The 143,881-nt window shown below is 46.4% G+C and overlaps 1 protein-coding gene and 2 long non-coding RNA genes across 3 annotated transcripts; 1 reads left to right on the forward strand and 2 right to left on the reverse strand.

Moving 5' to 3' along the window:
* Positions 1 to 42,452: 42,452 nt before the first annotated feature.
* Positions 42,453 to 71,113, forward strand: ATP1A1 (ATPase Na+/K+ transporting subunit alpha 1). Its single transcript, XM_045801430.2, has 23 exons — positions 42,453 to 42,725; positions 52,568 to 52,672; positions 53,366 to 53,425; positions 55,246 to 55,449; positions 56,225 to 56,338; positions 56,622 to 56,756; positions 56,851 to 56,968; positions 57,404 to 57,672; positions 58,174 to 58,372; positions 58,633 to 58,742; positions 60,529 to 60,663; positions 61,190 to 61,382; positions 62,694 to 62,869; positions 63,900 to 64,036; positions 64,822 to 64,972; positions 65,544 to 65,712; positions 65,843 to 65,997; positions 66,355 to 66,478; positions 67,684 to 67,829; positions 67,945 to 68,075; positions 68,351 to 68,452; positions 70,290 to 70,381; positions 70,754 to 71,113. Exons 1-23 carry the CDS (start codon positions 42,714 to 42,716, stop codon positions 70,780 to 70,782), a joined length of 3,066 nt encoding a protein of 1,021 aa, XP_045657386.1. The 5' UTR covers positions 42,453 to 42,713; the 3' UTR covers positions 70,783 to 71,113.
* On the reverse strand, positions 71,051 to 81,914 carry LOC123795029 (uncharacterized). Its single transcript, XR_006780303.2, has 2 exons — positions 74,352 to 81,914; positions 71,051 to 71,430 (listed from the first exon to the last, which is right to left on the reverse strand). It is a non-coding gene; the product is annotated as an uncharacterized LOC123795029 (long non-coding RNA).
* An 8,247-nt stretch (positions 81,915 to 90,161) lies between these two features.
* Positions 90,162 to 93,712, reverse strand: LOC123795028 (uncharacterized). Its single transcript, XR_006780302.2, has 3 exons — positions 93,567 to 93,712; positions 91,908 to 92,083; positions 90,162 to 90,960 (listed from the first exon to the last, which is right to left on the reverse strand). It is a non-coding gene; the product is annotated as an uncharacterized LOC123795028 (long non-coding RNA).
* Positions 93,713 to 143,881: the final 50,169 nt, after the last annotated feature.

Raw genomic sequence — 143,881 nt, forward strand, 5'->3', positions numbered from 1 at the left:
TATAATTGAAATTATTTTAAATATTTCAGAATTTTTAAAAGCAAATTTGCAGTAATATCTTTGCCTCTTTGTTAGTACCTTAAGTAACAAGATCAAGAGGCGAGCTTAGTAAATGCCCACATTTTGATGTACTGGTGAGCATAGAGGATATTTCCGGATATCCACAACAACCGGAACATGATAGGGAATGATCTGCAATCCCCGTTACTGACCCAGAGGCAGGTACGGCCATGACTTTGTGCTTTGGGGCTCACATTCATGATGGAAGGAGATGCTAAATTTGGGGTCGACTCTGAGTCTGTTAGAGTTTTGTGGGGGGAAATAGTTTTTTTTTCCCTTCTATTTTACTCTGTGCACTCTGCCAAGACCCCTTCACTGCCCCAGAGTGTAGGCTGGGATAAATTGCTTTAGCTCTCTAATATCAGTATCTATACCTGTAAAATGGTGCTTAACGGGCGCCAGTTCTAGATCTTGCCTTTTAGAGCCGTGATGACAGATAACGACGCCCCATATGTAGTCTGGAATAGGCTCGTAGCCACTTCTTCGGCCACAACCAGAGACCAATCTCCAAGTTGACCTATCTGGCAGTCTTTTCCAGTTGGGGATTCCTACTCCCCAAATGGCCCTTGTTTACCCGTAATTTCACCTTTAGAGACACGTGCATGCCTTTGGGGCTGAAAGACTTTCAACTTCAAGAGACTCCCAACAAAGAGTAAGTACTCCCCTGACCTATCCCCCAAAGTCTCGCTGGACCTCACTCCAGTCCTGTTGGGGGGGTGGCATTTGCTAGCCCAGGAGGAACTGTGGGTGGCTGAAAGAAAGGTAATATCCACTTGGGACAATCTACCCCCGGTTCACTCCTTTCCCAGGGGTCCTTTAAGACTACAATGTTTGCCAAGCAAGATCATATTTGTCTGTAGTCTTGGTCTCAGAGAGGATTTTCCGAAACCCCAGCAGTAGGTTTAATGCTAACTTGCCTGGGCCTACCGAATCCTGGTGCTCTAATTCCTTCACTGCTTAATTTCCCTCTTCAGATTGTATCTTGACTGTCTTTGAGTGGCATTGAGTCGGCTTTCAAGCTCTTGAGAGAGAAAGGTGCTTTCCCTTGGGCCAAACTCTCCAGAATAGCTCCTCATCAACCATGCGATCGCTTCTGAAACTGCACGTGCCTCAGCATCACCCGAGGACTCTTGCCAGTATCTTCTCCCATTCTGTAGGCTGTCTTTGGTTTTGGGTGATGGGCATGAAGAAGGGCACGTGATGGAATGAGCACTGGGGGTTATATGCAACTGATAAATCACTGAACTCGACCCTTGAAACTAATAATACACTATAAATAATACACTATAAATTTTAAATAAAATTAAATTAAATTAAAAAAGAAATCACCTAAGGACTCAGCACTGAGTGCCGGGTCCTGCCCCTGGAGCTTCCGATTCTCTTGGCCAGGGGTGGAGCCTGAGAATTCCCATTTCGAACCAGCTCTCTGATTTCTTTACCTTTGCGAGCCCAGTTTCTCTATCATTACACCAGGGCAATAGTACCTTCTTTAAAGGGCCGCTGAAAAAATTAGAAAGAAGATGACATATATATATTTGCAGTGCTAAGCCCCTACCAGAATTTAATACCTACCAATTCCCACAGTGGGGCATTGTCATGGAGAAAAGGAATTCTGGAGACCACACCCGAGCAGACTTAAAGAAGCAATAGGAATTAGCTAGAGAAGAAGGGAATGAAGGGTGTTCCTGGTGTTTACAAAACCTGACAAAACCGTATATACAGGCTCAGTGCATACGCACACCAAAAAAAAAAAAAAGAAAAGAAAAAAGAAAGAGCAGCTAATTCGGAAAGCTGCCAGAAGAGACACGGGGCTGAAGCAAGTTCAAGGATCCCATGTACAGAGGCAGGGACTTGAGGACAAGGGTCTATGGTGCTATACGAGAAGGTTTCAACTCCGTTCTGCAGGAGATGGAAAACCACGGAGGCTGCTTGGCGTGCGCAGGGACACGAAGGAGGGATGGTGCAGCGGAGGGGTTGAGGTTTCGGGCTGACAACCACATTTTTCTCTTGGGTTTCTATGTCTCTGATGATGACACAGCCGACTAGGAGAAGCACCACAGAAGAAAACGCCGGCTGGGGGAAGAGAATGAGTTCAATGTCAGGTATGTTAAAGTCAAGGCAAATGTAAGGCCCCCACGTGGAGGTGAGAAGGGGTAGGTAGTTGTCTGGAAGAAATTTGAAACATAGATTTAGAAGACCTTCTGCACTTAGATGAAAATTAGATTCATGGGAATAGATGAAATAGCCCAAGGAGTATATAGCATGAGAGAAATTTGGAGGACCTCATTCTGGAGAACGATAACATTTACGAGCAATCTCTAATGGAGCTCAGGTCAAGGTTAATGACCGTGGGCAGGACCCATGCTTCCTAGTCTCATAATAGCCCAATACAATCAAACTCTGGCTTAAATGGACATTGAAGTCAGCTTTGGTCAATGGTACCCACAACATTCAATGCAACGCTGAGGTGGTAGGGGCGATGTAAGGAGGATGGCCAACAGGCCACAGGGAATGTGCTGGGAGTTAGTTAGAAGGGAAGGCACACCTGACAAGAATGGCGAGGTGAATGTGATCACCAGCACTGCCCCTCCTCATCACTCAGTTGCCACCATCCCCAGAGAAGTGGGTCCAGGAGCAACCGCCCCCATTGGTCATCCTCTAAAGATGGGTCTCTTCTCCAAGGAGGTTTACATAACTGAGATCCCTGAAAATTGTCGAAACTCAGAAATCATCTGCTGAGAGAAAGCTGTGAGGAACCATGAGTCGTGACAAAAATAAATCCCGTTCCCCTTCCTCCTTAAGACAAACATGACACCCACACCAACCCCATTTCATACCGCCAGAGCTGTCCTGCTGGGCTTGGCCAAACCACCACAAACCAGCAGGATGCCGTGTCAGCCCAGCTCTGAGCCCTAGCCCTTCCTGCCACAGGCTTCTCAGCAGTCCGACCCACGGGGACAAGGGCAAAAGCCAGCTCCGTGAGCCCGGGTAGGAGGAAAGTTAATGAACACAGAAAACTAGCGGGGAGTCTGGCTCTTCCTACATGGGACGGAACAACAAAGGAACAACTGGAAAAGCTCATGGGGAAAAAGAAACCTTATGCAGAAGGCCTGTGATTGGAGCAAAGTCCAACAGTAGCCACGTGTGACCTCGTCACCCATTAAAGAAGTGCAGCGCTTACAAAACTCCACACCGTTCAGATACATTGGGGCAATTGCCAATGTATTTTTTGCTTTTCTTTCTCCACTAAAAGAGTGGATTGAACTTTGAGGTCGTCCTCTCTCATTCCCAGGAATACATTATGCAAAAAATGAGACACACCTGCATCCAGGCCGAGCTAACCCCAAATAATTAAAAAGCCCCAGTTAGCCTCAAAGCCATTTTCTCTGAGACAGAAAAATCTATGGCCTCACTCTTGACAGAACAGAAGCACCGTCCTGATCTCACGGAGCTGGGGGCTGAGATGTGAAAGTTCAGGAAGGGGACTGAGACTATGATAGGATTGTCACCGGCTAGGAAAGTACAGGGAACGTTCAGTCAGAAGGAATGAAAGCACAGCCTATGGGTGGAAATCTGATCTCCGTGGACCTGTCCTTATTATATAGTTGGGGGGTTGGGGGGGGGACAAATCTCAAACCGCCAGACTATTGAGATGGAAATGTAATGCGGCACAAAGCTTCCCTGAGACAGAAGTGGCACTTGGTAAACACCTGTGCCTAGCCAGGAGCTGGGGGTTCAGGCCGGTAAGTAGCTTGGGCCGGAACATACTATTGCCACAGGCTGTACCTGTCAACTTCTGAGGAATTTGTTCTTGTTGCGATGACTCGTTGGAATGTTAAGGCTTTGGCCCTGGGTCTCCAGAGGCCATCTTCCCAGGTAGTGTCCCGTATTAAAAAAGAAAGGAGAGAAAAGCCATAACTGGCCTGGCTCCCAAGGGGACGGGAGTCTAGCCCCCCTTCATCTCTGAGGTTCCTCCAAAAGTTCGCAGGTGGGCATGACCACTGGTCTTGACCACCCATCATGCCCGAGCCAAACTGTAAGAAAGGCTTCTCCATTGTGCTATTTTATGAAGTAAATACATCTTTCCAGAGAAGAATGGCTCTTACTAGTCCCTCGCCACCTGCTATGGGAGGCGGAAAAGAACCTGCTCTCGCCAGGACTAGATGCTGATTCACTCCCTCTTGGTGGAATTAAGTAAGAATCCCCTTTGGTGAGGATGGAAGAGTTGCTTTGTTTGCTTGCTTGCCACTGGACATTTTCCCACAGAAAACCTGCACCAGCGTACGGTACAGCCTCTCCGGCTGCATCAGGAATGGGCTGCTTCCCTGGCCTGCTCTCTCCTCCCGCCCTTCCGACGCCTCCTCCGGGACATCCCACCCCCGTCCCCGTGCCCAGACCCCTGACTCCTCCGACCTCCGCTGGTAATCACAGAACAATCAATATCCCCAAGCCAGGGCTCCTGCTTTGGGTCCCCGGACAGGACTAGGCACAGCGCGGAGCGTGGCTGGCTTTGCCTCCCAGCCCAGCGTGCTCGGGCTGCTCCCTCACGGTGCACCTGCTGCTCCCGGCGCCATCGGCCGCCTCGGCTCCTAGGCCGGAAGTGAGCCCTTCAGTAAACCCGCAGCTTCCGCGCGGGCACAGGGGCCTCTTGGTGTGTACGCTGTACAAGCCCAAACCAGTAAGAGCCTCCCCGAGATTCCCTCTGATATTCTTTGTCAGCCGGTCTGAATAATGTCTAAATAACAGAATTGCATCATCGGACTAAATTCATTTTCTCCAAAATGAATGTGCCCTTCATACTTACGCCAAAACCGAATTACGACATTCTGATCTGGGAAAGAGGGGAGGGTTACCGTCTTTCCGAGCATCTTGTGTCAACAACCCACTTCGGGTTCTGTACTTGCCACTCCTGAATAATTAAAAGTCAAGGTCACCCGTGTCACTGAAAGAACCATGTCACTGAAATAACGCCCAGGTATCAGCAGTAGACTCTCTAAATTTGTTCTTCAGAAGGGGATAGGACAGAGAGAGCTTGACCTAATTTTTATCGAGGAAAAACAGCCTTTTGTGTTTTCAGAACATTTTCTTTTATAAAGACACAATCGCATTTAAGGTAAACTCACTGGTGAAATGACACAGCCACTTTATGGCTGGACATCGCAAGGTTTTGAGAGAGTAGCAACGTCATGACCCACGTGGTAGGTAATGGAAGGAAGTTCCAATATGATCAAATCCCACCCCTGCGTCCTTCCTACAAGTAAGAAATTGAGGTCCAGGTGGTCAAAGGAACTTTCCTCATCTCTCGAAGCTAGCTGGCAGGCAGACCGAAATGGAAATCCCCATGTTTATGGCTCTAAACGTGGTGCTTTCCCTCCTACCTCTTGTAATCACAGCAAGACCATTAGCCAACGTCTCTGTCCATCACCACGTCGCTTACTGTGTGATTCAGGTAATGTTCGTCAGTCATGGTGATGGGCAGCGAACCACGACCACCCGGTGAGTTATGTCCCGCACACTTTTGTTATGAAAGGAGTGATCTGTAGGCTTTCAAACATTGTTCTCATTTGTTGGTTGGACCCTCCGTGGAGAAGCTGGCAGGATTGGGGCATTTCTGAAAGGCCAGAGAAAGTGGGGGCGGGGGGGAAGGCAGGAAGCAAGGGGTGGTACTATAATGGGAAAGAGTGTGGTGTAGCCCAGTGGTTCTCAACCCCAGATGCGTTAGAATCACTCTGATATTTTAAAGTACCAATGTTGGGCTGGGCCCCCAGAGGTGCTGAGTGATCGGACCCCGAGTGAGGCCCATGCATTGGCCCTTCCCAAGATTCCTTTGGCAGTGTTGTGTGTGTGTGTGTGTGTATGCAGGTAGGGTTGAGAAGCACGGCAGAACAAGGTTTTGGTGTCTGACTTGAGCTAAAAATACCCAACGCCAACACGTGGACTACCTGCTCTCTTTGAGTTTCTCTCACGTATTTCAGAAAACAAAAAAATCCTATCGCGTTGAGGGGCTGTAAGCATTAAATTAAATTAGCATATAAAGCATATAGTAGTCCCTCGTTACATTTAACTCTTCTTTCCTTTCTACATTTAGAGATGGCAGGAGCAAAGAAGAAGTCGGAAGTCATCCAGTGAAAGGACACAGACTCGAGGATAGTTTCGGGGGCCCCATCGGTGTGAAAGGCGTTGGGTATGGGATCAGCGTATCTGAACTGTTTCTTGCCTTCTGCTCTCTCTCCTTTCTTGCTGGGAAAAAAAAATCTATGCAAATCAATAGCTGGGCACACTTAATCCCCCAGGATGTGGTTCTATCCACTCAATGATTTGCATTGCTTTGTTCAGGTTGGGAAGTTTCCATGTACCTTCTGTTTGTATAGGTTTTCTGTTTGTGAGCATGAAGCTAGCAGGAGACTCTTTTTAGGGGGTAGGGTGAAGGCAGGACAAAACTGGCTCGGGGAAGTCACATCTCTCCTCCCTGTCAGACACACCTCATGACCGTTCGACCTGTATGAGGTGATTCTCTGCCAACCCAGCCCTTATAAGATGTGCCGGTGGATGTACGAATAATTCAACACAGTCCCTCCCGGGGACAGCAGATGCCATTTCCATGCTTATGTCTGAACACACCGCATATGGTCAATTCTGGTGCCACGGGAGGCAGGGCATGGAGCTGGAGTCCGTACCTAGCAGTAATTGCTGCCTTGGGTTCTTGAAGACACCCTAGTCACAAAAGCACAAGCTGTACTCCAGGCTTGGGTTTTCTTTCTTCCCCTTGCACTTCACAAGCTGAAGGAAGTGAGAGAGAGAGAGAGAGAGGGAGAGAGGAAGGGAGGAAGGGAGGAAGAAAGGAAGAAAGGAAGAACCAGAGCTCTTTCCTCCTGGACACTTGAGCCTCGGCTGACCCCCTGTTGGGCATCAGCCAGTGTCCAGCGGGGGCACAGAAGGGGAACCTCCCACCCGGGCCAAGGGGGCTGCCTCTCCTCTGTTGTGGGGTGTGTGTGGCCTTGTATCCTTATGTCTGCCTATCCTTGTGTGGGGCTCCCGCCCAGGCCCTATTTTCGAGATCTTTTCCATTACCCACATGCTTTAGGCCCCCATTTCTCCCACCCAAGAACCAGGTTCTGGAACCCAGTGTTCTGGCTACAGGAATCCCAGGCAGGAAGCTTTGTCCCCCCAGCATCACAGCCCAGCTCTGTTGGTGGAGACAGGCAAGGAGTGTGCTGCATGGGGGCGATGGTGGGCTTTGCTGCAGCCCCTTGCTCAGGGAACTGCCAGGCCACCGTCCAGCTACCTCCCGTTTTCAGTTTGATTGGACAGCTCTCTGCCATTGCTGTCGGGAACATTCAGATGGGCAAGCTGGCTGTGGATAGCGCAGCCCAGGCCTTTAGGGTCCTTCTCCCTTCCTCTCGCCCAGATTTCCCAGCCTTTTTCCCTGCAGTCATCAAGCGTATGAGCCATTCAAGCATGCAGCTATTTTTACTAGAGTGTGAAGGACTCTCAGTGCAAACTATATTTAACAGGAGGTTAAAGTTCACATTACGCAATCAGTGGGGCACAGGATTAAATCATTAAACAGCCTGTTCTAGGCTCTTCCTGCTTTTCTTCTCTACATGTGGGCTTTCAGTCCTGAGCCTTCTTTCAGTTTGGCCTGCAGAGACCTCGGGGTCTTGGTTTTCTGCGAGAGATTCCTTGTCTTTTTAGGCCTCGACTCCCTCCCTCTGCCACGAGACAGATTTTCTTATGGCATCAGGACCTCTGATATAGCAGGAATCTATGAGGAAATGTTAAGTGAAATCCTTCCAGTGTTGAAAAATCTAGGCTAGAGATTCTTAAAAACACAAGCTATCCCATCGCCTGGAGGCTCAAACTGATTCTCACTGCCAACCACAGTTGGCTTTGCAGACCAAGGTACGAAAAAGGGACTGTGGTCGAGGGTGTTGATTTCAGCATGGAAATGAAGAGCAGGGGTCTAAAGTGGCTCACTGGTGGAAGAGGAACTGGAGAGCAGGGTCCTGGCCTGGGTGTGCCACGTGACCCGCTGCCCAGAGGGTCCTTCAGCCGCCCCTGGTGCTGCCTGCAAAGAGCCTCAGCCGGCAGCCCTGGGCAGGAAGGGGCTCAGCTGGAGAGTCACCTTACGCAAGGTGACACCCCCTTCCTGGGGCAGCCAGCATCCAAGGACTGGTCAAGTTTGCATTATAAAGGCCTGGGCTCCTTCCCTTGAACTCAGGACAGCTGGAATGCAGCATCCGTGCTTCGGAGCTCTGGGGGGGGGGGGGAGGGTGGTTAACAGAGCCTCCTGGACGGCCCCCCTGGCTCCCCTGCGTCTGGCACAGGCTCAGGTCTCAAGAGCACTCCGCAAAACACTCCTGCGTGCAATCTGGGTCTCCTGCCCCCCAGAGAGCCCGACCTGAGACCGTGACCAGAGAACTTCGTAACATTTCTCAGTCTGTGCGACATTCCCAGGTGTGCTGCTTTTTGTTACCACACCCATTGCGGTAAAGCTCTTCAAATGCAAATGGAATGCACTTGGGCAGACCCAGCCATGGGCATCTGCGTTCCAGGTGAGAGTATTATAAATGCCCGCGCTCGCTCCCCACCCCAGAGCCACGCACTGAGAACCTGTTTTTTGACAAGAGCCTCAGGTGATTTCTTGTAGGTAAGCCCAGCCTGCAAGCTGAGTGGACGAGAGATGATCGAGCAGGCGTGTTTCCTGGTAGCACGGCAGTATCCTGCCCCGTTGCCTTCTGCCTAATCAGAGTCATCTGTTTTTAGTTCTGAAGTTATTTTTCCTGCTCAAAGGACTTTAAAAACCCGTTATTTTGCCACAGTCCAATCACAAACAAAAGGGCAGAAAACAGAGGCAGATGGCTGGACAATACATGGCTCAGGTCAGAGGACGGAGCTGCCATATTGAGCGAACAAGGGACAAGCGTGTGTGTCAAGTACGTGTGGACAGTGGCCGCGTTTCTCAGAGTACGGAGGCAAGATGAGCCACTCCTGTTGTCATAGGATAGCTGAACTGCAAACCTTCCCAAATGAGCACAAGGACCCTCTTATGATGCCTCCCCAGGGGCAGGGAGGCACATTCACACCCTTTCTCTCAGCCACAATGTCTAAAGCTTGTCACCTGATTTCAGTGAGAAGGAGCTAGTTTATGCTAGAAGGACAAGAGTTTGTTGCAGGGAGTGCCCTAAAACCTTAAGGTATTTCATAGGAAGGAGTCAGTCACTCTCAACAGATCCTTCTATCGCTCATCACACACGGCCATAGCCGTCTGTCTGGATCTCTCTATAGATAGATATCTAGACGGAGCTTGACTTGCGTGTGTGCCTTCCAGTACAGGTCTTAGACCACAGAGCAGGCAAGAACAGGTGAGCCGAGCTCACAGAGAACGTGGCTTCGCCGGGATCGATTTCCGTCTGCCGGTGGCCCGTTCTCCTTTCGGGGCAGCAAGGGAAGGGGAGCTGTGGTGGGACCAGGACCCCGAGGGAAAGTGTGAGTGTCAGCAGAAATCCAGGGGAGACAGGCTGGGGTCGAGGTCTTGATGAAATGGGGTAAACACATTCCAGCCTGTCTCCCCCACGCAGCACAGCTATAAAACCCGAGCAGAACACATGGAGCGGCTGTTGGAGGCCCTGGGAAGTAAATGGCAGCAGGCGGACCGGGGAGGAAGACCAGCAATTCAAGTGCCACGGAACCAGCAGTGAGTTTCCCACTCGTTTTTTGACTGTATCCCCCGTCTGGATTTGGGGCAGCCCCAAATTTGGAAGTGAACACCCTATGCGGATAAAAAAGAGCTCCCTCTAGTTCTGGCTCAAAGTGCGGTTCACTGCGGGGGGGGGGGGCTGTTCTTTTTCCTTCTTTTCCCGTTCTCTCTCACGTGTGTGCAGGTCCCCAGGCGATCAGAGAGGTTGCTGTGAGAGGTGCGGCAGGGGGGCCCCAGGGGACCCTTCCTCTCTGCTTGCAGGGGCTGTTTTTCCGTTCCTTTCTTCTCTGTTTCCCACCACCCAGCCCTGAAGGTGGACGCATTCATAGGAAGTACACAGCACAGTAGGGTAAATAGAGCGCGAGTTCTCTGTCCAGAGGATGGTCACGGGGAGCCAGAGCGCTAGAAAGTGATGGGGAGATGGCAAACAGGGAGGAACTTGGGCAAGTGGCCCCATGAGGCTGTTTAGAAACTCCTGGGCTCAACCCTGTGCTATGCATGCACGGATCTGCTCCTAAACAGCACAGCAAAGACTCTGAGAATGGACCCAGGGGCTAGATCACCACCCAGGTCCCAGGGTGACGCCCACCTCCCACCCCCACGCCCACAGGGGCACGCCCGCCTGGGGAAAATCTGAGTTAGCGCTGAAGATTCTGAAAACAAAACCGACCTAGAAACTACATCCCACAGAAGGCTGGCAGATCCTTCAGCCCGAGTCCATCTGGGTTGACTGCCTGTTAAAACACAAATACCGACCTTCACATAACATGGAAACAAAACCCAGGGTCTCCTAGCGTATTATTCAAAATCCAAGGTACAATCCAACGTGACTCAGGGTATTAGTTTTCAACTGCTGCTAAAACAAATGTCCACGAATTTAGAGGATTAAAACAATATACTTTTTTTTTTTTTAATTTTAAAGTTCTGTTAAGTCAGAAGTCCAAAATCAGTCTCACTGGGCTAAGTTCCAGGTGTGGGCAGGGCTGGCTCCTTTTGGAGGCTCTGTGGGAGAATTGTTTCCTTGCCTTTTCCAGCTCTGAGAGGCTGCCCACATTCCTTGACTCATGGACCCCTTGCTCCATCTTCAAAGCAGGTGACCGAGCGTTCTTCCGACCCTCCTTCCATTGTCGTCTCCCTTTCTGACCATAGCCAGGAAATAGTCTCTGCTTTTACAGATGTTTGTGATTCTATTTGGCCCGCCTATAAACCTTCCCATCTCAAGGTCAGCTGATAAGCAATTTTAATTGTGTCTGCAACCTTAATTCCTTCAGCCACATAATGTAATGTATTCACGGTTTCCGGGAATTAGAACAAGGACATCTTTGAGGGAAACTTTATTCTGCCTACCACTCTCAGCATAGGAAGAACCTTCAAGTCTCAGCTCACATGACAACAGACAATCAACAGATGTAGCACTGAAATGATGCAGATGTTGGCATTTTCTGACAAAGACCTTAAAGCAGCTCCTATGAAATATTCCAAGAACGAAAGGAGAAGAACACGCCTGAAACGAATGGAAAGCTAGAAAGTCTAAGCGGGGAAATAAAAAGTACAAAGGATATCCAAATGTAAATTTTAGAATTAAAACATACAATAACCAAAATGCTAAAGCCTATTGGATATGCCAAAAGAAATTAGTCTGTCTAAACAACAGAGAAAAATTGAAAAAAAGAGGAACAGAGGCTCAGGAACCAGGGAGACTCCACCAAAATGTCCTAACCTTTGTGTCGTTTGAGTCCCAGAGGAGGAGAAAGAATGCAGGGCAGGAAAAAAAAAAAATACTGGAAAAAATAATGGCTAAATATATAAAATAAATATAAATATATAAAATTTTAAAAATATTTTTAGAAAACTTATGCCCAGACACGTCATAATCAAATCACTAAAAACCAAGATGGAGACAAGCCTTGAAGGCAGCCAGAAAGATGACATAGAACAGAACGGCTCAAATGATTGTGCATTTCTTAGCAGAAATCAGAAATATGCCAATGTAAACAACTGGCAGATTTTTGCTCATCAGATAAGCAGATATTTTTAAAATTATTACTATCTGGTATTAGGATGAGAGAACATGTTAGTGGGAAAAGAAATAAGAACATTTATGGAAGGCAATTAGGCGTCATCTATCAAAATCTTAAATCTACACCCCTTTTAACCCTCAATTCCACTTCTAGAAGTTCATCTCCAAACAATATGTGTACATGTGCTCCAAGATATTTACCGTGGATTGTGTGTAATGGCAAAAAAACCCACATTAATCAATAAAACATTATCAATTATTAACAGATGAATCATATTTAACTAAATTATAGAACACTATACTACAGAATGTCATGTACCTTTCAGAGCAATTACACTGGAGCCAAGTCTGCTGGCATAGGAAGAAGCCACGATGTTTTGTCAAATAGAACACACACACCCCCCTTGGGGCGCCTGGGTGGCTCAGTCGTTAAACATCTGCCTTCGGCTCAGGGCGTGATCCCGGAGTCCTGGGATTGAGCCCCGCATTGGGCTTCTCCACTGGGAGCCTGCTGCTTCTTCTCCCATGCCCCCTGCTTGTGTTCCCTCTCTCGCTGGCTGTCTCTCTCTCTGTCAAATAAATAAATAAAATCTTAAAAAAAAAAAAACACACACACAAATCAGGTTTTATTAGTGTATGTGTGATAATAATTGATGGGAAGCAGAAGATCTGGAAGGATACAAGCCAAACTGATCCCAGCAGTTGCTTCTGAGGAGTAAGATAAGAAGGATGGAAAAGTTACTTAAACTTTTTTTTATATCTCTGTGTGTGTGTGTGTGTGTGTGTGTGTGTGTGTGTAACAAAGAACAAGTATTATTTTGACATTTTAAAAAATGGCAGAAGGCAAACCTATGTGAATTTGGTAACAACACCTTCCAGCGTTATGACCCTAGAAATTCACTAACTGGTCTTCCACTGTTTAATATATTTCATGTTTTATTCACTTCCTTGAAGGAATCCCAGTCATCTCATTCAGCAGCTCCTCGTGTGTAAGCTTCCTACTGCTGCATGACGAATTACCTCAAGGTTTACCAGCTCAAAACCCTCAAAATATATGATCTCATTTAGTTTCTGGGGATCAGGAACCCCGAGTGTCTTGATGGGTGCCTCTGGTCAGAATCTCCCATAGGTTGCGGTCAAGATATTGGCTGGGGCTGCGGTCATCTGAAGGCTTGAGTAGGCCTGGAGGATATCACATACTATTCTCTCACCTAACTCCTGGCAAGAGAACTCAGTTCCTCGCTGGCTCGTGGTGAGAGGTCTCAGCTCCTCTTCACACACATCTCTTTGTAGGCTGCTCACAGCATGGCCGCTGGGTTTCCCTAGAGTGATTGGTCAAAGAAGGAGATAGAGTGGCCAAGATGAAAACTGCAATGACTTCTCTATCCTCACCTTAGAGGTCACATGCTATCACTCAGCTGCAGTCTACTGGTCCACCTTGGTACACCATAGGGGGAGATTACACAAGAATGTGAATATTGGAAGACAGAGATCATGGAGAGCTATCTAGAAGACTGGCTACCACATTAAATTCTGCCTGACTCTCTTTCTCTTCTGCTTGTCCAAGTTCACAGACTTTCTAAGAACTTGTAAAGTGAAACTCTACCCCTACAGCATCACCCGGGTCCGGGAGCATCCAATCCTTCATCAAACGAAAACCCCATGGACCAATAGGAAATTGCAGTTCACAGAGCCCCAGTCTTTTCCTGTGAACAAGGGAGTTTTGATTTCCCTAAAGTCTGATGATGAAGGAGAGTTGGGGAAACTGCAAATGTAAATAAAATGGACCAAGGAGAAAAGCATGAGGAACACATAGGCCTCTGGAGGAGAATCCCTTCAACAAGGAGTCCTGTGACTTGTTCCCACCCCCTGCACAACCGGTAATCCTCACAAGCTGGGACAATCATCTCTTCTCCCAAGAGGAAATTCCCGTAAGCCATGGAGGCAAGGAAGTGGAAGGGCTTGGCAGCTCATAGACCAACATAAAGGCTACTGGAATCATCCATTACTGAGAAAATACTGGAAGGGACTCAATAAAATCTAGGAGTTAAAGGATATCCATGTCTCTGTATAAAAACAATATAGAAGACACCAAGGCTTGCCATATCCGAGAATTTGGAAGAGAATTTCCTGACAGGTGTATGTACCTGATTGCAAAAGATGTCTCTTATGTCCTAGGAGCATAACTGAGTGGCATTATTCTGTATAGCTTCCGTTCAGCCGAACATTCCAGTCTTTCATAATATGCTTGTAGATAGGATGGAGAAATAAAAGTAAGAGTTGATTCATCATGGGTTGAGCAATCCTTATGCAGAGTGTTGATTAAATCATTGTTGTCAACTTGAAAGAAGTAACATGCCTCAGGGCTTTGAATTTGGCCTTGCCTCATTCGACGTTTTTATAAACTATTTGGAAAAAGACAAAAGACATGTTCTTATTATGCTTTTAAGTATTATAGAGTTAGACGGGAGAGCCAAGAAATTGGATAATAAAATCAGAATTCCCAGAGGTCTCCAACAGGCTGAAATGATAGGCCAGGGCTCATGACATGAAAATGAGTGGAAGCGAGAGGCCTAACATCCTGCCCAAGTGCCAAATGGGAGAGCCCGGGCATGGTACCAGTTAATGCAGGCAAGCTTTAGGTGAGAGATAGATTCGGTAGGAGTCAGCAGATCGCCGGCCCTGCCAAAAAGGCGATGCAAAAAAACTCAGTCTGCAATCACAAGAAATGCAGAGCTCAGAACCAGGGAGCTCTCGATCTGATGAATCCCACACTGTGACTATGTGGATGCCTGGAATGATTGACAGACTCCTCTATGACTATACAGTTCTCTGTGTATAACATTTCTGAGTGACCAATCTAGTAATTCTATCCAGGAAAGAAAGAAAGAAAGAAAGAAAGAAAGAAAGAAAGAAAGAAAGAAAGAAAGAAAGAAAGAAAGAAAGAAAGAAAGAAAGAAAGAAAGAAAGAAAGAGAGAGAGAGAGAGAGGGAGGGAGGGAGGGAGGGAGGGAGGGAGGGAGGGAGGGAGGGAGGGAGGAAGGAAGGAAAGAAAGAAAGAAAGAAAGAAAGAAAGAAAGAAAGAAAGAAAGAAAGAAAGAAAGGAATAAGTTTGTTTTATTCTTTACTTGCTCAAACAATATTTACTGAGAAAAAAAAATATTTGCCAGGCACTCTGCTAAAAGCCAGTAACATGGAGATGCTTGGGACACATATACCGTCTGGCAGTCCTTCGTTCAAACACTAATAAAAAAAAGTACTGTTGTGAAGGGACTTGGTCAATGTACTGAAGGTTCCAGTTAAGATAGGGAGATATCTGGTTGGGTCTGACCCAATTGCAGGAGCATTTTAAAAGCGGGGAGTCTTCTCTAGTTGGTGGCAGAACTGCGAGTCGGAGGTTCAAAGGATAGGAAGGATTCCACGCACCATTGCTGGCTTGAAGACAGAGGGGGTCACATGGCAAGAGCATGGGTGGCCTCTAGTTGCTGAGAGGGACCCCCAGCTGCGAAGTGAGCACAAAAACAGAGACCTTAGTCTTCCAACCATAAGACAATTCAGTTACAAGAATCAGCGGGGAAGAGGCCCCAGGGCCCCAGAGGTGAAGCCCAGCCGCAGCCAACACCTTAGTTCAAGCCCAGTGAGCCCCTGAGCACAGAATCCATCCACACCACGCCCAGACTTCTGACCTACAGAAACTGTGGGTCATAAACCCGTGTTGTTTTACAATACTTTGGGGCAATTTATTACACAGCAATAGAAAGCTAGCACAGGGGCTGAATAAACAACAGCCACACACCGAGGTAAATGCCCAGAAGGAAAGTTGCAGTGTCCTCGGTTGGTTGTCAATTCGGGCGGGATCCGTTTGCCCCTTCTCGTTCCTAAGCGAATCTCAGTTTTGTTCACTCCTCATCCGTCCATGCATATATGGCCACTGACTGCACTCCAAGCTCCAAATGTGGGGCTGGTCCGTCTACAACAGGGGTTGCCAACTTGGGCATTTCTGACTTTGGGGCCTGGATAATTCTTGATTGTGTGGGCTGTCCTGGGCTTTGTAGGTGTTTAGCAGCGTCTCTGGCCTCTACGCCCTCCCCCGGCCCCCCATTCATGATAATCAAATATGTCTGCAGATACTGCCAAGTGATGAGGGTGGGGAGGGATGGGGGCAAAATCACCCCCAGTGGAGAGCCGCTGATCTAAACGTGTGCTCACCCGCCTTGCTAATGACTAGGACAAGAACGGGCATGGAGCCACTTTGGGGAAAGGAGCTGTAAAGAAGGGGCTTGGTCCGGACCGTGGAGTTCTCATGGAGAGGGCTTGCAGGAATGGGGGTGAAGCTCCCCCAGAGGAAGACCTCAGTGAGGGGACTCAGAGCAGTTGCGCGGTGATGAGCCCACATCTGGAACAGCAGGTGGGGACCAGCGTGGAGTCATTCTCTTTAGAACGACTACTATTAGGGCCCCATCTGGTGAAGCCTAAGGACATCGGGGTGATGCGCACTTAGTAAATGCTCTGAGTTAAGAGGAAGAAAAACCACCAAAACCTAGGGCTGTTTTGCCTAAGTTCGGGAATTAACTTGGACTTTATAAAACAATAATGGACTAAAGAAGTACAGGAGAAACAGCCAGGAAGTATACATGGGGGAGCCCAAGAGAAGGCCCAAGTGGAATACTTGCCGGAAAGATGAGCTTATGTATTTCGGAGTGACAGCAGAGGCAGGTCTATGGAAAACCTTGCACCCTTAGCTCAAAAGTCTGAACTTTTGCCGAGGAAGGACACCTTTCCTGGTCTGTCGCTCTTAGTCACCTGGAAGGCAAAGCAGCCTTGGCTGTGCCTGGGCTCATACAACCCCACACCCCGAAGACAGAGCCCAGCCCAAACCAGCTTCCTCGGCCTCCCTCTGGAGCCCTTTTCCTGTCTGGCTTTTGGAGTAGACACAGATCCCATGTTGCTCCTCTGGTCTTTGTCTCTATTTCTAGAAATGATATTGGCCACCAGGTTTTGACTGCTTGCTCTGGGCCAGGCATTATGCTAAGCACCTGACAAGTCACCTTTATCACGGCCAGATAGAGTAGGTATCCTTTTTATGCACATTTCACAAAATGGCCTCTTGCCGCTTAAAGAGCTCGAGGAACTTGCAGAGGGCCATACAGTTGATCAAAGAATCTGGACGCGCCTGAACTCCCTGCTTCATCTACACAGAGGCTGCTCTCAAGGTACTAACGTGTCTTCCCAGCCAAAATAAAAAAGCCCTTTGAACACGAGCTCGTGCGAGTCTGTTGCTCCAGCCCCTGGTCTGCAGACACACTCAGGCACGCTGCAGGTGCTATCACAAGTCATCGCTGACCTGTATCGAGTGCTTGCCATGTGCCAGGCACTGTTCTAAACGCTTTGCATTATGAATGGGTTTAATCCTCAAAAACGACCTTGCTAAGGGAAGTATGGTTCTTATTCCCTACTTCACAGATTGGAAAAAAAGCCAAACAAAGCAAAGGCACAGGATGGTTAATGAACATGCCTGAGGTCACACAGCTAATAAGTGGCAGAGCTAAGATGAGGACGTCGGGAACCCGGTGCCGGATCCCATGCTCTTGCCACTCTGCTACTGATTCCTGAGTATCTACCATGTTCTCGGGGCTGGACTGGGTCCTCTGCACACGTTTTCTCTCATCTCCTTAGTGTTCCTGCAAGAGAGCTGTAGCCCCAGTTTTATAACCAAGGAACCTGAACATCAGAAAGATGAAATAATTTGCCAAAGATCTTCATTAGTAAATGTAAACATCCAGAACCCATCGAGGTCTCCGCTGTAAAGTTGTTTGTCTTTTCATGGATGTGTTTTTTCTTTCTTTCTTTCTTTCTTTTTTTTTTCTATAGCCCCGAGCCGGGTCCCTACTCCATCTTCCCCAGATCTCCCTGAGAGCTGTAGCTCGGGTCTGTGCTCTGGGCATAGAGAGAAGGAGGAGGGAGATAAAAGAAGGTGGTGGCTGCCAGCTGCTGCTTCAAACAAAATATATCCGCATTTACAAAGGCACCAGGGCTGGTTGCCTAGCAACAACTTTCTACCTCCCCAACCTGCTCCACCCCATCCTTAACCCACCAAGCACTGCACACTCCCCTCAGCCGGCAGTGCCCTCTGAGACATCCCCCTTCGAGGCTGCCTTTGTTCATTTTAACCTGATTTGCTGGGCAAATGCTTGCAGCTTGCAACTTGCAGGGAGCCCAGGAAACACGCAATTCGCAATTCGGCAGCAGATGGCCCCAGGGCAGGCCCAAAAGAGCGTCCTCCCTGCGCAGCGCAGACCTTGGCGCTCTCAGGGTACCTAATGCTGTGGGAAGGAGAAGGTCTCGTTTCAGGCTCTTTGTCAGATCCCTGAAGGTTTAAAAAAAGAGTTTTGTGTTTCACATATGTCAGGTCCTTTAAATAGTTCTTTGAAATAAAAGTTTGATTGGGATAGAACGAAAGTAGACTGTCTGGATTTCTTTTTTCATCTTATCTCCCATGTTTGAAGTTAGAGCCTCTTAAATTTAAACTTATCTTCGGTTCAACCAATCCAAAAGGCCTTGGGGCTATTTTTGTCCTAGAGTCTTAAAGGGAGGTGGGACAAGGCAGAATACACAGTTCTCTGAGCTCTTCTTTCAAGCATAAATGAAAAGGAACAAGAGTAGTGCAGCCCCAGGCAAGTCCAGAAGTTTCCTGCCTCTCGGTGAAGTGACTCTGACCCGAGAGCCAGGCTGCGTTACCACTCTCGAGGGCTCTAGGCGCTTTTGTCATCAAGGGTCCCATCGTCCACAAAAAAACCCAAAAAAGATTAACAATTATATTTTCCAACGATGTTGGTATAAAGACAAATAGGATCCAGGCTGGAATCATTAATATATATTCATTATTTTTATTAGATTATGTGCATCTTTTTTTCCTAATTGCAAAAGAAAATAAAACATTTCCATGGGCCCCTGAAAATATATGGGTCTAAGCCGCTGCACCTGCTGTGACTAATGGATAAGATGGCCTTGCTGAGAGCAGACCAGCACACGGCACGCATTCCTGAGACACTGGTTCCCAGCCCTGGGCTCAGAGCCACGAGGTTAGGCTAACAGCAAGATGTGGTCCCTGCCCTCAAGAGGCTTCCATCCTGGCTGGGGAGAAAAGCAAAGGCAATGATTGCAATCGCTGAACCGTGGAAACTCAGCTTGGCCACCACCAAGGAAATCATCAAGACCCCTTTCTTATTGAGTTGCATCATATTCCCATTTGAATAAATCATACACTTGAAACACGGCAGAGTGAGAAAAGTCCAGAGAGCCGGGAAGTGGCTCCGGCAAGCATGGTGGCGGTTTGGATACTGGGGTTAAAGAATAGTTAATGAAGATCTCTGGCTTGTGGCCTTGAGCGGCCATCTTCACAGACAAGAAACATAGAAAGAAGAACAGACTGCAGGAGAAGATTATGAGTCCAGCATCGGGCAGGTTGAGTTTGAGATAACTTGGGGAACTACAAAAGGTGGAGACTAGCACTGCTTTCCTCCCCACTCAAGTCCCATCTTTCTGGAAGTGGGCACAGGTAGAGAAATCTAGTGACTTGCCTGTATGTGCCTGATGCCCAGAGCAGACACCTGGACTGTAGCTAGAGACTGGGATGTCATAGCAGATGCTGGCACTCGACATTCACTTTCTACCTGCAGGAAGCTTATGAGAGCACCTGCAACTCCCTGCCTTATTCCAGCCTCAGGAGTAGACTTGGCTTTTCCATAGGATAAGATGGAATTGCGAGAGTTAACGCTCTGGACGCAGCCCTCAACCAGTGATAAGCAGAAAGTTGGTAGATCTATACCCAACTTCGTCCATTTTCCTCCAGCTGGGGTAACTTTGAGACACAGAAGTTACAGAATTCCCCCCGTGAGACTGAGTTTCTAGAGCCCTGGGTGAGGCTGGAAACATCCTGGCCAGACCTTTTTGGGGTAAGAGGTTTCTCTGGGTGAAGGGCTACATAGAAGGGAAGGGTTGACATTCTTAACAGACATTTATCAACTTCTAGTTGACTACTTCTTGTTTAGAGACAGAGAGCTTGCCAACTCAAAAACAGCCCATTCCATTTGCAGGGGGATCTAGTTACTAGAAAGTTCTTTCTCAAAATGAAATAACACATTATGACATCTACCTTTTGGCTCTTTTTCTGTCCCAAATTAAAAGCTTTATCTTAGTGAAAGAAAAAGTGTGTCATCCAGTGGTTTTCAGCATATTCACAGAAGTGTGCAGCCATCACCGCCATCAATTTTCAAACATTTTCATCACCTCAGAAGGAAACACCGTACTCATTGACATTCCTCAGTCTCTCCTAATCCTCCCAGCCTACTCAGAGTCCTAGGTAACCACTTATCTATTTTTACTCCCAAATAAATGATCTCATGTAATATGTGGTCTTCTTTGAATGACTTCTTTTGCTTAGCATAATGTTTTCAAGCGTAATGTTTGTCTGTAGTGTAGCGTATAGTAATACTTCATTCCTTTTTATCGCCAAATAATATTCCATTATGGATAGATTATATTTTATTTATTCAGTCATCAATTAATGAACATTTGGGTTGTTTCTACTTTGGGCTATTATTAAATAAGGTTGCTACAAACATTTGTGCACATGTTTTTGTGTGGGTATGTTCCAATGTCTTGAGTATATCTAGAAGTGAAATTGCTAGGTCATATGGTAACTCTGTGTTTATCTTTTTGAGGAACTGTGGACTGTTTTCTAAAGTGATTAGCACCATTTTACATTCCAATCAGTAGTGTGTGAGGGTTCTGCTTTCTCCCCAATCTCACCAACAGTTGTTTTTTCTGTCCTTTTTATTTCAGTAATCATGGTGGCTGCAAAGTTGTATCTCGTGGTTTTGATTTGTGTTTCCCTAATGACTCATGAGGTTAGAATCTTTGTATGTACTTATTGGCCATTTGTATATCTTCTTTGGAGAATTGTCTATTCAAGTCTTTCACCTATTTTTAATTGTAATATTTGTCTTTATATTATTAAATCGTTACACTTCCATATGTATTCTAGATATAGATCCCTTATCAGATAAATGATTTGCAAGCTTTTTCTCCCATTCCATGAGTTGTCTTTTCACCTGTTTTGATCGTTCCCTTTGAAGCACCAAAGTTTTAAATTTTGATAAATCCAATTTATCTATTTGTTTATTTGTTGTTTATTCTTTTGGAGTCATATCTGAGAAATCATTGTTTATTCAAAGCCATGAAGATTTATGTCTATGTTTTCTTCTTAAGAGTTTTATAATTTTAGTTCTTACATTTAGGTCTATAACCCATTTGAATTAGTGTTTATATGTGGTGTGAGGTAGGGGTCCAACGTTGTCTTTTTTTTTTTTTTTTTTTTGGCATGTGGATATCCAGTTGTCCTAGTACCATTTCTTAAAAAAACGATTGCTTCCCTCATTGAATTGTCTTGGCATCCATGTAAAAATCAACTGACCATAAATGTGAAGGTTTATCTCTAGACTTTCAATTCTATTCCATTGATCTGTCTATCCTTATGTCAGTACCACACTGTATTGATTACCATAGTTCTGTAGTAAGTTTTGAAATGCAGAAATGTGAGTGCTACAACTTTGTTCTTTTTCAAGATCACTTTGGCTCTTCTTGGTCTCTTGCTTTTCCATTTCCATATGAAGCTTAGTTTGTCCATATCTGCAAAAACAAAAACAAAAACAGAACAAACAAAAGAATCACACGAAGACATCTGGGATCTTGAGTAGGATTGTGCTGAATCTGTAGATCAACTTTGGGAGTATTGTCATTTTAACAGTACTATGTCTTCCAATCCAGAAACCTGGGATGCCTTTCCATTTATTTATGTTTTATGCTCCTTTTGTTACATTTATTCCGAAGTATTTTGTTCTTTTTGGTTGCTGTTATAAATGGAAATGTTTCCTTAATTTTATTTTATTTTTTGATTATTCATTGTTACTGTATAGAAGCACAATTCATTTCTGTATATCAGTGTTACAGCTGCAACATCACTTATTAGTTCCAACAGTATTTTTGTGGATTCCTTGGGTTTTCTATGTACAAGATCATAACTTCTGCAAACAGGATAGTTTTGCTTCTTCCTTCCAATCTGCATAACTTTTACTTCCTTGTCTTGCCTAAATGTCCATGCTCAAATCTTCAAATTTCAAAAATGTTGACAAGAGACATTCTTGTCTTGTTCCCAGTCTTAAAGGAAAGCATTCAGTCTTTTGCCATTAAATATAATATTAGCTGTTAGTTTCATGGATACTTTTTAACAGGTTGGGGAAGTTCCCTTCGATTCCTAGTTTGTTAAGTGTTTTTGTCATGAAGTGTGTTGGAATTTTTCAAGAGCTTTTTCAGCTTCTACTGAGACGATCATGTAGCTTTTGTGCTTTATCCTGTTAATATAGTGTATGAAATTAATTGGCTCTCCTGTGTTTAATCAAGCTTGCATTCCTGGGATTAAATCCCACCTGGTAGTGATGTTGAATCCTTTTGAAGTTGCTGGTTTTGGTTTGCTAATACTTTGTTGATGATTTTTTGCTCCTATATTTATAAGATACATTGATCTGCAAGATTTTTTTTCATTGTCTTGGTCTGGTTTCAATATTAATGTAATGCTGACCTCAAGAAAAGTATCCTCTCCTCTCCTATTTTTTGGAAGAGTATGTGAATGATTCACATTAATTCTTCTTTAAACCTTTGGTATAATTCACCAATGAAACCATTTCGGCTAGGGGTTTTTCTTTGTAAGAAGTTGTTAGGGTTTTTCTGTTGTTTTTTTGTTCTGTTTTGTTTTGTTCTTAACTGATTCAATCTCTTTACTTGTTATAAATCTATTCAGATTTTCTATTTCTTCATCAATTTGGTGGTTTGTGTCTTTATAGGAATTTGTTCATTTTACCTACATTATCTAATTTTTGGCATACAATTGTTCATTGTGTTCACTTATAATCCTTTATATTTCTAAAATGTTGGTAGTGATATTTCCTCCATCGTTCCTCAATTTAGTAATTTGAGTTTTTTCTTCCCCTCCCCACACTGGTTCCTCTATCTAAAAGTTTGCTAATTATGTTGATTTTTTCAAAAAAACAATTTTGGTTTTGTTTATTTTCTCTAATACTTTTCTATTCTTTATTTCATTATTTTCCACTCTAGCCTTTATTACTTGCTTTTTGGGGGCTTAGTTTGCTCTTCTTTTTCTAGTTTCTAAGGTGAAAGGATAGGCTATGAATTTGAGGTCTTTCTTCTTTTCTACATTTCTAAATTTTCATCTAAACACTGCATGAGGGGCACCTGGGTGGCTCAGTTGGATACATGTTTCCCTTCAGCTCAGATTATGATCCCAGGGTCCTGGGATCGAGCCCCGCATTGGGCTCCCTGCTCAGTAGGGAGTCTGCTTCTCCCTCTCCCTCTCCCCACCCATTCATGCTCTCTCTCTCTCTTTCTCTAGTAAATAAATAAAATCTTAAAAAAATAAAAATAAGTGCTGCATGAGTTGCATCCTTGAGTTCGGGTATTTTGTGTTTTCCTTTTCATTCATTTCCAAGTATTTTCTAAATTCCCTTGTACCTTCTTGGTTGACCCACTGGCAATTTAGGGGTTCGTTATTTAGTTTCCACACATTTGTGAATCCCCCAAATTTCTCTGTTACTGATTTCTAATTTCATTCCATTGTGGTTGGAGAACATACTTCATATGATTCAATTCTTTTAAGCTCTTTATGGCTTGTTTTCTAGTCTAGCATATGGCCTATTCTGTAGAATATTCCAGAATACTTGAGAAGAATATGTGTTCTGTGCTTGTTGAGTAGTGTTCTCTAGAAATCTGTTAGGTCTAGTTGTTTTATAATGTTGTTCATATCTTCTGTTTCCTGTTGACTGCCTGCCTGGTTGTTCTATCCATTGTTAAAAGTGGGATGTTAAAGTTTCTGGCTACTATTGTTCAATTTTGCCTTTCAATTCCATCAGTTGTTGCTTCATTTATTTGGGGGCTCTGTTGTTTTATATATGTATATATACATATTATATATATTATACATATATATAATATATATATAAATGATTGTTATATCTTCCTGATGAACTGAGACTTTTTCATTTTAAAATGTCCCTCTTTAACCCTGGTAACATGTTTTTGTTTTAAAGTCTCTTTTTTCTGATACTGGTATAATCTCTTGTGTTAGTTTCCTATTGCCTCTCTAAACAAATTACCCCAAATTAGTGGCTTAAACAACACAAATTTATTATCTTACATTTGTGGGGATAAGAAGTTCTAAAACCAGAGTTTGCAGGACAACATTCCTATTAGAGGCTCTAGGGAGGATCCATTTCCCCATTTTTTCCAACATCTCAAGCCTGTCTGTATTCTTTGGCTGCATCCCCCATCCTTATGGTCAGGATTTCAACATCTCCAAATCTTTCTCTCTCCCTCCCCTTCCACGCCCCAACGACCATCTCTTCTGCTCATCATCATGTCTCTTCTCTCCCTCACTCTCCAGCCTCCCCGTTATAAAGACCCTTATGATTATATTTGACCAAGCTGGATAATCCAGGATAATCTCAAATCTGCAAAATTGATTTTGCCATGTATGTGGCTGTTCATATGATATATATTTGGGGTTTAATTCTGACATTCAAATATAGAGTCATGCGTGCTATTTCCCCTTATCCTTCTCTCCAGATGAACCATTCCAGTGACCATTAACCATTCTTTGAATGACGTGGTATTGGATTTTTCGTCATCCTGGGCTTCCCACTCTGTGTGCCTTAAAGATGTTGGGATAATAATCACTGTAAATCAGTAGTAAATACTTACTGAACGCTCGCTCTGTGTCAGCTGCTACACTACCCTCTTTACTGAATTGTTTCATTAATCTTTACAACAACCTGCAGGACCAATATGATTATCGGCACTGGGTGTAATTGAAAGGCTGAGGTGTAGAGAAGTTCAAGAACTTGCCAGGGTCTTGTAGGTGTCAAGTGGCAGAGCCAGAATATGAATCCAAGTATTTGATTCAAGAGCCTCCTTTCCTACCCATCTCTTAAAAATATCACACCTATTTCATGAACGTCAAGCAAAATCTGATTTAACGATTAAGCTGATAAAAATAGCACATATGGTATGATACTATTGTGCTAAACTATTTCTCTCCCATTACTGTCTATATCTTCTTCTGATTGTCAGTGTGCATAAAGAGATATCTAGAATGCTGCTCCCCAACTGTTGACCATGGTTATTTTCAGGTGATAGAATTTGTGGGATTTTTGTTGGTTTATATTTTTGGTTATTGTTTTTGTTTTCTTCTCTTAACTTTTTATGTTCCTTGAGTTTTTATGATGAGCATGTATTGTTTTTGTCTTTCTCAATGGCTTTATTGAGATACCATTTATACACCTTGAAGTTCACTCATTTCAAGCGTATTCTTGAACGCATTTTAGGATATTGACAGACCTGGACAACCATCACAGCAATCTAACTTTAGAATGTTCCCTTCATTCCGAAAAGAAACTTTGAACCCATTTATAGTCACTCCCCATTTCCACCTTCAGCCCTATGCAAACACTAATCTACTTTCTGTCTCTTCGTATTTTCATATGACGATCAATATGTATAAATTAAATTGTACGATACGTGGTATGTGGCATCTGGCTTCTTTCGCTTAACATGATGCTCTTGAAGTTCATCCATGATGTACCACATCCTGTTACTTTGGTCCTTTTTATTGCCAAGTGGTTTTCCAGTGTGTGGATAAGTGGCACGCTCTACCCCCGCACCAGGTTTTTGAAATTAATTTTTCAGCTTTATCGAGGTATAATCAACACACAAAACAGTATGTAATTTAAGTGTCCAACGTGATGATTTGACACACATATACTCTATAAAATGATTACCGCAATCAAGTTAATTAACACATCTGTCAACTCACATACTTAGCCTTTCTTTAATCCACTAACCACCTGATGGACATTGGACTGTTTCTGTCTTTTGAGTATTGTAAATAATATTGTTATATGTATCTGTAAGCCCATTTTTGTGTGGACATATATTTTTATTTCTCTTGGATAGATATCTAGGCAGGGAATTGCTGGGTCCTATATTTATGTTTAACAGTTTAAGAAGCTGCCAAACTGTTTTTCGAAAGTAATTGTACCATTTTGCATTTCCACCAGCAATTTATGAAATGCTTCCCTTTGTCCACATTCTTGCCAACACTTGTTACCATCATCATCTTCTTTAAGCTATTCTAGTGGGTGTGAAGTGGTATTTCATTATGTTTTTGATTTGCATTTCCTTATAACTAATGATATTGAGGACCTTCTCAATGGCTGCTCATAGTGGCCATTTATATATATTTTTTGGCAACATTTTTACAATGAATGATGGTATTTTTTTTTTTTAGAAGATTTCAATATCTAGCACTGGACATAATCATCCATTTGACATCTGGCCAGTAGAGACTACAGAAAGCATGGTTGCCTGCAATTTGTACTCTGTACTTTTACTAATGCAGGCAAAATGTTGGACTAACTTTTTTCGCAGACACATTACACAGTAGCCTCAAATTAAGCCTGCGATCCATGGTAAAATCCCAGGTCCTGTCCTCATTGATTATTATAGAGCTCGGTTTTTGCCATTCTCTATTTGGGCAATTGATTTTATTGAGCCTAAATGCTGGAGCTAACGTTTATCTATGTTGAACTTTAACTTGTCAGTTGAGACCCAATATTGCCACCTATAAAAATAATACTTTAAGTCCGTCACTTACTTCACCTCCCTGGCAACCCTGTCTTGATGTCAAAATATCCAAGAAGGTAGATTTTTTTTAACCATTATGGTTTTTGTTTTTTTGGAATCAAAATAAATTCAAACATTTACATAAGCAATAGGGAGCCTCAAATACAATGTGTGAAATTTGTTTTAAAAAAAAAAAAAACCAAGCACCTCAAAAATAAAACTAATGGAGGAGACCTGCAAAACTCCATATTTTTTATTTTTCATAATCAACACAGGGACATATCTCTAGGGACATATGTGAAAAGTTGTTAAAAGTAAGTACTGTCACTCAACTCTGCTTCATAGTAACAGCTACTGTTAATGAGTTTATGTTTTAAAAATGAGATGGCTGAGGGGCGGCTGGGAGGCTCAGTCGGTTAAGTGTCTGCCTTCAGCTCTGGTCATGATCTCAGGGTCGTGGTATTGAGTCCCATGAGTCTGGCTCCCTGCTCATCAGGGAGCCTGTTTCTTCCTCTCCCTCTGCCCCTCCCCCTTGCTTGTGCTCTCTCTCTGTCTCTGTCTCTCTCTCAAATAAATAAATAAAATCTTTTAAAAAAATGAGATGGATGAGAAAGTATATACAATGTCATGGAAACACAAACATTTCATAGGTAGGGTATTCTATTACATTCTGGAAATGCTAGAAGTGATGTACTGTCATTTTATGTGCTAATTACTGTACCCAGAACCCCTTCACATCCCACCTCTTCCTTGAAAAATCTTTCGGGTCTTTTCAAACCACGAGGATCTTTTCCCTCCTCTGAAGTTTCTCTGCAGAACCGAATTACTCATTCTTCTCAGTCCACAGTATGTCCTTGGTTTGCACGGGGCCTGTCTTTGCTCTCTTTTCTCCCTGTCACCTTCATACTCACCCCCCACCCCCGCTTCTGTCTCTTCTCCAGTACCCCCTCTGGTATATCTAATGTAATCCTCCTGTCCATCCTGTATGTTCGTTCAAAGAAATGTACATCCATTAAAAAGTGTTTATAGGTCTATGTTTTAAAATTACATAAATAATATTGTGCTATAAATTGTATTTTTTTAATCCTCTACCTTTACGTTTCTGAGAGATATCCATATGCTACATGTAAATCTAGTTTTCATACTTGTCTGATGCATACTATTCTATCAAACGCACATACCAACTGTACTTATCCATATATTTCAGAACAAGCCCTCAAGTTGCCGCCAAAACACTTCGTGAACTTCCATGTAAATTTCCTGTACTTACACTGTTCTTACACTGGTCAGAGAAACCATCCCTAGAAGGACATGTGCAGTTTTTCCTTACAGACAGTTTCTCGGAGGTATGTACCCAGGACGGAGATCGGTGAGTCATAGGATCATGAATACATAATTTCAGTAGAAATCTCCAGATCGCCCCCTTGGAGAGCTGCAGTCACTTACCTACCCACACCCGTTGTGCAATGTTTTGTTTCAACTCATCCTCACCAGCACTTGGTATTGTCAGACTTTATGGTTTTTGCCAATCTGATGTGAAATACAATCTCAGTGGGGTTCTGTTGGACTCTTCTCTGACTGCTGGTTGGGCTGAACTTCTGTCTCCTCACATGATTATCAGCCACTCGGGATTCCCCTTTTGTTGAAATGCCTGCACACATCCATTGTCGTTTTCTTTCTGTTGTCGTTTCCATCGTTTTGTGGCTGACTTGCACAATTTCCCTATACGTTCCATCTCTTAACACCCTGAAGTTTGAGGTGTTGCAAATACCTTCTAGACTGTCACCAAACAAAGGTCACTATTAACTTCGTGATGTCCTTCATCTGCCCCAAGCCTCCCATTGTTTATTATTGTCATTCATCAATTTATCTCTCGGCATTTTGAGCTGTTGAGGTTTTTACTTAACAATTTCTCTATTGCCCAAATGCAAATAAGTATTCCCCAATGTTTTCTTCAATTAGCTTTATAGTTTTACTTGCTCGTTTTGAAATTACTGCATTTTGAGTTACTTTTTAACGCATGAAGATAGGGATTCAAGTTTATTTTTCTCCATTTAAGTAAGACCGTCTTCTCCAAAATTTTCTAAATAATCTATCCTTTCAGTATATGTGCTCACTAATCTGTCCTTATCATCTCCTTGCTTCTGATAGATGCATAGTTTTATTTGGGGACTCTTCATTCTTTCCAATGGCCTATTTGCTGCTTCTGCACGTTTCTGTGTTCTTCTTAAATGTCTCAGTTTCAAGTAGAATGGTTCTTTCCCTTGGTTCTTCTTTTTCAAAGTTGCTTGGCTACTCAAGAGCCTTTGTTCTTCCATATAAAATTTAAAATCAGTTCATCATAAGCCCAGAAATTCTTGCTGTGATTTTCATGGGACTTGTAATGAACTGTATAGCAATCTGGAGAGCAGAACCCCAAATAGTATCTAGAATGATCTATATTCAAATGCAAGGTTGCTCATATGTAAAAGTATAGTTGAAACAAATAAGACTCCCTCTTCTTGCTTTGTGATTGTTCACCTTTGCCACGGGGCCAGAAACCCCACAGGAGCAGGGCACATGGTCTGTCTTGTTCATGTGCTTAGATTGGTGCCAGGCACAGAATGAACACTCAATAAATGCTTTTCAAATGAATGAAGGGAAGCCAGAGCTATCAGAAATGGAGTCATAGCTCCTCTGGTTTCCTCACAATGCACATACGCATCCACCAGCCTCTGTGGCGGAAGTCCACACCTTGGATAGAACTTGCTAGAAAGTGCTTTGATGGTGCAAATAACTGACTGGTTAGGGGCCATCTCAAGGAGCACTTTGAATTGATCTGCCTGGAGTTCTAACAATTAGGAGGATGAACCCACACTGCCCCTGACCTGACTTAACCCCTCAGTTCCAGTGAATTCACACATTCCTGAGTTTATCTTTCTGATAAACTGAGTAACCTGAGGTATAGAGCCTATGGCAATGGTCTTGAATGAATGAGTAATGCAACAAGTTACAAAGTTCTTACAAGAAGGTTTGAAGATAGCTCCTCCTTATTCTTCTGGGCTTTTCCAACCTCTGTTCATTCCATCTAGTGGGTGGACTTGGGGGGGTTAATTTATATAAAGTAATAATCAGTTGCTCTATTTTTCTTTTGCTCCTACTCTTCTCACTTTACTTTTTTAAGGGCAAGAATGAAGAAGACAGGGCTGGAAAGGTGACAGATTTCTAATGAAATCACAATTATTTCTCTTTTTTTTCTTTTTGTTTTAAGGAAAATGGTAACACTAAAACCACAAGGCAAACCAGTAGGGGGTGTTAAAGATAAAATTACCACTCAGAAGTCAATGGAAATGCAGTTATAGACAATTATTGCATGTTCTCTGTGTCCCTTGTAAGCGAATTGACCTTTAAAAATAAAATTGCTCTTGATTGTTTTTTAAATCTCATTTTTTGTGCTCCTGAGATGGTTTCCAACTGTTATCTGTCTATTTTTAAAATCTCCAAATGTACGGTTATAAATAATAGTGATCAAAATTTCTTGGATTATTAACTTTCTTTTATATTTAAAAAATATTCCTATTGCATATCTGACCATGAACAAGCAAATCTTAATATTGCCATAAAATGGAATATTATGCAGCCATTAAATAGTATTTTAAAGAATTTTAAGATACCTGGAAATGTTTATTATATAATCTTATTTTTTAAAAAAAGATACAAAACCACATCTGAAGAATACTCTTTATTTGTGATTTTTAGTGTTTAAAATGATTATGGGATTATAGTTTGGTTTTATTTTCTTCCTTATATAACTATTCTCTGTAATTTCCAAATTCTCTTTAATAAATGCCACTCTTACAATCAGGACAAAAGATGATAAAAGTACTCAGATATCTTTTTGATAGAATTTAATTTGTCTTGAAGGTATCTTTTGATAGGAAATAGAGACAATTTTTCTATTTTAATAGTGGATTGCCGAGGCATCATGAAGTGACCTGCCATACATCACATAATTCATGACTAAGCACTAGAATCTGAAAGAGAAACCAACCTCTTGGATTTGGTCCTGGCCACACTTACATAAACCTGGTGAGAAATGCCAGTCTCCTCTCTGAGCCTCTTGGTGGCTAGTTCTCAGGGATATCCTTCCTCCCAGCGCTGACTGAACCTGGAGGAGACCCAGAGGGTGTGCTGAGGCTCCCCTCCCGGGTCAGCTCTCTCCAGCCTTCTGCCAAGGGAAGGGAAAAATCCTGAAACATATCTCTGGATTATCACAATTTCCAAGTAACTGGCTCTATCTGATTGAGATCACTTCAGATACAAATGCTGTTGTCAGCAAAGAACAACATTTCCATGTTCGTAAATTACCGGAAGCCTAACTTCAGATCCTTTGTGCTCTTCTCTCCTTGAACCCTTAAGAACAGAGACTGTGTGTCTATTCTTTTCCAAAGGCTCCTAGCCAAATTTCCAATACGGAGACATGACACCTGTCGTGTAATCTTTCTAAATACTCATTAACTCATTAACCGTTGGCCTTAGAACATTGTACGTTGAGGGCGCTAATTCAAATTCAGGCCTGGTGGACAGTGTATGCGGTGTGCAACATCTTATTACCATGTGGGATGACTCATGCATCAACGCGGGGGCTCTAAATTTCCATTTGGAGAGTCAATCAATCTTGTGATTTACTTTCAAGTGGCTCTTTTAATTTTTTGAAGTGCCAAACAACAACTCTTTCTTTCTTTTGGTTATGGCTTTTGATAAACAAAAAAAAATTGATTGCCTGGGCTCATCTATAGAGATTTCACTTCAACTGATCCCCAGTGGAGCCCAGGCATTGGTTTGTTGTTGTTGTTGTTGTTTTTTAATCTCCTTTGATAATTCTAATGCTCAGCCAGGGTTGAGCACTCTTAATTGGAACTCTAATTTTTGACTCTACGACATATTTAGTAACTCTGATTGATTGGATGGCAAGTCTTTGGTCAAGAATGCAACATCCAACTATAACACAGATCCCATGGGTAAGATCAGATTTAGGATTTTCCATGTGGTCCCCAGAAATGGACCGCAGCAATAATCCAGTATTGTTGGATATTCTATATTTGTCTAGTACCCTCCAAAGAAGCACCTAGAGAAACCCGCTTTCTTAAATCTATAGCTCAAACTAGGGAGATTGACTTATTTGCAATATTGCATCTTCCAAACCATGAACATTCTTTATTCCTGAATTTCTTAAGGTCTTGTATCGGCCAGGGTCCAGTGAGGAGTCAGAAACAAGACCAGTCATTTGAACAGGGAAATTTTAATAGAAAAACGTCTGACCCCGTACAACCAGGAAAAAAGGTGGGTATCCGTTTAAAAGGGTTGAGGATGACCCTAAGAGGTGCAGAAGGAGCAAATACCAAAAGTAGTGACTCCCTCTGGATTGTGGGGGATGGTGGGGTAGTGAATAAGTGATGATACTTGGAAATGTCAAAGGGTTCCCTTCCCGGCCACCAAGGCTGAGATTCGGACCTCCTGGGAGGAGGTGAGGAGGTGTGACTGCCGTGGGAACCTGCTGTCCAGCAGCGATGGAGAAACAGGAGGGGTGGGCCAAGCTGATTTTCAGGAGTGGCCAAGCACTGTGTGGAGGAGGAAGTTACCCGAGGGCACAGGCTGAGCAGCTGACAGAGCAGGACGGGACTTCTGTGATCGTGGGCAGAAGTGGTGGTAAAGGCTATCAGTCACTCATCCCCAAGCTCAGAGAGAACATTTTCAATATTTCACCAGATCTGTTTTCTTCCTGTTTTTAGAGGCTGTGGGCCACATGTAGGGAAAATCGTGATGCAGCTCCCTGACAAAAACCCAACCCTTTGTTATCTGTGGGATATGATTTATGGTAAGAAGGGCCGCCTTTGAAAAGGAAAACGCAGTTACCAAAGAGATCTCTGATCCTGTGTTGAAAGGGGAGAATTTTGCTGCTCTGGCCAGCAGCCCTCGCCCCCAGGGCACTGGGGCTCCCGGGTCCCTCCGGCCTCCCTGCAACTGGGTCTAGAATGAGTACTGCTCCACCACCCCCCTCCCTTCCACAGTGTGGGGGTCCAATCTTCCGTGTAGCATGTGTGGATCCAGATGCGGGAAGATGGCGTCTAGTCTGACTCGTTTTCAGAGGAGCCAGGGGCAGAGGCTGTTCTGTGTCAAGGCAGAGACGTAGCAGCAGAGAGAGAGAAAGGAGAGTGGGCGAAGGAACATGGAGATTTGAGACATCGTCCATTTGGCAAGAAAGGCGAGAGTAAAAAGACAATAATGCCTCAGGGGCTGTAAACTATTTATGATTCTAGATCAATATCCGAAGAGCCCTCTCAGAAACTAGTTTTGAAGCGGAAATTGGTGAACTTAACTGCTTCAGGACAGGATACTGTAGATAAAATAATCTTATGGCACCTTTTCAAATGTAGGCAAGTGCCGCCTTATTGGATTAAGAAAAGAGACCTGAGGCCAAGGGCGCGTAAGTGAGCCTGCAGGGAGTTGGAACGGGCTACTTGAGGCTGCCTTGGTGCCTCGACCCCCCGTTCCGCCTCCAACATCTGCTGAACCTTACCCCAGCTTCACACTCAGGCCCTGGCCCCATATTCTCCCCCGAATATCCTCCTCCAGCAGCTGGCAGAGGGAAGAGCAAAGTCTGAGGATGTTGGAACCAAGATGGCCATGAAGCGTCGCTGGACAATATCACCCAGTCGCTTGAGGAGACCCCAAACCGATGTGACACAGGGCCCAGGGGACTGTCACTGGAAAAAGACGAGGCTTCCGACGAAAGAATAGATGGGGCTCTTCCTGAGCTAAGAATCCTACAAGCGATTTTAACTTAATGTTACCTTGATTCCATTTTGCAAAGAGGAAGAAGCTGCCTTGAATTCTCTGGAATTCCGAACAGTAGTGTGTGTGTTTGTCTATGTGTGTGCATGTGTGTACCATGTGTGTGTACCTCTGCGAGGGTTTGTGTGCATGTGTGTTCAGATACGGCTCCCCTGAGAAAAGGATGAAAAGAGGCTGAGTGGGATTTTTGAGATGAACCTATATGAGTACCCAGGGTATCATGGAAAACTCTATTTTAAAAGAGTTGTTCCTTTAAATTACATGTTTTGAATAACCCTCATTTTTTTTTGTTTGGACGAAAAACATTTCTGTTCTTAGAGCTGACACTTTTCTAGTGGCCCTTAGGCTAAGGAAACAGCACAGTGCAGTGGCAAGTCAAGGGGCTGGGGTCCTGCTTTGATGGCAAAGCAGGAGCTCTGTCATGCTGGGAAAAGCACATGCACCACCACCACCCCCAGCCTCAATTCCACCTGTGAGAGAGGAGGTCGGACCAGGTGATTTCCGGTGTAGAATTTTCATTCCATAAGCTCAGTGGCCTTTGTAAAAGCCAAATTGCCCATAAGCAAGAACCCTATCCACCGCCCTGGCCCTCCACCAACTCAAGACCCAAACGTTGCTCAGTTGCTCTCAGTCCTGCTGTAGACATTTCAGATAGGTGGGAAACGGGTTCAGAGGAAAGTACAAGGACTTGCTCAAGACCACCCAAGTGCCCAGCGGTTCTGTTTCTTTCCGCATCTCTTCCTTGCCAGCCCTGCTCCTTGACACCAGCTGGATCTATGCGTGTAAATGGAAGACGCGTATAAATGGAAGATGCCCTGGGCCCCAGCTGGGAGGTGCGAGCAGTGCTCCAGGGGTTCCTTTTCTCTTGGCGTGTGGGTGTCTGAGGTTGGGGAACAGGACTGCAACTTGATGGTGCCTCCCCCTCTTTGGGGAACAGGAGTGGCTAGCAAACGAGAAAGCTGCAGAGAAGGGTAGGGTGTGGCATCCGCCCCATAGAGAGACCCTGGGCGTTCCTCCCAGGCTGCACACCCCTTTCTCCGCCATTGGAGGAGCTGGAAGCAGCCTCCTGAATCCTCTAGGAGAACAAGGTGATTTCAATCACACATATTTCTATGACACGGATGTCCAAACAGGAAACCAAAGGGAACTGGCTTTTCAGTTCTTGTTTTTCAAAGGCAGCAGGTGGCTGGGGATGGACAAGCCCAACGTTACTGCTGTCATTCCAAACATCGGCAGCCTAAGAAATCAACCAGGCGCTGAGGGAACGCGGTAGAAAACGACATGCACTATTTAGAAAGCGACGTGTCCGCACTGCACATGGACTGTGGGCCTGTGTTTAGAAGTCGACACAGGACCTCCGCTGACACTTCCCTACCTGCCACGCGTTGCTGATGTGAACCAGGTGGCCTGCTGCAAGCAGGATTCAATTACCCAGATGGCAACTGTTTCTTAATTCAGAACTTTAACATGGCCTTCTCTCTCTCTCTCTCTTTTTTTTTCCATTATGAAAAATGAGAGGGGGAGAAAATACATGGAGTCTGAGCGCTTGTGGCTGATGAGATTAGAGGCATGATAGGGCAGTGGCTCCCTGCAGCTCTGGCCCGCAGCGCAGCGCCTGGAAAACTCGGCGGCTTATTCCAGGAGCACGAGTGATGGTCCTGAAGCCCTGCCTCCTCCTGGGTCTGCTCTCAGGAGGCTGTAAAAACGCTCCCCCACTCATTCGTGATTGCGTTAGCAGGTGGTAGCTTTCTTTTTTGTTTTGTTTTGTTTTGTTTTGTCTTAAGTCTAAAGGAAAAATCAGAAAAGGAAATTGCATTTGGAGACAATGCCATCTTTTTTCTAAGGAGGCTGTGCTGTATCTGTCCCTGTGGTTCAGAACGTGCTTATTTGGGCTTCTTATTCTGACCATGAAAATGGCCTTGCCGGGCTGGTGTCACCATGCGTTACTGGGCTCATTTGCCTGGTCCCCACCTGCGGTTAGGGGATAAACAGATCAGACAAGCGGAGACTGACCCTCTGCCCAGCCCACTCCTGCACTCTGCACTCTGCTTGCTGCCCCCAGCTGCCTGTGCGTAGGCAGACAGGCCTGCTGTTGGGTAAAGGAGGTTGGGGGAGGGGGAGAGAAAAGCCAGTATCAAGTAGATTCTGTGCTTACTGCCTTCTCCTCTAGACGCGTTTTTGGGGATGCCTTCCTCCTGCTTTACGTCTTGTTACTCCCAGACTGAGCAGGAATGTGAAATCAGGACAATTCCTTAGGCGGTTTGAACAGTTACTATGTGGCGGGCGACGTTTTAATTAGTCAAGTGTATCATGTCACCTGATGATTGTGGCAGCCTGGTGATATAGTTACTGATAAAAAGATTCCAAAGTCTCATGTGAATAAGGAAAATGCTGTTGCTTGAAAGAGGTATCTGACTGGGGTCCTGTTGTTTGACCAGCCGTCTTGAGTCCACTCCCCCATTGAGTCCAATGATGGTAGCATCATTGCCAAGCCCCCTCCCCTTCTCCCCCCACTTCCACTGCCATGTCCACTACCAGACGCTAAATGTCAAATGGACAGGGATGTCCCCCCAAATATAAAGAGCTGAGATTTGTTTATACGGGAACATCTTTTACATGAACTATCCGGACAACGGAAGCTAAAGTTGTCATTAATTTGGCCCTTTACACTGTTCTCTTTATCCTTTTTTTTTTTTTTAAGATTTATTTATTTATTTATTTATTTATTCGACAGAGACAGAGACAGAGACAGCCAGCGAGAGAGGGAACACAAGCACGGGGAGTGGGAGAGGAAGAAGCAGGCTCATAGCGGAGGAACCTGATGTGGGGCTCGATCCCATAACGCCGGGATCACGCCCTGAGCCGAAGGCAGACGCTTAACCGCTGTGCCACCCAGGTGCCCCTCTTTATCCCTTCTTGTCCCAGTCTTTACATGAGAAATTGGGAGCCAGGTGGCTTAACCTTTCTTTGGTCTGCGGAACTGTCTCAAGAACTGATCTATGATGGAAACAGAAGCCAACCAAGTCCTCAGCCTATTTGGAGTTCAGGTTTACAAAAACTATTGGGAAAACAGAGTGAGATGCCCACACCTTCCCAGCTAATTGAGCTATGTTCCAGGGTCAGGTCGTCGTGTGTTAACAGATTGTTAAAATTATGTCAAAATCCCAGTTTTTCATCATATCCAGCAATTTTAAAGCCTCTGTTTTGGGGGACAGAGTGGATAATGGGAATGATAATGGGAATGAAGCATGCGTGTGTGTGCACAAAAAAGGAAGAAAATAAAATTAGCGTGCCATCTCAAAGATATATGGGGAGACCTAGATGTCTTGGGAATCTGAATTCAATAATACGATCAGAAGAGCTCTGATAAATGGCCTGATTGAGAAGGCTTCTCCCAGCACTCTGAGACTGCCAGAGAAATCTTTCCAAAGCACAAAGCTGATCATGCCACTTCCCTGCTCCAAACCTGGCACTGTCTCCCCATGGCCCGCAGGATAAAGTCCGGGCCCTTCGACTGGCATCCAAGTCTTCCACAGTCTGGACCCTGCTCCCCTCTCCAGGCTTCTGTCCTGCTGCTCTCTCCCTCACTACCCACGCTCTAGCCATTTTAAACAACTGGCCTCCAACACACGGAGTTGGTGTCCCGAAGGGTTTGCCTAAGGTGCTGCTTTTGCTTGCAACCACCCTCCCACGTCCACCCCCCTGCACCCCAACACATTCTGCTCCACTTCCTCAACTCCTACCCATCTTCAAGAGCCAGCCAGAGAAGGCTTTCCACCTCTACAGACAGACAGACCCGACCACTTCTTCCTTCATGCCCCCGTGAGAGCTACATGGCCCCATACAGAGTTCCTTCACCTCTCACCATGTTACTAGTATCTCTGTGTGTCTTTCTTTTATGCCAGTTGGTGAACTATTTGATGGTAGAGAATGTGTGTCTCGGTCATCTTTACACATGAACAGCAGGCACAGTGCGAGGCTCAGAGTAGATGCCCAATAAGGGCTATTCTGGGTTTGTTTGTGGTGTTTTGTTTTGTTTTGTTTTGTTTTGTTTTGTTTGCATGAACTAGCTCTTTCTTTCATTAAACAGTGTAAACAGTGTGGCATGCCAGAGGTAGGAGCTGGAGAGCAGTCTTGGTGAGATGGGAGGAAAGAGAGGAAACCTTCCTTAGCGGCTTATCTGTAGGAGTCCACATGTGGAGGGCACCCATCAACCAAAATGGCAGCCTCTAGAGTAAAACCTAAGCTGTTAAAAATGAATTGAGCTGGTTACTATTTTGGTACCTGACCTACTTTTTGGTTACTTTCTACTGCTGTAGAAAAACTCTGGGAGATTTTGTAAATGAACCAAACCACTTTTCGATGGTTTTGTCTTCTTTCCGTTCTCACTCTATCATGAGGAAAATCTGCACTGTCCCTGAAACCCAGCTCTTGGGCCAAAGCATCTATGGATGAGTGTTGTTCTCCTAGAACCATCTTCCGCAGAACCTTCCCAATTGTTTTTCCATGGAAGATTTAAAGGCCAGGAAGAGCAAATTTATCCACCCCAATGGTAACGCTCATTTCCTTGGTGTTTATGACTGTATGCCTCCGAGAACAAGAAGCGTTACCCAGCAGTTATCTCCTGCTGCCTCTTCTGGGGCAGGCTTGCCCACACTGGGTTGTAAGCCTGCCGGACGCCATGACTCTGCTGTCAGAGTGCAGAGGACACTCGGGCAATAGAATATTTTCCAGTCTAGATCCTTTCTCTGTTGCCATTTTTGTTCGCCACGCCTCAGTGGCCGTTGATTTTGTCAGGATACTGTAACATTCAATAGGGTTTGAATAGGAATGAGGGGGTAGATGTGTGTGGGGAGTGGATGGATGGTGGAGGAGGAGAGCACATCCCGGCTCTGAATTTCAGGATTCTGTGTCAAAGCCATGGCAAACAGTGAGCATCTGACTTACAAACACTGCTTCAGAAGAACAGTGATTTAGGGGGCAGTCGTAGGAAAGGGAGGCTGAAGGGAAGACTGAGGATTTGACACTGTGTGGTTGATCACAGCTCCCAGGACAGGCACCAAAGAAATGCTGACTTTTCTGAATTTCCAGAAGCAAAACTTGAGGGCTTCAGAAATCATTAACAGAAGAAAATCTGTTCGGGAGAGTACTGAAGAGCCTTAAAAGGAAATGAAGAGATGAGCAGAAGACAGAGGCTGGGAGGAAAAGTTGTGGGGGTGGGGGGGTCAGACTTATTTAACCGACAGATTGCGGGTGTTGGTGGTGTGCCCAGAACCGTGCTTTAAAAGCAGGAGGTAATCTGTCTGCTGCCGGGCAGGAGAAAATGGATTTGCAACGGTGGGATAGATACGGTCTAGGAGGAACTTTGGGACAGTCAGAAGAGTTGGCTTTAATGCAGTGACAGTGACAGTGGTGGCTGGGAGGCTTTCTGGGGGACCTAGGAAATCGTGAAAGATAAAGATGCATGCCTACGATTGTCTCCACACCCCCTCTAGCACAAGCTGGGCCAAAGAACCTTGTCCTTCCAGACCCCTGGCTCATTGATCTCCCCCAGTGTTTGCTCCCTATGGAAAATGCTAACTTGGTGTAGGCTCCAACTCACGTTCTGAAGCCCTTAATTGCAATGGTGTGTTTATTCAATTCAGCAAGTGCTTGTTCAAAGCACTAGCGTTCTTGGCTCAAAATACTGACTTGCATCATATTTTTCATACATCTGCTGACTCGGTTCACAACGGCTGCGCCAAGCCTCCATGGTTGTGTCAAATCCTCCTCGAGGCCATCCACCCTTGGCAGCCTTGGGTCTGTGAATGCCGAGTCTCTGGGCGGATCAGTTTAATTCTGTCCCGAGTTAGGAGCTTAAGAAGAGCTGATAGGACAAGAGGCAGATAGATAGGAGCTTAAGAAGAGCTGATAGGACGAGAGGCAGATAGACTAGAGAGGCAGAACTTGCCCCGCCCTCTCCTCTGGAAGTATTGTTTCTCCCCTGCACTGCTCTGGGAGTTACACAAAACTCAGCCCACCTCCTGGGACTATTCAGTGCCATTAAAAAAAATGAGGGAGTATTCATCTCTAAGGTTCCATTCAGAACCTTCTCCCCAGAGGAAGAAAGAAGGCTTTCCCAAGAAAAGGATTTCCCCCTTTAGTCATCTAGGTGTTAAGGTACCCGTCTCAAATCTGAAATGTCTGCAGCCCAGTCCCGCCATGCCGCCCCTTTGCCTTAATTCCATAGGTCCATCCAGAACTCCATATTACAGCCAGGCAGTATTCTTTCTTTCCATCACTCTCTACCATCAGGCATTTGCCACTCTTGCTTCTTGACCACAGTTTTTCTCTTCACCTCTTAAAATTAGCCATCGACTCCTGGCAATAACCTTTACTCCTAAAAACACCCCTGAACACTGCCCAGAGGGGCCGAAAGCATAGCACTTGGGGGTACTGTTTAGAGAAAGCATCACCTTTAGAGGGGTCATAGTGAAGCCCTTTCTGATATTCTGACATTTTTTCATTGAATTATATTTCTTCCAACAAGACTGCAATGGAAAATGACACACTATCAAATACCTTGAAAATGGGTTGGGATCCGCCTCTGGCGGTGGGATCGGGTGGGTGGATGGGGGGGGAGGAAGTGTGTGTTCATCTACGTAGGGCATTTCTACAAAATTATAGCTCTCTGCCTGAGATGCTGCACAGGAGACCATAGAAGAGCGAGGCTAGGGGAGAAAAGGCTCTAGTGAAGGTCTTCTGGTTATGAGGAGAGGCATGTGGAAAGTGTGAGGACAGCAGGCTTGGAAGCAATTGCTCTATCCTCACCAGAACTTCCTTGGTGCTATGCTCAGAGACCAAACTTTAGAAGTGGGAGGTTGGCTCCCATTTTGCAATGTTGTGCCAGGCTCCCCCCAGACACTAACTGAATGGCTTTGTGAGAAGGAAGTCCCTGAGCCTCCAGTTTCCCACTCTATAAAATGCAGCTAAAACCCTTTACCCTCTGGACTTGTGACAATCCAAGGGGCTTTTATACGGAAAAATGCTTTGTGAAGGCAAGGCAACATACAGATTTTAGCTAACATTTCTTATATTTTTATGCCTTTTCCCCCATGCAGGAATACAGCTAGAACTTTGAGGTCCTCCTGGAAGGACCTTCAGCAATCTTCCAGGGGCCAAATAAACAGCTCTAGAGACAAAGGGAAATACGTTATGTCTCAAGGTTACATTCTTGAATGAAAAAAAAAAAAGATAATTTTACTCAGGAAGAAAGAAAAAGGAGATCAGCTAGCAGGAAAAATCTACATTGTTCAGGCTTTTCCTTTCTACATTTTGTTGCTGTTCTTGCTGCACTTTTTCCATTCAGACCAGGGCCCAAGGGATGATTAAACGATTTAAGAGATGTTTAGCAAGCAAAGGCTTTCTAGGGGTTAGCAGTCATGGGGGCCATAAGACCTCGTGAATGAACCATTTTCTAGACCCCCGGAGTAGAGCCCTGATAACACTCTTTGAATTAGCCGTACAGGGAACTCTGTTCTGGACTTGAGGGCTCTTTCCCCAGCGGTCTTGAATTTGAATCCAGGCTGCAATTCCTCTGCTTTTCATGGTCTGGAGTGATGTAACCAAGCCTGAAGATCGCTAGAGGAGGCGCCAGCCTTTAACAATGCATTCTTGGGCAAGAGGAAGAGACTCCTGTAAGAAACCATTTCTTTTAAGAAGTAATAAAAATTACCCTAATGCTGGAACTGATAATACAGTTGCTAGTTTTTCCTTTGTCCCTTCCTTCCTTCCTTCCTTCCTTCCCTATTTCTTTCAAGCTTTGTATCTTTATTTGTTCATGTTAAATTAATACTAAGGGTTCACAGGGTCAGCTTTAACTTGCTTAGGAAGTTAATATTTTCCTTGTTTCTTGTAGTAATTCCCAGAGACGCATAGAGACTTTCTCTTGCGAATCTTGTGCTTTCCGAATATATCTGACTTCCTGCAAGTATTGTTAATAATAATACTTTGCTTTCTAAATGCTGGAAGCCTTCAACCACAGCAGCCTCCGCTAAGAAGCTCTGATGGGAGAGAAGTCTCACAGCACAGCCAAGCCGGGGCTCTCTGGGGGTTCCTGGGCTTATCATCACACACCAGGCCCAGAGTCCCTCATAGCACTGAAGGCTGGGCAGGCAGGGGCGCTGCCCTGCCAGGTGGGAGGCAGGAAAAGGCTCCAGACAGGTCCTGGAACATGTCGCTAGCAAGTCAGCCCCTTTTGCTGAAGACAGGCATTCCTTTAGGCTTCTTGTTTCTTCCCTAAAAAAGCGACTCCCCAAACCCAGCAAACAAGCGGGTTTCTTTCACACAGTAGCGTGAATAAATTCATTGGAAGCCCTTTGAGTGGTCATTGGGGTCCTGAAGAGAAGCAGGGGGAGGGCGCTTGGGACCTTCTGCAAGGCCAGCCCAGACCCTCTTCTTCCTGGGGCCCAGCGGGAAGTGGCTCTCGAGGGTCCCAGAGCAGAGGAGGCATTCGGGAGGGCACCCGAGAGCCTGGGGAGGCCATCTGCAGGTGGGCGCTGCGCTCGGACTGCGCAGGGAGTTGGAGTCCCTCAGGCGGGCGCCGGCTGCATTCACACCCTATCCCCCACCCCCACCCCGGCGCGTCCCTTAGTCCCAGAGGAGCTCCCTGATACACTGGAAAGGCTCCTCCGCGCGAGGTTTCTGTCCCCGGTCCGCGGAGATTCGGGGAGCCCAGTTCCGAAAGCGTACCCGCACCCACTGCGGACCTCGCGTGTCCTACAAAGCAGGCCAGTCACGCAGGGCGACGGGAGGAGGGGCGCGGGAGCCGCATGGCCGCAGAGTCCCCGCGGCCCAGCCAGCCGGCGCGCCCCGCAGTGGCGCGCCCGCGGCCTCCCGGGACTTGGGCACGCGCGCCCCGGGGCCCCGGCGCCCTCCTGCCTGGAGCCCCGACTGGCCGCAGCCGGCCGGCCCGGGGCCGGGGGCGGGGCTTGGGGCGGGGGCGGAGCCAGGCCCGCGGCCGGTGTCAGGTTGCTCCGGTAACGGTGACGTGCCGCGGCGTGGGCGGGGCAAACACGCAGGTTGCATATTTTAGGAAGTGAGGAGGAGGCGCGGGCTTGAGCTGCGGCGGGGTCTGGGGCGCGGAGCAGCGGCGGGAGGAGGCGGACACGTGGCAGCAGCAGCGGTAGCAGCCCCAGCGGCGGCATCGGCCGGAGCCGCCGGCCGGTCTCCCTCCCTCCCGCCCCGCGGCAGCCCTAGCTCCCTCCTCTCCGCTCCCCCGGCCGCGCTAGCTCGGCCGGGAGCTGCTCTCTTCTTTCCTCTCTGAGTCTCGAGCGACAGGACCCGGCGCCGGGCACAGACCTCCGCCACCATGGGGAAAGGGGTGAGTGTGCGGCGAGCCCGGCGAGGGGGCGCGGGGCGCCGGGAGGGAGGAGGAGGAGGAGGAAGTCAGGAGGGCGACCGCCGCCAGCGGGAGGCGGCGGAGGAGGAAGCGGCGCGGCGTGGAACCGGCAGGCAGGGCGGCCGGGCTTAAAAGACGACGCACCCTGGAAATGGAGGGAGCGCAGCAACGGGGGCCGCGGGAGGGCGGGCAGGGGGAGGGAGCGCAGGGCGGGCCGCGGACCCCCGAGTCCCCGCGCGCTGCGGGCCGGGGGCTCCTGGAGGCGGCGCTCGGGAGCAGCGGGCCGGGAGGAGGAGGGTGGACGCCGCGGGGCGGCCCCGGGAAGGAGCGGGCGGCCCCGGGAAGGAGCTGGCGGCCGCGGCATCCCCGAAGCCGGCTCCCCTCCCCTCTCCTCCCTCCGCCCGCCCTCACCTCCCATCTCTTGCCTTCCCTTTTCCTTCCGCCCTCCGTGCCCAGAGGAAAGGCGTGCTCCTCCCCTTCCCCTGGGGCGCGCCGCCGGGGCCCCTCCCGCGCTGCCTTCCCACCGCGGCCCGGGTCCGGGCGCCGGCGGGGGCTTCCGACGCGGGGGCGGCCCGGAGGGGGTGAGGCTCCCACTCTCCGCGGCACTAGGGCTTAGCCAGTTCCCCGCAGAGGCGGCCTCCCTCCCCTAAAGAGAGGGAAAAAAAAACTGGCTTCCCTTCACTGCGGAGCCGGTCGTGCTGGCTGGTGCCAGAAAGGGTGTGTCTTCACCGCCCTAAGATGGCCTTTAAGGTATACTTTTGAGAGCTTTAATGGGACGCTTTCCATAAACACTGGATGCGCCCTGGGGCGGCTGGAGTGGTCATTTCCCTGGTGGAGAGGAGTGTGTAGAGGGTTTTGTTGGGGTTTTTTGGGTGTTTTTTTTTTTTTTTTTTCTTTGAGGGATGAGCCTGGAAGGAGGACAGGCTGGCTTACCAAAGGGCCTCTGGGTACAATAAACCCGAAAAAGGACTAGGCGGCGGGCAGGACGCGGTGGTAGGAGCGCCGAGCCGCGGGAGAGAGCAGTTACCGAAAGAACCAGGGGTCTCCGGGGCAGGGGAGGAGAATGCACGGAGCTCTGGGGATCCCAGAGCTACAGCTCGCTTCTGTGTTTGGGTGCCTCGGAGCTGTGATAACCCGTAGCCACAGCAGAAGACCGAGCGTCGGACCCTAACGGGGCCAAAGTCAAGTTGAGAAAAGTTTATGCAAGATAACCCCCCAAAGTACCAATTCATGGGAGAAAATGACCAGGTCGTGAAAACACGGGTAGGAGAGCAGCCGCTCCGTTTTCTCCAGGGCTTGCACGGTGCGGGCATCTAGTAGGTCTTCGGAAGCTTTCAGGGCTCCGCAGTGTGGCGTGAGTGGTGGGGGAAGAGGCAGGGTGTGTTCTTTGGGGATTCTTAATTTTGGATTTTGAAGGAGGTAATTAGAAAGCCCTGGACCTGGTAGGGAGAGTAGGGAGAAGTGGAATGCACAACTGGTATCTTTTAAAAGCACAGAATGTGGAGGGCTGGCCCAGGTTACAGAGCCGAAGGCAAAGAGCTGAGTGCCAGCCTCTTTCCTCCCCACGACATAAAAGTGGGTTAGTGGCCTGTGCTTGTACCACACCATCACACCCGAGGTCATTCCCATAAACAGGCCCTTCAAGCTCACCCCTTTATCTCTCCTCAAAAAAGAAAAAAGTTGATATCCTGAGCTGGACATTCCTGCTTTTGGGGGGGTGGTGGTGGTGATTGGGGATATGTACCCGAGGCCTAGGAAGGTGAAGTGACTTGTTCAAGGTCAAATGGTTGGTTAGTGACACACCAGCCATGCCCGATTCCTGAACAGCCTGTGGTCTCCCCAGCCTGAACACTCACCCACTTAACGTGGCCTTGTATGCAGAACTCCAGCGTTATTCTTCCGAAGAAACTGGGGTATTTGTGATACTGAATTAATGGACCCGAGAGATGTTTGAGTAACTAAGTTACATCCACATTATCTGTGTGTCTCTTTCATAACTGAACACATGCACATCAGTGGTGAAGGTCACACACCTGGGTTGTGGAGGTTCAGGCAGGATGTCTGAGGGATCCTAATAACAAGCCCGTGGCTGGCAAACACGGAATTGAATTATAGCTGGTTCATAGGATGATAGGCTGCTTATCTGCTGGCTCGTAGTTAGCGTTTTGGGGGAGGCTGATAAATTGAACATAAAGGGAGAGATGTGTGTTGGTGGGATAAAGTTACCCCTTTTGTCCCCAGAGACTTACTGGGATAGTTCAATGTTCAGAAGGATATTTTATGCTGAAATGTTGGGATTTTTCCACATGGGGATTAAAATGTGGGTGGAGTGGTGACTAAAGCCCTGCTGATAATTGGTTAACCAGGAAGCCTGTGCTGGCAGCTAATTTTTAAGGTCATTGTTAATTTCTTCCCCTCTTCTTCCCACTGCCTTGGGGGCCTCCGTTTTGATGACATTTCAGGTGATTTTATTTCTCCTTAAAAATCAAGTTCCTAAGCTTTTGGTAAGAAAATGAAAGAACAGCTCCTGCTGAATCATTCTTGGATGAAATAGGATTTTGTCCCTTTTTTTCATATTGGTTGTTGTTGCCAGTGACTTGGCTTAAAGCCACAGCCAGGCCTGCCACCCACAACTATTTAGCTCACCAAAGGTACACAAAAAAACTTTCTCTTTTCTCAAGTTTACAGAAGGTGGGGGGGGGGGAGAGTGGGGGGATGTCACCAGGTCCTTCCATGCCGTTCCCCATTGTTTGAATATTAACTTAGTTACCTAGAAAATAAATCCTAGCTTATGGGTGGTGATTTCAAGAGGAGCAGGGGAAAGAGATTCAGGTGAAGGTTGCACAACGGATACGCATGTCAGCATGTCAGCAGAAATCCTGGTCGTATGGTAACATTATCAGCTGCCCTTTTGGAGCTCAACTTGAAAGTGTGACTAAATCTCCTGGCTGCTATAAAGCTAGTACTTTAGACTGAAAACATCGTAAGGCAGAGTCCTCAGAGTGGAAAGTTGCCCGGGCCTGGCCAGGAGCAAGTACAGGAGGAACTGTTGACCAGCACTGGGGCCAGACCAGAGGGCCGGGATTGCATCACACCCCTTTTGCCTCTGAAGTGTTCAGTGTGTGAGTGTGACAGTTCCCTGGCTCAGGGTTCTTTCTGTACTCTGTTCTGAGGGTGTATCCTCTTTTGGTAACTTACTGTTTGTTAATTTGTAGTGTTCTCTGCCAGTAAGTTTGTAACACTAGTGACTCACCTTTGGGTGGGAGGGTAGGGAAGGGGGAGGTCTGCATCACAAACCTGAGAAGGCTTGAGAGGAGGCTAACCCCTGCAGCCCCCCCTCCCCCATCCCCCAGGGGGATTTTTAAAAATTTGATGTGTTCATCCAGGTGAGGGCTAAAACTTAAAACATCCAGCCTTCTGGAAGTGTTATCGCCAAGTTGCATTTAAAAGTAAAAAGCGAACTCAAAATTATACAGCACAATAGACTTGGTACCCAAGCATGCTTGGTCCCAGAACCCTTCCAAGTCCTTGCTTCCTGATTATTTTAGCAACAAATGAGCAGTTAAGTGACTTTTTGTTCAAATCAGGCTGTGTTGTCTTAAAGATATCCAAACTTAAGAAGGAGAAAAAGGCTTTAACTATTTGAAGGATTTTGTATGCAAAAGTAAGATTAGTTTGTTCATTTAAAAACAAAAAGGTAACAAAAAATTTTTTTAAGCCTTGAAGCTTCAGGTTCTCAACTGGCTCGTGGGTAGACTACTCGCCCCGAGGACCAAGTGAAGTCATCTCTGTCTTGGCCAAAGTGAGTGCAGTGCAAGCAGACATCACAGGTTTACCAAGGTTTGGCACTGAGGGGGGATCAGATCTTTATAAACTATAGGTTTCCTGTTCATCACTTAGTCTTAAGCCCTTCAAAACCAGAGAAGAATTTTTCTTTCACCTGGAAAACATATTAGGGGTTGAAAATAATAGGAACTACTATTAATTACCCTCCAGAGGAAAGCCAAGTGGAAGTATCCCTTGACATTGCTAACCTCCTAATTTAATAGCATCTTAGAGTTTTCATGTACTTTCACTTTTCAAGCAAGGGACTTGACTTTTTTCTAAAAGTCCTTTGTAAAAGTCTTGCCAAAAAAAAAAAAAAAAAGAGGTGTTGGGGGTGGGGTTGCTTTTCAGCCCTCTGTGATGGGAGGGAGTGTGAACACTTGTGCTGCAGTGCCTTCTAGCTGCCCAAGGCTCTCTGCCAGCTAGCAGGCCAGAAGAAGAAACACGAGTGTCAGATCAGATGGGCTCACAGTAATCAGAGTGGCTGCGTTTGGACAGCCTGACGCTGGGCAGAATGTTTCCCCAGCCCTGCCAGAGCTGTCCAGTTCTGGGTTACTCTGAAAATACATGGCCAGTAAGTGATAATGTGAAGTAAAGAGCATTTGAAAGCCCGCTGGCTGCTTTTTTTTTTTTTTTTTTTTTTTTTACACACTCTCCTTCATTTCTATATTTTTGGAAAAGGAGACGTAACCAAGTCAGGTTTGAACTTTCTCACATTGCTATGAATTGAGTGTATGAGAGGAAGTGTATTCTTTGGCTGGAATCTCAGAGAGACTGTTCTTTGCATATGACTCACCTCATTAGTTGTGCTGAAGTCTGTTGTCAGGAATCCACAAGAAGTTCTTCACATTTGACTGATGTTTGGGTAGCAAATTCTATCAGTGAGAATAGAGCCCCCACCCACCCTGCAGTTTTTCTCTCTGATTTCATTTGTATCCTGAGCCTCGGGAATTGGGCCCAGTACACCTTTGTTTCTTTGTGACTCTACCTTGAATTGTATCTGAACATTAATTATCTCTGTATCTGGTTTTATTCAAACTCTACTTAGTAACAATTGTTAGGTATTTTCTGGTAGTGATCCAAAGAGTTGATTCTTAGTGGCGTGTGCTTTGTCTTTGGGGCTTGGATTGTTTGGGGGCCCAATAGTGAAGAGTGTCAGGTGTGGGGATCAGTGGGTCTTGGTGTCGGATTTCTCTTTCCAGGCTGTCTTCGAGGCCAGGGCCCTCAGGCACTTTGGGGCGTTATCCTTTTGTGTTTTTCTTTTATCTTCCACATGATGCTTCCATGGGGCCATATTTGTTTTATTGTTTCCGTTCAGGTGACCTGTGTCTGGGGCTTTGTGCTGCCTTTGTCCTCTTCAGCCTGCCAGCTGGTTTACTTCGTACCCTACGCCTCAGGGTACCAGCTGAGGAGTGATGAGGACTGGGAATTCATTCAGTCCCCTCGCAACGCTGGTGCCAGTTAGTGATCCTTCGTCTCTCAACCTGACAACATCTTTTGAGTAGCACTAGCCAAAGAGTGGTCTAGTCAGATGAGAAAAGGGGTAAGGTGGGCAGCGGATGGAGGGAACAGGCAGAAAGTCTTAACTCTTCATAAACCTGGGTGCCTGATGATAGAGGTAGAGTTAACCCCAATGAAAAAACAGGCTTGGGTTGTGTTTCGTGTTTAAGAGCTGGAAAAACAAAGAATATTTTAGGAGAGGTAGTACGTCTAAAGGATATTGATTGTTTAGACATTCTAGAATTTTTTTTTGATCACGGGTGTGCACTATTGCAGGTGGGGCGGGCTGGCAGGCTCCTTACGAATTTTCCTTACCAGCAGATGGGGGAGGAAGGTTAAGCCTAGTTTGTTTGGGGCTGAGGGAGCCTGCTGGTTTTTCTGCCCTCCCCCCGCCCCAGCTGGGTGGGCTACAGCCCAAGTATGGGGGTCGTGAGCTGGCCTCACAAAGGGACCCACTGCTCTGGCTTTGCCGCATGACCTTCTCCAGCCTGCTGCACGTTCGGGGGGGTGACAAGGAATAGGAAGGCCTGGTGGTCCTGTGGGTCACCTCCTGCGGAAGAAAGCGATTCATTCCTTAACTGCCCTACATGCTGCTCCAGGCCGCAGAGCAGCTGCGGTATTAAGGCAGAGCGTGTCCTCCCTCAACCCCGGCCATCTCGGGGCCCTCAGATCCCTGGCTAGAAAATTCCTTGCACGTAAACTAAACCACTTAGTCATTTAGGTGCAGCTGGAGGTTGTAATGAACTGGGCTTGATCATTTCTGATATTTTCTTTAAGTTTTAACTGATGAGAAGAAAAAAAAAAATCCCACATGGGTGGTTGTTTAAGGTGGAAGGGGGTTTTCTAGTGACGAATGGCAGTAATTTATAGGGTAATTAAAACCCAGTTATAATAATAACTGTGGTGCAGTGCTTTGCAGAGTACCTTCACATGCACAGTTGTGTTGGAGAACGATTTAGTAATACAGGATCCCAGGAAGATGGGCAACCCCCCCTCTTTTTTCCCACATGAAGGAGGGTATAGCGCTCCTTCTGGCCCCTCCGGTTAGTGCAAAGTTTTTGTTTGCGTGTGGGTTTTAGGAACAGCTCGGATTTTAGGTGTTTTGTTTTCAGACTTGACGGCAGCCCCTCGATGAATCAGACGATCAGAATGCCTTCTAGACTCTTCAGTCAGTCGTCACACCAAATGTTACTGCCATCGTAGGGACAGACAGCTGAGGCTGACTGTCCAGGGTCCCCCAGCCAGCCGGCATGACTGGGGGCTTGCCTGAAGCACACAGCATTCCCGTCTCAAGGGCATGGACCTCGGAGCTTCCCAGTACCCCATAGGCGGCTTCAGCAGTCTAGAAGTCTGAAGCACACCGAGCCCCCTTCTGCCCCCAGGCCCATCTGTTGCTGTGGTGGGAACAGGTCCCCCCTTTACGTTGTTAATTACTGACAGAGAAGAAGCAGCACATCTGGGGGGTGGTCCATGTTTTTTATTACTTGTGTTAACCTTGGTTTCTCCTGTCGAGAGTTTTCTCTTCCCATCTCCTGGGCACCTTTTCCCTCTGCCCAGATCCAACGGTAGCAAAACTCCCTAGGTCATCTTTGAGAGCATGGAATCTCTGGGAAGCACAGGATGAAGTAATGACCCATTTTCAGCTGTGTCACACTGGGCAAGCCCCTGCCCTCCTTGTGACCTCCCACTTCCTAAATTAGCAGTGGAAAAAAACACATACACACACAAACCAGAACCTAACTTGACTTCATCATTTTCACCCATGTCCCCTTTGTGAAGGGCCTCATGGGATCCTTGAGCTTCCATTGTACCTTCTCTCAAAGACCTCAGGGGGGCCCTGAGGGGCGCCATTGCAGGGAGCATGGTGGGTGTGGGAGACCTGATCTGAGTTTTCTAATTGAAGAAGTAGGAATGTGTGCCCAGTGCCCAGAGCTGAAAGGTTCCTGTAGTTGATTGGGAAAACCATGTTTCTCTTGTTTTTCTCAAATGTTTTTAAAAGAAATAATGAAGAAAATGCTGTCTACCCATTTTTTTCTTTTTTAGCATTGTTCCGTAGCCCACCCTGCACTCCGTCTACCCCAAACACACACACACACACACACACACACACACACACACACAGACACAGATTTTTTTTTTCTGCTTTGAATCTGTGATAATCGAGACCTATAGGGACTTAAGGAATATTTAGTTCCTGTCACAATAAGCGAATACTAAATCATTGTTTTACTTGTAAGGAAGAATTGAATTGTAAAAGAAGCCATCTGGTCTTCTGAACAAACATTGCCTATTAAAAAAATTAAAATCTTGAAGGAGAAGAAATTCCACATGCTAATACTTCCCGTGTCTCTTCCACAAATGTCCTCATCTAAAACTATGCCTCAGTAGCATGAATTGATGAGGAAGGAGGTGGGGGCCAACTTAAACTCCCAGCCAACTTAACCATTGATAACTGTGAGGCTGGAAGCAAGATACTTTTCTGTAAATGGGGATACAACTTTGGAACCTGTCCAGGGCCTAGCTCTCTTATCATCCTTTCCCCCTTTTTTGGAGTAGAAAATATGAAAGTCTGAGAATAAGGCATATTAGGTGGTGAGGCAGAGAGATTTTTAAATCTGATTTTCATATATTTAAATTAAATGTTTTAATGATATCTTGCTTAAAGCGAAATTGTGAACTGTATTTTAAAAATCAATACAAACCGACCACATCGTCCTTTAGAGATTCCCTAGCCAGTGCCTTTAAAATGATTTTTAAGTGATGTGCTTTCCCATTAAATGCGTGAAAGAAATTCCACTTTGGACTGTGGTTCTTGTCTGGTGGAAGCCCTGTCCTTTCTTTTTGTTTTATTTGTGTGTTTGCTTTCAGTGTGTGATGATTTTCTATTTTAACACTGGCACCAAGGGCTCTCTGCAAAGAGGCACTTAGCAATGTGGTTGCTCCACAGTGGAGAGAATTTCAAGAATGCTGACTATCTTTAGACCTGCTTCATTCTTAACAGATAAGATAGAAACAAAAGAACTCCACTGGGTTGGGAGAAGTTAGTCAAGGAACACTGCAGAAGTAACCACAGGAGTTGAACAGCATAAATAATACAAATGGCTCTGCTTGTGGACAACACCAGCTCCTTTGGGGCAGGATTTCTCTTTAGAGTCTTAAGAGAGGGTGTTTTCAGATTCAAGTGAATACTGTGTTTCTTTGCGACCATCTCAGCTGTGACTGAAATACACCTATCTCCTTTGATTTTTTTTTTTTTTTTTTTTTTTGTAATTTGATTTTTAGCACAGTAGAATTTTGATCTGGACACGGGATCTCACTTAACTGCCTTGGTAGCTGGCAGGGTACTTCTGAAGGTTAGAAGCCAGTAAGGGGAGCTACGAGGCAACCTAGTAACAGCACTACAGATATCCATTTTAAGGAAAATGCTACTCGCTCCTTCCCCTGCCCCCCTCTCAGGTGGTTGTGGGGGTGTCTGGAGCGAAGGCCAAGATCAGGCTTTGTGTAGATAAGCCCAAGCATGTTAAACGGGGTGGGGGGAGGGGTATGTGGAACAATCTAAATTTAAACTATAGAATCAACATTTTCTCTAAAAATCGTTCCAGTTTTCAAGAGGCGTAGGTGGATCCTGTGAATTATGTGGTAATGCACATGCTTTTCCTACACCCTGCTTATGTCAAAACATTTCCAGTGACTTCCATTTGGGGGGTTTATTTTCAGGCTGGAGACTAGGGAGAAGACTTTTTCTTTTCTTTTCTTTTCTTTTTGTCTTTTATTTAAATAATTTTAAGTATTCTTAGGCCAACTTTTTTTGTATATGTAAGAAAAGATGAACAGTTCATTGTTCTTATGTAAGCCCTAAAAATATTTAAATTTGATCCTTAATGGCTTCTTTGCAAAGCTCCGGATTTAAACATAGTAATAAAAGTGACTTGGGTCCAAGTGTTTTGTTTAATTGGTTCTCCCAGAAAACACTGCATGGAGGTGGGCGCAACCATTCTCTCCGTGCAAGGGAAGACAGCCCTGAAGCTTAAGAGTCCGTGACTCCCCCCGAGGATGCATAGCTGGGAGTCTAACTCAGACTGGTGCAGAATGCGAAGGCATTGGCACTCTACTCTCAGTTACTAATGTGAAGATGATTTCGTTCTCTCTCGGTGGGGCAGATGGAAGGTGGCGGTATAGAGATTTTGACAGCACAACCCTCTCCCCATTCGCCCCAGATGGAAGTGACTGGCGGGACCCTTCGGTGGTTGCCGGCACTTCTCCCCTGGTCTTGACGCCCTCGCGTGCGGATGGCGTGTTTTGAGCGCGCGATAGTTGCAATAGTGGTTGCTTTTCTTTAGTTCGTGGTGTGTGCACATACGTTCCCATACGTGTCCACGATTACTGCCCCGTTGACTATTCGAAATGTTGGCTCTCTGAAGAACTGCTAAACTACCCTGCTCCAGAACCTTCCGCGTGTTCATAATACACAGCGTCACCTCTCCCGCGTTCTCCTGTAGGTCGGACGTGATAAATACGAACCTGCAGCGGTTTCAGAGCATGGCGACAAAAAGAAGGCGAAGAAAGAGAGGGATATGGATGAACTGAAGAAAGAAGTTTCTATGGTAAGTATTAGGAGGCAAGTTGCTTTCTGTTCTCCTTATAAATTAATTGTGTCCTACCTGTTGGGTGTTTAATCCCCACCCCCAAAATCCTTCAGTCAGAGGCTTGCTTCATTTTAAAAGTAAAGCAGTCATTGCGGTGGTTTTTACAGACCGTACCAAACCGTAGAGGTCAATACGGAGAATTTTCATTTTCCAGGCTGTTAGTGCATTGGGAGAGTTATCTCCTTCCCCCCCTACTCCCCAGTGTAACCAGAGGTCCACAGAAGGAACTGTGCTTGACATCGGGGGCACCAGGGGCCTTCGCTTTTCTCTGCTTCTGGATTATACCAAACCTAGGGACAGAACCTTGAACCCCTCCAGCTGGGGAGGCTTCCATGGACACAGCCTGTCTAGAACCTGCCTGGTCGTCAGAGAAGGCAAACAAGGTTTCCCTCGAGCTCCGAGGCTGCTGGGCTTTCCTGAAGTCCTGGCAGGCAGCAAGGGGCTTTCACCGTCCTCCGGGGAGGGGCTCTCAGCGCAGGGCTGTGTGGTTGCCGAGCCACTGGGCATCGGTGAGACGTCTGCCACCTTCCGCACGGAAGGAAAGCCCGTTTGCTGAGCCTAGTTAATACTAGCGATGAGTCACATGAATGCTTTCTCCTGATCTTTTTTCATGGTACAGTGTTTAATTCTTTTGTTTCTGTTTCCCCTTAGGATGACCATAAACTTAGCCTTGACGAACTTCATCGCAAATACGGAACAGACCTGAGTCGAGTATGTTGTCAGTTCCCACTTGTACAGAATCCTGGGTCCCTAAGGCATCTCCCCCGTGGCGTAGCCCCTAAGCCTGGGGCCTCTGGGAGGAGAACGATGACAGGCAGCTTCTGACTATGCACTCTGCCACCTGCGAAGCTTGGGCTTCTGGGTGCTTCCTTAGTATTTTGTGGGCGCCTGACACTTTGAAAGTAGACATTATTTTCCCCATTTTATAATAGGTGAGATCCAAAAAGGGAAAGCCCTGGGATTTGAAATGGAATGGCTCCGTAGCTGTGCACATTCCCTGACCTTTCGGTCACAAGTCTTTGTCTTTATTCTGCGTTCATGAAATGGAGTTGACTATTTCAGTGAGTTCAGTCTTCCACTCTTCAGTTCTTGCACTTTTGCCATCTAGCTCCATTGCAGGGTGTCAGAACCTTGATGATTCTAGCATTTATTTGAAACTTGTTTTTTACACCATTTAAAGAAGTCTTTCCATAAAGCACATGTTGTGTATCCCTGTTACCTGGGGGATTTGGGTATTAAATTTGCCACACAAACCATGTCAAAACAGTGGGGGGGATGCAGTTTGTTATTTCTGTGCAAGAAGTAAAAACGGGGGACTAAACCTGAGTGCTAGCCAACGTGTAGCCATTATTTCCATAAATCCTCAAGAAGCTGTAAGCAGCTTGCTGGCCGGGGTACCCTGGGCTCCGAGGGGAGCTGACTCACAGAGCTGACAGTCGCTGGTGGGCGGCCTGAGCGCATGCTCTCACCTGTAGCAGTGCCTGGAAGGGGTTGTCGGGAGAATGAAGGTGGCTGCTGTGAGGCACCGGACTCCGAGCCTGGCGTGAGGGAGTGCTTAGGTGGTGGGTGTCGGGTCCTCTGCCCTGGGCGTCCATTCAGGAACTTGGGGGGGTGGTCCCAGCCGAGTCCTCATGTCCCCTTAACTGCCTGGCTTTTGTCCCCCTGTTCTTCATGCTCCCTAGGTAACTCCGATATTTAAAATGACGTGAATGCAAGCTACGTACTAATGATACTTTGGGCAAAAATTGGTTTTATCTTTTCTTATTCCTTAGATATTTTGATAATATGAAAGTAATCACATTCCCCTTGTCTCCCCTTGTCACACTCCCCTTGTCAGGGGAGCCTTGTATTTACTGTGTGCCGTCCACGTATCGTGGTTTTAAGGCCCCTTTAGAGGAGCGCGCGGCTTTAGTACAGTGGATTTTTTCAGTGAATGCTTTGAAGTTGGCGGGTTCCTGGGGGTGGGCTGGGATGTCCCCCTGTGTGAACCCTCCCAGCCCGACTGTCCTTTCAGTTACCATCCACAGGATAGACTTTTATACTGAAAACTTGGCTACTAAACCATTCACAGGTTGGATTCCTACAGAGAAGTTTTTTTTCCTTTTTTGATGTTTATAGAGGGTTTCTTTCTTCCCCTCCCTGACAGATCCAATACGCAAGAGGACTCAGAGCTCTGAATTTGCAGTACTGAATCCATGAGTTAGCATTGCTATCTTTTTGGTAAAAACTCAATTTGGCATGAGTCCCTTAGCCTAAACTTAAGGTCAGACTGGATTCAGATATGTCCATGGATCAGCTTAAAACCAGTTTCAGTCTGGGTGTTGTGGGCTCCTCAGGAAGTTTGGGCGGCTGTGTGCCCGGACCAGGAGAGGGTCCTCATCAGAACTTGCCAGGTTTTACAGGCTTTCTAGCTTGGGGAATTTCGTTTCCTCCTAATAAACCCATTACTGGGGCCCTCCAGCTATCACATGGGTACATTCGCTTGTATGTTCTGGGGCAGTGTGTCTTACTTATATTCCTCTGCTTCTCAGGGCTTAACAACTGCTCGAGCTGCTGAGATCCTGGCTCGAGACGGCCCCAATGCTCTCACCCCGCCTCCCACCACTCCCGAATGGGTCAAGTTCTGTCGGCAGCTGTTTGGGGGTTTCTCGATGTTACTATGGATTGGAGCAATTCTTTGTTTCTTAGCTTATGGCATCCAGGCTGCTACGGAAGAGGAACCTCAGAATGATAACGTGAGTTCTATAGCGCTAATTTAGATTGCTATGTATGCGTAAGGTATCCTGGTCTTTGCCACCCACTTCTTTTCCACTGGTTACCACTGGTTAGCTGATGGGTTTAAACCAGGGAAGGGGGCACCTGGGTGGCTCAGTTGGTTGAGCGTCCAGCTCTTGATTTCCGCTCAGGTCATGAGATCGGGCCCTTCCTTGGGCTCCATGCTCAGCAAGGAGTCTGCTTGGGATTCTCTCTGCCCCTCTCTCAAATAAATAAGTCTTCAAGGCTAAACAAACACGAGGGAAGGCAGTGTGAGCAGCTGTTGTCTTCAAGGCCCATCCATTCTTCCTTCCTCGTTTAGGGTTTCTCCCTCATCTCCCACCTGCTAGCTGCACCTCAGGCTGGATGTCCACCTTGCGTGTCGCTGCTGTGAACGGGCTGCAGCCCTGCTCAGTCCTGGCCCGGGGCTGGCCGCCAGGCAGATGGCAGAGCACAGCTTCTAATGTTGGCCCATAACGCACATCCAGAGATGTTTGGTAGCCAATCCTCAGAAGTCACAAGTTGTTTTGAATATATCTTTGTTTTAATAAAGTAGGAGAAACAGATGGAAAAGTCTCTCGAGGTGTAGTGACCAAGTGTCTGTGGGACCCCACTTCTGACCCTCCTGTGCACAGCGTCTAAGAAGACATGAGTTGACGTGTTAAAAAATTTGGTTTTTGTTCAGTCGAAAATTAACTGAATGTTCCCAGCTGCTTACTGTGAGCTTGCGGCCCTGACTTGTTTGTTCCCTTCCAGCTCTATCTTGGTGTGGTACTATCCGCTGTGGTCATCATAACGGGTTGTTTCTCCTACTATCAAGAAGCTAAAAGTTCCAAGATCATGGAATCCTTCAAAAACATGGTTCCCCAGGTACCTGTTGCTTTGCCCTTCTCCACGGGCAGCCCCGGGAATGTGCGCTAGTGTGAAGCTGAGGTCTCCGAGTCGATGGGAACAGGAGGGCCACCTCGCAGATAACTCCCAACCAGCTTTTATAACTTGCATAAATAGAAAGATTAATAATCTCCTTGTCATGCACTCAGATAATTCACATTAGAGATCTTCTAGAATTTGGTTTTCTTGTTTGAACACTACCTGGTCCTCGTTGGTAGCCGCTTTTCTCTGATTCAGTGGTGTAAACTGTTTTCTCCCAAAGCAAGCCCTTGTGATTCGAAATGGTGAGAAAATGAGCATCAATGCGGAGGAAGTTGTAGTCGGGGATCTGGTGGAAGTGAAAGGAGGAGACCGAATCCCTGCTGACCTCAGAATCATATCTGCCAACGGCTGCAAGGTGGGTTCAGCGGGGCCCCCGGGGCTCAGGCGGAGGAGCTCGCAGAGCGGCCCGGCGTGCGTTCACACAGCCCTCTTACTTGTCTCACGGACAGGTGGACAACTCCTCGCTCACTGGTGAATCGGAGCCCCAGACCAGGTCTCCAGACTTCACAAATGAAAACCCCCTGGAAACGAGGAACATTGCCTTCTTTTCAACCAACTGTGTGGAAGGTAGGCTGTTTTAAGGCGCGTTCCTGTTCATAGCATGCTGTTTACCTTGGGCAGTAACAACAACAACAACCGTAGACATAATTTCTGTTCTGGTTTTATTGGCTCCTTGTCTGGCTATTGTGGCCAGGCACAGCAGATGCAGTTTACTTGCTGGCCGGAAGGCTCCGGAAGCCTGGGGGTATCCTCTCCCCCCACCTCCAGCAACAGCCTCCTTTGTTGGCCGTGCTAACCTGGCAGTGGCCTTTGGAGCTGCTGTCCTCCCGGATAGAAAGCCCTTCGCCAGAGTCCCCGTCGTTTAAAAGTGTATACCCCACCAAAGAGCTGGCCCTTGAAAACGTGTAGTTTTGGCTTTTTTAGCCATGCCGGGTAGTTGTGCAAAATCTGTGACTTCTTTGATGAGACGTGGTACGGTTCCCCCTCCCTCCCTTTTTTAAGGCACCGCGCGTGGCATTGTCGTGTACACTGGGGACCGCACGGTGATGGGAAGAATTGCCACACTTGCTTCTGGGCTGGAAGGAGGCCAGACTCCCATCGCTGCAGAAATTGAGCATTTCATCCATATCATCACGGGTGTGGCCGTGTTCCTGGGTGTGTCCTTCTTCATCCTTTCTCTGATCCTTGAGTACACCTGGCTTGAGGCCGTCATCTTTCTCATCGGCATCATCGTAGCCAACGTGCCGGAGGGGCTGCTGGCCACCGTCACGGTAAGCGGCTGGCGGGGGGAACCGCGCTCGCTCTTCCATCAGCCTGCATGTGAGACCCCCCCCCCAACTCCAGAGCAGCTGACTCAGGGTTGGTCACAGAGCCTGTGTGCGATTTCTCTTCAGAGCCAATGCCCGGGTTAGATAGCGAGGAGGCTCAGCATGTTTTTACATGGAAGATAGTAACCCCAGAGCCTAAATAGGCCTAAGTCTTGACCTGATCTTACCACATGATCCACAACAGTGTAACAGAGGGGAAGAATTTGGGGGTGAGCAGGAGAACTACAATGTGGTAAATCCTGGCTAATTTCACTTTTCTTAATCTCTGCTTCATGGGGGCAGGGAAAGCCCTCTATACATGTTCCCATGAGGATTCAGACTTCAGAGCATGGTTGGAGAGGTGTAATTTTAGACCAGCGTCTTCCCTATTAGGATGGAGCCAGAGTTTGTATAGAGTTCCGTCTTGGTTGAGATTGAAGTAATCTGGTTCCTAATGGTTTTTAGGTGTGTCTGACGCTTACTGCTAAACGCATGGCAAGGAAAAACTGCTTAGTGAAGAACTTAGAAGCCGTGGAGACCCTGGGGTCCACGTCCACCATCTGCTCGGATAAAACTGGAACTCTGACTCAGAACCGGATGACAGTGGCCCACATGTGGTTCGACAATCAAATCCATGAAGCCGACACAACAGAGAATCAGAGTGGTAAGGCCCCGGGCCCACCCCACACTGTAGCCTCACTTGCTCACATGACTTCCCCCCCTTTTTTTTTTTTTTAAGTTGGTTTTTGTTTTTATCATTTGGTAAGGAGTTAAGGGAATGGGTTTTAGATTTCTCTCGGCTTTGCCCTGAAACCTGATGAGTTCCATTAGTCGGGAAATGAGATGTATCGTTTCACTTTTTATGGGACCTTAATACAAAGGTAATGCATTATTTTCCTGTCTTTTTTTTCTTGCCTCCATCAGGTGTCTCATTTGACAAGAGTTCAGCCACCTGGCTCTCTCTGTCCAGAATTGCGGGTCTCTGTAACAGGGCGGTGTTTCAGGCAAACCAGGAAAACCTCCCTATCCTTAAGGTATGCTAAGGAGTTTGTTAGCGGGTAGGCTGCCCTGCGGGGTATAGGGACCCCACAAGAACCACCACCTGAGCGTGTGCCCTCTGTGTTCCGTAAGGGAACTGCTCCTCGTAGGACACCCTCCATGTGACGCTCGGCTGTACGTAGCTTGCGTTGCCTGGGGGATCCCAGAGCACTTAGGGTCACCCTGTGGTGCGTACAGGTCCAGGAAAAGGGACTCTACAGTAAAAACTGACCAGAGGTGGGAGGCAGTCCTTACCGTGAGAAACCGAATGAATAAAAGCCGGTTTTACCACTCTGAGCGTGTATCTCCTAACCCAGCAGACAGTGAGGACTGCTTCTGTGACTCGATAATCGTATTTGCATATTAGGATACAGTAGATTCCAGTAAATCCCTTAAGCCATTTATTTTCTTAAAATAGCTCAGCCGTTTCTCTTATCTTATTTGTTCTCCACTTGCTTACCGACGGTGCAAAAAGCAGCTCAGCCTCATGGAATTCATGTGAAATGTGAAATGACTGGGGTTTCACTGTGCTGCCCGGTGGGGACAGTCTCGGAAAGGTCATAGTCTCGCGGGGTTGTTTAGGATGAGGAAGACGTGTGTGAGGCCCTCTGGGCTCCCTTGTTCTCAGCAAGGCTGCCGGGGTGGTTCTGGGTAGAAACCAGGCTGTCGAGAGAAAGAAGGCTCACTTAGATGGAGCTGAGGGGGCTTCTCCTGTGAAGATGGGACCCCTGTATCCTTTGAAGGTGGTGTTCTTGGCATGGAATTGATGTTGATTAGAGGAGGATATTGTTTATCCTGGGATAAAAGTTGAGATGCCTGCTTTCATGCATTTCCTTACCTCAAAGTGGAAATCTTCTAGGCTTTCAGCAAAGGACTCAACAGGTATCAGATCTTTCCCGATTTAAAAGTGCCAGAAAGGGAGCATGGGCTGTCTTTCTGAGGATTTCAGGGGGTGGGGCCATGTCAGTGGCATTATTACTGCCCCCCCCCCCAAAAAGGCATGCAGCTCTCTTCTGCTTTAATAAGTGGCCTTTGGTAAAAACGATGCCACTGACTTCACGTTTCTTACCAAACCTGGCCACCTTTCTTATTAAACGGGGCTGCTGTGTTTGTGAACATGAATTTCTCATCTGCCTGGGCCGTCCCGAAGCAGTCAGAGTTCTCAAGTGTTCATATAACGGTTGGCTACAGCTAAGAATGTGCTTAGTGTGTCTAGTGTGTCCCGGTGTATCACACCCAAGACAAGTATGTGTTACGTCAGGTGTGGGCTTTAACTTAAAATGTTAGCTGATCATATGACTGTTGGAGCTAATAATAGCTTTCAGTTCACACCATTCAGGCCCAGGTAATTTTGCACAATTGAATTATGTTGAAAGCCCTCTATTTTGCCTTTGACACAGACAGTTTGCCCCCAGTCCTGGGAACTGAAGGGATTTTCTTTTAAATTGTAGGTGCTGTAAATACTTGGGAGTCTCACTTGGTATTTTCAGATTTGTAACCAGAAATACGTCCTTGGGAATAGTGTTGGCTTCGAGACTTTGCAACGGGGGAAGATTTAAAAAAAAAGAAAAGGGGGGCTAAAGTAGGTTAGAAGACTGTGTTATGCTCCTCCCAAGGGTGGGTGACCCCTTCAGACGCCCCTCTTCTCCCAGAGGCTGGAATTGGGGTGGGGAAAAGAGTGCAGACAGAGGAGGAGGGAGCTGGGGGGTGTGTCTGAGCGGAGGTGTTCGGTGGAGCCCGGGTGAAGCGTTGCAGGCGGGCTCACGGCTGCTGTCTCTGCAGCGGGCAGTTGCGGGCGACGCGTCGGAGTCCGCGCTCTTAAAGTGCATCGAGCTGTGCTGCGGTTCTGTGAAAGAGATGAGAGAGCGCTACACCAAGATCGTGGAGATCCCCTTCAACTCCACCAACAAGTACCAGGTGGCGTGGCCGGGCCAGGGGGCAGGCGGGGAGGACTGGAAGCCAGAGGGAGAGCTCTCGTCCCATTTGAAATGTTACAAGCTTACATGCTTTCAAAAAATGAATTCTCCCAGCTTTATGCAAGTTTTTATATTTTGCCCTGGATTAGGTGTAAGAAATCCTAATGTGTTTGAGTGTTGGTAGGATAGACTAAGCCTCCTACCGTGTTGGGGCCCTCTGGAATACTTACTTCCGGTTTGGAGTGGGGGTGTGGGGAGGGGGCGAGGTGGCCACGTATGTGTCCGTCCCTCTGTTCCCAGTTGCCTTTCAGGAAAGGCTTATGTGTGAACACGTGCCAGGGATTTAGGATGACATCCGCTGTGCTGGTGTTTTGGGTAGCATGCAAAGTAAGCTACAGGGTGCGGGACACCCAAGTTCAGAAATAGGAGACCTTGGTGGTTGTCACTGACACGTACTAAGTAGTGAGTGTGCTGAGCTCCCCGCTCCGACCGCCACACGCCGTCCACATCTCCACCCTCCTTTACAGCTGTCCATCCACAAGAACCCCAACACGTCTGAGCCCCGACACCTGTTGGTGATGAAGGGCGCCCCCGAAAGGATCCTGGACCGCTGCAGCTCCATCCTCCTGCACGGCAAGGAGCAGCCCCTGGACGAGGAGCTGAAGGATGCCTTTCAGAACGCCTACCTGGAGCTGGGCGGCCTCGGAGAGCGAGTGCTAGGTACGGGGACAGCCAGCAGCACGGCCTTCAGTCTGGTACACATTGCGCAGTGTCCTGACCTCCCCATAGCCTTCCCGGAGGGTTCCTCCTTCTCCTCGATCTGCTCCCCATTCTGAAAATAGGAAGGGCTGGAGAGATGTTTGGTGTGTTGGGGCCTCCGAGCAACAAATTCCTGTTGGTTTGCTTCGGATTCGTACTTAGACCTTTGGTCTCATGCTGGTCAGTTCTGTTTGCCTGGAAAAAAAAAAACGGGGAAGAAGAGCCTTATCATCAAACCTTTGTTGCTAGGACTATGACCTACAAACTTAATGAAATTAAAAGTATTCCCAGGGCTTCTAGAGTGAAACCATTTCCTGACTGGCACAGTGGTTGTGAATTTACACCAGAACTTATGCGTCAGCTCACAAATGACACTGGCAGTAAACTTTTCCTCTAGGGAGCTACCTGTCCTTCTGAGTGTGTCAGCCAGGGCAGACGAGAAGTACATTATACTCACTGTAGAATGTAATGGAGAAAGCTGTGTTTGCGCCGTTTTGGAGGCGGACAGATAAAAAGCCATCATTGATGTAATTCTTCCTGTTCCGCTTAGCTTAGTAACTCAGAACTGATTGCCTGGGCCCGTGCTCTGGTTCATACCTGCTCCCTCATTTGATGTGAGGTGTCTGTCTTACATCTCTCTCCACTGAAAAATCACTGTCAGGTGTCATTTCCCCACGTCTACCAGCCCAAAGTAGAAGCATTCTGTCTTCTGTGAACCCATGTTGCCACCTCCTACCACTTTAAGGAACATTGTAACCTTCCCACCACATCGCAAGAACCTCTCGAATGTCCTGGTCCTGTAGTGATGATACTATGTGATAAGCGCCTTGGGCAGAATGTGTCGCTTTGTATTTATCCTCGAGATAGCTTACAGGCTGGCCCTCACTGGTGGGCCAGTGGGTAATGGCTTTCGGCTAGATGAATAGTGAGCAGAGATGGGGGCTCAATTTTTCTAAAGAAAGCAGCAGAGACAAATAATTACGTGATTTGCAAAATCTAAGCACCCGAGTGGGCAGGTGTAGAGCCCCGAAGTCCTGTCCTCATTCCATCTTTTCCACGCTGGACAGGGCGTATCCTTTGAGGTTTGGTGATGGACTCTGCCACATGCATGGTTTTTCTGACTCCACAGCCTCCGTACATGTTAAATAAAACCTCATGGTTTTAAAACTAGACCTTGAAACAGTATTCTCAACTCAGCCTGTAGCCAGAGGTAGACCGTCTGAAGGACCAGCGGCCGCTGTCCTCACAGACCCCCTGCTGCCCTCCTTGCAGGTTTCTGCCACCTTTTTCTGCCCGATGAACAGTATCCTGAAGGGTTCCAGTTTGACACGGACGATGTGAATTTCCCTGTTGAAAACCTCTGCTTCGTGGGGCTCATCTCCATGATTGACCCTCCACGGGCTGCTGTCCCTGACGCCGTGGGCAAGTGCCGCAGTGCTGGCATTAAGGTAGGCGCACCGTGTGCCTTCTTGGCACATCTTCGTGTCGCAGGGCGCCCTGCTTAGTTGCGTGGCCCCGTGGGAGCCACGTGGTGCCAGCTCGTTTTCTCACCGGGAGGATGAGTTTCTTAGCTCCAAAGCTTTGGTTACCACCAGAAAAGGCCAAATGGTATTAAAATGTTGATGTAGACAGCAGATGAGGGATTCAAAAGAAAAAAAACACATTTGGGGGGAAAGAAATGGAAGCATATAGGAATCACTGAAAAGAGCAAAAAGACAAGGTTTTAAGTTTGAAGTACTTGGTTCTACATTGATCCGCTTGATGCAGTGACTAGCAGGTCTTCTCGGTTTTCAGTTCACTGGTTTTTTAATGAATGTTTGGTGTCCTCTGTATCTGTCTTTTTAAGTCACGGAACATTGTTGAAATGCACTGATAATGGGGCAGTTTAGCCTGCCTTGGTGCTGGCTGTCTGATTTGTTTCCACTCTCTCATTCTCGTTGGTACCACTGCCCTGAAAAGCTTTGTAGAAATGATTCCCCCACCACTTTGACTCTGTGGATTCTGAAGTGTAGTCTTCTGAATATAATCATTGGGTCAGAAAAGCAGTAACAAGATTTCGAATTCTTTTTACATATTTATGCTCTCTCCCAAATTGGTCTCTCCCATATTGGGCCAGTTTGGGGGTTTGGAGTTGCTGACCAGCAGTATGTGGCACCCTGCCCTATAGTCCGATCTGCATCAGATTTTTACCGTTGTTTCCCCTTTTTTGCCAGTTGTAGTTAAATTTGAGTTTTCTTATATGACTGTGTAAAAGGAAGAACGGACGTCGTGTATCTTATGTGATCATATACCAAGATCAGATCTGGATGTTGCTTTGTGTTTTCCATAAACAGGTGCATGTTTGTATTTTTGGTTAAGGTTATCAGTTTTAGGTTTGCATTCCTGTCCTTTTGATATTCCAAGATGAATCATCCTTAATATTTACTCCTGCCTGGTTAGGCAGCTGCACTCAGTAAATTGCCCCGTTTCTTGGTCTAGGTCATCATGGTCACTGGAGACCATCCAATCACAGCCAAAGCCATTGCCAAAGGCGTGGGCATCATCTCAGAAGGCAACGAGACTGTGGAAGACATCGCTGCCCGTCTCAACATCCCAGTGAGCCAGGTGAACCCCAGGTAAGGCAGGAACCTCAAAGCCTGGTTGGCCTTGAATGTGCAAATGGGGGTCGTTGGGAATCATCAGCTTGGTTCCATGATGGTCTGCTTCTAGGCTTGCTCTGAATAGGGAAGGCCCCTGCAGTTCCAGAAGGCAACCTTGTCCTTGCAGGGGAGGGTTTCAATGAGAGCGGGTCATTACAGCCGTCACTTAGGTGGTGCTTACGAATTCTCAGCACCTGCGTGGTAACCTGTGAAGGTAGGTGTTAGTCCCGCTTTGCAGAGCAGGGAAGCTGAAGCTTTGTCCTACGGCGCACTCTGCAGCCGAGCCTCCTGGTTTCATGCTGTTAACCGCGGAGCATACGACCTGACACTGAGCACCAAGTCCGTTTCCACGGCCACACTAACTTACCCAGGTAGTTCAGGCCATAAAGGAACGTGAGCAGTAAAGTACAATTAGTAACAGAGACAAAGCAGGATCGTTCTGGTGTTTTGTTAGTGTGGGGCTCTCTCACCCACTCGGGCTGTGAGAGGGTTTGGCCTACTATCTAGAACTTGGTCGTATCATTCCTGTGGGTTCTGTATAAAGATCGGGAAAGGAAGGGGAAAGGCAGGCCGCCCCGCAGGTGGTTGTGCGTCTTGCGTGAGCTCTAATACGCACGAACGTGCCTTGTAACCTGTGGACTGCTGCCCAGATAGAAGCCCTTACGTGACGGGGAAGACCCCCTCTGGCCGCGGGCTGTCCTGCAGAGTGCGAGCATCGCGCGGGTGAAGCGGTGGGTGACTTTTTCCCCATCCTGATCTAGAGATGCCAAGGCCTGCGTGGTACACGGAAGCGACCTGAAGGACATGACCTCCGAGCAACTGGATGACATTCTGAAGTACCACACGGAGATCGTGTTTGCCAGGACCTCTCCTCAGCAGAAGCTGATCATTGTGGAAGGCTGCCAGAGACAGGTTAGCGGGCAGCCAGCGGGCTCTGTGATGGCAGCAGGGCCAGAGACAGGGCCCCGATTTTCTTAGACTCCCCGCCTGTGTGCCGGTAGAAGCTCCTGGCACGGCTCCAGTGAGAAGGGGAACCTGATCACGGCTTAACAGAGCCACGCACTTGACCACACATGTCTTCACCGTGGCCCAGTCTGAGGCTCCACACTTCCTTGGAATAGCAGTCCAGGCTCCTAATGTCTACACTGGGGATGTGAATAGCCAGGAGATTTGTCCCATACCTTGAAAAGACTTTAAAGGAGTAGGATTTTCCAGAGGTCCACTCACCAGAGGCCCGGCTTTGAGGGGCCCTTGTTAGTAAGGGGAGGGGCTGTGTTTGTCATCACTCCTTAATTCTGTGCTTGGATAGTGGCTGGGTGGCTTCTGGCTGAGCCGGGTCTGAGCCTGCTGAGAGTCTCCCAGGAAAGGAAGGGGCAGGGTCTAGAGTGAGGAGAGGCAGGTTGAGGCATGTGCCTGGGGTGCCTCGACCCCTAGGCCCCTGGACCGTGTGGCTCTTACAGACCCACCCCCCTTCTTCTGGCAGGGGGCTATCGTGGCTGTGACTGGCGACGGTGTGAACGACTCTCCAGCCTTGAAGAAGGCAGACATTGGGGTTGCCATGGGGATTGCTGGCTCCGACGTGTCTAAACAAGCTGCTGACATGATTCTCCTGGATGACAACTTCGCGTCAATTGTGACCGGAGTAGAAGAAGGTGAGAGAGCACTGTTTAAAGTGCTCACCAAAAACTCATCCCGGTACTGCCCGTCTCTGTCTACTCCTCGCCTGCCCATCTCTTTAAGCTCTACAGGAAAAAACAAAAAACCAACCTCTTGCTCTCCCAGGTCGTCTGATCTTTGATAACTTGAAGAAATCCATTGCCTACACCCTGACCAGTAACATTCCAGAAATCACCCCCTTCCTGATATTTATTATTGCAAACATTCCACTACCACTGGGGACCGTCACCATCCTCTGCATTGACTTGGGCACTGACATGGTAAGTGACTGGCACGGCAGCGACAGACCCTCCTCGCTCACCTGCTGCTGCGACACCCAGTCAGGCTGGGCGGAAGTGGCACCCGGCGTGCATCATGGCCTCGGCCCCTAGGAAGCGGCGTTCCCGGTCCTCGGGGCAGCTGGCAACGCCTGTCTATCAGATAGCAACATCATATGAAAGGGAAGATTCTTTTTTTTTTCTTTTTCTTTTTGATAGGACTGGTAACAGCATCTCCTAGTATGAAAACCAGTTTTAAAGGGGAGGGGGCAAGGACTTTATAACAAAACGTTCATGGTGTCAGCTTCCTGGTATCTGACGACAGCTTTTGTACTCTTCCCTCTCGCCTCTCCTCCCCAGGTTCCTGCCATCTCCCTGGCGTACGAGCAAGCTGAGAGCGACATCATGAAGAGACAGCCCAGAAACCCCAAAACGGACAAGCTTGTGAACGAACGGCTGATCAGCATGGCCTACGGGCAGATCGGTGAGTGCCCCTCCCCCCCCAGCACTGAGCGGGAAGCACAGGGGAGGCGGTGGGGGCTCAGATAGGCTTGGTTCCTCAGGCTTCAGATCTAGCAGGAGGCAGAACATAGGGTGAGACGCAGGGGAGTGTTGTACGAGATGCTCTCGGGCGAGAAGAAATGTTTTGCTGGCTGCCCACTTACTTCCTTGTGGAGACTGGAGCTCTCGAGACGGGGCTCGGCTGCCTGAGCGCTGAGGCTGCCCCTCGGAAAGCGAGGCACGGTTCATTCAGAGGCGGGGTTTCCTGGAGACAGAGTGTCGGTCACTAATTTGGGTAGAGAGTTAGGCTTTGAAGAAATCACGTGAGCTTGAAGGTTTGGCTGGTGGGTCACCCCCAGTGAAGGCCCTGCACCCCCACCTTCCCCACCCCCAGGGCTTGAGTCCCGCTGTCTGTGGAGCATGACCAGCCGACAGGTGTTCTCTAGGTGGTGGGCAGTGAGAATGCCCTGTGATCCTAAACGCCCTGCCTAGTGGCCTTCAGGAGAACCCGGGGAGGCCACCAGGAGCAGCCCAGGCCTTTGGATTGATGGGTTGCATCACTGTGGACACTTGGGTGAAACGGAGCAGCTGAGTGCGTTGTGGAAATACGGCAGAGACTGGTTAACGGTTGCTCACCCCCGTGACAAGGACTTGGCTGATGGCCAGGAAGACCTAACTCTGAGGAGGACGACTAGGGTCCCGAGCATGGGATGAAATCCTGCCCTAAGGAGCTCAGGGTGGTGGGGTGGGATCAGGTGCCAGGGGAGAAGGGTCCTGAAAGTGGGGGAGGGGGAGGGTTGGGTTCGAAGGTGCCACATTCGCTATTTGGAATGTGTGAAAACGGAGAGGGGAAAGAAGTCACACTGTAGCAGAGATCTACAAGAATAGGGAAGCATTCTTCCCCTAAAAAGGCTCTGCCCTGGGAGAGACACGTGATCATATGACAGCAGTGGGTGTTTCAGAGCAAGGCCTGCGTGTCTTCCCCTTTTAAAGCCCGAAAAGTGACTCAAAAGGAGAAGAGGGTGCCAGGCGAGGGCTGTGCCCTTGGGGGTCCTCCGTCCTCCCAGTCCTCTCTCAGCCAGTGCCCAAGACGGCCCCGAGGTACTGTCCCAGGCCTGCCGCGGCGGTCAAATGAAGTGTGTGCCGGTGCCCTGGGACCAGGTTAGGACTGTTCTTCCGCACCTGCAGGTATGATCCAGGCCCTGGGGGGCTTCTTCACGTACTTCGTGATTCTGGCTGAGAATGGCTTCCTCCCCACCCACCTGCTGGGCATCCGCGTGGACTGGGATGACCGCTGGATCAACGATGTGGAAGACAGCTATGGGCAGCAGTGGGTGAGCGAGGGCCTGAGCAATGGGGAGCTCCTCAGGCCCCCGAGGACGGTGGCCGCTCAGCCCCCGGCCGTGCGGGCCAAGCGCCGGGCTCATCTGCCTGCCCTCTGTGTTTCAGACCTACGAACAGAGGAAAATCGTGGAGTTCACTTGCCACACGGCCTTCTTCGTCAGTATCGTGGTGGTGCAGTGGGCCGACCTGGTCATCTGTAAGACCAGGAGGAACTCCGTCTTCCAACAGGGGATGAAGTGAGTAGAGGACGGTCAGGGCCCTCAGACAAGGGGTCCGGTGATCTCTCAGTTCTTTGCAAAATCCTGGCACCCGACACATGGCAGTTTCTGGAATCTCCCATTTGGAACAGATTTAGAAAGCCGACTGTGATTCTCCAGGGCTGCTTTTCATCTGCCCTCAAGTTCCTGAGTACAACATTGATACGTAAAGACAGTGGTCTGCCATTGAACACACAGCGTTAGAAGAGAAACTCCGATTCGCGTTCTTAAGCTTTCTCTCCCCTCGATTTTAGGAACAAGATCTTAATATTCGGCCTCTTCGAGGAGACGGCGCTTGCTGCTTTCCTCTCCTACTGCCCTGGGATGGGGGTGGCCCTGAGGATGTACCCCCTCAAGTAAGTCGCTCCTCACCTGGCCCCACAAAGCGTGAGACAGAGGCGAGACTTCTCTCCTGACGTGCGCTAGTAGCTATTAGTTTCAGGAATCTGGGCTGGCACGTACGAGAATTCCTCGGGACTGGAAATTAGGAAGCCCTGACCAGGGTGCTTAGGATTTGGCTGAGATCAGGCCCAACAGACACTGGGATGGCTCTCCAGTTACCTGCGTGAGTGCACAGGTCCCCAACGTCAACAGTCCGGTTGTCATTGGGGTCCTGGGGCTTGGGGATCAGGTGCACATCTCACCTCGCCCGTCCCATCACAGGCCCCCACCTCCGTGGGCCTCTGAATCCTCTGCTCTCGAAGGCGGTGGGAGAAGCTCGAGGTGGGCCATGGGTAGAGTAGACCAAAGGAAGCCCACCACTGACTCTTTGCTTAGAACCAGACTGGCCTCTTCAACTCAGTGAAGGACTTCGTGGTAAACTGCGTATGTGAAAAACACAGGTTTATCAGAACTGCGAATTCTAGTAGCCTGACGCCTTCCCTCAAGTAGCGAAGCTCCGTCGGCCTCGCTGGCCTCTTGTTGGGGCTGTACAGACATCCCCTCTGTGCAAGGGTAGCCTGGCATCTGGGGTCTGTCTGCTGTTGTCCAGCTGTCTTTTCAGCCTTCTCTTGTAGCCATTCAAGCTCCTGTTAGGTGAATTCAATATTCTCTCTCCCTGCATATGTCCTTGGTAAGGATGCTGCCTCCCACCCCATCAGGCCAGAGAGTCCGTCAGGGCTGATTTCCCTGGTTTGCCCAGTGTGATCTCGCCCTCCTGGACACGTGCATTTGCACCCGTTCTTTGCTATTACTTGTCATTCCTGCTTCCCACTAGGTTGTCAGCCTTAAACTCTCCTTTGACTGTATCCCTGGCACGTTACACAGAGCTGGCATACACGGGGGCAAGCCTTTTCCAAGTTGAAGCCTATGAGCTGAGTCATTGTTTGTCAAGGGGAGGGTAGGAGAGCCCAGTTCCCTAACAGGCTAAGTTGGGGAGTCACACTGAAAGGGAGTAGTGCCTCCGGCCATGTTCTGTTCTGAGAGAGCTCGTTCCTCAACAGCTTCTACCTCATTTGGAAGGTGGGTTAGTTACTCTGCTTGGCTGAGTCAAAGGAGGTCATCCTCTCTTAGCTGAGGACGCCTAGCCCCCAGAAGGGGAGGAGAGTGCCAGGCCTCTGTCCTGGGACAGCCTCCCTCACACATTGACCATAGAAGTTGGTCGTCAGGAAAGCACGGCCCTCTGACCAGGCTGCCCCACGCACCTGTCTCCAGGCTGGGGACCGTGGCAGCAGCCCGCCGGGCTCCCAAAGGCCTCTGCTCTGTGAGGGCTCGGCTGTTTTCGTTCCCCAGCACTGGGATTCAGCACACAGCTGCCTGAATGCAGGGGGCAGGGAAACTGGTTTTGACCCACACAGGCAGTTCTTAATCTACAAAATGCCAGGACAGAGATACAGGTCACACTCGAGCTGCTTAAGCTTTAGAAAGCGAGGAAAGAAAATGTCCCTTTGCTGTGGGATGGTCCACAAAAAAACCCAACTCCCCCTACAAACCAAATCCTAAAAACCAAACTAAGGGTGGGAAGGGGATTCGTTCGGAAAGTCTGCAGTCTGCTTTCCTCTGCTCCTGTGGGCTCTGGGTACAGGGAGCAGCATTCTGTTCTCAAGGACATGCTCGGTGGCCCACAGCGATGGCTAGTGGTTAGTCATGACTGTACAGGGCTCTTCCTTCCAGGCTCTTCACTGTCGCTGAGGATACACTTTCTCTTCCCTTGAATGGTGTTCACGTGTAAATCGTACCTGCCTCTCTTTCCAGACCTACCTGGTGGTTCTGTGCCTTCCCCTACTCTCTCCTCATCTTCGTGTACGACGAAGTCCGAAAACTCATCATCAGGCGACGCCCTGGCGGTAATTACAGACCTTTTAGCTTCCGAGGGGCGTGGGGGAGGGGTGTGGGGGAGGCCACAGTTCTGTGGCTTCTGTTTCCTCCGATCAGTCTGGTTGGCTGAGGCCACTGGACTGCCTGCAGCCACAGTCCCTACCCCAGAGGGTCTCAGACTTAACTAAAACCCAGTGTGATACGGTGGGAAGTCGGTCAGAAATCTGAGGCATCTTCCCAATTAACATGTCCTTTCTAAAAACAAAAACCATTGATGTCCAGCACTGAATTTGGGTGAACACCCCCCGCCCCGGGCCTTGTCACCCCCGGGTCGCTCCTCGTCACTCCTTCCCGCACTGTGCACTAGACTGACTGCCCGTGTCTCTGTCTGCTGCCTCCAGGCTGGGTAGAGAAGGAGACCTACTACTAGACCCCGTGTCCTGCACGCCGTGGGGCATCACGCCACACACTTCGCACCCACCCCCCACCCCCTCTTTGTGTACTTCAGTCTTGGAATTCGGAACTCTACCCTGGTAGGAAAGCACCGAAGCATGTGGGGGAAGCGAGACGCCCCGGAATGAAGCATGTAGCTATATGGGGGGGAGGGGGGAGGGCTGCCTGAAAAACATCGTCTATGGGAATGACAGCGGGGATGGTTTTTACGTGCCTTTTTGTTTTTGTAAAAAGGAAAACTTGGAAAGACTGAAAGAATACATTTTATATCTGGATTTTTACAAATAAAGATGGCTATTATAATGGAATCTGTCTCGTGCCCTCATCCCTCTTGTGGCCCGGATGTCTGAGTGCGGTTCTCCGCGCAGCCCAGTCACCGGCACCGACCGGGACCTGGTGAGCAGCGCGACCCCAGACCCACTGAACCAGAGCTAACCGGCCATCTGGCTTCACCGGCTGTCTAGGCGATCCCGAGTCACGGTCAGGTTTGAGAACCGCTGTTCAGAGGCTCTGGTTCTGAGGAGACGGCCTCGCCTGACCCGGTCTCCTATGGGCCCCTCGGTGAATGGGCTCGTGCTAACTCCACCTGCTGCCGATCCTCTGCTTCTTGGTGGAAAAACACGTCCTGTGAAAGATTAAGTCGCTTGGTGTAAGAACAGTCGCCAGCCTGGTCCCAGCCCGCGGCCCACCGGCCACCAATCGGTCCCCGCCACAGCAGCCTCGAGCACTGTGCGGTGTGTCTGAGCGGCAGAGACCGACGTAAACACACAGTCCCGCGGCACGTGTGTGTCTCCCGACACTTCCCTTTCACATAGCTTGCTCCGAATGTAGCAGCACATGGCTCCGTTTCAGAAAGTGCTCGTGTGCCAGGAGGCACTTAAGAAAAAAAGGTAAGAGATCTGTTTACTTCAGGGTCAAGTCTGAGAACGCCTGCTTTCAGAGAGGGAGTGTAAAACGCCCTCCTCCGTCTGCCGGCCCGGTACTCCAGCCTGAGGGCTGTTGACTAGCCCGCTCCGAGGCTGTCCTTGCTTCAAGCAGGTAATTCCAGAGTCCTCAGCGCTGGCACCAGCGTGAGCGTGGGCTGCGGGTGATCAGAGGAGGAGTTCAAGTATTTTTTTCTCCTCTGGAAGTTTAATTCGCTGCGCATGCCTCTTGCCTGCCACTCACTTCCAAGCCGAGCAGACGGGAGGGGAAGGGAGACAGAGAATTCCCACATACTGGCTGTCACTGTCCCTACCCCCTCCCACCGGAGGAACTGGGAGGGCTGGGTGGTCTGCCCTTAGTCTAACCCAGCAGTTCCTCCCCCCAGGACTTTCACCCCGGGATAAGCTCTGCACCTGTCAGCCAGTCATCTTAAAGAGCCATCTGCCCAGCCCCACATAAGGAACCAGGAGGAAGCTAAAGAGAAAGTTGTCCGGATCACCGGACCAGGGGACAGGTGGTAACTGGCTGTTGGAAGACATGCTGGGCTTCTCGCTGTGACAGCAGTCATGAGGCCCCTCCATGTGCTGGAACCTGCACAGCCCTGGCAAATGTGCTGTCCCCGCCCCCCCCCCCCACCCCGTCAGTGTGCTTTCTGGCACCCCCGGAGAACAGAGCAGTAAACACACTACTACGGTGACAGCGGGCTGACACGGTCAACGCTAGGGGTGACCCCAGGTAGTCCCCTACTCTAAGCAGCCCGAGGCTTCGAGACACCCGGAGGGAGGGTGAAGCAGGACCAGGGGAGTCTCTGAACCTCCCGTCCCCTTCCACCAGAGCACTTCTACCTTCTGACAATCCTCTGAAGCAAAAGTTTTATAGCCCAAAGTTTGCTCTGGAGGAAACAGCTAAGTGATGGGTAAAACTGGTACCCAAACCAGGCTTCCTAAGGGGCCAGATCTTTCCAAGCTTTCTAAAAGCAAGACTCAACGCCTGGGTTCACTGCTTCACACTCAGATTCTCCCTTTAGCCCTGTCCGTAGTAGCTAAGAAAGGTTCCAGAACAATGACAGAAGCAGCTCCTGAATACTGACCCCAGATACTGTCCACCCCTACAAATCTGCAGCGAAACCATGCCGACCGACCTCCTGCCTCGACCTGCTCACTTCCTCCTCATCCCTCCGCCTCCTGGCTCCCGTTAACACTAGTCCACTGACAGGGTCCTGCTTGAGGTCACCACTGACCTGCTTGTTACACCAGCAGCACATCTCAGTCGCTACTCAGCCTCCACAGCACCTATGCCTCCATCACACACTTCCCGAAACCAGACCCCTTATCTTTCCACCATCATTATCGCTGCCCAGTCCTTAGCTTTCAGCCTCCTCTTCGCCTGCTCCTTGGCCGTTCATTTCCTCAGGGAGGTCCCCATACCCTTCCCTCTGCCCGCCTCATAATCGGGTTTCTTAACACGACATCACCCACATGATGGTTTCCAACCCCTCAGTCTGGTCCTCTCTCCTGAGTCCCCAGATCCTTGAATCCACTTGTCTATTGCACATCTGTATCTGTTCAGAAAGCATAACATGCTAGTCTTAACCCCAAAGACAAACCCAAGTTCAAGGGCTCTCAAAATGAACCTGCCCTAGGCAATGCCATCTATCACCTGTTGCCCAAATCAGAAAGCTGGTAGTCCCATGAAGTTTCTGTCTCCCATACTTGCTGTGGCCCCTGCCACCATGCAGTCAATCACCAATCCCTGTCCGGTCCAGGGTGGCTGAGAACAGGCCTTGTGTCCTAGCCTAGACAGTCACTTACTGACTGGCCATGGGCACAGAATTTTGCCTCTCTGTGTAAAGGATTCTAGAATAAGGATGACATTTCAGAATTGTTGAAAGGACTGCAATTACACGTAAAGACACCAACACAGTGGCTGGTGCTCGATAAATCCCCTTCTCTCCCAACACCGCCCTTCACTCCTGGCCAGTCTGCTTACTCTCGGCCTTCCTCTAACCCAGTGCTTCTCTGCGTGTTGTCTCTATACCAGAATCACCCAGGAACTTAATGGAAATGCACCTTCTCATACAGAGGGACTGAACCTGAAACTGGAGGTGGGATGCAGCAATGTGTTTTAGTAAGCCCTCCAGGTGATTCTGATGCACGCCAAAATCGTAGAACCATGGCTCTGTCCCACCTTCCAAGCTCCACTTGGCTGCCTCGACTCTAGCACATACACGCCTCTCTGCTCCTTCATTCAGGCTCCTGGGAAGTCCCTCCTATGCTACACACTGCAGCCCCCACAGTCCTGCAAGTCCCCTTGGCAACCCCTCCCCCACTGCCCCCCACCTCACCTCGTGTTGGCCTGACCTGCATTCTCCTGGCTAATTGACTCAACTTTCTGGATACCATTCAGGCGTAATTCCTTCTTGGGAAAGGCTCAGTGGGCTCTTGCGTTTTGCACACCTAGCACTTAATGCCTGTTTATTAGTGTGTTCCCTGGTAAACCACAAGTTCATGAGCATACAGTCCAGGCCATACCCTCCCCAACATGTGGCACATTCAGTACTTGTTGAATGAATGAATGCTCATTACCAGACTTTTTCCCATATTTTTAACATTTCGCCCTTACCTTGAATATCAGTTTCTTAAATCAGAGCTGACACTTCACCCAAGAGAAATCCATGCCCAGGTCTACCAGCAATCTGAGTTAGGGCCTCTGCCTCTGTCCTAAAACTTTAAAATTGAAAATTAGAGAGGACTCAGAAGAAGCCATGCATGGAATTAGGATGTCAAGAAGGTCAGTGGGAGAGCATGACCAATGATGGTAGAGGGCAAAGAGATCTACGGACGAACACAGAGACACCAAGAGGGACACAGGTCCTTGGACACGCCTGGGTCCCAGAGCTTTTGAATCCCTGTCTTAGGCCTCATATGATCTCATAAACTCTCCCAGCCCTCGCCCCAACTAGGCTGTTATCTCCTATTAGATAATTGATCAGTACTCTACTCCTTCACAGAACTCACAATACTGTTATTCAATTATGTAATTATTTATTTCATATCCACTTTCCCCTGCTAACCCGGAAATTCTGTGAGGTCCAGGCACCTGTCTTTTCTGTTTTATCCCTCATGCTCAGCTCAGTGCCTTAAAAAGAGAAGTTGGCATTCAGCACGGTGGCCAGTACTCCCTATTTAAGGAGAAAGGCAGGTTTCAGTTCAAGATGGTGTCACAGGAAGATCCTGAACTCCCCTCCTTCCACAGACATATGAAATCTACAGCTGTATATGGAACAATGTCCCCTGGAAAAAACCCTAAAAACTAGAGTGATGCCTACACATCAGGCAAACAAGAAACCCCACACTGCAGCAGGTATGCGAGGCTGAAACACAATCTTGCCATTAACCCCACCCCTGGCATGAGTGCCCGCAACTGGAGGGAACTCAAAACCGAGCTTTCCCCTGAGAAGCAAAGGCTTTGTACTCCACATTGGGCACTCCAGCTTTTAAGACCTTCACCTGAGACACAGCCCCCAAAACATTGAGCATGGGAAACCAACGGGGTTTCTGTCCATGAGACCCTTAGGGCTCTATAGCAAACCAAGAGAACTGCTCTTGAAAAGCCTGTGCCCAGACTTCCTCGCCCCAGGGACCAGCATAGAAGCAGCCAACTGAGGCACGCAGGCTTTCTGTGAAAGGGGCTTATTTGCTGATCCGAAAGCATCAGCCTGAGGGGCCAGCTTCTAATTAAGCACACGGTTCAGGCCCTACTGTCATCCTTTCCAGAGAGCTCAGCAGGCGGGTGCTACCTTCTCGCTTTCCCTCTGCCACACTCCAGAGTGCCAGTATCTCCTGGAGAGGAGCTTGTCCATGTGTCTGGTGCCCCAGCTTTTATGGCTGTCACCCAGGGGAGCCCCTCGATCACCGAGCACTCAGTGACCAGCAGGGCGTGTGTTCCTGGATCCCATGGGACTCTAACAATTCAGGGAATGGTTCTTGGCCGGCTGTCACTACCAGGGCACTGCACAGACAGCAGACTGAAAGACACACCAAGTCTCTGTGACAGACCTACTTGCTTGTTCAGGAGCTTTAGCCTGAGGGACAGACTTCTGGTTTGGTACATACCTAAGGGCCTACTAAGATGCACTGTGGGGATGGAGGCCGGGGACGCCATCTTTGCACTGTCCCTCTGCCTTGCTCCAGACCGCCAGTATCTCCCAGAAAGAAACTCGTACACTTGTCTGACACCCTAATGTCTGGGACTACTACCCAGAGGACACCTCAGATTGCCTGGCTCTGGTGTCCAGGAGGACTTACGCTTGCTGTCCCACAGAACTGTATGTATTTGCATTCTTTAAAAGTTGCTGCCTAAGGGTCTGGCTTCCAATCAGCCTGAACCTAGGTGCTGACTAAACTCCTCCCCTTTGGGACGCTGACAGATCTTGGCCCACCCTCAGTTACTGGGAGCCACCAAAACTAATGCTTGGACATTCACAAAGGTTTGAGATAACCATAAGCTCAGGCAGGGTTGAACTCTAAGGTTCATTTCCTCCATGAGGCCACTCCTTAAAGATGGGAAGAGGGGGTTACTTTATCTGATGTGTAGAAACCAACACAGGAAGCCAAGGAAAAGGAAGAAAACGGAGTATATTCCAAATGAAAGAACATGATAAAACCTTGAAAAGGTACTTAATGAAACAGAAATAAATGATTTATTCAATAAAGAGTTCAAAATAGTGGTCAAAAAGATGCTCACCGAACTCAGGAAAAGATGGATGAACGTCACAAGAAAATATAAGAAAATACCAAAAATAAAAATATAAATCTCACTGATAAAGGTAAATATACATATTTACAGAACAATTTAGAATAATCTAATGTTGTAAAGATGGTGGATCAATCAATTTAAAGCTAGCATGGAGGTTAAAAGACTATGATGGTTAACAGATACACAAGATAAACAGATACAGAATGTGACATTAAAAACCTAAAACGTGGGGGCACCTGGGTGGCTCAGTTGGTTAAGCGACTGCCTTCGGCTCAGGTCATGATCCTGGAGTCCCGGGATCGAGTCCCACATTGGGCTCCCTGCTCAGCAGGGGAGTCTGCTTCTCCCTCTGACCCTCCCCCTCTCGTGTTCTCTCTCTTTCAAATAAATAAAATCTTTAAAAAAAGAAAAAAACTAAAACGTGGGGGTGCGGAGGGGAGTAAAAATGTAGAGCCTTAGAACGCATTCAAACTTAAGTTGTTATCAACTTAAAATATACTGTTATAAATACCAGTTGTTATATGTAAGCCTCATGGTTGCCACAAAGCAAAAACTTACAGAAGATAAACACCGAAGACAAAGAAATCTAAGCATACCACTGAGCGGCTCATCAGATCACAAAAGAAAATGGAAAAAACAAAACAGCCAGAAAACAATTAACAAAATGGCAGTAAGAATATACCTATCAATAATTACTTCAAAATGTAAATGGACCAGCTTCTCCAATTGAAAGACAGAGTGGCTGAAACAATTAAAAAAAAAAAAAAAGACCCATCTATTGCAGCCTACAAGAGACTCTCTTCAAACGTAAGGACACACACACACTGAAAGTGAAAGGATGGGAGAAGATATTTGATATTCCATGCAAATGGAAACCAAAAGAAAGCTGGTGCAGCTATACTCATAGCCGACTTTGAAACAAAGGCTGTAGTAAGAGACAAAGAAGGGCATTATAGAATGGTAAGGAAGGGGTCAATCCGACAAGATGATTTACCAGTTGTAAATATTTATGCACCCAGTGTAGGAGCACCTAAATATATGAAGCACATATTAACAGACCTAAAGGGAGACACAGACAGTAATATAGTAACAGTAGGGTAATTCGATACTGTACTTTCATCAATGGATAGAGCATCCAGGCAGAAAATCAATAAGGAAACATCAGCCCTATATGGCATATTACGTATCTGTTAAAAAGATCATCTGATCTAGACAATATACCAACCAAAAGCAGCAGAATACATATTCTTCTCAAGTGCACATGGAACATTCTCCAGGACAGATCGTATGTTAAGCCACAAAACAATTCTTAATAAATTAAAAGATTGAGGGGCGCCTGGGTGGCACAGCAGTTAAGCGTCTGCCTTCGGCTCAGGGCGTGATCCCGGCGATCTGGGATCGAGCCCCACATCAGGCTCTTCTGCTATGAGCCTGCTTCTTCCTCTCCCACTCCCCCTGCTTGTGTTCCCTCTCTCACTGACTGTCTCTATCTCTGTCGAATAAATAAATAAAAAATTAAAAAAATAAAAATAAAAAAAAATAAATTAAAAGATTGAAATCACATCAAGTATCTTTTCTGACCAAAATGGTATGAAACTAGAAATTAAGTATAAGGAGAAAGCTGGAAAAATCACAAGTATGTGGAGATTAAAAAACATACTACTTAAAACATCAAAAAAGAAATCAGGAGAAATCAAAAAGTACCTTGCACTTATCATAATGAGCACTGAGTAATACAGAATTGTTGAATCACTATATTGTACATCCGAAACTAATATAGCACTACATGTCAACTATGGTGGAATTAAAATTAAAAACTTAATAAATGAAAAGAGTTACCTCGAGACGAATGAGAATGGAAATACAACATACCAAAACTTACGATGTTGCACAAACAGTTCTAAGAAGGAAGTTCGTAGTGATAAATACCTACCTCAAGAAACAAACAAAAAATCTCAAACAACCTAACTTTACACCTCAAGGGACAAAATTCAAAGTTAGTAGAAAGAAATACATGACAAAGATTAGAGCAGAAATAAAAAAGACAACAGGAAGAAATCAATGAAACCAACAGCTGGTTCTATGAAATGAAAAAAAAATGACAAAACTTTACATATACTAACCAAGAAGAGAGAGAGGCCTCAAATAAAATCAGAAAGGAAAGAAGGAACATTATAACTTATGCCACAGAAATAGATGAGATCATGAGAGATTATGAACAATTATATGCCAATAAATTTGACAATGTAGAAGAAATGGATAAATTCCTAGAAACATACTAACTACCAAGATTGAATCATGAAGAAATAGAAAACTTGAACAGACCAATTACTAGTTAGATTGAATCAGTAATCAAAAATCGCCCAAATAACAAAGTCCAGGACCTAATGGCTTCACTGATGAACTCTACCAAACATTTAAAGAATTAACACTAATCATTCTCAAACTTTTCCAAAAAATAGAAAGGGAGGGAACACTTCCAAATGTATTTTATGAGGCCAACCTAAACCAAACAGGGATGCCACACGAAAAATTTACAAGCCAATATTCCTGATGAACATAGATGTAAAAATCCTCAACAAAATATTAGCAAACAATAAATTAAAATGCATTACATACATTAAATACAATATATTACATTAAATACATTGAAGGATCATATACCGTGATCAAATGGGATTTATTCCAGCGATACAAAGCTGGTTTAACACCTACAACTCAGTCAACATGATACACATTAACAAAATAAAAAAACAATTGATGCAGAAAGGCATTTGACAAAATTCAACATCCATTTATGATTAAAAAAAAAAAACTCTCGACAAAGTGGTTACAGAGAGAACATACCTCAGCATAATAAAGGTCACATATGACAAACCCACAGTGAACATCACACTCAGTGGTGAAAAGCTGTAAGTTTCTGCTCTAAGATCAGGAACAAGACAAGGATTCCCACTTTTTCACTTTTATTCAACATAGTATTGGAAGTCCTGGCTAGAGCAATTAGGTAAGAAAAAGAAAGAAGATTGGTTCCGGTCCAAGATGGTGACACAGAAGACCCAGAAGTCACCTCCTCCACAGACACACCAAATCTACACCCACTTATGGAGCAGCTCCCCCTGAAAAAGAACTGAGGGATGACCAAACAGCTTCTGCACAACAACAGAGAGACCCTATAGAGAATGGCAAGAGAGATGAAGACACGGTAACAAAAGAAACTTCTAGCCCCGGCACCGTGAACTGTAGTGGGGAGGGTAACACTGCGGGACCATGAGCAGATTCATCTACTCCGGAGCACAGAAAAAAGCCATGGTTTAAAAGTGCAACTAGAATATAAAGAAACCAGCGTAGACCCCCACAAAATGGCAGGGCTGCTGCTGGAACTCCCTCTGGGTCAGAGGGACTGGCAAACACCATGAGATATGTTCCCCTTCCACCTTGATAACATAGACAGGAGCAGGATCCAAGCACCTTAGCTGGCCTGCCACTTTTTTTTTTTTAAGATTTTGTTTATTTATTTGACAGAGAGAGAGAGTGAGCAAGAGAGCACAAGCAGGGGGAGCAGCAGAAGGAGAGGGAGAAGTAGGCTCCCCACTGGGCAGGGAGCCCGAAGTGGGGCTTGATCCCAGGACCTTGGATCATGACGTGAGCCAAAGGCAGATGCCTAACAACTGTGCCACCCAGACGCCCCAGGCCTGCCACTTTAGTGAGCCCCATCCCCCAGCCCACACAAGCCCCAGGTGTCCCACCAAGGTGGTCCCAGTGCAACGTACACCAGGATACCACGGTCAGTGCTCATTACAGCTCCAGCTATCTCCTCAAGGTGACACAGGCACAAAGCACACTGGAACACTCTAGGCCTGCACCACTTCAGTTCCAGATGATTTGCGAGAGCACCCCCAGCACAGAGTGCCTCAGGAACCTATGGCTCATATCTGCCTCAGCTCCAACTGCCCTAGCAGTGTGCCCATGTGGAGTGCCTCACAGCCCCCTGGCTTGCACTCACTTCAGCTTCAGCTGTTCTCCCAGGGTGCCCTCTGCACTGAGAGCCCTGAAACGTCCCTGGCCCATGCCCACTTCAGCTCTAGCCATCCCACCAGGGCAGCTCCAGCATGGAGTGTCCCAGGACCCTCAGCCCACACCAGCCACATCTCCACCCAGCCACCCTGCCAAAGTCACCAGGCGCACACAGTTTCTACAGTTTCTACCACACACAGAAACATTCCCTCAAATTTAGAAGTAGCCGTTCCACCTAATTCATAGAAACAAACACAGAAAATCAGGCAAAATGAGGAGACAGAGGACTATGCTCCAAATGAAAGAACAAGACAAAACCTCAGAAAAAGAACTAAATGAAATGGAGATAACCAATCTATCTAATAGAGTTCAAAGTAATAGTCATAAAGATGCTCACCAGACAGAGAAAAGAGTGGATGAACTCAGAATGTCAAGAAAGGGATAAAGAATATAAAAAAAAAACTACTCAGAGTTGAAGAATACAACAACTGAAATGAAAAATACACTAGAAGGATGCAACCGGAGGTTATAGGATGCAGAAGAATGGATCAATGATCTGGAAAACAGGAGAACAGAAAGCACCCAAATTGAACAGCAAAAAGAAAAAAGATTTTTTAAAAATGAGGATAGGTTAAGGGATCCCTTGGATAACATCAAGTCCCAGAAGGAGAAGAGAGAGACAAAGGCACAGAAGAATTATTTGAAGAAATAATAGCTGAAAAGTTCCCTAACCTGGAGAAGGAAACAAATATCCAGGTTCAGCAAGTACAGAGAGTTCCAAGCAAGATGAATTTAAAGAGCTCCAAACCATGACACATAATAATTAAAATATCAAAAAATAGAGATAATGAGAGAATTGTGAAAGCAGCAAGAGAAAGGCCAAGTGGTCACATATAAGGGAAATGCCATAAGACTATCAGCTGAGTTTTCATCAGAAACTTTGCAAGCCAGAAGAGAATGGCATGATATACTTGAAGTACTAAAAGGGGTGGGGGAACCCCACAACCAAGAATACTCTACCTGGCAAAGTTATCATTCAGAATTGAAGGAGAGACAAAGAATTCCCCCAAACATTAAATAAGTTCATCACCATTAAGCTGGCCTTATAAGAAATGTTAAAGTTACTTTTTTATTAAAGTGGAAATGGCCATAATTAGAAGTAAATTAGAAAGGAAAAGATTTCATGAGTAAAAGCAAACATACAGAACAATCACTTACAAGGTTAGTACAAAGATTTTAAAAAGTAGTAAAAATCAATTATACCTAAAAATGTAAACTCACAAAATAAAAAAGATGTGAAATATGATAATATACACATAAAATGTAGAGGGAGGAGTAAAAATAAAGTTCTTCAAGAATATGTTCTAACTTAAGTGACAATTAATATAGACTACTATATACTTAGGATGATATATATAGAGAGAGAATATATATACTTAGGATATATATATATATATATATATATATATATATATATATATAATTTTATATATATGAGTCTCAGGGCAATCATAAACCTATAATAGATACACAAAAATAAAGAGAAAGAAAGCCAAGCAAAGCTAAGCATAACCTCAAAGTCATCACTCACAAGGAAAGAGAATAAGAGAAGAAAGGAACAGAGAAGAACTACCAAAACCACCAGAAAACAATTAACAAAACAGCAATAAGTAAACCCTATTAATTACTTTACAAGTAGGCTAAATGCCCCAATTAGAAGACATAGGGTGACAGAATGGAAAAAAAAATTCCAAGAGACATCTATATGCTGCCATATATACATAATGATCAAATGACGAATCCAACAAAAGGAGACAGCAATTGTGAGTATGTATGCACCCAACATTGGAGGACCTAAATACATAAAGCAAGTATTAGCAGACATAAAGGGAGAAATTGACAGTAGTACAATAACATTAGGTGACTTTACTATCCCACTTACATCAATAAATCAATCATCTGGGTAGAAAAATCAATACAGAAACAGTGTTTATGAATGATGCATTAGACCAGGTGGACTTAACAGATACATACAGAATATTCCATCATCCAAAAACAAGAGATCACACATTCTTTTTAAGTGCACATGGAACATTCTTTAGGATAGATCACATGTTAAGCCATAAAACAAGTCTCAATAAATTTAAGAAGATTGGAATCATATCAAGCATCTTTTCCAAGCACAACAATATGAAATCAGAAATCAATTACAAGAAGAAAAACCTGGAAAAACCACAAATACAAGGAGGCTAAACGACATACTACTAAACAACCAATGGGTCAACAAAGAAATCAAAAAGGAGGGGCGCCTGGGTGGCACAGAGGTTAAGCGTCTGCCTTCGGCTCAGGGCGTGATCCCGGCGTTATGGGATTGAGCCCCACATCAGGCTCTTCTGCTATGAGCCTGCTTCTTCCTCTCCCACTCCCCCTGCTTGTGTTCCCTCTCTCGCTGGCTGTCTCTATCTCTGTCGAATAAATAAATAAAATCTTTAAAAAAAAAAAAAGAAATCAAAAAGGAAATAAAAAATACATGAAGACAAATGAAAATGAAAACACAATGGTCCAAAATTCTTGGGACACACCAAAGGCAGTTCTAAGAGGGAAATTTATAGTGATTCAGGCCTACCTAGAAATATCTCAAATAAACAATCTGGTCACACAACTAAAGGAATTAGAAAAAGAAGAACAAAGCCCAAAGATAGAAAAAAATGAAATAATACAGATCAGGGTGGAAATAAATGAAACAGAGACTTAAAAAACAATAGAAAAGATGAATGACCCCAAGAGCTGGTTCTTTGAAAAGATAAACAAAATGGATAAGCATTTAGCCAGACTCACCAAGAAAGAAAAGAGAGAGGACCCAAAGAAATAAAATTAGAAATGAAAGAGAAGTAACAATCAACATTACAGAAATACAAAGATTAGAAGAGACTGCTATGAAAGATTATATGCCAATGAATTGGGCAATATAGAAGAAATAGATAATTACTAGAAATACATAACCTCCCAAAACTGAATCAGGAAGAAAGGAAAATCTGAACCGACCAATTACCAGCAATGAAATGGAATCAATAATCAAAAGACTTCCAAGAAACAAAAGTCCAGGATGAAAAGGATTCACAGATGAATTCTACCAAACATTTAAAGAATTAATACCTATTCTCCTCAAACTATTCCAAAAACTAGAAGAGGATGGAAAGCTTCCAAATACATCCTATGAAACCAGCACTACCCTGATACCAAAAACAGACAAAGACACCACAAAGAAAGAAAACTACAGTCCAATATCCTTTATGAATATAGATTCAAAACTGTTCAACAAAATATTAGCGAACTGCATTTAACCATACATTAAAAGGATCCATTCACCATGAACAAATGGGATTTAGTCTGGGGATGCAAGGATAGTTCAATATCCACAAATCAATCAATACAATACACCACGTAAATAAAATGAAGGATGAAAATCATATGATGTTTTAAAAAAAAGCATTCAACAAAATTCAACATCTGTTCATGATTAAAAACTCTCAACAAAGCGGGTTCAGAGGAAACATACACCTCAACATAATAAAGGCCATATGAAAAACTCACAGCTAACATCACCCATAATGGTGAAAACCTAAAAGCTGTTCTCTAAGATCAGGAACAAGAATGTCCACTTTTACCACTTTTATTCAACATAGTACTGGAGGTCGTGGCCACAGCAATCTGACAAGAAAAAGGAATGAAAGGCATTCAAACTGGTAAGGAAGAAGTAAAACTATCACTGTTTGAAAATGACTTAATACTATACATAGAAAACCTTAAAGACTCCATCAGTAAACTATTAGAATCAATGAATTCAGTAAAGTTGCAGGATATAAAATTAATATACAGAAATCAGTTGCATTTCTTCCACATACTAATGAGGAAGTAGCAGAAAGAGAAATTAAGAAAACAATCCCATTTACAATTGCACCAAAAAGAATAAAATACCTAAGGATACGCTTGACCAAGGAGGTGAAAGACCTGTACTCTGAAAAAGTACTGTAAAACCCTGATGAAAGAAATTAAAAATGCTACAAACAATTGGAAAGATATTCCATGCTCCCTGATTGCAAGAATCTCATTAAAATGTCCCTCACACCCAAAGCAATCTATACATCCAACACAATCCCTATCAAAATACCAATAACATTTTTCACAGAATTAGAACAAAAATCCTCAAATTTCTGTGGAACCACAAAAGACCCCCAAGTAGCCAAAGCAATCTTGAGAAACAAGAACAAAGCTGGAGAAACTAGAACTACCCTATGATCCAGCAGTTCTACTTCGGGGTATTTATCCACACAAAATGAAAATACTAACTCTACAAGTTATCTGTGCCCCCATGTCACTGCAGCACGATTTCCAATAGCCAAAACACAGAAACAGCCTAAGTGTCTATCAAATGGTTCAATGAGTAAAGATGGTATGGTGTCTGATGGAATATTATTCAGTCATAAAAGAAATGAGATCTTGCCATTTGTGACCCCATGAATGGCATGTGAGGGCATTACTGTATGAGAGAAGTCAGATAGAGAAAGACAAATACCATATGACCTCACTTACATATGGATTCTAAAACAAAGAAAACCCAAGCTTATAGATACAGGGAATATATTGGCGATTGCTTGAAGCAGGGGTGGAGGGGTGGGCGAAATGGCTGAAGGAGTTCAAAAGGTGCAAGCTTCCCGTTATAAAATACATAAGCCCTGGGGCTATAATGTAAAGCATAGTGACTACAGTTAATACTGTATTGCACATTTGAAAGAGGTTCAGAGAGTAAGTCTTAAAAGTTCTCATCAGAAAAAAATGTGTAACTATGTATGGTGACAGAGGTCAACTAGACTTCTTGCGATCATTTTGAAATACATACAAATGCTGTACACTTAAAACTAATATGGATTTCAATTATACCTCAATTTCAAAAATGACAATAAAATCACTTGACCTATGAAAAACATGGAAAGAAGAGAAAAGAGGCACAGGGACTTGTCCACAACCTCATATGGCTTCCAAAGGCAAGGCTCTAGCTGGTGGGCTCTGGTTTCCTGCCCTCCTGCAGGCCGACCTGCTGTGTGCAGTTTCAGAGGTTTGCAGGGTGGGGAGCCTCCTGGCTGGGCCCGGGCTTGCTGGTGGAGTGGCATGGGCCCACAGAGTCTCATTCTCCTGCTCCTCGCGCCGTGTGCCCAGAGAGCAGTAGTCTCAGCGGTGACCGGGAAAGCCTGCGTCCTTGGTTTAATAGGTAGGCAATCTGGGCAAGGCATTTACGTTCTCCGAGCCTCTCTGTCTACAAAACGGAAGAGACTGCCATACCTCCCTTAGGGGGTGCTGTGAAGAATAAGGTGAAGCAAAATGTGGAAAGGGCTTGGCCCAGCGCCTGGCTCTTCATAAAGGTTCATTAACGGGTGACCTACTTCCTCTCCCCGTCTCTCCGCACATCTCCACCGCAGCTGTGCTCCAAGCATCCCCTGAAGATAAACCAAAGAGAGCCTGCTCAGTGATCCCCAGTCACAGAAACAGCGACTTGTGCCATGCAATGTCCTAAACCACAACCATTTCCAAATGAGAAAAGTGAGCCTCAGACAAGGGGGGTGCCTTGTTTGAAGTCACACAGCTAATACGTGGCAGAAGTGGGCGAGTCGGCCTCGGACCCAGACAGTTGAGCTCAGCATCCAGGCTCCTGAAACTCTGCAGCTGGTACTTATAAGCAAGTGCTAGGCAAGCGCTGGCATTAGCGGCGGAAGGCTGGTGCTGGGGCCGAGAACCAGAGAAGGGCAGTGGCTTTATGAAAAAGAACAGGGAAGGGTAGAGTTGGTGTTAAAACACAAGATCACGGAGAAAGTTTCTTGGAAATTAAGCACATGCCGTGGAACTGTTACTCGAATGGATTTGCCCCCGGGCACTGCTGGGTGACGAAGCTGCAGCTTGTGTAACTGGGAAGCGTGAGGGCAGGTGGCTCTCATGCCAGGCCAGATCTGCGATAGCACATCCGCTTCCCAGGCGGTGGCAGGGCTGTGAGCTGAAGGGTCGCAAGTCCCTTACCTCCTGCAGCCTCAGCGTTAATGCCTGCCCTTCAGTGCCCAGTGGTTCCAAAGCTGTCCTTCCTGGCCCTGCCTTCTCTAGGCAGCAAGGATCCCCTCCCCTCCCGCAGTCAGGAAGCCTCGGTGTAACTTGTGCGTTGGAAAGCAGAACTGACTGAAGAAGTAGTTCAGTAATGGAAAGAATCTTTCTGTAGCGTAAATCATTGCTCCATTTAAAACTGGTTGCAAGGTCTTAAAGTTCTCCGAAAATGGCAGACATCCGAGGATGTTCATGCCAACTAAACATCGTCCCAGAAACATAGTTTCATCCTTTGCTACAATGAGAGTCCACTGTGTGTGGGTTCCTCCTCTCCCAAAGAACAGACAGCAGAACGCTGAAAGCCAGCTAGCCCTTCGCCAGCACACTCAGCTCTTCATGTGTGCACCGGGAGAGGAGCCCCGAATCTTTGCAGGTTATCTGTCCCAGTCCCCTGAGCTGTGCTGCCAATGGCACAGTATCTTCTAAGGGAAAGGGAACAGACATTTGTGGAACCTGTACTATCTGCCTACAGCTCTGTCTTTGCAGCTTAATGCTTATTTCATTTACTCCTGTGAAGTAGATAGAAGTAGAAATTATTCCCACTTTACAGGGGGTAAACTGAGACTCGGAGGGGTTAGTAACTTATAAAAGGTGGTGGAGGAAGGGTTTGAGCACAAATCCATAGGCCTTGGTTTTTCCACCACACCAAGCTACCTCCCTATAAGGACTCAAACACACCCTGTGTTGCCACTGGTAGTTTTTCATCTCAACTTGCCCTAAAGCCAGCAATTCCCACACTCACATAGACTCATTGACACTTGTGGGTTCACACACATGGGCATCCATCTGGGTACAACTGTTCCAAAGTAGCTGTTAGGGGTAGGTATGGTAGCGACCCGCTAGCTGTTCAACAAAAACTATGCTCCCTTTCTACCTGAATGCCCAGTGAGACCACATTTCCTGGCCTCCCCTGTGAAAGACATAGTAAGGCCCTTAAAGCAGGGGTTCTCATCCTTGGCTGCACACTGAAATCACCCAGGAACCTTCTTTTTTATCTCCATGCCTGGGTTGCCTCCTGGACCGATGAGATCAGGATGTCAGGACACGGAACCCAGCCATCAGGATTTGCTAAAGCTCTCCAGATGATTCCAATGTGCTTCTCAACAGGTCTGTCCTGTCCACTTGGGGACTTGTATGAAAATGTCCATTCCCAGGCCCCCAGCTGCTGAATCAGGGCCCTGGGGAATTGTGTCTCCAGCTCTCCAGCTGAGAGCTGCTGCCCTAGAGGAGGGTAAGCTGCAAGACAGAAGGAGCTTGGGTCTCGAGCTGCCTGGATGAAGGCCACACAGGAGAGCTGTATCAGAAATACCAATGTTACTATGAGAAACAAACTGAGGGCGTCAGAGGGGAGAGGGGTGGGGGAATGGGATAGACCGGTGATGGGTAGTAAGGAGGGCACGTATTGCATGGTGCACTGGGTGTTATACGCAACTAATGAATCATCGAACTTTACATCGGAAACCGGGGATGTACTGTATGGTGACTAACATAATAAAAAATCATTAAAAAAAAAATAAAAAGAAATACCCATGTTGGAGGAGTGAGAAATAAACTTTCATTAAGCCATTGGCTCCATAGTTAAGTGTTTGTGTGGCTGAAGAGAGAATATGGAAGATTAGAAGGTGGGCAGTGAGAGCTAGCTCTTACGAGCTCGTCTGATTGTTTTCCGGTTCTTTGCAAGCCCACCAACTTCACACAGGTAGCTTGAAATTGGCCAAGGTTGGAATATTTGCAACACGGAAATTATCACACACTGTAACTGGGGCTTGTTTTCCCAGAGCTGCTTGTTAAACACCAACCAGAAGCAAGCATCAGAGAGTGGGAAGGCAGCATGGTGCAACGGTCCTGGACCGTGATGAACCATCAGACGAGATAATGCCTCCAACACATGAAACGCCCTAGGCCCTGCCAGCATTCAGGCTTCTCTTGACAATGCCCTGTCTCTGCCAAGTCCTTGTATTCAGCGTTTCTGGAAGCTGAGAGGAGGACTGGAGGAAGTAAAGGGGGTGAATGGTCAGAACTATCTTATAGGCTAAGAGCAATTTATAGGTTTAAAGCAGGGTTTCTCGCATTCTTGGCACTGTTGACATTCGGGGCTGGATAATGTTTTGTTTGTGGAGCGGGGGAGGGCGGTCCTGTCCACTGTAGCACATTTAGCAGCACCCCTGGCCTCTACCCACTCGATGCCATTAATTACCCCTTCTCGCTCCGGACATTGCCAAATGACCCTGGTGCCAAAACCACCCCCCAGTGAGAACCACTGATTAAGAACTGTTAGAAGGGAAGACACTCCGTGGGGGAGGGCTGAATCTCAGCCTCCAGTTTCAACCCTGCACAATTTAGAAAAAGTGTTCTTGGATTCAATCGCATGCTGGCCTCCTGCAGCTGCCTGTAGCAAGCTCTCCTCCTTTGTTTCCCGTCTCCCTGATCACACCATTTCCTTCTCAAGCACGCCTTTAACACCAGAGCCTGTACCATCCCCTTCGGCTCTTGGTTTGGGAGTACCTGCTGGGGCTCTCAAAGTGCTTCAGGTATGTTAGCTTCTCCTCCCACCTCGGGGGCTGCCTGGATGGAGTGATGGAGAAGGAGTGATGGAGAATATCTGTTCTCAGGGCAGAAGGTCTGCCTGGATCCTGGCTCTGCCATGCTTGAGCTGTGTGACTCTGAGCACGTCTCTTCACCTCTCTGAGCCTCCATTTCCTTGTCGATCCCATAGGGAAAGTACGATTACCAACCTTGCAGGGGTGTGAGAATAAAATGAGATCATGCCCAACAAGCCTTGGCTATTGTTTTCCATTAAACTGATTTTACAGAGTGCAGCCAGTGTGGAGGAGCCTGGACCACTGAGCCAAACACAGCACAGTCCCAGGCCCCGTTACGCACATGTGCTGGGGAAGATGGTGTGGTAAGATGCTGTGGAGTAAACGCCGGAAGAGGAGGGCCCCCAGAGCTGCAGAAACCCACAGGAGGAGCCTCACCAAGCCTTGGAGGTGAGGAGGCTCCTGGAGAAAATAAAGGGGGTACTGGCAAATCTCATTGGCCTGCAAATGCTGTCCCTCCCCATCCCACGTTCCAACAGAGGCAGGCAGCCACCCGGAGTCTTCTCAGCCTTTCAGATGGAACACCAAAGATTTTCTCTTTTCTTTTCCCTTTTATTGGCCATAACCACCTTCCACTGCATCCTTCTGCGCTACGGGTACCGTTTTAATGCGCAGCTTTTTATGTGAATGTGTTCTTGCAATACAGGCATTGCCCTTAGAGTGCTGTTTTGAGCTTTTGTCATGAAAAATCTCTAAGGTACACAAAAGGAGAGACAATATCGCAAAGCTCCACGTAGCCATCACTAGGCTGGAACAATTACCAACATTTATCAGTTTTGTTTCCTCTTATCTCCCTTCCCCATGCTCACTTTTTTCTTTCAGTATTTTAACACAAATTCCAGACACCATGTCATTTCACCTAGAAATACTCCAGTATGTGTCTCCAACAACAAAAATGACCTTTAAAAAATTCATAACCAAGTAGATTTATTGAAAAAAAAAAAACCACTTTGTTTTTAAGATCCATCCATGTTGCCATGGGTACTTCTAATCAATCACCCCTAAGTGATACATAGTGCCTTGTTGGTGTACCCACCACACGTGACCTTTTCTTTTTCAGTAACGGACAGAATTGTGGACAAGTCCCCTCCACCACAGATCAAGTGTCAGGGCACATCGTCACACATGTCCCCAGTGGCCTCTGTCAGAATTGCCCTGGGAGCAGAATCGCTGGTCATACAGTAGACACATTTACATCACTTGACAAGAAGACAAGACTGCCCTCCAGAATGGCTGCATCCGTCCATACTCCCACCGGCAGTGTATTTGGGTTGCTAACAACTGGAATTACCCAGCTTTCTAACTGTTAATCTAATGGGTGTACAACCTCATTTAAATACGTATTTCTTTGGTGATTAACAATGACTGGGTATCTTGTCATGTTTGTTAGCTTTTCTTGTGTCTATTTTTCTGTTGGGGCTGCTCTCTTTTTCCTGACTTGTAGAAATTTCTTGAGTATTCTAGCCATCAGTCACTTGTCAGTTTTAGACACCGAAAGCATCTTCTCCCATTCTGCCTTCTAGTGCACGGTCAGAACCCTGTTTCTGATCAGATATGCCCCTTCCCTCCCGGCTCCAGCTCCAGAGGGACATCTATTCGTGGGAGTCATATGCTCCTTGCCAGGGGCGGGCGTAAGACCAGAGTTGTGACTGATTCTCCACTGATGTCGAGAAGGCAGACAGAGGGCTTCCAGGAAGGATGTCTTCATTCTACAGAGACACAAAGACAGCCAGTCTCCTCTCTGTGATGTTCTATGGATGTGACACGGAGCTTCTGCACAGCCATCTTGCTACCAGCCCGAGGCTAAAACCCACCACGAAGGCTTGGCATCCTTGATAGCACGGTGGAGCCTGTATCAATGACCCTAGGGCCTGCTCCATCTCTAAACTTCCTTTTAAGTAATATAATAAATGCCCTTTTTATCTAAACTAGATCGAGCAAGGGTTTCTGATGCTGTAGTAAGAAGGATATGGACATAGATAGCTTCTAAACCAGAGGCTTTCCTTTTTTTTTTTTTATTACCATCATAAGAATTTCATACACATAAGTGAAATAACATGGACCTTTATTATGTCTGATGTGCTTGGATAGCCTACTTTATTGTTCAGCTTTTTTTTTTTAATGCTGGGTGTGAGCCACTACATTGATGACACAAGCTACTAATGGTCATGACCCACAGTCTGAAAAATGCTGCTCTAGGTCTCAGACCGCGGAACTGAAGCCTGAAAGAAAAATAAGCTCTAGTCAAGCAAGACAGGGGGCAGGGAGGGTGGTGAGGGGAGTTCTCTACAAGGCAAGGGGCCAATCAGATACCTCCCTCCCCCAAAGATGACCACAGAATGAGCCTTTGATAAGCCCTTGCTGATTGGCTGTCCCCTCCCACAGCTCTCCTCTCCCAACAATGCCTTTCTGGAGCCATATTCTGTGAATAGCTGAGGCTAGAGCTCTTATCTCACCTCTGCCTAGCCCTCAAGATGCTTGGGCCCCAAAGCCTGCTAATTAGAGATGGCTGGGAGGATTACCAGGGCCCTGGTCTGGCAGCTGTGCCCAGCTCTAAATTCAATAGCCAGTGGCCCATAGAGTAAGGGCTCACCTTGATAAACCCCCAAGACAAAGCAGGGAGACAGACAGGGCTTGTTCTCAACAGAGCACTCACTCTCTGAATACAGTTTTTGTTTGAGCCCCGAGGCTGGGAACATTCCACGGCCCGGCGAACTCCCTGTCTTCTCAAGGTCAGTCCTTCCTCAGCATTCCTCTTCGGAAACATCTCCCACGGCTGGCCCTGCTCCTGCCCCCTGGCTTTGGGGGCAGTTATGTAACTCTTAGGAAGACCTAGAAATGCAAGCATATGGTGTCCTCAATTCCCAGCACCGACCGGCAGCTTCACATTTTTAGCTGGTGCTGAGAGACTGGCTTCACACGCAAGCGAGCACACACGTACACATCCCTGACTCATAACCACATTTCTGCTGCAGAATTTTTGTTAATTAAATCCAACATCTGAAGCCACATAAAGGTGAAAACATAGGACATTTTGTCCCAATAACTTGTGGGGAAGGGCAAGTGCATTCCTTAGAACAGGTGGATGGAAAGGCCTCTGAGGCAGGACCCAAGGAGGCCCTATTATAATACCACTGCTACTGCACAGCCAAGGTCCTTGCACCCCTGGATTTCGCTCTGAGGGTCTGGCTGGGCAGCAAGTGGCTTGCAGCTGAATTCCTCTAACCAAAGTCTGCTAAGCCCAGTGCTGAGCTCACAAATTCAGCCCACATTTATTATGTCCTTGCAATGAATAAAAGGATAGTGAAGGAAGCCTGGTTTGCAGGGGTGGTGGAGAACCTAGAAAACATGCTCTGAAAAATGCTTCCTTACAAGCCCTGAAAATTAAGATTCAGAAAGCATTTTATTTAAAGCAGAAAATAGGGGTAGATATCTAGAGCAGCGTAGCTGTTAAGAGCATACTGTTTGGAGTCCAGATCAGCCCAGATTCACACTCTGGCTCTGCTACTTTCGAGCTGTGACCTTCAACAAGCCTCGCAAACTCTGAGTCTTAGCTTTCCAAAACGTAAAGTGGACAAAACACTCTGAGGTTGGCTGCCCGGATTAAGTGAGATTATGGAGCATTTAGTACAATGCGTGTAAAGAGAAAGGGCTAAACATAGCTAGCACAATTCACTTTCAGTGCCAGTGAAACACCTTCATCTGAACGACGGAATAAAGACATGTCAACTTTTCTGTAGTGCTGTAGCAGCTCTGCTTTACCAAAGAGCGAAGCACGGAGGACGGACTGACCTCGGCTGGCCCCTGAACGGGCTGTTTGCAAGAAGCTACCTCGGAGTGCCTCACTCACCTGGAACTTGCAGGGCCTTCACCTGCTGGCTGTTAAGCATACTGCTAGGAGGGTGTGCTGCACTCGCTTTGCTCGGTAGGGACAAGCTGTACTTGTGCTCCCGGCCTCAGAGCGCGGGTGTGGGAACTGAAGGGCGCAGCACATGCGACCAGCAGGCAGGGCAGAGAGCAGGTACGCTGCGTGCCCCGCGGCTGGCCGGCTCCCCTTGGCTCGCTCTCGCAAACGCCCTCTCCCTGCCCACCTGCACTCATAAGCAGCAGGCGCTAAGGGTGTGTATTTCCAAAGGTGCAGCTTGTAGCTCATCGTGGTTAAGAAGGAATTGTTACCGTTCCCCAGTCCTAATTAAATGCAGGTTCTTTATGGTTACTTTCTCGCCTACGACACAGCTAAGAACTCCTCCTTGGGCTGGCTGCCCACACTGGGACTGCGCACCTCGATAAGCACTTTATCACTGCGTACGCATACCTCATTCAGTCCTCACACGCCCCGCCGGGCCGGAGCCCATCCTACAGGTGAGGAAGCCACGTTCCTCAGGCTCTGAGGACGCTCCCGTGTGGCGCGGGTTGATGCCACCGCGCAGCTCGCACAGCGCACGAAGACCCGCGGCTTTGGCTCCGCGCTACGGCGGCCGCCGAGGGTCCTGCCGCAGAGCCGGGAGCTTCGCGGTGGGTCCCCCGGCTGCGGCAGCGGGAAGCCTATGTAGGCTTTCAGATCCATCCAAGGCTCGTGCCTCAGGGAAAACCGGGGATCTTCCGGGGGCCGAGGGCGCAGTCTCCGCTCCAGGCACTCGGGTCCGCCACCAGACCGTGGTCTCGGGTCCTAAAGCTAAAGAGTCTTGGGCCCGGGAGTCCTGCGGGGATCGCGCAGGTTCCAAGCGTTCAGGCTACCTGCATGCTCCGTGCTTAAAACCCCAGTGCCTTATGCAGGTATTACAGAGCTGTCCCACGTTTTGAAAATGCTGAGGACGATAAAATGATTTTCAGAACTCCTCTAGTTTTACCACCAAGCAAATGACTGATGCTATTCGCATATACTTGGTTTCATTCCTTTTGTAGGTATACGGATTTATTTTTAAATAGCTGTGATAAAACGCACCTACAAATGTGAATGCAGGGTCTTTTTCACTTTTATAACACACATATTTCCGTCATGTTATTACAGACTCCCTGTCATTTCTAATGACAGGATATTTTTTCATTGGGCATATATGTTAGTATTTACCAGAGCATTTTCAAATATTCAACATTCAAGTGGTTCCTATGAAATTGAATGAAAGGAAACTCCATTAAAGTGGAGTGGGGGAGGGGCGCCTGGGTGGCTCAGTGGGTTAAGCGTCTGCCTTCAGCTCAGGTCATGATCCCAGGGTCCTGGGATCCAGCTGGAATGGGGCTCCCTGCTCAGCGGGAAGCCTGCTTCTCCCTCTGCCTGCCTTTCCCCCTGGTTTTGCGCTTTCTCTCTCTCTGACAAATAAATAAAATCCTTAAAAAAATAAAGTGGAGTGGGGAGGGTAGTATGGGAGGCCGGACGCGGCAGCCGGTACCACTCAGGTCAATTACAGGAAGACTTGTCAATTACAGACTCCCACAGAAGAATCCTCCGCAGGAAAGAGTCATCAATTACAGGTCCCAACAGGAAAAGGTGTAGGTTGCATCTCCCGCAAGAGTGGACTACCCTGAAACTCAGCCAATGAGAAGCTGTCATCACCCTGGACTTGGGCTTTCCTCAAGTGGGCTTTCCTTCAAAACAACCGCTCCCAACTTCCTCCTTCTTCTCCATAAAATAACTGTTCCTTTCCTTTATTTGTTGGACTTGCCTATGGTTTTTGTCATAGCGTGCATGTCCTGAATTGCAATTCTCATTCCTGAATGAGCCCATTTTTGCTGGTAAAATAACTGACTTTTAAGGTTAACATTTATAAAATTATACCTTTATAAATTAGTCTGTGATAAACATTCTTCTGTTCAAAGTCCTCTCAGTATTCAGACCAGTTTCTTTAGGTTAAATGCATAGGAGTAGAATTACTAGGTCAAAGGGTGTGAACGTTTGTAAGGGCTCTCAGTGTTATTGCCAAATGGCTTTACATGGGAGCCTTTTGGCACTTGGAATGCTACCACTTATATCCCAGGATTTTCTTCAGGAAAGCTTTTGAAATGTACTTCCATTGAGATGTTGTTACCGTTTCTGAGAGCATCTGCACTTAAACCGGGACCAGAGAGTGAAATCAAAAAGCCTAATGGTGGGCCTTCAGACATCAGAAGGCAAGTTGGGGGCATTCTTTGGGGATAGGAGAGTTTTTCTGATGACCATGAATGTGTGGCCACCTAGCCTGCCTATGCCTAAGGCTAAGCTTGACTCCCAGCCACTACAGAGAGTTCTGATGGAGGCCAAGGGTTACAAGGCCGATGGGAGATAGTTCACTCTGGGAGAAGTGAAATAATCCACAAATCCACACACTACCAATAACCATATCCTTCCGCTTACAGATGACAAGGTAACAAAGAGTAATAACCTGTGATCCTGGGATAATGTCCCCAAACAGCCGCCACGTGCACCAGCTGCCAAGGTACATAAACATCAGTGAGTTGACTCTGCTGTCAGTGTGTGGGTTTCTGGAGTGAAAATTCAAGCCAGAGCCCAGGCCAGCTTCTTGTTTACTCTGTAAAAATCTACTCACTGTCCAGAGTCTTCAGACTAATGTCACCACCACTTGTTCTATCTGTCATTTCTAGTGGAGCTAGAGGTGACTAGTAGACAAGCTGTCCCTCAGTGGGCAGGGAGCCCCAGGGTCTCACAGCGCTAGAGATGCAGCAAGGCAATGAGAAACATCCCTTCTGAATCGACTCTGTGCCTGGCTGGGCAAATCCCTACATCTCTTCCAACATACACTCTCCCTATTCTGGGACCCTCTCCTACACCCAAGCCTTGGAGAATCTCTTCCAGTTCACAGATAACCACCACACGCTGGAGTCCTCTAGGTCCAATTGTAGTGATGCACCACCCCAATTCCCCTCCAGAAGTGATGGACTTACTCACCAGCTGCTGCGGATAGCCCTAGGCCTCTGGATAGTGAGAGGCCTCATCAAGGTCACGCCCCCTTTTCTGGGGCATCCAATGACTGGTCAACATGAGTATAAAAGCTGGTCACCCCAGCTTCAAAACTCCCTAGAAGATTAGCTGAGGCCTTCGTTGAGAGTGCTTTGCAAACCAACTTCTCTCTCTGCCCAAATCATCTTTCTCACTTCCCTTCCCTTCCAAAGGTGTTGACTCCTAAAGCACTGCAGAATAAATGACCTGCATGGAAATCTCTGTCATCTGGGGCAATCCAACCTGTGACCTCAATCCCACATGAAATACTCGCTTGCTACTCTCTAGCTCCCTTGTGTAATAAACATTATCAAGCAATAATACGGGGATAAGTCATAACTCAAAATAGGCTGATTTATGGCTCTGTGGTTACCTTTGTATCACTTCTCTTTTCTGATCCTGACAAGACCTGTCCCACTATGACACTTAGGTCCAGGCATCTTAGACAGAATAATAGCCCCCAAGGAGATCTATATCCTAATACCTGGAAACTGGGACTAATTACAGGGCAAAGAGGAATTAGGGTTTTTATTCAGATGATCTAAAAATAGGAAGATTATACTGGATTATCCTAATGGGCTCAATGTCATCGCAAGGATCCTTAAAAGTGGAAGGAGGAGGCAGAGGACGAGAATCAGAGTGGTGTGACTATGGAAGGGGACCAGAGAAATGTAATGTGAAAGGTACTCATTTCTCCCATTGTTGGCTTTGGAAATGAAAGAAGGGGATACAACCCAAGGAACACAGGTGGCCCCTAGAAACTCGAAAACATAAGGAAACAGACTGTCTCCCTACAGCCTCCAGAAAGAGAGGTAGCCCGGCCAACACCTTAATTTTAACCCAGAAAGACCATGTCAGATTTCTAGCCTACAAAGCTATAAAATAATATTTATGTAGTTTTAAGCCATTGAATTTATAATAATTTGTCAACAGCAGCCATTAAGGAAACTCCTACACTAGGCAATTCCCCTTCCTTAGTGATCCCAAAGGGTCACTTACAAGGGAGGGAGATCGCAACAGGAATGATGAAGAGGAAGCCACTGGTCCAACTTCTCACACAAATTACTCTTGGTCCTAGTTGTAGACTGAGTGTGTCCTCCTAAAAGTCTTACACTGAAAGTCTAACTCCAAATGTGAAGGTATTAGGAGTGGGGTCTTTGGGAGATAATTAGGTCATTGGGGTGGAGACCTCATGAATAAGATTAGTGTCCTTAAAAAAGGGACTCCAGAGAGCTCTCTCACCCTCTTCCTGCCATGTGAGGCTAGAAGTTGGTCTGCGACCTGGAAGGGGAACCCAACCATGCTGGCACCTCGATCTATGTGGATTCATTCTCCAGGACTGTAAAAATAAATTTTTGTTGTTTATAATCCACCCAGCCTATGGTACTTGATTATAGCAGCCTGCATGGACTGAGACAGCTCTCTTGTCTTGATGCTGCTATCTAAGGACAAATAGTCTAGTTTTTCTCCATAACTTACATTTTGGAGTGAAATAATAAATCTGAAGGTTTTAGCTGTAGAAGAGGGTGTAGGGTTTGTCTCCAGCAATGACTTTCAAACTTTCTTTTAGCGGAGAAACTTTTTCTTTTTTTAATAGGAAATCACGGGCATCTAATAGCCAAGACAGGTTAAAGTAGAGCTATTCAGATTGAAGCCCAAGGCCTGTGTCTATCCCTCAGCTGAGGGGCTCTAGCACTGAGGACAAAGTTTGAAAACCATGAGCCTAGATCACTAGGCTCCTGGGCTGAAAAGCAGCAGGGCAAAAACCAGAACTCAGGTCTCCAGCCTCAGCCAGAGGTCTAAGCACAGAGAGAGAGAGAGAGGGACTGTGGACTCTTCTCAGGACACTCCATGGGCACTGGCTTTCTCTGCCTTCTCTGATCAGTGAGATTTATACAGCATTGTAGGACATCTGTGGATTTCCTACAATAGGCAGATCTACTCCTTTATTTACATGCTTGTATGTTTATGTCTTCTTTCATTGTTATGTACCAGGTCTTCCCACCCAAAGTCACTCTGCAGATGAAACAGGCAGCTTACTACATGGTGAGATTTGTGCGGCAAAAAAAATCACCCCCAGACTCTAACCCTTTGCCCCACCAACCTGCCAGGATGCCTGATACTCCGTCACTGGAGTCACTAAGGCATCGCCTCCAGAAGGCTCCCTTCAAAATTCAAATGCCACATTTCATTGATTCCAGGGGTCACACAGTCTCATATTTAAACACCTTTCTTAAAATGTTTATTTTAAGTAGGCTCCATGCCCAACATGGGGCTTGAAGTCACAATGATGAGATCAAGAGTCGCACACGCCACCGACTAAGCCAGCCAGGCGCCCCTTTAAACATCTTGAAAGTCAGAATGTAACTTTAAATCCTGTAGTTTTACAGTTATGATAGTTTTTTTAATGGTATGCCAACTAAAGGAACATCTTACAATCAATGACATCTTAGATCTGAAGAAACATGATAGGTCATTTGGGAAGATGAGAAATAAATTAGCCCATTAGCACCCTTGAAGGTTGGAGCAGAGATCAGAGTCCACAAAGAATGAACAACCTCATGGAGAAACTCAGGTACGAGAGAGAAAGGCAGGGGAGCGCCTGGGTGGCTCTGTCAGTTAGCATGCGACTCCTGATTTCAGCTTAGGTCACGATCTCAGGGTCATGAGTTCGAGCCTTGCGTGGGGCTCCATGTTCAGTGCAGAGTCTGCTGAGACTCTCTCCCTCTTTGCCCCTCCCCCTGCACGTGCTCTCTCTCTTAAAAAAATAAATAAATAAAATCTTTAAAAAGAGAAAGAGAAAAGCAGGGAAGGCTCTGTGTGTAAATAAGATTATGTGTGTACATGTGTGTGCAAAGTAGAGTCACTACTCCAAAGTAGAAGACGAGGGATCTGAGAAACCAAGAACAATGGACACAGGAGGGGTTCTCTAGGGCCATATAAAGTGTATATCCTGTCATAAGAAATTAGGTACATGAATATCCTCATTTGCTCTTGGAAGCAAATGAGATTCCTAGAGTTTATGTTACCATAACATTCCCAATTTCCGACTCTGTAATTAATCAAGTTAAGTATGAAATATATAGTTGCAGGCATAAATGTTACTTCTTCATTACACAAATGGATGTACTCATCATCTCTGTGTACTGACTAAAGACTAGATGACAGCTAATGTCAACCATAAAGAAGAATAATTAGTCAACTGGATTTCTGTTTGCTCTTCCAGTTCATTAGGTTAAATGAACTGTTAATTCATTTAACCAGACTCCTCTGTCTCAATCAAAAATAAAAGCCCCAGCACAGTCGTCAATGCTGGGATGACATTTAAGATTTAAAAAACAAAAATATCCTTTGAAATACAGACATCCTTTCATTAACTAATAATTATGATTAAGACAGGAGTTTGATATGTAAACAATTTTGTTTTGGAACAGAAGGAGAAACCAAAATTGCTGTTCGGGGAGTTGTTATTTCGTCCTTCCTGCTGCAAAAATCAGCTATCACTTGGTGTCCGGCCAAGGCCATGAAGTCCCACTTTGCTTGTCTTTCATTATAAATTTGGAGATGTGCTCCTCTGGGAAATAAACTGGCACCAACGCGTATAAAATTCTGTGCAAAAGGGCAATAGACCTTTAAAAATCACACAAAAGGAAACAACAGTCTTCTACTCAAAGATTCATCGTGTTACTCTGCAATTCACCAATATAGAGGCCAACAGTTGGGATATTTTTGTGTTTGGCAGAAAAGCATGAAGGTCTAAAGAAGAAATATCACTGATGGCTTAACTGAACAGAACATAATGAACTGAAAATCTCCTAGCTCCAGCAACTCCCTCTCCAGTCCTTCCAGCACTCTCCGTGGTGTGCAAACCTGTTCCCAGCATGCTCTGCTGAAGCTGCTGGTATTTAGCAATGTACGAGCCGATCTGAGGGAAGGTACAGAGAGATACACAGTCCCAGAAGTGACCAGTGAATGTATTCCTAAGTGAACAAATGGGGGGAGGGAGCTGAGAATTCTGTAAACTGTTTCCATCTGTGAAATCAATTTCCCCGAATTTCAGAGCGGTTAACGGTGAATTCCTGTATGCTTAGTTTCTGCAGAACGTAGCCCACCCGGTTAGAAAAATGCCATACCATAGTCCAGCAGACGTATCCTGAGGGCATGCTACGTGTGAGGCATTGCATTGGGCACCAGGGAGCATAAAAATTGGCATCAGATAAAATCCCAGTCTTCAAGGAGATCACCATCCAGAAACGTCCACAATGGGCAGACGGGGTGGTACCGTCACCCAGCCATAAAGGATAACAAGGTGGTATGGGGGTCACAGAGGAGGGGGTGATGCATTCTGATGCCGGCTGGCGAGAAGAAAGCAGATGGTATGGGAATGCATGGTAGGTGGAGGGAAGTGCATTTGGTCTAGATCCTGAAGATACCAAAGATGAAGTGGGATTTTAACAGGGAATGATGGAGAAAGGGCACCAGGGCAGAGGAAACAGTGTGAACGGATGGATGAAGACCAGAAAATATGGGGGTGTTTGGAGGAAGGGTGAGTTGCTTGAGATTATAGTGCTGGCAAAAGGGAGACTGGGGCTGAATTGCAATGGGCAGCCCAGTGTTGTCTTGTAGGACTGAGGACACTGGGTAGCAGTGGAACAAAGAGGTATCTTATCAGGCCATACCATCTGTTTCTGCCACTATTCCCATGCTTCAAGGGCCCTGCAGAGGGAGAAGCGAATGCCCGGCTTCCTAGCAATTAGAGGAATCATTGCCTTGCACATGGTCTAACCTCATGTTTCAGCCTTGGTCTGCAAAAATTAAGGCTTTGCTGTAGTCTACCAGTCACTACAATGAGGCTGCTTGGAGTCAGGCCACACCGTGGGCCACCAAACAATGAGGGCAGAGCCCCGCCACCGAAGCGATGCTCCTACCCACCCCAACGCGGAGCTGGATTCTCAGAGGAAGAACCCCACTCACCCCTGCACCATAATTTAGAACATTTTTACCACCCCTAAAGGAAATCCTGCTTCCCTTAGCCATCATCCCTCAGCCCTTCTACCATCTCATCAACCCTAAGCTACCACTAATCTGCTTTCTATCTGGAAATCTATAGAGACTTGCCCACTCTGGGCATCTTGTGGAAAGTGGAACCATGCAATGAGAACTACTAGGGTCTAGTTTCTTTCACTTAGTATGTTTTCAAAGTTCATCCATGAGGTAGCATTATCAGTTCTCTCTCTCTCTCTCTCTCTATATATATATATATTTTTAGGTAATCTCTTCACCCAACGTGGGGCTCGAACTCATGACCTCAAGATCAAGAGTCACATGCTCTACCAACTGAGCCAGCCAGGCACCCCTCTACTCCTTTTTTATGACCAAATAATATTCTATTATAGATACACCACATTTTCTTTACCCATTCATCCGGTGATGGACATTTGGGTTGTTAGCACTGCTGAATAATGCTGCTAAGAACACACAGGTACCAGCTTTTGTGTGGACGCTCGTCTTCAGTGCTCTTAGGTAGATACCAAAGAGTGGAACTGTTGTTTCTTCTTTTTTTTTAATAACAGTATTTTTTATTATATTATGTTAGTCACCATGCAGTATATCCCTAGGGAACTGTTGTTTCTTATTCATTTCCCTTTCTTCTAGAAACTAACATGAATAAATCTCTATTGAATGAATGAATGAATATTTTCCGGATGAATGAATAAAAGCATCTCTTTTTCTTAGAAGACTGCTTTGGATTCCTAAAAAATAGACCGACATTAACAACTACTATTGGCAGTTAAACCTTGTCACAGGGCACCTGGGTGGCTCAGTCGGTTAAGCATCTGCCTTCGGCTCAGGTCATGATCCCGGAGCCCTGGGATCGAGTCTCACGTTGGGCTCCCTGCTCAGGGGGAAGTCTGCTTCTCCCTCTGCCCCTCCCCCCTGCTCCTGCTCCCTCTCCCTCTCTCTCTCTCTCTCAAATAAAATCTTAAAAAAACAAAAACCTTGTCACAGTTTACTTCTTGGCTTATTTAGGTTGAGGTAAGCCTGGGGTCCATCGGCTCACCTGCTGCCCCAAGCCTTCATGAGAAGCTGAGGAAACTGGGGTGAGACGGCAGGACGTGCATCTCCTCCAGTCACCCAGGAAACAGAAGCTGGTCCTGACTCAGTAGATTCTCAGCGCGGTGGAGGCTCCACGATCTGGCAGGCTCAGCCCAGAGATGGAGCTGCCAGGAGCCCCACTAGCCAGGTTGGGGCTTCCCAAGGACTACGTTCCACTGACCCGCCCATACAAGGGACCCTCAGGAATACAAGGGTATGGATGTGTGTGTAAGGGGGTGGTGGCCGGGGTGCGTGCCTCCTCATGTGCCCTTAGTACTCCAGTGAGTATGCTGTCTATACCCAAGGGTGTTATCAGTAGTAGCTTCCATAACAGCTTTCCCGAAACCTTTACAACGCAGCCTCCAATGTAGAAATCAGCAGAGACGTTTTCCCTGCTCCGCAAAGTCACAGTCATCTGATACCCACACCCACAAGCCTAGCCTTACTCAGAGCCTGTGGCTTGTGTCACAGCTAGCCAATATTTCATGCCTATATAGTATGTGAGCATTTTATAATTAAAGTAGCATATGTTCAATGTAGACAATTCTTTAAAAATCACACAAAAAGAAATAAAAACCATCCATAATCCACACCTTGAAGTAACTCCTAGAAAATGTTGGTGTGGATTCTGTTATTTTTCTGTTTATGTTTCTTTTTTTTTTTCAAAATTGTCATCATAATGCATGTGTTATTTTACAACCTGCTTACATATGAATATATCATAATTAATTTAATTTTTTTGCATTTTTTTTGCAATTTCAATGGCTGTATCATATTCTATCACACGGACTTAATGTATTTTACTTAAATACTTAATGTATTTACTTACCTATTGTTCCTTCCCACTGACTGCTTTCAGTTTTCAAACTCATAAGTCATATCATGATAATCTTGTACAGCAATATTTTCGAAGCCTTCTGAATGTTTTCTTAGGATGCATTTTTAGAAATGAGATTGTAGGATCAAAAATGATGAACATTTTTAAAGCTGCTTAAACTGAGTGCCTAATTGCCCTCCAAAGGGTTGTAGAAACTTACATCCTTCTGGAATTGCCAACAATCTGTAAGAAGCCTTACTGCTGACTGGAAGCTTTGAAATACAAAGAGAAGTGTCTGACTCTTGATTTCGGCTCAGGTCAGGATCTCAGGGTCCTGGTATTGAGCCCAGTGTCAGGCTCCCGCCTCAGCGTGGAGTCTGCTTGGGATTCTCTCTCCTTTGCCCTCTGCCCCTCCCCCTACTTGCACGTGCATGCTCTCTCGCTCTCTCAATAAATAATTTAAAAATCTTTAAAAAAGGGGCGCCTGGGTGGCACAGCGGTTAAAGCGTCTGCCTTCGGCTCAGGGCGTGATCCCGGCATTCCCGGATCGAGCCCCACGTCAGGCTCCTCCACTATGAGCCTGCTTCTTCCTCTCCCACTCCCCCTGCTTGTGTTCCCTCTCTCGATGGCTGTCTCTATCTCTGTCAAATAAATAAATAAAATCTTAAAAAAAAAAAATCTTTAAAAAAAATACAAAGGGAACACAAGGACTTCAGCATGCAGGCCCAGTGATATCAAAAAGCAAAGCAAGAAAAACTAATAAAACAGGTAGACTTCTGGACAGAATAGGAACATCTGTGTTCATAAAGGTAACTTTATTCATCAAGAAAATGTTATACCACACCGCCTCTCCCCATCCCCTGCGTCCTCTGCTTCAAAGGGCGGGGAAGTAAATATGTTTTCGGAAGAGCTCCTTCGAAAGCCATCACAAAAGCAAATGTCCTTTCCGTGGTAATGTGGCATGGTAGAGCAAGGGGAACCCTTGGTGTCAGAAATCTCAAGGCCCAGCTCACCTGCCAACCCCACAGAAACACACTGAGTCAGGTGCCTTCTGGACCTCAGTCTTCCACTTGAAATCAAGAAGAATCTTAGGACCTACCCAATGGCGTTCACGTGAGCATGAAACCAGATCAAGTACACCGCACTTTGTGAACAGTCGAGTGCTGACCTTACGGCTAAGACTGAGCACTTGAAGGAATAAGTACGGTTCTTCTCAGTGGAAGGTGTCTTTCCCTGGAGATTCTAGAATCCCTCCCATTCCCACAGTACCTAAGAACACAGGAGCTGCCCATTGGTACATTCTTTCAATGCTGAGGAGACTGCATAAGAACTGATTTCTCTGAGTTGCAGAAGGAGAAAGGAAGGGTCTTTTCCTATTTAAATTCCGGCCCCTGATTTGCTCTAGACGTGGCCACCTCAAGGCTGTTCTTGGTCGTTCGCGTCATGGGAATTTAACTGCTCTACATTCGTAGGAAGCTTAATTGGCTTTGCGGCTAGAGGATCTGCTGCTGCCATTTTCCTTTGCATTCGTGGCAGGCCTCGGAGGAGAAGCTGGAAATAATGGTGTCCCAAGGTGAAATGAGGCGACGTGCCAGAAATAGCTCGGAAGAGTATAAAGTGCAATGCAAAGATAAGGTCTAACCCTCCCTCACTCGGCCGTGATCTCATCAGAGTCAGGAAGGTGAAATTCTGTGCAGGTAAGTAAGGTATCCAGTCCTGACTTTGTCCCCTACTCATGCGTGACCTTGGGCACACGATTTAATCCTTTCCAGCCTCATTTTCTCCTCCTCACAGCACCTTTGACTCTCGGAGATTGCCCTCTTTATCCTGTGCTGGTCGTCAGCTTCTCTCTACTAAAACGTAAACGTTGTGGGTGCGGGGCTATATTCAGTCTTGTTCACGGATAAGGAACGAAGACTGCCCACCTCCCAAAGTCTTTGACAAATGAATGAGTGATTCTGGCATCCCTTTGGGATACCATGTCTGGGGAGTCTGCTTTGTCCCTCCAACCACTTCAAGGGCAGCTCAATACCGGAACAAGTGTGACAAATCAGGGGTGTCTGTGGCAAGAGGAGGGGAAAGGAGGGGGCACCCGTGGAAAAAGAATTCACCTACGTGAATACACCAGCATCCTCCTTTAGGAAATGACCTCCACACACCTTTTTTTTTGAAAAATGTAGCTGCTGAAGAGACTGTTTCTAGCATGTTCTAAGTTCCGATAGATAGTATTTGCTCCTGAGGGGGACCATTAATTTGATTAGAAAACACTCCTTGGGGGCGCCTGGGTGGCACAGTGGTTGGGCGTCTGCCTTTGGCTCAGGGCGTGATCCCGGCGTTATGGGATCGAGCCCCACATCAGGCTCCTCTGCTATGAGCCTGCTTCTTCCTCTCCCACTCCCCCTTCTTGTGTTCCCTCTCTCGCTGGCTGTCTCTATCTCTGTCGAATAAATAAATAAAATCTTTAAAAAAAAAAAAAAAGAAAACACTCCTTGCCTTCTAAGTACATATACTCAATAAAGATTATTTTCTCACCCCTAATCAGGAAGGAAGGGAGGGAGGGAGGGAGGGAGGGAGGGAGGAAGGAAAAATGAAAAGAGAAGAAAGATTATCGACTAACTCAAATCCAGAAATCACACTGTGGCCCAGTGCAGGACAAGGCATTCTCCTTCCCAGGACAGGATTTCCTTCCCCATGCCTTCCTTCATCTCCTACCTGGGGCCCCCTGCCTCACCTGTACGTCCAGCGGAAGGCAGCCAGCTGTGACAGGATGAGGTGTAGAGGGCCAGCCTCTCCTGAGAGAAGAGTGCTAAATCCAGCTTGGGTTCGGCCACTGCCCTGGGTCTCCCACGGTAACCGGGAGCTCCCCACGGGGTGGGGAGGGCTCGGGACTGCGTTCACATCCCTCGAGACGCATATCAAACGCATGATGGAGGAGAAGCAGGCTTAAATGAATGAATGAATGTGTCCTGAGGGCCATCCAGGTGCCAAGTACTGTGGGAGGCGCCGGCACCTGTTTCTCCTCCACCATCGTGGAGATGGAATGCTGACTCTTATTCAAGGGGAGGACACCGAGGCAGTTTGCCAAAGAACCAACGCAGTTCTCAAATTATGCTTCGGAGCCTACAGATGGCTCCTAAAAGCTCAAGTGTATGACTTTACATATGAGGAGTTCGTAAGTAATTTGAAATAATTAAAAAAAAAAAAGAAAGTGGCAGTCGATGGGTTTTAGCAGGAATATCCTGATTTAGAGAAGGTCTCGACACTGCCCTGCTTGGCACTGAGCAAACGAGCATCTGTGGTGAAGGCTTAGAGCACGTGCCGTGGGATCTGTAGTGAGAAAGCTTGAGGGAGGTAGTTCTCCTAAATGAAAGGATCAGGATCCAGAGGATCATGAAGGTTTAAATGAGGAACTAGACCCAAAATGAGGTGCTCCTGCCAATTTATTCACGTTAAAAAACAGAGCCAATTCATTTAAAGACTCGTCAGATTCATAAAGCTAACTTTATAAGGAAGGAGGGGGAGAGCTGGTGCAGGAGTGATTCGTGCAGTTAATTGGCTGAGCCAGGCACTTACCCTATTGTATTCTAATTACTGAGGAGGGGGAAGGGGCAGGAAATGGCTGTGTTCAAAGTGAAGGGAATGAACCTCGCCTTAGGGCAGAGCCTGGGCCAGCAGTCCCAACTACCACATACCTCTCACTTACTAGGTGCCCAGAGGAAATTATAGAAGTTCTATGGGGATAATTACAGTTCTTACTGCTGATAATATTTGTTCGTATCTTAGAGAGACGCGGTGAGGATGAGATGAAATGATAAAGAATTCAATTATGCTCAGTACATAGTAAGTATATAATCAACATTAGCCTTTTACGATTACTTCCTGTTTTTCCATATTACAAATTTCTGTGATGTACTTTTTCATTTATGTGACATGTTTTCCTATTCAGGTTTATTTTCTTTAGCTAGATTCCCGAAAGTGAAGTTCCCAAATCAAAGATCTCTTGAATCTTCTATATTTAGATCTCTTCATACTTCCTACGTGTGATGTTCCTAAAAAATTGTAGCAATACCTCCATGACCAGCCACAAGGAAACCAGATTTTCAGTATCATTACTGGTACTGGGGATTATTGGGTTTTATGATAATTAAATTGACTTTTAGAGTTGATGCTTCTACAAATAGCCATCCAGAGAATGAGTGATCTGGGTTTGGCTGAGAACAGGGCGCGTCAAGCAAGTGACCTGGAATGAACCCAAAGGCAGAAAAGGGCCCCTAAGGTGAAGCAAGGCAGAGATAAGGGAACCAACAAAGGCCTGAATGTTTCCACTTGCTCAGCCGGGAAGGAACCAGGCTGCAGGATGCACATTGACCCTCCAGGAATGCTGCAGATAAGCACAGATAAGACAAGAAATCCCTGAGGTCTGAGTTCTGGTGCTCGTAGCAGAGAGGAAGGACAGATGACAGGTGGGAAAGGTTCATGGGAGCCCAGCCCATGGAAACTGGCAATCAGTGCCTTTAAGAGTGATGAAAGGAAGGGTCCCCAAGCACACCTTCCCATAGGCTAATGAGGAAAAGAAACCTGTTGGGAGATTCGAGTCCCTCTATCCTTATCAGGAAGCACTATTCCAGGACTGGAGAGATGTGGTGTTGTACACTGTGCAGAGACAGAAAGCAAGACACTGAAATTCCTAAGCATGCGGGTACCAAGAAATTCTACACTGTGAATGCAGTCTTTGGGAGAAAGGTGATCTTAAGCATGTGTGCTTGGCCAGACCAGAAACCACAGGTCTCCCAGAGCTCGGTTTGGAAGTCTATGGTCCTCACCCATGATTTCTAATCCAGACACTGAGACACAAGCTTTGATATGTAGGTTCATTCCCTGCAGAATAGTGCAAGCTATTTGAAATTCAACATATAGAGGGCCCAAGAATCGTGTGTGTGTGTGTGTGTGTGTGTGTGTGTGTGTGTGTGTGTGTGTGTGTGTTGGGGTATGTTGGTGGGTTCAACGCCAGTTCCTAGGCCAACCCTCAGAGATTGCGTTGGGGTAGGTCTGAGATGGAGTCCAGAGAGCTGTCCTTTGAACAAACGTTCCTCATCAGGAGGTGACCACTTCTGCTGCAAGTGGTCAATGGGCTACATTTTGAAAGCCATCTGTGTGCTGTGGTTGTGTGTTGGTCTCTGCGAGTTCTCTAAATAGGCTGGTGACCCTAAAACCTAGGTTTGACACTCACACAATCTTGGCACAGAGCTCCTGGGGTGGGGATGTGGCCATTTCCAAAGAATCAGGGCCATGGGTGATTCAAAGAGGCCATGTCTCTGGCTGGCCCCAAGAATTAGCTTGCAGACCTCCAGCTACGGGGAGCATAATGAACAAGGATCCCAGCTCCTGCGTTTGAACCCCACGGCCATGTGTGCACCAAGCTGCCCTTCTCTGGGCTACTCCCAGGCAGTGACTGAACACAGCAGGAATACTAAGGCAGACCCAGTCCTGGGACACCCAGACTTCTCTGACAGCTGACTGGTCGGAGGACCCCCTGGCAGCCTTACTGAGCCCTCCTTAGACTGTAAGATGTCTAGGATGCTCCCTTCTGCTTCACCTTCACTTGAGTCAGGCATGAGAAGAATCTGATGGCTCTCCAGCCTTATCTGACTCACTGCCCATTTTAGTTCACGTGGGTATTTCCCCTCGTGCAATGCTGGCAATGTAATCCTGACTTGCCATCTGCTTCTCAGAGGCCCTGCGCTAACACAATGGCCCAAAACATTCCCCCTGAAATATCTGCTCCATGCATACTACCAAGTCAGAAGACAGGCCATGTTTGTGGAAGGCTTGCGAGGCTTGACCTGTATAAAGGAGGCCCAAGGCATATTCGACTGTGTCATTTTATCGTATGTTCCTGAGCCCTTGAGCTGGGAGGGTCCACTAGGGGTAGGAGAGCTCTGGTGACAGAGCCCTGGGCGTTTCATATTCCTGGGACACCCCCAGAATGATGAGAGGGCTCATATCACCTGGATGGATAACCTCAGGCCCTCAGAAAAAGACACACCTTTCCCCAATCCATAGAAGGAGATCTGGGAAGATAAAGCCTTGGCCCATCCCTTCCTTCCCCACCCTCCACCTGCCAGGTAACTGGGCCCCACATTGTGGGCATAGGAGGCCCACAATCTCCATAAGCTCCTCCTGGCTTGCTCCACAGGACAATACAGACGACGGAAGCTTTCTCAGCATACATGAAAGCAACTTTAGGAAACCGTTCTTTTGCACATGACAGGCAGTCCTGTGTGCTTACAGCATCAATGCCAGCCGCTGTCCCTTACAGGGATGGGTGGACTGGGCAAACTTCCAGCTGCACGGGGCGGTGGGGGGGGGACAGTAACAGGCTTGCAGACCGTATGGCAGTAAGGGACAGATACCTCTGCCTGCTGTGGGTTTCAGCCATACTTACTCCAAGAATGATCGTTTCTTCTAAGAAATCAAGTGCAGATTCCTGCGTGCGTGCCTGCTCTCCAGCAATCCCCCAGCTACGGGAAAACCTCAAAGGGAGTGCTCACACCGAAGGGCTTGGGGGAGGAGGAGGGAGGGGAGAGACATGGCCGCCTCCCAGAGCGTGGGCTTCCTCAAGGAGAGGGGCTGCAAGTGAGGTGAGGTGCAGGCCCCAGGGGAACGAGGAAGGAGCTGGGGTGGACACGTGGGACTCTTGGGCAGGGTTTTAAGTCTTGGGGATTGTGCTCTGCTCTGAGGGAGAAATCACACTTGGTGAATGGGGTTCAGAACCCCTTTCGGGTTTCTGGCACTGAGTGCCAGTGAGGAATGGCAAGGCAGCCAGGAGGAGGGAGGCCCCCTCGGCCTCACAGGGAGCAGCCCTTCCCTCCCCAGTCCTGTGTCCAGGGCCAGTACTGTGAGCAGAAGCAGGGAGGGCTTTGGCCTGTGACAGAGGAGAGAGCAGCGGCCAGGAGTATAACTCAGGAGGGACACCCACACGAGAGGAAAAGTCACCTCCGGAGAGACAGGTCATCCTTTTAAAATGTAAGTCACAGAGCGCCCCCCTTCCTGGCCCAAGTCCCTCAGAGGGCTCCTGCATCACTCAGATAAAAATTGGAGGTCTTTTTAGTGGCCCTCAAGGCTGTGATGGGTTACATTGTGTCCCTCAAAAAGGATATGTTAAAGTCCTAACCCCACGCAGTACCCAGAACATGGCTTTATTCGGAGACAGGGTCTTCACAAAGGTCGTTAAAATGAGGTCATGAGGCTAGGCCCTCATAAAAAGGGGGGGTTTGGACACAGACACATGAACAGGGAGAATGCCCTGCGAAGACAGAGGAAGCCGAGGAACCGCGGAAGCCGGGAGCGGGGCCTGGCACCTGATTTCCTCGCGCCTTCGGAGGGAGCATGGCACTGCTACCACCCTGATCTTGAACTTCTAGCCTCCAGGACTCAACGCGCTGCTGTTGTTGAACCCACTCAGCTCCTGGCCCTCTGTTTAGGCAGCCCCAGCAACCCAAGACAAAGGCCCCACAGGCCCGGTCCCCTAACCTTGTGCTTCTCTCCCCGCCCCCACGCCCCCCCCCCCCACAGCCACCCCTTCCCTTCCACAGATTCTCCAGCCACCCTCCCCCTCAGGGACTTGGCTGAGCTCTTCCCTCTGCCTGGAATGCTCTTCCCCTGGGGATCTGCCTGGCTCCCTTTCTTAACTCCCTCGAGTCTCTCCAGCGGTGTCTCCATCCGGATGACGTGGCCTTTCCTGGCCACCTTGTTAAAGAGTGACGGCTTCCCCTGGCTCACACTTTCTGATTCCTCTTACTGTGCTCTGTTTCCCCCATAGCTCTTATCACCTCTAACGTACTATGGGCTCTCCTGATGTGTTAGCTTTATTGCTTCTTGTCTTCTTGTCTGTGCCCCTCCGTGGAAAGGTGCATTCTACTAGGGCAGGGGTTTCTGTCTCTCTTGTTCACCAATTCTCCCTAAGCGTCTGGCACAGAGAAGTCATCCATAATCATAAACACGCAAATCAAATGACCTCGAGTGGCCAGTGCCTCATGCGTGTGTGTGCGTGTGCGTGTGTGTGTATTTCAAGGCTTACTAATGTGTCCGCCCCACGCTAAGCAATGCTTGATACCCATCGAATGCTCGCCACATCTCACGGCATAAGAACTATGATCCTCATTTTACATAAATGAGCAAAGGCACACTCGCAGAGGTGAAGAACCTCGCCTCCGCTACTGTAACCCAGGCGGTCTGACTCTGATGCCGCACCGGCTCCTTGCTGGTGTTGGCAGGAACTCCATCCAGAAGAGAGCGTCCCTTGCCCGGTTTCCCAGGGATCAGGGTGGTGGGCCAGAGCAGCTTCTGCCCCACTGCTAGAGCGAAGTGCTTTTCGAGTGACCCTCCGCCAGGGCTGGCCACCACCCAGCTGGGTATCGCTCAGGCCTCCAGGCTTGGCTCCCTGGTGATCAGCTGGGTCCAGATCACCCTGGATCTGCCACTCACACATGTGCGGGGGCGGGCGAGAGAAAGGGAAGACGAGAGAGGGCAGTAAATGAGGGCAGGGAGATGCAGGCGATTGAAATTCATGACTTGCCCGGAGCCAAGTGGGCCGGGAGGCTGGTGCTGCTGGCTGCGCTCAGCAAGGACCCAGTGGGCAGAGATCCCATTGCCCAGCTCTCCTGGGGCGGGGGTAGAGGGCAGACTGGAACTCTGTGGTCGTATTGTGATGGCGAAGGAGGAAACAAGAGCAGCTGATCCGGCCTGGATCGGAGTGCCCACGTGCGTACAGATAGGCCTTTGTGTCCTGGGCCCAGACAACAAGCCGCATTCTTCCCCCACCTCAGTGACGTCCTTCACGGACATGTCCCCAGAGCACAGTTTCAAAGGCTTAATCAGCTATGGATCAGATGACACGGCATTCCCTCTGCTACCCCCTCTTTGCCCAGGCTGTGCCTTCCCTTTGCCGTCTCTGAGCACAGGGCCGGTGGCTGACCCCAGCCCTGCCCTTGAGCTGCCGATGGTGGCCCCCAGCACAGATATGCGTGTCATAATCTTGCCGGGGGAGTGGGGGAGCAGAAGTCTCAGGACATAGGAGGTGGATAGGTGAGAGCCAGCTCAGCCAGTGTGTTTTCCCAGAGGGGTGCTGGAGAGTGGTGGAGCCATCACTAGGACCCTGGGCTCCTGCCCCCAAGGCCGGGACCTTTCTGGAAGGTGGGTTCAACTGTCCCAGGGATCCAGCTGTCCCAGGGCCTGGACCACCTCCCAGAGAAGCCTGAGCGAGGAGGGTTCTTCCTGAAGACAGACTCAGCTCCCACGACGTTGACTCCCTGCCCTGCCTGACTGGTTTTCAAAGGAAATGGGCTTACTTGGCCCAGCCGAGGCAGGACACAGGAAGCACCCGGGGACGCCACTTTGCCTGCCGAACCACACTGTGGGACTGCTGAGGCGTCAATGCCAAGTGAGGAGCCAGTCTCTCTGGACGTAGAATACATCCCTCAAACACTGATAGGACCGCTGCTGTGGACTGAATGTCCGTGTCCCCCCATATTCTCATGCTGACGCCCTAGTTCCCAACGTCATGGTTTTGGAGGTAGGGCCTGTGGGAGGTGATAAGGTTTAGACTTAGGTCATGAGGGGGCCTTTCCACGGTGGGGTCAGTGCCCTTATAAGAGGAGACCAGAGTGCTCCCTCTGGCCACAGTACTAGAGCTAGGAGGTGGCCATCTGCAAGGCAGGAAGACACCTCACCAGACCTGAATCCGCGGGCACCTTGATTTCAGACTTCCAGCCTCCAGAACCGAGAGAAAGACGCATCTGGTGCTTAGGCCCCAGTCCTAGGTCTCTGGCTGTAGTAGCCCAAGCGGAGTAAGACAGCGCCTCCCCTGGCTTCTCCAGACCAGGCTTTCCAAGGTGGAAGACCTGGGTTCTCCTCCCAGCTGTGGCAAGTTCAAACCACAAGGTCTTGGAAAAGGAGGCACCCTCCCTCACCCTTGGTGCTGTCACTGTAAAATGGGGCTTCCAAGCTCTGCCCTTCGCCCTCACAGACCACTGGGACGACCAAATAAAACAGCGCATGTGAAATACTACTCCGATGACAACAAGGACTACCACTATTACTTCTACCACTGTTACTATTACTACCACTATTACCACTGTGGCTACTATTCCTACTATGGTTACTACTGCTCCTATTATTACTACTGCTATTACTACTACTACCATTACCATTATGTCTACTGTTATACTACTATTGCTACTGCTGCTGTTACTACTACTACTACTACTACTACTACTACTACTACTACCACCATTAACACTACGGCTACTGTTACTACTACGGTTACTACTGCTGCTGTTACTACCACTACTATTATTGCTACCACAACTCTTGCCACTACGGCTACTGTTACTACTACTACTATCACTACTGCTGCTGTTCTTACTACTGTTATTACTATTGCTACCATTACAACTATGGCTACTGTTGTTACTATGGTTACTATTGCTACTCTGGCTACTACTGCTGCTGTTACTACCACTACTATTTCTTCTTCATCACCATCATCTTCTTCCACTACTACTCTTACTCTTTCTGCCACTGCTACTTCTATTTCCACTACTTCTACTACTACTACTACTACTACTACTACTACTACTACTACTTAACAGTTGTCAAGTACCAAGCAGCTACTTAATGTGCCAGACATTATCTCACTTATTTCGAATACTTGCAAATATAAAGGACTTCAAGCACATCCAAGTATATTCACTTTCAAGTAGCAAAGTCCTTTATACTTGAAAATATCTGAAAGCTTAAAGCTAAGTTTCAGTTATATGCTTTTACTTTAATGGATCACAACAGTGCATACATTTTTAAGTAGTTACACAACTATGTTCCAAGCCTACAGTTTATTTTCTACAGAAAAGGCTTGGCATCCTGCTAGATTTCTAGGCCTCCGACAAGAAGTCTAGGTTCTCTCACTCAATTTAGCCTCAAAATAACCCTTTGATGTGGGTAGGAGTCCCACTTTACAAATAAAATAATAAATGGTGGAGTCGGGACACAACACCCGACTGTCTGACTCCACATTCTGTGCTCTTTCCACTGCACTACACTGAGTGCCTTCCAGACCGATAGACTCAAGCAAATCTAAAGCCGCTGTTCTTATCCCACCAAACTCACCTAGACTCCGTAAAAATCAAATGAGCTGCATATGTTACTAATAATTTTTTCTTGATGATGTTTTTTGATTATACATTTAAAATTGCCTCTCTTTTTGGTTGTAGGTCTATGAATTTTGACACACGTAACCACCACCATAAGCAGAGTATCAAACAGTCCCATCATCCAGAAAACCTCCCTGGTACTTGGCCTTCATAGTCACACCCTCACCTTCTCCTAACCCCTGACAACTCCTGAGCTCCATCTCCGTCACTTTGTCTTTTCAGGAATGTCCTATAAATGGAATAAGACAGTATGTAAAGTTGTTTTACATTAAATTTTTTATCTTGAGATAAATGTGGGTTCATGCAGTGGTCAAGAATAATACAGAGATCCTGTGTACCCTTTCTCCACTTTCCATTAATGGTAATAGCTTGCAAAACCATAGCACAGTACCACAGCCAGAATACTGACAGGATAGAGCCCAGCTATAGACATTTCCAAAACCGCAGCAATCTCTCCCATTGCCCCTTCTTCACACCCACTTCTCTCCTACCCTACCCTACCTGTGACAACCGCTAATGTGTTCTCCATTTCTACCGTTTTGTCATTTGAAGGACGTTATATTAAAGGAATCTAATGGTTGATGGCCCTGAGCAAACTTTCATGTGCTTATCTGCCATCTCTGTGTCTTTTCCAGTAAAATGTCTATTTGTGTCTTCTGCCTATGGTCTAATTAGATTGCTCTCATTTTCATCGTTGAGTTTTGAGAGTTCTTTATAGGTTCTAGACCCCAGTTCTTTTTCGGGTATCTAGTTAGCAAATATCCCCTGCCCCATTCTAGAGCTTGTCTTTTTATCTTCTTAACAGGGGCAAAGCAAGCATTTTAAATTGTTATTAAGTATTATTTATCAAGTTTTCTCTCCATGGGTTATGCTTTTTGGTGTCAAGTCTAAGACCTTTTTGCCTACTTGTAGACCTTAAAGATTTTCCCTTTTTTTGTGTGTCAAAGTTCTATAATTTTATGTTTTACATGGAAGTCCATGATCCATTTTGAGTTAATTATCTCATAAGGTGTGAGACTTGCATTGAGGTTCATTTTTTTCTTTTTTTTTCTTTTTTGCCTACAGATGTCCGTTTGTGCCAGAAAAAACAATGAATTGTTCTTGCAGGTAGGCATGAAATGTCCAGAATAGGCAAATTTATTGAGACAGAACATAGATTAGTGGTTGATATAGTACTAATGGGGGGGTGGTGAGGGGAATTGGGGAAGTATGGGGGTGACTGATAAAGGATATAGGGTTTTTTTGAAATGATAAGAGTGGTCTAAAATAGATTGTGGTGATGATAGCATAACTCAGAATATATTAAAAACCATTCAATTTTACATATTAAATAAGCTAATTCTATAGTATATTAACTATATCCCCAAATCAGCTAGACATATTTGTTTGGGTCAATTTCTGGATTCTCTATTCTCCATTTATCTATGTGTATATTCCCTTATTAATACCACATAGTCTTGGTAAGTGTAAGCATATAATAAGTGTAAGTATATAATATGCCCTGAAGTTGGGCAAATGCATTCCTTCCACCTTATTCTTCTTTTTCAAAATTGTTTTAGCTAGTCTAGTTTCTTTGCCTTTCTACATAGATTTTAAAATAATCCTATCTATGTGTACAAAATAAATCTTACAGGGATTTTGATAGGTATTGTATTACATATATGTAAATTTTTATATATATTTATAAAATATATACATTTTTATATATATCAATTTAGGGAGACCTGACATCTTTACTGTATTGAATTTTCCAATTTATGAGCATGGTATGTCTCTCCATTTATTTAGATCTTGCTTGATTTCTTTCATTAACATCATGTGGTTTTCTGAATACAGGTCCTGTACACCTTTTGTTAAATTTACACCTATGTATTTTTTAAAAGCAATTGCAAATGGTATTGTACTTCTAATTTCAACATGCAAGAGTTCATTGCTAGGTTACAGATATACAATTCATTTGTACGTGTGTATCTTGTGTCCTGTGACCTTGCTGAACTTATTAGTTCAAGGAGGGTTTTTGGTAGATCACTTGGATTGTTTGTGTAGAAAAACAAATCATCTGAAAATAAGGACAGCTTCATTTATTCCTTTCTGGTCTGTATGACTTTAATTTTTTTTCTTACCTTATTGCACTAGCTAGAACTCCACCACTATATTGAAAAAGAGTGGTGATAAGAGACATCCTTGTCTTGTTCCTGATATTAGGGAGAAAGCATTCAGTGTTTCATAATTAAATATAATGTTAACTATAGATTTTTATAGATGCTCTTTGTCAAGTTAAGGGAGTTCCCCTCTATTCCTATTTTCCGAGTTTTTTGTTTTTTGTTTTTTTTTTATTCGACAGAGATAGAGACAGCCAGCGAGAGAGGGAACACAAGCAGGGGGAGTGGGAGAGGAAGAAGCAGGCTCATAGCGGAGGAGCCTGATGTGGGGCTCGATCCCATTGCGCCGGGATCACGCCCTGAGCCGAAGGCAGGCGCTTAACCGCTGTGCCACCCAGGCGCCCCTATTTTCCGAGTTTTTATCATGGATAGGTATTGAATTTTGTTGAATGCTTTTTCTACATTGATTGATACATATGTCCTTTTTAATTCTATTTTTTCTGGAAAAGATTTTGTAGAATTAGTGTTAATTCTTCTTTAATTATTTAGTAAAATTCTCCAGAGATACCATCTGGGAGTGGATATTTCTTTGTTGGAATTTTTTTTCACTACCAATTCAATTAATAGTTCTGAAGCTATTCAAATGATCTATTTCATATTGGGCGAGTTGTGGTAGCTTGTGTTTTTTGATGAATTGATCCATTCTGTTTAACTTATCAAATTTATATGTGTAGACTTACTCATAGTATTCCATTATTATCCTTTTGATATCTGCATGGTCTGTAGTAATAACCCCTGTTTCATACCTAATACTGGTAATTTGTGTCTTCTTTCCTGTTTTTGGTGAGTCTTGATAGAGATTTGTTGACTTTACTGATCTTTTCAAAGAACCAGCTCTTTGTTTCATTGATTTTCTCTATTTTTTTTTTGGTTTGTTTTTGGTTTTAAACTTCACTGATAAATGTTGTTAACTTTGATATTTCCTTCTGCTTGTTTTGGATTTATTTTGTTCTTTTTTCCCTGTGTTCTTGAGATGGGAGAGTAGATCACTGATCTGAGGTTTTTGCTCTTTTCTAATGTATGCATTAGAGCTATAAATTTCCCTCTCAACACTGCTTTAGCTGTGTCCTACACAATGTTTCATTACATTTTAATTAACATTTAGTTCAACATATTTTTTTTATTTCCCTTGGGACTTTCTCTCTGATTTGTGGATTAAATAGTTTAGTTTCCAAGCGTTCAGGCATTTTCCTGTTATCTTTTTGTTACTGATAACAGTTTGAATTAATTATGGTTAGAGAACACACACTGTATATGACTTCAGTTCTTTCAAATTTGTTGAGATTTGTTTTGTGGCCCAGGATACAACCTATCTTGGTATGTGTTTCACAAATGCTCAAAAAGAACATGTATTCTGATGTTGTTGGGTGGAGTGTCACAAATGCTGATTAGGTTCTGTTTTTTGATGGGGTTGTCTGTTGAGTTGTATATCCCTGCTGATTTTATATCTAGTTGTTCTATCAATTCTTGAGAGAAGGGTATTGAAATCTTCAACTCTAACTGTGGATTTGTTCATTTCTTCTTTGTTCTATCCATTTTTTCTTCATGTACTTCATAGCTAGGTTGTTTGGTGGATACACATTTAGGTTGTCTTTGTCTTCTTAGTGGATTGACTCTCTTCTCATTATGCATTGTGCCTCTCTGATTCTGCTGTTTATGCATACTTGCATGACAAATATTTTCTCATTGTTTTGTTTTCAGCCCGCTTATATTGTTATACTTGAAGTGGGTTTCTTGTAGACAGCATATAATTGGCTCTTTTTTCACTCCACGCTGTCAATGTCTTTTAATTGATGTTTTCAATCCATGCACATTTAATATAATTGTTTTTTGCCTATTTTTAAAATTGAAGTATAATTAACATACAATGTTTTGTTAGCTTCAAGTATACAACATATTGATTCAACAATTCTATACATTACTCAATGCTCACCACAATAAGTGTAGTCACCATCTGTCACCATACAACAATATTACAATATTATTGACTATATTCCCTATTTCATTTCCATGACTTATTTATTTTATAACTGCTCTTAATACCCTTTCTTTATTTTATCCATCCCCCAGTTCAGCAACCACCAGTTTGTTCTCTGTATTTAAGAGTCTGGGCTTTGGGGAGTTTAATTTCTTTGTTTTGCTTTTTAGATTCCACATATAGGTAAAATCATGTGGTATTTATCTTTGTCTGACTTATTTCACTTAGCATAATACCCTCTAGGTTCATCCGTGTTGTTGTAAATGGCAAGATCTCATTCTTTTTGATGGCTGAGTAATATTACTCTGTGTGTGTGTGTGTGTGTGTGTGTGTGTGTGTGTGTATCACATCTTCTTTATCCATTCATCTATCAGCGGAGACTTGGGTTGCTTCCACATCTTAGCTATTGTAAATAATGTTGCAATAAACTTAGGGGACCACATATCTTTTTAAATTAGTGATTTTGTTTTCTTTGGCTAAATACCCAGTAGTGGAATTACTGGATCATATGATATTTCAATTTTTAATTTTTTGAGGAACCTCCATATCGCTTTCCACAATGGTTGAACCAATTTACATTCCCACTAATAGCGCACAAGAATTACTTTTCCTCCACACCCTTGTCAACACTTGTTATTTCTTGTCTTTTTTATGTTAGCCTTTCTGACAGGTGTGAGGTGATATCTCATTGTGGTTTTGATGTGCATTTCCCTGATGATCAGTGAGGTTGAGCATCTTTTCATGTGTCTGTTGGCCATCTGTATGTCTTCTTTGGAAAAATGTCTGTTCAGGACCTCTGCCCGTGTTTAACTGGATTATGTGGGGTTTTTGCTGTAGAGTTATACAAGTTCTTTATATATTTTGAATATTAACCCCTGATCAGATATATCACTTGCAAAAATGGAAATGGTATTTACTGGTTTGCTTTTTGTCTTGTTGATGGTTTCCTTTGCTATGCAAAAGCTTTTTATTTTGGTATAATCCCAATAATTTACTTTTGCTTTTGTTTCCCTTGCCTGAGGAAACATTTCCATAAATATGTTGCTAAGGGTGATTTTCAAGGGATTACTGCCTAAGTTCTCTTTTAGGTGTTTTATGGTTTTAGGTCTCACATTTAGGTCTTTTATCCATTTTGAGTTTATTTTTGTGTATGGCATAAGAAAGTGGTATAGTTTCATTCTTTTACATACAGCTGTTTAATGCAATTATTGATATGTAAGGAATTCAGTCTTTCATTTTATCTTTTGTTTTCTGTTTGTTTTGTTTTTCATTTCTCCATTTTCTTTGTTTCTGCATTCCTGTGCATTACTTAGGCATTTTTTTTTAGAATTCCACTTTTATTTACCTATACTGTATTTTTGTTTTTGTTGTTTTTGGGTTTTTAAAAATTGTATTTATTTTTTTGAGAGAGGGAGAGAGTGGACTGAGAGAGAGAGCACGAGCTGGAGACAGAGGCAGAGGAGAGGGAGAAGCAGGCTCCCTGCTGAGTGCCTACATGGGGGTCGATCCCAGGACCCTGATATCATGACCTGAGCCAAAGGCAGACACTTAACCAACTGAGCCACCCAGGTGCCCCTTACCTATACTGTTTTTGAGTGTATATCCTTATATAGCTTTTTTTTACTGTTGCTCTTGGTATTACCGGTGCCATCATTTTACCAGTTCAAGTAAAATGTAGTACCTTAACCCTCCTCCCTTTATGTTTTTCTTGAATATTCCCTCTACATACTTAGAACCACATTAGACGTGTTATCATTTTTGCTTCAATTCTCAAACTTAATTTAGAAGACTCAAGAAGGTTCTTTGCTCATAATTTTGTTTACCATGTTCTTTATTCTTCCTAATGTTCTAAGATTCCTTCTGTTATCATTTTTGTCTGCTAAAGAACTTCCTTTAGCCATTCTTTAAGGGTTGGTCTGCTGGTGACAAATTTTCTTTTGTTTTACTTCATGTAAGAATGTCTTTATGTTCCCTTCATTACTGAAGAACATTTTCTTAGATATAGGAATCTGGGTTGACATCTCCCTCCGCCCCCCACACATGAAAAATGTACCACTTTCTTCTGACCGCCACGGTTTCTGGTGAGAAATCCATTGCCACTTGAATTGTTTTCCCCCTATAGGTATTGTTTCTATCTCTGCTTTTAGATTTTTTTTCTTTGTGTTAGTTTCCTGAAATTTTACTAAGATACACCTTGGCATGGATTTTTTTAAAAAGATTTATTTATTTATTTATTTATTTGACAAAGTTGGGGGGAAGGGCAGAGGGAGAGGGAGAGATAGGGTCTTAAACAGATTCCACAGGGGGTTTGATCTCACAACCCTGAGATCATAGCCTGAGCCAAAACCAAGAGTCAGATACTTAACCAACCTTTTTAAATCCTGTTCGGGGCTCACTCAGCTTCTCGAATCTGTAGGTTTTTGTATTTTGCCAAATTTGGGAAATTTTCAGCCATTATTTCTTTGATATACGCCTTGCCCTTTTTCTTCTCTCCTTCTGGGACTCCAATGACACAAGTTACATTCTTTGTTATGGTCCCACTAGTCCTGAGGTTCTGTTCATTTTTTTCCAGTGTATCTTCCTTCTGTTGTTTAGACTGATAGTAATTTGGGTAATTTCTATTTTATTTTCAAGTTCACTGATTCTTTTCTCTTTCCCTTCTATCTCCCCACTGAATTCATTCATTGAGTATTTAGTTTTAATTACTGTATTTCTTAGTTCTAAAATTTCCATATGGTTCATCTTTATACCTCCTATTTCTTCACTGAGTCTAATTTTTTTTTTCTGAGACTCTGTTTTTTCATTTGTTTTAATGTGTGTTCATAATTGCTTTTTTTATGATGGCTGCTTTAGAATCTTTTTTGATAATTCAAAATTTCTTTCATCTTGGTGTTGGCATCTATAGATTGTCTTTTGTCATTTAGTTTGAAATCCTCATGCTTCTTGGTATAATGAGTGATTTTCTCTTGAAATCTGGACACTTGGGGTATTAAGTTATGAAATTCAGGATCTTATTTAAGCCTCCTGTTTTAGCTGTCTTTCTCTGACACTGCTCCAGGAAGGAAAGGGGTGGAGAAGGGAGAAGGGGGTCCACTTCATTACAGTTAGGTAGAGAGAGAAAACCAGGTTTCCCACTTGGCCTTTGCTAAAGTGGAATGCTCTTCATTACTGTAGAGCAGAGGTAAGGATTCCAGCTCCCCACTCTGCCTCCACTGATACTTTCCTGGCTGGGAGGGATAGAGTTGCTTCATTGCTGCTCCCCACATGGCCATCAGAGACACCATGGGGGTGGATGACCTCTTTACCATTGAGTAGTGACGAAAATCCTGACTCTACACTATTTCTGACATTACCCCAAAGGAACAGGATGGGAACCTTGTTACAGCCTGTTGGGCATGAGGTTTTAGGCTCTCCATCTGACCTTCACTGGTGTAGGGGCTCTAGTTTTCCCCATAGTGCTTGTTTAAAGTAGAGCAGTTAATTTCTAAAACTTTTCTATATTGTGAGGTTGCCTTTTACCTGGCCATTTGGCTAGACAGAGAGAGAGAAGGCTTTTGTTAGGATTGTTGGGGCCTATACCCATTGGCATTTCTAGGTTGCCAATTTCTCCAACATTTATTCTTGGATATTTGAGGCAAAAAAAAAAAAAAAAAAAATCCTAGGCTGTTCAAATCCTCATTTTTCAAGTCTCAAGGTTCATAGCTGGTCTACTTTCTTCTCTCAACTCTCAGAGTCTTCTTATGTTTGTTTTATAAATTCTCTGGAGGAATAGGGAAAAATACACCTACTCTATTTTCCTAGAAGTGGAAGTAACTATGTAGCCTTTGAGACTGGTTTCTTCCACTCTGCATAATGCCTTCAAGATTCATCTATGTTACAGTGTCTATCAGTAGTTCTTCCTTTTTTTTTTTTTTTAAGATTTTATTTATTTATTCGACAGAGATAGAGACAGCCAGCGAGAGGGAACACAAGCAGGGGGAGTGGGAGAGGAAGAAACAGGCTCATAGCAGAGGAGCCTGATGTGGGGCTCGATCCCACAACGCCAGGACCACGCCCCGAGCCGAAGGCAGACGCTTAACTGTTGTGCCACCCAGGCGCCCCAGTAGTTGTTCCTTTTTGCTGCTGGATATTCCGTTATATATAGCAGTTTCTTTAGATATTCATCTGTTGAAGGAAATTTTGTTTTATTTTTCTTGTTTGGGGGATTATAAATTGAGCTGCTATAAACACTCATATACAGGTTTTTGCAGAAACATAAGTTTTCAATTCTCTTCAGCAAACACCCAGAGGTAGAATTCCTGGATTATATGATAAGAGTATGTTTAAACTTTATAAGAAATGACTTAACCATTTTCCAGAATGGCTGTGTCATCTTGCATTCTCATCAGTAGTGATGACAGCTCCTGTTACTCCACATCCTCACCCACACTTGGTATTTTTAGTATTTTTATTTTAGCCATTCCAATAGGTGTATAGTGATGATATCTCTTTGTAATTTAATTTTCATTTCCCTAATAGCTAATGATGTTTAACATCTTTTCATGTGCTTAATTGCAATCTATCTATCCTTTTCAGTGAATTGTCTGTTCAAATCTTTTGCCCATTTTTAAAATTGGCTGGTTTTTCTTCCTGTTGAACATTGAGTATTATTTATATATTCTGGATATATAAACAACTTCTTCATATTATAAAACTCAAGCAATCTAATACGATCGGCTGTTACTCCATAGCAATCTGCTTGCTGAGTACTTCTCCTGAGGCTCAAACACACAACCTTGGCTACACTGGAACTACAATCTCCTGCCAACAAAAGTCACAGACCACTGAAAACTTGGGCTCTGAAAAGCAGAGTCTCTTCCCACTCCCCATTCTCTCCATGTCTTGAGCAATCCAATAAAGCAGAATGCTGGCTTGGGTATTTAAAGAGTATTTGTTTTCAGTTGTGATCTCCTAGATAGCAGGGACTACGTCTACTTCATTCCCCCTCCCCAGGACCTAGATCTTTTATGCATTCATTCGAAGAATATTTATTTAGTTCCTAGTATGTGCCAGGCACTGAACTCTGTGCTGAGAATTCCCTTGAGTATTTCCTACTGAAAGTCCTCCATATGTTTTTCCAAACTGGACTAGTTCTTCTCCAGGACTGCGACATGGTAGTTTCCTAGGACTTCCTTTCAATGCTCCCCTATGTTACAGCCCAAATTCTTAGATATCAAGTTTTTTTCTTTTTTCTTTTTTTTTTTTTTTGGACTGCATTTTCCAGTACCTTCTTCCAAAAGGATGTGTGAAGTTATTTTTAAACCATGCATGTCCCAAAATGAATTACTTCATTCTCATATCTGATTAATAGTTTAGCTGCATGTGGAATTTTAGATAGAAAATAATTTTCCATCCAAGTTTTTAATGCATTTTTTTAAAGATTTTATTTATTTATTTGACAGAGAGAGAGACAGCCAGCAAGAGAGGGAACACAGGCAGGGGGAGTGGGAGAGGAAGAAGCAGGCTCCCAGCAGAAGAGCCTGATGTAGGGCTTAATCCCAGGACTCTGGGATCACGCCCTGAACCGAAGGCAGATGCTTAACAACTGAGCCACCCAGGCACCCCTGCATTTTTTCATTATGTTGTAGACTGCAGCGTTGCTGTTGAGAAGTCTGATTATGTTCAGATTCTTGATCTTTTGTAGGACTTCTCTTTCCCTCCAGAAGGATATAGGATCTCTTCTTTATCCACAGTGTTAACCACATGAAGTACCTTGGCATGGGATTGTGTTCATTTGCTGTAACATGGTCCATGTCCTGTTTCATTCCAAAGACATGTGCTTGATGGGGTGCCTGGGTGGCTCAGCCGTTAAGCGTCTGCTTTTGGCTCAGGTCATGATCCCAGGGTCCTGGGATCGAGCCCCGCATCGGGCTCCCTGCTCTGCTGGGAGCCTGCTTCTTCCTCTCCCACTCCCCCTGCTTGTGTTCCGTCTCTCACTGGCTGTGTCTCTTTCTGTCAAGTAAATAAATAAAATCTTTAAAAAAACAAAAAATAAACAACAACAACAACAACAAAAAACCAAAGACATATGCTTGAGTTTGGGGAAATATTCTTGTGATATTTTTTATAATCTCTCTTCTGGTTTAATTATTTTCTCTTTCAGAAACTCCTATTAGCCTGATGTTGGACCTTTCGGGCTAATTATCTAAATTTGTTATTTTTTTTCCTACTGTTTTCTATTTCTTTGTCCTTTTGTTTATTTGAGTTTCTGTGAGATTTCTTTGATTTTATCTTCTAATCTTTCAAGCAATTTTTTTAATGTCATTATTTTTAATTTGTAAGAGTCCTTCATTCTATCATCCTTCTTTTGTTTCATGGTTGTAAACCTATAATTCTCCTGAGAAGTCTACTTAACTATTTTAAATGTTTTATTCTGGTTTCTGTATTGTAGCCATTTCTTCCAAGTCTCTTTCAATTACTTGTCTGTTTTAGTCTTTTTCTTCATGTTTTAGGATTTACTCAAATGTCTGGTTATCTCTGACTCTCCTTTCATATTATCAAGTGAGGCACTAAGACAGAGAGACTGAGAAACTGTTCCCAAATCATGGAGATGAAAGAGGCAATCAGTATATGGTCTGGATTGGCACCTAGACCAGGAAAAGTGTCTCTAAAGGACATTATTGCAATAATTATGAAAATTGAATGGATGGGCTATAGATTTTGGAATACATCATCATTGCATATAACATTAAAACATTATGTGATAGGAAGTCCTTGTTCTTAGAAAGTACACAGAAACATATTTGTGAATAAAAGGGCATAATATGTACAAATTACTCTCAAATAGTTAATATATACAATGTGATCAAGTTTTCCAGAAACCCACCCGAACATCCAGGCTGCACTACCTCCTTGTGTTGCTTCTGTAAATGTTGACTACCTTGTTTCCTAGAGGTAAATGCTTAACCTTGCCCTGACTATACATACAGGGGGAAAGATTATGAAATTAGTCATATCCATGCCCATAAACCTTACCTTGTGAAGCAGTGTGGTATGTAAATTATTCTCTACTCATGGCTGAAACGCCACACGAGAGATTCATTTCTTGAGCTCATAAATAGGTTGGGGAGCTGCAACTGCTTCTAAGCTCTGAGGAAGAGTCAATGCACATTGATTGAGAATCCAAACATCAAAAAAGTTAACACTTCCTCAAAGACTGTGTAGACAGTAGGTAGTAGAGCTAGATTTAGAACCTGTTTGGTCTAATGGGTTCTCCATTTCCGTGTACTCAAAGACCGTGATTAGCCAACTCCTGGGGATATTGTTTATCAGATCGATTTCCAACCTTGACAGGTAACAGAGGGGTGAAGTCCAACATTAATTTGGTCCAGGTTAAATATGTGGAGGAGCTAGGTGACAGGCCAAGAGAGCAAACAACTAAGGAATGGGAAAATGCCCCATGAAGATTCACATGCTTGGCAGTATTCCATTAGTGCCAGCCCTCTTGGCTCCTGGCTTCTGGAAGATTTACAGAGTTTCCATCTTCCTCCTCAGTTAAATATCTCCTGATACTTCTGCATCAAGCCCAGTGCCTGGGGCTCCCCGGACTGCCACTGGACTCCCAAAGACACAGGCTACGTCATCCATGCTCATGGGCTAAATCGTGTTCAGCGACATCCATATTTTCCTGTCCCCAGAGAGCTTCTGCATTTCTATTCCAACTGAAATTCTGTCAGTGAGACTCCTAGAATGGGATGTCTTGTCACTGACCACACTTCAGAGTCATCATGGCAGGCACACCATCCCATTTTTATCCTTGCAAGTAAGCAGGTCACGAGCCATTTAGCACTCATGATTGTCCTTCACATTCTGTCTCCAGTCCAACCATTCTTTATCTCAATCATTTCACTTAGTTTTTTCCATCAGAACTGAATGATTCTGTGCCCTTGTTTCATTGATTTATGTACTTTCTTTTCCTTCTCTTTCTATTCTTTTCCTTCTCTTCCTGAAATCTGGATGGTTTCTTGTATGTTGCCAAAATCTTACACACAGTGCTCTCTGCTTTCTCCAAAGCTGTAGAAACCCACTCACCACACAGGAGCAACTTGAAAGTTCGGGCAATTAATGCCCTCTGAGTACCCCTCCACCACTGGAGGACAGGCATCCCTGGATAATTGCCAGAGCCTCCCTGTCCTCTGCTGGGAAATTCTACACAGTTGCTCAGATGGTCCCCAGAAAGTTTGAGCCCATAGGAGGAAGTAGCTCATTAACCACACTTCACTGTGTCTTCTCCATTCTCTACCCTACTTTCTCCCTTTTCTCCCTTTTGCTTCCTGTGATCACGTCCCCAGTAAACTACCCACACCCAAGTTCTTATCTCTGGTTCTCGTTTAGGGCCATCCAAACCCAGATCTGTGCTCATTCTTGACTCCATTTCTAGATTGGCCCCAGTCTAACTCAACACATGAAAGAGAACTCAACATAGGACCTCAACGCATCTGCTCTTAACAGCCTGTGGCGTATCTGGGCAAAAGTTCTAGAAAGGCTAGGTGGTGCTTGCCTGTCCTTGGCCTGTAGAAGACTCTCCAGCGAAGCAACACCCGAACTCAGCCAGATCCTAAACCTGACGTCCAACCCAATTCCAACAATAGAATATTCGGAGGCAGGTTACAGAACCATGGGTCATGCTCCAGAAGGGCAGGGCTTCCTTCGGTGGCCGAGCTGCATGTGGTCACAAGCCAGGGTTGCAGATAAAGACTTATTTCTACTCAGCTGGCTTTGCCCTTTGCTTGCTATTCAACCTTGAGCCAAATAATAAACCACTCAGAGCCTCAGTTTCTCCATGTGAAAATGAGGGAATCTGTCTCTTTAAATCTAGGGTTGCGGTGACTCACACAATCCAGCTTGAACCTTAGCATTGAACTACTAGCTGTGTGCCTGAAGCTGAATTTTTCACTTTCTGTGAGGGTACCTTTCCTTACGTGTACAAATACAGATAATAAACACAATAAATACGGAGTTGCTATGAGGAGTAGAATAGTACTGTAGGCTCTCGACACAAGGTTAAATAATCCTCACTGCCTATCGCTGGATGGTCCCTCTGCCCCCCAGCTCGTATGTACTCTTCTGTGATCTAACCTGACATACGACCGTTTCCTGGCATATTTTTAGTGAATTGAAAGAAAAAAAAAGTTCCGATCTTTTTTCTGAAACAGTAACAGTGAATTCTCAATATTTGTATCCTTTTGATTCTGTCTTCTATATGTGACTCGGTGCTTAGAACAATGTCAGATATATATTTGGCATTTATAACACATTGGCTGAATGAATAAATGGTTTAAGAAGGTAGGTAGAGAATTGGGGTGAAGTTAGGGATGAATGAATCAAACAAAAATAGGGTATGATTGATGTTATCATTTTCTGCCCCCCAAATTTGTTCACGTCCATGGAGTAGCCACAAACCAGAAACCTGGTACCTTCCTTGGGTCTTCCCACTCCCCTTCCATGGCCAACTGATCAACACGTCTGGTTCATTCTGCTTCCTAATTATCTCTGGATATTGTCCAGATCAGGCCAAGGGCTCTCTTGCCATCTGGCACAGTCAACTCATTAGATAACATACATCACCCTTCAAAACTCAGCTCCCACTGTCCTGCTTAGAACCCTTTAGTGGTTCCCCAGTCTCTCTATAAAGTGGCCTCCAAACTTAGCTAATTATGAGACTCATCAGGGAGGAACTTGAAAAATCTCAGATCTCTGATGGGGGATTCTGGGATCTGTATGCCTTAAAAGTTGCCCAGGAGACTTTGATGGTCAGCCAGATTTGGGGATCCCTGGTTCTCAGGCTACAATCCCAACTCCTCTGCATGGTATGGAAGGCCCTCCATGGTCTATCTCCCCCTGCCTTCCTCTCCATGCCTCTTTGCCCCTCGAATTTTATGCTCTAGCCGCGCTGAAGGCTGACAGTTTTCCCACATGATGCTATTCCATGTCTCTACTTGCGGCATATTACCCCTCCTTCCCACAATGCCACTCCCTGCCTGGCCCCCAGATGGATTCCAACTTATTCTCGCAGCCCTATCTCAGCCACCAAGGCAAAATGGTTCCATTTATAAAAAGTTCGAATAGGCCAATGCTCTAGGAGTCAGGAGACTGGGAAAGTGGCTACCCCTTGAGGTCAGGGAGAGAGAGGGGCTAGTGCCCAGGAGGGGACAAGAGCTGGCCTTCTGGGGTGCTGGTCTAGTTTCTTGATCTGGGTGCTGGTTACACAGGTTTATTCCAATTTGTGAAAACCAAGCAAACTGTACAGTTATGACACGGACAGTTCTCTGTAGGTCGAACCAGCTCAGCTCACATGATGCTTCCTCCAGGAAGCCTCTGTGGATACCCTCCCTTTGAGCTAATCCTATGCCTTTCCTGTGGTCACTGGGCCTTGCTCAGTCTGCTTTTGTGGTGTAACATCTGAATAACCAATCCTTTATTGACCTATCTCCCCAGCTAGACTGTGGGCTACTTGAGGACAAGATCCAAGAATCCCCAGCACCTTCCCAGCGCTCTCAGCCAGGGCCGCGTGAAGGGATATGGGCAGGAAGAATGAACCGACAAAGAAAAAAGGAGGGTTGGTGAGTTTACTCCTTTTATCTTTCTTCCTGTTGAGAATATGCAGAGCTCTGCTATCAACGTGCGTTTACCCAAGCAGGCCAAGGAAGGGAAGCGATCTCTAGCCACACCTCAGTGCCTCTGTCAGAACGACTAACTGCCAGAGCTCCAGGCTCCACAGACACTGTGGTGCTCTCTGGACATTCAGGGCTCCCGAGCCAGCAGCAGCCCTTCTGATCTCAGCCTGTGTAAACACCACAGCCCAGAAGGGTTCCCATGGGATCACCGAGTTGGCATTTGCTCACTGTCTTCCATTATTGCTTAGCTGGAGAAAACATTTTGCTGCCCTGGGAAAATCATAAAACAACAACAACGACAACAACAGCAACAATTTTAAAGGCCTTTTAGGACTAGGAGGGGTTCCTGTGGCCACTTATGAGCTACAAGGAGACTCACCCCTTGGCAAGAATATAAAGCTGGCCGAGTCCTCTTAGGATGCCCCCCACCCTCCTGCATCCTCTCTACCTTCACCCCTCCCCTGCATCCCCTCAGCAGACCCACTCCCCACAGGTGCCCTTGTTCTAAGTTTGAAGGCCCCTCTTCATGCCAAACTGACCAGCTTTGGGGATACCGGCCACTTCGAGCTCAGTGTGCCTATCTGGGTAAGCCAGAGCCGTCCTGCTACAGCAAAAGAGCTCCAGACTTGGGACCATCAAATCTGAGTTTCAGTTCTCTCCCTGTCACCTCCTGTCCTTGGACAAGTCACGGTAACTCTCCTGCCCTGAGTCTCTTTATATTTGAGCCAAGACATGAACAGGGCATACCCCACAGGCATTCACGATGAGCTATGGTGGTGATGCCACGATGAGCTCCAGACTTGGGACCATCAAATCTGAGTTTCAGTTCTCTCTCTGTCACCTCCTGTCCTTGGACAAGTCACGGTAACTCTCCTGCCCTGAGTCTCTTTATATTTGAGCCAAGACATGAACAGGGCATACCCCACAGGCATTCACGATGAGCTATGGTGGTGATGCCACGATGAGCTCCAGACTTGGGACCATCAAATCTGAGTTTCAGTTCTCTCCCTGTCACCTCCTGTCCTTGGACAAGTCACGGTAACCCTCCTGCCCTGAGTCTCTTTATATTTGAGCCAAGACATGAACAGGGCATACCCCACAGGCATTCACGATGAGCTATGGTGGTGATGCCACGATGAGCTCCAGACTTGGGACCATCAAATCTGAGTTTCAGTTCTCTCCCTGTCACCTCCTGTCCTTGGACAAGTCACGGTAACTCTCCTGCCCTGAGTCTCTTTATATTTGAGCCAAGACATGAACAGGGCATACCCCACAGGCATTCACGATGAGCTATGCTGGTGATGCCATACGCACTGAAAAGCTCCGCACCAACGTGAGGGGTGTTCAAGTAGTATGAACAGAAGCCCAACTTTTCCAGGAGCAGTTGCATGGTAAACATTTGACTTAAAGGAATTTCAAATACCACTGATCCAGCTGGGGGGGAGGGGTATAGGTCAGGCGACCTTCCGGTGGAAGCACGTCAGGACAGAAGGAACAGTCATATATGGAAGGTCACTCGCCCCTCCAGGGGCTGGGTTTCCACACCCTGAGTGTCCTGCTTCACTGGTTTTCAACATGTCAATCCCTGAGGGCACAGGACCCCTTCCCTACATAGGAAGCTGACTGAGGCTCCAGTCTCCTTTAGAGGACACCACTGGTGGCTCATCTCTGCTGGCTGTCCCTTTGGGAGGTGGTGTGATTTCCTGGAAGCACCTATACCAGAGGTGCTGGGGCCAAGCCAGGTGGGCAGGCCAACACACACAGCTCTGTCAACACGTGACATCGTTGGGGCTGAATGGTGAAACTGAGTTTTGAGAGGCTGATCATAGCCAAGGGCCTTCTGGTCATCTAGGAGAAACAAACAAACAAACAAACAAACAAACAAAAAGAAACAAAGAAACAAAACCCCAAAAGAACCCTAGCACGTAATTTTTAACAGTCTCAACACCAGATGCTCTGAGCTTCCATCAGAGTGAACCATTCTATGGTGTATATAGGGAGTGCCCAGGGAATCCCAGGTGAACTCGTAACGCAATTGCCTAAGAATGTTAGATGGTGGGAGGACTGGGACACTTCCCTGTGATGTGGGCCTGCTTGTCCCTTAAGCATCCGGGGAAGCAGGAGATGCTCACAGCCATTGACCCAGCACCCAGTCACAGCATGACAGCTACAATGGGAAGCTTTGGTCGGCTTAGGATGGAGTCCTTATTCACTGTGTGACCTGGGAAAGTTAATGAGTCAGTGTTCACCTACTGTTTCTTCACTTGCAAAATAGGACTTGAGATGCCCACCTCAGAGTGGCGCTTTGTGAATTAAAGGAAGACGATGCATGCAAAGTGTTTCCCAGTGGCTGATGGGTAAAAACTCAATAAATGGTAGCGATACTAAAATTCTGCTTTGGAACTAACTTTCCAGCAAATGGTTCTTTACATGAACAGCCTGACATTGGTAAAACACAAGTATAGCTAAATTCCATTTCCATCCTCCCAAGATCCACTAGGAAAGGGAGGGAAGATACCCAGACAAAAGCTGAGTTAAGAGATGTGGGTTCTTATCACTCTATTTGGGGGAGGCACAAGCTGAAGGTGAAAAGTGTGTATGGGGGTTCATCCCGATAGCCTAACAAGTCTCAGCCAGGAAAACCAGATCCTTCCAAGGAGGGCGAAGAACAGACTTCCAAAGACTGACCCAACCTAAGCCGCCCACGCCAGATAGAGAGGTGTCTGAAACTTCAGCTGTCCCATGAAATGGTCACAACGCTCATCTCTCATTGGGTTTCAGCTGAATTCTACGGAGAATGACCCGTCATTCAGACTCTGGGCTGCCCGTGCACAAACAACTCCCTGAACCTTCAAAAGCACTTAGCTGAAAGAAAATTGGGCTCTTCGGGGCATCTGGGTGGCTCATTCATTTAAGTGTCCGCCTCTTGATTTTGGCTCAGGTCATGATGTCAGGGTCGTGGGATAGAACCCCACGTGGGGCTCCAAATCTTTAAAAAAAAAGAGAGAGAGAGAGAGAAAATTGAGCGTTTACATTTTAACCACGACATAGGCATTTAATCCCACCTACGAAATTATAATCATTTTGCAACAGCTCATTAGTATAATGTCTACAAGTTTCAACCACTTTAAGGGACAAATAATAAAGGACAGTCTTTTTTATAAGGTGGACACTGCTAAGGAGTCTCCGGCCCAGTAAAGGGACTATCCTGCCAGAACCTCTATGGAGTACGTAGTCCATAAATATTTACTAAGCCATTGACCAGTTCATTGATTCATTAATTCATTTATTCAGCAAATGCATGCTAGGTACTTATTTCTGCAAGGCTCAAAGGCTAGACATGAGTAAGACAGAGTCCTTGATCCGAAGAAACTTAAAACTCAGTGGAAGATTATAAAAAGCTGGCTCTTGTACCAGGAAGAATGAAATGGGTGCTTAAGATAAGCAGCAAGCCAAGCGCCGTGGTGTTCAGAGAGGCTGGCCCACACAGAGGAAACGCTGTCGGTGCATGAAGCCTGAGGCATCTGGCGGACAGTGACCGAAGCAGATATGCTGGGCCCCCGGACGGGGTCTGCAAAGCAGCCTCTGTCGGCCCACTCCCCACCTGTGCCTCCTCGGCCTGCCCGACACCTGTCCCTGAGGCTGTGCAGGGAGTGGGTTCTGCCCCGAGGCAAGCCAGGCCCGAGAATCGGGTGCCGCTCCCCGCCCCCCAGCATTCTCGGCTCTGCCTCTCTGCGCTGAATTCGGGCCAAGCATTGATATTCCGGCCGCGCCAGCATGTCACGGCGTTCTGCAAAGCCGGCATCTTACGGGCTCAGCGAATAACCCCAGTGGATCTTGGGCAGGAGTCTCAGCCTGCAGGAAAATCGTTCACTTCTGAGCCCTGTCGTGACTAATCTCTTCCACGGTTTATTAGATGAGGATCTTGTCAGTTTGAAAGCTTCGCTTGCTCTGTCAAGGAAATAGAAGAGAGAGAGAGAGAGAGAGGGAAAGACTAGAGGGCAAAAGAGGGAGGAACGAGGTATATAGCAGCATCAAGAATTTTGTCAAGAGACTTCAACGTGCCCAGCAGTTGACAAGCTCCTTGTTGTACAAACGGAACAGCTTGATGACTTCATACAATAAAATCCCAGGGGGAGCCTGCAATTTTTCATAATCATAATGGCTTGGACTAGTTAGCGGTGAGGTTCCGCAGGGTTAGTCCGCCGGCAAGGTGGAGACTTTGGGAGAGGTGAGCTCATCAGCCCGGGGGCTGCTCTGGGTCCGGGGAGCGCGGGAGAGGCCCCGGAGGCACGTGGGTCGAGCAGCCTTTGTGGCATCGTCCGTGGCATGGGGCGGACTGGGGTCCTGGCTCTGCTATCACCGGAAATGGGGCCTCAGACAAATCACCCCACCTTCGTGAATCTCAGTTTTCTCATCTTAAAAATGGGACTATTCATATCCACTCTGAAGAGATGGGCCAGAGATTTAAACACCCATGAAATTCTTTTCCAGAACACAGAAATCAAAGCAGGGAAGATTTAAATTATAGAGAATTTGTAGGTCAAAGACCACAAGTCGAGAATAGGGTCAGCACACATTTGCTTTGCTTTCTCCTTTTTTTGAGAGTTGAATATTCCTCATCTCTTACAACTTCCAGCTCTCTAAAACAATAATTAATCCTAAGAGCCGCTTAGCGAGCGCTCGCTCTGTACCAGACTAGGTCCGTTAACTTCCTTATAGATACTATTTCATATAACACTTACAACATTCCTATGAGATAGGAGTTTTATAGATAAAGAAGTAGAGTCAGAGGGAAGTAATTGGCCCAAGTTGGTTACACAATTAGAGGCAGAGGCAGGATTTGAACTCAGAGCTAACTCTTCCTCAGGGCTGACATTGGTTCTGAAAACAGCCAACCGGGAAGATGGCTAATTCTGAACCAGTGTGACTGTCCTAGGCCCTAAAGGACAGAATCCTAAAGGCCCCTTGCCAGAGAGGAGTGGAGGAAAACCAAATGTCAAGCTTATGGGGTCCAGTCCTTTTACTGGTGCCATGGCGCAATGCTACCTTGGCCATGAGCCATCACGGTAATCACCATCCAGCAGCCATATTTATGGAGCACGTGCTCCCTACGCGCAACACTTAACCCTCATCTCATTTAGCCTGTTTTTCCTGCTGTCAGACTTACCTAACTTGACAAATGGGTAAACAGGTCAATGGAGATAAAACCTCCACTTTCCAAGTCCTACACTGTGAAGCCACGTGACCCTTCTTGTCTCTGCTCCTTTCATTCGCGTCTTGAGCCCGTGAATTACATAAACACTGCCTGGGAGGCCCACCCAGTGCCCGTATTAATAACCGTGGAAGGGAGCTGGTTTCTGGAAACTCATCGAGGGCAGCCTGCCGAGTCCTCTGCACTTGCAGCTGTCTTTTCACATTGCTTCGAGATGAGCTGACTTCACACCCCCCACCTAGTGTGGGAATAGCAGTGTGGGGGAAGGAATGGAAGGGAAGGATCAGTGGTTTTCTCCCACCTTGGAGTGGGCAGGACTCAATCATGGCTGTGTAGACCCGGAGGCCTCCCAACCTGCTTTCGGGCCAGAGAAGCATCTTTCCATCACAACAGACTCAGTCAGCGGCAGATTCCTGAGATTCCACGTGGGGCTTGCTGTGAGCACCCTCCTGCTGACCTCCCCGGTCAGGCTGCCTGCCCCAGGGCACCCCTCACCACTCCCTGAAGAGCCCTCAGTCCCGGCCACTGCACTCACTTTATTAGGCTGCTTGCTTGGGCTGGGCCTTCAGTGTGGGCAAATAGGGCAGGAGGCACTGAAGTGGGGGAGGGGGACAGAAAGGGCAGGGAGGTCAGGAAGCAAAACCAGAAGCCATATAGAGACGTCTGCTCTGTGTGCCCAGACAGGGCCAGAGTCTGGGCCGCTGCCATGTATCTCAGCAGCCCAGGCTGGATGGGATTGATTGCCCCGCCAGCTCCTAGTGGGGAAACCACTTACCTTTCCTTCTCTTCCATTCTTCCCCACCTCCCGCCACTACGGCTACAGCCACACCAAGCAGTTCCAGAGGGGTGAGTCTTTAATATAGTCAGAATGGAATTGGCAGGCCTAGACCAAACCCCAGGCCCAGACAGAGCAGGACAAGAGGCTCAAGCCCAGATTCAAAGCTGGGAGGGTCCAGACGCCGAGAGCCTTTGTGTGAGGAGGTGGGAGAGTGGTTAAAAAGCAAGGCCAAGGTAGCAACCTTCCCCAGAAACTCTTCCTGTGGAACATGGGCGGTGCTGCGCCCTGAGGGGGAGCCAGCAGGCTCTTTCAGGGCCTTCTCCTGCTCCTGCCACTCCCCCCCCACTGTGGGTCCACTTGAGGCCCAGACCAAAGAGTCTCAGGTCCTTCCTCCCGGCACCAGAGAAGGGGCACGCTCCATTCCCCTTCATCCATTCTGCAGCAATGTCACAGAGAGCCCCCCTCCCGGGGCCCGGGCCCACTGTGGACGGCCAGACCCTCACAACCTGCTTGTGGGGCCGCTCTAAACTCTGGCCTGCCCCAAAGGGACATCGAGGGCCACGCTTACATGGCCACTCACTAGAAGGAATACAGTATTTTAGATCTCATATTTTATCTCAGACCCTTGCTCAATCAAACAGAAATAAAAGAAGTTCTGAGGTGATGTGAAAACAAAAACAGAGACCCAGAGGACCAGGGGCTGGTTATTTTAGTCAAAACAAACAATCCTTGTTTACTGCTCACAGAGCACAGCATTGTCTTAAGCAACATGGCGAAGGTTGTCTTCAGCCTCATTCCCTCCCATCCAACCTCAACCCACAAACACACCCTTGGCAGCTTTCACTCTCTATCTTCACACTGGTGAGTGCCCCAAACCACACACTGCTCCAGCTGCCCGAGAGGCTCCACCCTACACAGCCCCCATGTTCCAGATTTTCCAAAGCCCTACCCAGTCCCACCAAAATTAACCATGCTTCCCCACTCCCACTCTCACAACACATACTTTTTTTTTTTTTTTTTGAGAGAGAGAGCACAAGTGGGGATGGAGGGGTGCAGAAGGAGAGGGAGAAGCAGACTCCCTGCAGAACAGGGAGCCCGATGCAGGACTCGGTCCCAGAACCCTGGGATCTCGACCTGAGCCGAAGGCAGATGCTTAAACTACTGAGCCCCCAGGCAGCCCCCACAACACATATTCTTATAGCCGAACTGTGAGACCTCCAGAAGGGAAAGAATATTAACTAACCGTGCGACTACTACATTCCAGCCATTACGATAAGCACTTCACAGATGTTATATCCCCAATCCTTACAACAGCCCTTTGGAGTAGCTGTTGTACCACCATTTTGTACGTAAGAACCTGAAGCTCAGACAGGTTAAAAAACATGCCCAAGATTATACAGAAAAAAGTACCAGTGCCAATATCTCGAAACCTCTTTTTACTTGGCTTCTCCAATTTTTAAAGGTTTTTCTAACAACCGTACTATGTTAAATGGACCAGGCTTTACTTACTTTTGTATGCCCAAGAGCTGGCCTAGTGCCTGGCAGGGAACAGGTGTCAAATAAATGTTATTGAATAAATGAGTGGATGGATGAATGGATGGATGGATGGATGGATGGATGGATGGATGGATGGATAAGAGAAATGGGTATGTTGAAATGACCTTTGATGACCATAAATTGGAGGGTTAGTCTTCTCAGATAACATGCTTATGTATGTGTATTCTGGAGACAGCTCTGAAGCAGCGGTCCCATTTTAGTTTGTGCCTTTCCTACCAGCTCTTGAAAAGCTGGAGCTTGTTCAGAGGAAAACAGCAGGATTGAGAAGAGGTCTCTGACTTAGCTATTGTGAGGAATGGGTATGGGGACTGCCAGAGAAGAGAATATTCTCAGATATTTGAAGGCTGGGTAGAGGGCACATGGAAGAGGAAGAGGGTTTGCTCTGTGTTTCTGCAGGCCATTAGACTAGGATCAAGAGTGAAGCCAGGGTGGGGCTGTTTTCTCATCAACATATTCTATTCTCTGCATACACTCAACAAGCACTTTTTGGGCATCTCCTGTGAGTGAATCACAATAGAAGCCATCTAAAGAACCATATGTGAACTTTTATGCCTTTTCCAGAACAGGAAATGCCTAGAAATTCTCTTAGGGCCTTGAAAAAGATCTGTACGTGCAAAGGTTTCTCAAGCCTAGGCCTTAAAACCTTTATAGTCAATCCACCTGTGATTCGAAATCCCCTCTTCCCTGTCCACGCTCTCCGCCATTAGTAATCTTTTTATTTATTTCATTATGTATACCATTTAAAAAGTAAGTACACATGTGGAAATATTCACATCCCCCCTTTCTTAGATAAAAGGTAACATGCAATACATCTTTTTCCAACTTAACCCTGGATCCTAGAGATATCTACGTCGCAGTATCTAGAACTGTCCTTCACGACTTTTTACAGCTGTATAATATTCCATTATGTGGATATACCGTAGTTCATTCAATCATTTCCCTACTGATGGACATTTGATTACTTTTCAGTCTTTTGCTGTCCACATAGTGATCCAATGAATGGCCTCGAGTATCATCTTTTTATATCCTTGCCAATATATCTTTGGGATGGAGTTTTAGAAGTGAGATTGCTGGGTCGAAGGATCAGTGTATCTGTAATTTTGTTAGATATCGCCGAGTTCTCTTCCACAGGGGGGTTGCTCGGGACTCTCAATACCACCCTCTCCTCCCACCTGCTGCTTTGTCAAGCACCCCCTGGAAGCGTGGCCCAATGACTTGCCCCAGAATTGCCAGTATCTAGGGACAAGCTGAAAAAGAGGGAGCCTCCCAGGGTCACATGATGGCAGGATGGTGAGGGCCCTGAGGAGATCTAGAATGAGGGTGTGTTTGTGGACCCCACCTACCCATCCAAGGCTGCCTGGAGGCCATAGGACTTTATGATCTATCTCTAAGTTGGGAGATGTTTAATAATGATATTAATATTTAGAACAATAAGGGCGCCTAGGTGGCTTAGTCGGTTGAGTAGCCAACTCTTAATTTTGGTTCAGGTCATGATCTCAGGGTCGTGAGATCAAGTCCTAGTCTGGCTCAGTGTATTACCTGCTAGAGATTCTCTCTCTCCCTCTGCCCTTCTTCCAGCTCTTGCATGCTCTCTCTCTCTCTAAAATAAATAAATAAAATCTTCAAAAGAATAATTGGCCCAATAAATGTAGCTGAGGAGAATGCGTAAGGCTGGGGGCTATACCAGATGTGCCTCTACGTGCCCAAGAGGGGATGGGAGAGGGCCTCCTGGCCCCAGCACCGGAAGGAGAGGCCTCAGGCTTTCTCTTCAGGGAGACCCTGCCATTCCTCTGAGCCAATGTGTTCACGCTCACAGACAAAGCCAGTAAATCAGGCAGCGGCTGCTCAGGACTTAGCTTATTTATAGCACAAACTACTCTCCCCTCGCTTCTGTAAAAATTGTGTGAAGAGAACAGCCCAGCGGGATGGACCGTGCGGCCATCTGTGACTCTGTTTCCACAACAAATGCCTCACAGCTGCAAGTCATCTGCTGGGTTCCCGTCAGCACTGCTCGGGCACTTGAGCTGATGGCATTCAGGGTGTAGCTCGGGCAGGGCCAGTGGAATCCCAGCCCTCTGTCACCTCGCCCCTTCCAGGAACAGCCTGATGCCAGGACAGCCCCTGGAGGTCACCCTACGTGTTCCTGAGAGAATGAGGAACAGTTCCATGACCAGAGTCTGCAGTGCCTGAAGGAGCAGATGGCCCCAGGGACCCCTAGCAGGCACCCCCTCATCCCTTCCAGGGGTTAGATAACAATTCGAGGCTCCTTTTCAAGGCCTGCAGAGCCCAGGGGTGCAGCAGGGAGCAGCAAATTCCCGCTCTTTCAGAAGCAGGGAGAGAACACTTCAAAAATATGCCTCTCCCTTGAAAAACTCAGAAGATCACTTTTATGCCATGTTGTATCACTGGTTCTACTATTTCCAGGACAATGCTATTGTTTTTAAATTGTGAGGGTCATGCTCTGCTGTAAAAATTGTAAAAAGACAAACTGCTCCGAGCAGTCAGGCCCCTTGTTCTGATGTGCCCATCTGAACTCAGGCCGCCGGCAGCCCGTTCCTTCCCTCAGACACTTGCAATCAGACTGGGAGCTGTGAAGAAAGGCCAGCCAATGGACTCCACCTTCCAGCAGCTTCTATTCTTCCGGCTGACTCCAGCCCATTGCAGTGTTGCTTGGGGGTGCTTTGTCCATCGCCCAAGAGGAACCAATTAGGTAGGGAGGCTTCTGGCATGTCACTGACAAGAAAGGGTTTGGAGACACCATCCCGGAAGCTGGAACTTGGCCGAAAATGGTAGCCCCCCTGACAAATGTGATTATGGCTACAGCCCAGGCAAGGAGCGGGCCATTTAAAACCCATTCCTTCAGGTGCAAGAGCCTTTGGAGATACAGATCTGGCTCCAGGATTTGAGTGGTTATGGTTGGGCTTGAAAGTCCAGGTGACCAGCTGTCTTCATCTCAGGCTAGGCCACGTGGACAGAAGAGCTCAGCACGAGAAAGGGGAGGAGCTGAGCTCAGGAGATCACTGGCCTGAGGCTCTTGGCTGAGAGCTCAGCTGACCCATCCCAGAGCCACACTGGCCTGGAAGAGCAAACCCTCTCTTGACTCTCAGCCCACTTGGCGTTTGCTCTTATCTTCAATTCTTAATTCCTATTTTGTACCCAGGATCTTTATCTGCTTCTAGCTCCTTTGATTTGGCAAATTGCCAAATCCCAGCCTGTTGGTTTTCTTAAAAGATTTACAATGGCAGTCTGTGCTCCAGCCCCTAGCCCTGAAGGACGGCATCTCCACCCCTACAGTTCAGCTCCCCACCTGCCACCTCCCCCCGCCCCCATGCCCATGCCCAGAAGTCAGGCAGTGGTCATCTTTCACATCTGTTGCAGAAGAGACCTATGCACTAAGGTGTTGGAACCCTGGGACACCCCCCCCCCAGCACCACCACCACATGGTAGAGGGGCAGCACTGGACCCTGCAGAGGCTAAGTCTGGAGAGATGGGCTTCCTGACCCAGGCTCAGAGCAGTCCTGGCCCTTCAGACCCCAAGACTCTCTGAGACCCGGGCTTATCTGGACTCTCAGCTCTGCAGTGAAAACTCATGATGTCAGTTATGGCGCCCCCCTGTGCTGCTTCCTGCCTCACATCTTCCTTCCAGGCCCCTCTTGGGGAGAAGCCACCCTCCAGCTCTGTCTCCCCCCATCCCTCAGTAGAGTGGTTGCATTTCGGGATTCAGGAACGTCTAGCCCCCAAACAGACCCAGGAAGCCTGACCACTTAGCCTCTGAGTGTCTGCCCTGGCCTGGGTTCTGTTGGCTGTCCACGCTGAGCAGACCGACTTCGGCCAAGCTCTCTGTAGTTACTAAAGACCAGTTACTCTGCTGAAGATCCAGCTTGGCGTCTCGGTCCCTAACTAAGCCCGTGCCTGCTGTCTGCTTGAAGAAAGGGCAGAAAGTAAGGCAGAGCTGCTGAGATGCCCTGTAAGACAGACGTCTCGTTCAGTGCCTCGACCTTTTCTCTCTGGGCAACCCACCCACAGCCTCCACCTGGTTGACGAACACCCGGTTGTGAAGGCTCAGTACCAGACACTTAGTAGCCACTACGGGCCAGGCTCTGTTGTAAGCACTTGTCAAATATTAGCTCCTTTAATCGCCTTAACAACCCTATGAGGTAGACCCTGGTCATATGCTTCGTTTATAGATGAGGACATTGAGTCACAGAGACATTAAGTAACTTTCCCAAGGTCATCGAGCTGGTAAGTTGCAGAGGCAGGGTTCAAGTCCCAGAAGTTTCACCCTAACCGCGATGCAGAGTCTCAGAGACAGCACCTGGCATGTGACAGGTGCGTGGCAGGTGGTGCTAGGGTTAGTATTATCACCTCATTAGAGTCTCACCTCTTCTGCCTTTTCACCATGCAACACTACACTGTAATAGAGCCGTCATTTGGTCAACGGCCAGTTCCAGCCAAGTAGAGATACAGAGCTAGACAAAGTAATTCCGAGTCCCTGAGCTTTGGCTTTTCCGGACTTCATAGGAGTTGGTTTGTCTGGAGATCTAGAACAGATCGTGATTTCTAATTTTGCTGAGGCATACATTTGAGTCACGTGTGCTACTCGGAAGTTCGTCTGTGAGCACAAGTCCCATGGTCAGTGGGTGAGCCAAGCCGGCTACTAGGGACCGGCATCACACCTTGGCTCTGTTACCCTATATTTGCTGTTGTTCACATAGACCCCTTCATGAATGACAAAAACTCCTGTGTCTCTATGAAACATGGACACCACAAGAGTGACAACTGCTGATGCCGTTGATAGAAGCAAAGAGATTTAGGAAAAATCATTCATTCCTCAAAATAGGAGCCACCCACAAATGATGGAGGACATCAAGCTGGCAGTGACTTGGATCTCTGCCATGAAGAAGGCCACCATAGGCTCTGTACAAACCCAAGAATAAGCAGGTTGTGGATCTCCACAAAGACCTGTCTAGAACACTGTGCGGAGGCTGAAAGGGTGTAGCCTTGAGGTGCGAGAAAATGTAAAGAGAACAGGGGACATGACAGAAATAATAGTCTATGGATGTCTTTGCAATCTTGAGAATTTACCAAGATCTGGGGATCTAAGCTTCATGATTGCAAAGGATCTGCTCTACTTAACCACAATGCTTGCTGGGAGTTTGGATGCAGGAATCCCTTTCTCTTTTTGTTCCAGAAAAGAAAGCAAATAGGAGCATCTCTGGACCATGAGCGTCCCATAATGGAGCAGTCTGGCCTAACACTCTCCATACCCCTCTCCATACCCCTCCCTAGGCACGGACAAAGGCCAGCCCGACCCTCCTCCCTGGCCTCCCACGTCCCCAAGGCAGCCCAGGCACCTGCTCCAAGATCGTCAAGTTTTCAAGTATGGTCATTCTATACTTGGTCTCAGATTTCCTGAATTCCCCAGCCTGCTTTGTCCTCTGTTCTCCCATCTTTGGGGTGCCTATGGGCATCTTCAATATAGAAGGGGATCATCAGAACTGCTTCCTGTGGGGGTTAATATTTAACTTGCTGGGAAGCTAACATCCTTGGCATTAGGGAGGAGCAAAGGCATCACTGGAAACAAAGATAACCAGCGAGCTATTTTCTGCACAAATGGTCCCTTTGCCACTCCCGGCAAGCTGAAAACAAATATCCTTAAATTATTGGCTAGAGGCCAATGAATTAAATACCTAATTAAAAGTGAACTAGAACTGTTTTGAAATCAAACATTTCGAGCATTTGCCAACACAAGCATGGTGAAATTGGGGCTTTTAATTGAGTAGCAGCAGCAAATAAAATATTTACAGGTCTCAGCAGAAATAAATGCACAGGGGCTCATTTTTAAGGAAAATGCATATATGGTCATTTTCGATTCACCCCGGTGGCTGCTTGATGCCTCTAAGTTAGAGAATGTGACGGGAGTGCAGAACAAAGGGGAAGCATCATTTATCAGGACGCAGAAGAGCACAGCGGCGTGTTTCTAATTGTGGCCATTCTTACTAGAGCAAGGAGAACGCTGTACGCACAACTCATACGGATACCAGAGTCTCTTTTTAGTGTAAGTATGTCCCAAATATTGCATGGGACATACCTATACTGGAATTTTATTTGTTGCTTATCTGAAATTCCAACTTAACAAGGCATGCTGTGTTTTCAACTGCTAAATCTGGCAACCCTAAGTCCAAGATATGCAAGTAATCCTCATGATCGGGAGAGTAGCTGGAGGACCAGCAGATGAGTGGTTCAAGTGTCGCAAGGGTGTTCAATGAAAACTTGGGCCTCTGTTTCTTCACCTGGAGAATGGGGAGAATGATACTTTACTGTGCGGAGCTATCGTGGTAGGGAATCATCAGTGAAGTCATAGAGCACCTAACTGCCACATTTTATGTACTCAGGGCATCGTAGCTGTTGCTGATACGTGCAGGGCCTGTAGCCCACGAGCAGCACACAGTAGGCCCTCAACATGAGTCAGTTCTTACCGCTGAAGGGAAGAGAGCCGTTAGGTAAGAAGGAGCACCATTTATGAGTACCTACCATATACCAAATACTTTATAACATTATTTTCTATAAGCCTCGTAATAATCCTACAAAATAGGTATTATCATCATCTTTCCCTGGCTATGGAAACTGAACTCAGAGAATTAAAGGAGTTTGCCTAACATTCCATTACCTGTAGGAGGCAGAGCTGGGGTCCAAACCTGCTTAACCCCAAGTCCTGTGCTCTTTTCACTGTATCGTCCTGCCCCCCCTCCCTGGATTCCCGGCAGGGACGATCCTGCTAGAAGAACAGATTACCCTGTTTGCCACCAAACTAACCTCTTCACCTGAAGAGTTTTCATCTCCAATTATTTCGGAGGGGTGGGGTGGGGGGGTGGGTTTCTTTTCCTGTGGGAACACAGCTGTGGTCTCATGATGAAGTCAGTGGGAAAATGAATTTTGAATTTTTGAACTCAGTTTACCATCAACCGCACTGATATACCTGTTTTGCATTAAGTGACAGATAACAGTAAAATTCTAGAATCTGAAAATGCCAAATCCCTTTGGTGGCTGGCAGGAAGCTGGACGGTAAGTGTGGATCCTTTCCATGCTTCTGTCATGTTCCATTCTGTCCTCACATATAGCTGTCCCCGTTTTATCATGGAAGTAGGAGGGTTTGTGGCTCCTTTCCCCTTTATGGGCTTGACTGGTAAGGCTAGAATATAAAATGACGGGCGGGAAGGCAGCCGTA

The sequence above is a fragment of the Ursus americanus genome, chromosome 12, assembly GCF_024610735.1.
Source record: "Ursus americanus isolate L20-20 chromosome 12, mUrsAme1.1.p, whole genome shotgun sequence".
In the NCBI taxonomy this organism is placed as follows: Eukaryota; Metazoa; Chordata; class Mammalia; order Carnivora; family Ursidae; genus Ursus; species Ursus americanus.

Bases quoted from the DNA above. Each gene is read 5' to 3' on its own strand.
- ATP1A1 (XM_045801430.2), top strand. The intron at 56,969-57,403 runs GTAGGCTGTTTT...CCCTTTTTTAAG, and splicing joins TTCAACCAACTGTGTGGAAG to GCACCGCGCGTGGCATTGTC. The intron at 65,998-66,354 runs GTAAGTGACTGG...TCTCCTCCCCAG, and splicing joins TTGACTTGGGCACTGACATG to GTTCCTGCCATCTCCCTGGC.